The sequence below is a fragment of the Furipterus horrens genome, unplaced genomic scaffold, assembly GCF_987537825.1.
Source record: "Furipterus horrens unplaced genomic scaffold, mFurHor1.1.pri manual_scaffold_3, whole genome shotgun sequence".
Taxonomy (NCBI): Eukaryota; Metazoa; Chordata; class Mammalia; order Chiroptera; family Furipteridae; genus Furipterus; species Furipterus horrens.
Window position 1 is genome coordinate 124,412,827 of NW_028327173.1, and position 144,179 is coordinate 124,557,005.

Below are 144,179 nucleotides of genomic sequence, written 5' to 3' on the forward strand. Positions count from 1 at the left end.
GCAGTAGTTGGTTCATTTTCATTGTAGAGTATTCCACATAAAAATATAAAAAAATATTTATCCATTCTACTTTTATTGAAATACGTGTGATTTTGTCATAAGTTATTACAAATGATACTACTATGAACAGTCTTGTCTGTCTTTTGGTGCCCATATAATGTATTTGTGTTGAGAAATTTATGAGGAGATATACAAGATCAAAAAATACACATTCGCTTTAGTAGATACTGCCAAACAGTGTTTCAAAGTGGTTATACACTGGTCAAGATGGAGGCACAGGTAAACATGACTCACCTCCTCACACAACTACAGCAAAAATTACAACTAGGCTACAAAACAAATATCACCCAGATTTGTCAGAAAATTGAGCTGTATGAAAGTCCAACAACTAAGAATAGGTAGAGGGGCAGACACTGAGAGGTGCACGGAGAAGCATGGAGAGACACAGAGACTTGGAACAGGTAATTCCACATCCACATGTGGTAGATAAAAATAGGGAGGGATACCTCGGGAGTGACGGATATCAGCCCCAGGCCAGACCACACAGAGCCCAGGGTTCCAGTGCCAGGAAGATAAGTCCTCATAACTTCTGGCTGGAAAAAGCAATTGGGGGTGGGGGAGGCAACAGAAGAAACTTCAGGATTCTCAAGAGACTCCTCTTAAAGGATCCACAATGGACTTAGGACTCACACAGCCCCACTCCCTCTGGGATTCAGTACCAGGGCAACAGTTGGAAGAGCACTAGTGGTATACAGGAAGAAATTGAAGTAACTAGCAACAGGACAAGTACCAAGAGAGCTTCCTCCTGGGCAAAACTCTAGAGACCAAGCAATATCATTGTTGCCTCTCCAAATCCTTCCTGACACAGAGCTACAGAGAAGTGAAGTGGGTTGCGCACCCTGGTGATTACCTAAGGCTCCATGCCATACAACATATAGGTGCACTTCTCTACACTAGGCCACACATTTAAGACAGGGAGTCTACCTAATACACAGAACACAAGGAGGTTATCAAAATGAGGAGACAAAGAAATATGGCCCAAATGAAAGAATAGAACAAAACTCCAGAAAAAGAACTAAATGAAATGGAGATAAGCAACCTATCAGATGCACAATTCAAAACACTGGACACTCAAGGAACTAACTGGGTACTTCAACAGCATAAAAAAAGATCAAGGCAGAAATGAAGGTTACACCAGGTGAAATAAAGAAAAATCTACAGGGAACCAACAGTGGAGGGGATGAAGCTGAGAATCAAATCAATAATTTGGAACATAAGGGGAAAAAAAGCATTAAATCAGAACAGCAAGCAGAAAAAATAATTCAAAAAAATGAGGACAGGATAAGGAGCCTCTGGGACATCTCCAACCATACCAACATTTGAATCACAGGGGTGCCAGAAAGAGAAGAGGAAGAGCAAGAAATCAAAAATTATTTAAAAAAACAAATTAAAAGAAGCTTCCCTAATTTTGTGAAGGAAATAGACATACAAGTCCAGGAAGCAGAGAATTCCAAATAAGATGAACCCAAATGGGACCACACCAAGACACATCATAATTAAAATGCCAAAGATTAAAGATAAAGAGAGAATTTTAAAAGCAGCAAGAGAGAAGCAAAGAGTTACCTATAAAGGAATTCCCATAAGACTGTCAGCTGATTTATCAAAAGAAACTTTGCAGGCTAGAAGGAACTGGAAAGAAATATTCAAAGTGATGAAAGGCAAGGATCTACAACCAAGATTACTGTATCCAGCAAAGCGATCATTTAGAATGGAAGGGCAGAAAAAGTGCTTGCCAGACAAGATCAGACTAAAGAAATTCATTATCACTGAGCCATTATTATATGAAATGCTAAACGGAATTATATAAGAAAAAGAAGATCAAAACTACAAACATTAAAATGGCAATGAATTCACAAGTATCAACAACTGAATCTAAAAAACAAACTAAGAAGACAAGCAGAACAGGAACAGAATCATAGATTTGGAGATCATTTGGAGGGTTATCAGTTGGGACAGGGTAGGGGAAGAATTGGGAAAAAATTCAGGGGTTAAGAAGTACAAATTGGTAGGTACAAAATAGACAGGGAGATGTTAAGAACAGTATAGGAAGTGGAGTAGCCAAAGAACTTATATGCACAACTCATGGACATGAACTAAGGAAGGAGGATTTATGGAGGGAATGAGGGTACCAGGTGAACAGAGGGAAAGGGAGAAAAATTGGGACAAATGTAATGGCATAATCAATAAAATATATTTTAAAGTGGTTATGCAAATAAACTTCTACTAGTAGCACGTGAGAATTTCTGTTGCTCAACATCACTACCAACACTACAGGTTTTCACTGTTTTTTTCTAAATTTGCCTTTCTGGTGAGTAAATAGAGTTATCTTATTGTGGCTTTAATTCTGATTCCCCATGACTAATGTTTTCATAGACTCACTAGCTATTTGGATGTCCTCTTTGAGAAGTGTGTGATCATGACTTTAGGCCATTTTTTTAATGGTTGGTTTTTGTTTGTTTGTTTTTGGTAGGAGTTCTTTTCACATTCTTAATTCAAGTCTTTGATATAGGAATTCTCTATACATACTGAATATTAATCCTTATTTGTACTGCAAATAAGTTTTTTTACTCTTCGGTTGTATTTTCACTATTGGATTCTTAAATTTTAATGAAGTACTACTTATCTATTTTGGATTGTTTTTATCCTCACCCAAGGACATGCCCATTGCTTTTTTAAAAGAAAGGGGAATTGAGTGAGAGAGAAAAGAAGAGAAACACTGTTGTGAGAGAGAGACATTGATTGAATGTCCTTCCTACATACCCCATATCTTGTATGTACCTCAAACAGAGACCAAACCTAAAACCCTGGTGTATGCCCTGACCTGATATGGAACCCATGAGCTTTTGTCCATAGGATGACACTCCTACCAGTGAGCTACTCCAGCAAGGGAAATACATCTTGTTCTTTATAATAAATGCTTTTTTGACTTATTTAAGAATATTTATCTACCGCAAGTCATGAATATATATGAAGAGGGACACAAAAAACACTGGAATTTATTTATAAAAAATTGCGCATTTATTCTTAATAAACTTGTCACCTTCAAAAACACTCTCTATTTAATACAATACACCTATTGAGATATTTTTCCACTGCTCAAAACAGTTTTTGAAGTCATTAATTTTGATGGCTTTTAGTGCTTCTTCCATTTTCTGTTTCACTTCTTCCACATCAGCAAAATGTTTCCTTTTAAGTACTTTTTAATCTGGGGAAACAAAAAAGCACCACTCAGAGCAAGATTGGGTGAATAGGGAGTGTGGGGCACAGGGGTCATGCTGTTTTTGGTAAAAAACTGCTGAACACTCAGTGCAGTGTTGGCAGGTGTGCTCATAAATCAACCACCATGAAATGGGCAAACACGTGGAAAGAGTATTAAAAAAAATTCACTGAAGCCAAATGCGGCCTCTCACAACAATACCAGCTGGTACATTGATATAAATGTATCCCTCAAACACTCACCTAGCAGGGGAAGTCTTATAGTACAATTGGCCTGCCCCCTCCAAAGATAATTCCACTTTTTTTAATTATAGAAGTTCTATTTTTTGGTTTTGTTTTATTTTGTTTTTCCTTCATATTTAGGTCTAAATTCCATGTAGGAGACCTATGGTTTCCACTCTGACATGTAAAGAACTTGGATGTTGTCAATCCTGTCCTCACAAGAATAAATTTGAACATACTGAAAATCGATAATTCTCAGGTTCATCAGAAAATTTGGGTCACAGAACCAGCCATTGCCTCAAACAGTGAAGACAGGCAAATGCAGAGAATCACCACTTACCAGGAGCAGAAGCTACTATCTGGAACAAGCACCCATAGGAACATTTGAACTGTAATAAACAAATTGCTGGGAGTTCAGTGTAAACTAGCTTGAAAAACTTCAGGAGCCCTGCCTCAGGGAGGCACCCCCACTTTCATGAGTTTAGCTCCAAGAAACCTATCAGGTTATCATGGTGACGATCTGAGAAAAATCCCATCTTACTTCCAAGAGGGAGTGGATAAAAACTAATCATTTTGAAATATACACAAGGGGGAATTACCCATTTTGAAATATGCCTAAAGCATTTCTCTTATCTGTAACTAAGGCCAGATGTCAAGGAAAACTACAAAAACCTTATCTGCTAGTCTTTCAGTCTCACATAAAGAAGGGGGGGAAAGTCTAAGAAATACCTCTGAAAGTCACAGCCCAGGGACTCTTCCACATCCAAAAAAAAAACCACCTAAAAAGGGTATCTAATCATAAGATGATAGAATATTACACAGACTATCCCAGTATAATAGAATATCCTAATATAATAGTATATACACTATAATATGCATACTATCTTATATAATAGGCTATATATAGACTATTTCAATGTCTTGCCATCACATATGTATATGATAGAATAGAGAGAGAGAATATTCTAATATCTTGCCATTATATTAACAGAACTCCAAGATAATAACAGAGCATTACAAATGAGACAGCTGCAAAATAAAGACAATTTAAGGAGTTTCTAGGAAAAGAAAAGACACCAGAAGAACTTGAAGCCACTGACCTGCAGCTATGGCAAACAGTAAGCACAGACTAATTTCTTACCAGAAAAATAAAATCTCACACTAAAGGCCTATTTACCTCAGTTCCTATTACCCAATACATTATGTCTAGCTTTTAACAGAAAATTACAAGTCATGCTAAAAGGCCTGAAAAAAAAATCTGAAGAGACAAAGTAAGCTTCACAACCAAGTTCATACATGACTTTAGAATGATCAGATCAAGAATTTAAAACAACTATGATTACTAGGCTATGAGCTCTAATGAGAAAGTTGACAGCATGCAAAAACTTATAGGTAATGTAAGCAGACAGATGGAAACTCTGAGAAAGAATTAAAGGAAATTCTAGAAACCTAAAACACTGTGAAATACTTCAACAGCACAATAAAATTCCTCTCAAATTTGTGTGGAACATTCACCACAACAGACCACATTCTGGCCATAAAACATATCTGTACAATTTTAATAGAATAGAAATCACACAACATATGTTCTCAGCCCACAGTTGAATTAAAATAGAAATAAATAATAGAAAGATACCTGGTGATTAAACAATGTATTTCTAAACCACATATTGGTCAAAGAAGTCTCAAGAAACTTTGAAAACATTTTTAACTAAATAAAAATGAAAATATATTTATCAAAATGGGCAGGATTCGGTGAAAGCAGTGCTTAAAGGGAAATTTATAGCACTGAATGCATATATTAGAAAAGAAGAAAGTTCTAAAATCAATCATCTAAGTTTCAACATTAGAAAATTAGAGAAAGAAAAGCCATAGAACCCTAAAGCAAGCAGAAGAAAATAACTCATGAAAATTAGAGCAGAAATCAATAAAGTTTAATGTAGAGAAATAATAGAGAAAATGAACAAAACCCAAAGCAGGTGCCTTGAAAAGATCAATAAGATTGACTTCCAGCCAAGATGGAGGCATAAGCAGACAATCTGCATCTCCCTCACAACTAAGAGGGAATTTATAACCACTTCAAAACTAAAACAAAGACAAAAGCAAAAACAGAAGATCCAGAAAATCAAACTACATAAAGTTCATCAAAGAAATAAAGAAGAAATATTCAACCAGAAAGGTAGGAGGGGCAGAGCTGGAAGGGAGAGATGGAGGTGCAGGGCTGTGCAGCTGCAGGGGGTAGAGACTGGCAGCAGCAGTAAACTTGGCGATAGCAGCAGTAAACTTGGCGATAGCAGCAGTGGCACAGGGACAGTAGCTGTGGCCAAAAGCAAAGTCATACATTTTAAACCTGGGAAGAAACTCCAACCCCAGACCAGACCAATTCCAATCCCATACCAGACCACACAGCAAATGGTTCCAGCACAGGGGAAAACAAAGCCACATTGCTTTTGACTGTGAAAGCCAGTGGGAATTGGGGTGGTGAAAAAAACTGCTGGTCTCTCAGAGGAGGCAGCTGGCTTAGTATGGGAAGGGGGAGAAGTGCCTGGAAATGTGGCAGTAACTGGCACTGTTCCCTCTCAGACCCCTCCCCCATACACACATTACAGCTCCACAGGGTGGTGAATGAATATCTAAGGCTCCCCTCCTTATTAACAGGTACAAGAGCTCTACCTAAATCACAGAAGCAAACATAGAAAGCCATCAAGATGAGGAGATAGAGAACTATGGCCCAAAAAAGGGAACAGATCAAGGTTCAGTGGGAGAACTTAGCGATGAGGAAATAGCGAACCTAACAGATGCACAGTTTAAGGCATTGGTGATAAAGATGCTCACAGATTTTACAGAAAATATTAAGCAGGACCAGGAAAAAATGAAGGCTATACTAAGTGAAATGAAGGAAAATCCACATGAAGCTAGTGGTGAAGGAAAGGAAAACAGAGTTCAAATCAACAAGTTGGAACATAAGGAAGAAATACACAGTCAACCAGTACAGAAGGAGGAAAAGAATTGAAAAAAATGAGGGGAGGCTTACAAACCTCTGGGATAATGTTAAATGTGCCAACATCTGAATCATAGAGGTGCCAGACAAAGAAGAGAAAGAGCAAGAAATTGAAAAATTATGTGAAAAAATAATGAAGAAAAACTTCCCTAATTTAGGGAAGGAAATAGACATAAAGGTTCAGAAAGCACAGAGTCTCAAACAAACTGGACCCAGGGAGGACCACACCAAGACACATCATAATTAGAATGCTAAAGATTAAGGATAAAGAGAAAATCTTAAAAGCAGCAAAGGAGAAGTGAGCTACCTACAAAGGGATACCTATTAGACTAACAGCTGATTTCTCAAAAGAAATTTTGCAGGCAAGAAGGGACTGGAAAGTAATATTCAAAGTGATGAAAAGCAAGGACCTACAACCAGAAATAGTCTATCCAGCAAAGCTATCATTTAAAACAGAACGGCAGATAAAGTGCTTCCCAGACAAGGCAAAGCTAAAGAAGTACATCATCACCAAGCCATTATTACATAAAATGTCAAAGGGACTTACTTAAGAAAAAGAAGGTCAAAACTATGAACATTAAAATGATAGCAAAATCACAACTATCGAATCTAAGAAGCAGCAAAAAACAAGAGTCATAAAAATGGGGAGACAAAGAAACAACCCCCCAACAAAAGGAAAGGAGGAAGCCCCAGAAAGAATGCTAAATGAAATAGAGGAAAGCAAACTATCAGACATGAAATTCAAAACATGGATTATAAGGAAGCTCAACGAGCCCAGCAAGCTCAAAGAAAACTACAAAGAACTCCAGGGAAACTACAAGAAATTTACTGAGAATTACACCAGCATGAAAAAGGACATAGAAGCTATCAATAAGAGCCAGGAGGAAATGAAGAATACAATTTCTGAATTGAAAAAAACAGTAGAATGAATTAAAAGCAAGCTAGAAGAAGCAGAAAATTGGATCAGCGAGCTGGAGGACAACGTAGAAAAAAATTCCCAGACAGTGTAACAAAATGAAAAAATACTGAAAAAGAATGGAGAGGTTTTAAGAGAGCTGCAGGACAACATAAAATGTAATAATATCCATATCATAGGAATACCAGAAGGGGAAGAAGAGGAGTAAGGGATAGAAAACCTGTTTAAAAAAGTAATGACAGAAAACTTCCCTAACTTGATGAGAAAAAAAGTCATGCAAGTCCAGGAAGCACAGAGAGTCCCAATGAAGATGAACCCAAACAGGCCCATTCCAAGACCTATCATAATTAAAATGGCAACATTGAAAGACAAAGAGAGAATCCTAAAAGCAGCAAGAGAGAAACAGCTAATAACATACAAGGGAGCTCCGATAAGGCTATCATCAAATTTCTCAACAGAAACACTACAAGCCCAAAGGAAATGGCAAAAAATATTCCAAGCAATGAAAAACAAAGGCCTACAACCAAAACTACTCTACCAAGCAAGGCTCTTATTCAAAATGGAAGGTGAAATAAGGAGTTTTCCAGACAAAAGAAGACTAAAAGAATACATCTCTGCCAAACTACATTGTAAGAGATGCTAAAGGGTCTGCTTTAAGAAGATGGAGAAATGAATAGAGACAGAGAGGAACACAAGTACAAAAAGGAAAAATGACAATTAATAAGAACCTATCAATAATAACAAAAAAAACTTATGCACCCCCATGTTCATAACAGCACTATTTATAATAGCCAAGTGCTAGAAACAACCTAAGTGCCCATCTGTAGATGGGTGGGTCAGAAAACTGCAGTACATCTATGCAATGGAGTACTATGTAGCAGAAAGAAAGAAGGAACTCCTACCATTTGCAACAACATGGATGGAACTAGAGAGAATTATGCTTAGCAAAATAAGCCAGGCAATGAAAGACAAAGACCATATGATATCACCTAATACAGGAAACTAATGAACAACACGAATGAGCTAAACTGAACCAGAGTCATGTAAACAAGGAGCAGACTAACAGTGACAAGGGGGGAGGGGGAAAGGAGATAAGGTGGGTAAGAAGGGGTCAAAGAACATGTATAAATGACCCATTGACATGGACAATGGGGTGGGGATTGACTGTGGGAGAAGGGGTGGGCGGGGAGGGGGCAATGGGGGAGAAAGTGGGACAACTGAAAAACAAACAAAAATTTTTAGTGGAAAAAAAAAATGAAAGCATAATAAATAAATAAATGAGCCAGCAAATCCCCCTACCCCACACCCCAAAAATACTTCACATGTAGGAAAGTGAACAAAAGAAAATGTAAGGTATGAAAATGCAATTTTAGTGACTATTTAAGGACAAGGGTTTTCCTTCACACCATATATTTTTCTTCCTAAAAAAAAAAGAAAAATCACAACTATCAACAACAGAATCTAAGAAAATAAAAACAAAAACAACTAAACAGACAAGAGTGGAAACAGAATCATAGGTATGGGGAGCAGGTGGAGGGGTGTCAGTTGGGAGTGGGAAGTGGGGAGAAGAACAGAAATGGTGCAGGAATTAAGAAGCATAGTAGGAGGGTGCAGAATAGATGGGGATGTTAAGAATAGTATAGGAAAGGGTAAAGTCAAGGAACTTATATGCACGAATCATAAACATGAACTAAGGGAGATGGGACTGATGTAGGAAGAGGGGAAGCTGGGAAGAGAGGAGCAAAGGGAAAAGAAATTGGCACAACTGTAACAGCAAAATCAATAAAACATACAAAAAATCAATAAGACTGATAAACTTCTAGCCAAGAGCAAAAGAGAGGACACAATTACTAATATCAGAAATGAAATAGGGGACATCACTACTGATCCCCTGGCCATTAAAAAAAATAGTAAGTGACTATTATGAACAACTCTGTGCTCACAAGTTTGATAAATCAGATAAAATAGATTGATTCTTCATATGATATGATCTACCAAAACTCACACAAGAAGAAACAGATAATCTGAAGAGGCTTATATCTTACAGAGATGGAATCAACAACTAATAACCATCCAAAATAGAAAGCATTCAGGAAAGATGTTTTCACTGGTGAATTCTTCCAAATATTTAAGGAAAATGATAACAATTTTATACTATATTTCACAGAAAATGGAAGCAGAGATAACACTTCTTAATTTACTCTACTAGGACAACATTACCCTAATGTCAAAACCAGATAGAAGAGACATTATAAGAAAGGAAAATTACAGGAACAAAAGCAACCCAATAGAAAAAAGATAGTCTTAGTTGTAACAACTGTACATTCAGGTGCAAAAAAAAAAAATTAATCTAGATGCAGACCTTACACTTTTACAAAAATTAACTCAAACTGGATCATAGACCTAACTGTAAAATGCAAAGCTATAGAACTTCTAGACGATAACATAGGAGAAAATCTTGGTGGTCTTGGGTTTGACAATGAGTTTTTAGATACACCAAAAGCATAATTTATAAAAGAAAAAATTGGTATATTGGCTTCATTAAAATTAAAATTTTCTGCTCTGTGACACTGTTAAGAGAAAGTTCTTTTTAAAGCCACAAACTGGGAGAATATCTTTACAAAACACATATCTGATAAAGGATTTGCATCCAAAACATACTAAGAACTTATAAAATTTCACAAGAAAACAAACATTATTAAAGATGGACAAAAGATCTAAATGGACACCTCACCAAAAATAATATACAGATGACAAGTAAGCAAATGAAAAGATGTTCAATGTCACATTTAATTGGTGAATTCCAAATTAAAACAATAATGAGGTATCATTACACACTTCTAAGAAAGGTCAAAGTTCAGACCAAAACAATGGCAATACCAAATGCTGTTAAAGATGTGGAAAAAAAAGGACCTCTCATTTATTACTGTCGGGAATGCAAAATGGTACAGTCACTTTGGAAGACAGGTTCACAGTTTTTTTAGAAAGATAAAGATAGGCTTACCATAAAAATACCAATGTGTTTCTAGGTATTTACCCAAAGAAGCTGAAAACTTATGGCCACATAAATGTTTATAACAGCTTTATTAATAATTGTCTAAAGCTGGAACAACCAAGAGGTCCTTCAATAAGTAAATGGATAAACCAAACTACGGTACATCCATACAATGGAATGTTATTCAGCACAAAAGAGAAATGAGCTATCAAGCCATAACAAGATATGGAGGAACATTAAATATGCATTGCTAAGTGAAAGAAGCGAGTCTTAAAACATGACTTACTCTATCATTTCAACTGGATGAGATTCTAGGAAAGGCAAAACTACAGAGACAATAAAAAGATCAGTTGTTGCCATGGATTTGTACAGAGGGCTAGGAAGATGAATAGATGAAGCACAGGGAACTTTAGAGTGGTGACATTATTCTGTAAGACACTGTAATGGTGGATACATGACATCACACATTTGTCAAAATCCATAAAACTGTACAGCACAAAGAGAACCCTAATGTAAACTATGGGCTTTAATTAATAATAATATAGCTATATTGGTTTATCAATCACAGCAAATATATCATATTAATGCAAGATACTAAAACTAGGAGAAATGGTGAGCTGGGAAGAGGTGGTATATGACAACTCTTTATACCATCTATTTGATTTTTCTGTAAACTTAAAACTGCTCTAAGATATAAAGTCTATTAATGTTTTGAAAGTTCATATGGAATTAATTTGTATGTATGTTCTGAACTAAGGGCTATGATTCCATATGTATTTATTTAAGTGTATATGATTCCACAAGCATATATTATTCCATATATTTATTCCATAGCATATATGATTCTATATATATTTATTCCACAAGCATATGATTTCACATATATGTGTATATGTATAGTGTGTTTGTATATGTATATGTATCGTCGTCGTCGGCAGCCGTCCGTCTTGAGAGACAATGGTGTAGCTTCTTAAGAGTCTATCTGCACCGCCGAGAATGGCTGTGCAGTCCGACTCGGGAGTGACACGGTATCTGTCTCCTCCCGTGTTGAATCGACATCTTGCGATGACGCTGGAGTGTCCTCTCCAGTGAAGCTGAAGCTACAGAGCCTGGGCAGGGTGATATGGAGGGTCTGCTGTTGCCCATGCAGCAGACCCCCCCTCTCTTCGCAGCTGAAGGGTCCAAGGGAAAGACGGAGTCAATACAGCTTGGCTTCAGGTGCGCCGCAGGAGTTGCCGGTGTTGACTACAACGTCAAACCGCCTTAGGGACTCCGGCTCCGGATTTTCTGTCGGGGTTTACTCCCTTAGCCTTTCCCCTGAAGAGGTATGCCGCAAGGCAGCGGAGGTTTTTTGGAGTCAGAGTTTTCCTTCTCTGATGTGCCCTGACTGGAAGATCGAACCAGCGACACTTAGCTCGCAGGCCGACGCTCAATCCACTGAGCCAAACCAGCCAGGGGGATGTATATGTATATATATACATATTCCATATATATTGACATTAAATGTGTTCAGCACTGCAGCAGGAGACATTTATCATGAAACAAGTGACAAGTGTCAGAAAAAAATACATCTTTCTAGTCTATTGAGTGTGTTGCTCAAATTCTTTTCTTTAGCTCTAATTTTTTCATTAATTCCAGGCTCATAATAGCCAATAATCTACTCAACATTTCTACCTGGATGTCTAATAAGTATACATCTAACATATTAAGGCGCAAGTATTAATCTCCATACCTCCTCCACCACATCTGCTTCTTCTGAAGCCTTCATCACCTGCCCTACCTATCATATTAGTTGCTCCATGTTATGCAAGATTACATGTCGACCTTATAGGTGCTCCATGTCAGAAACATTGAAGTCATCTTAGACATTTCTCTTTTTGTCACATCTTACACCCAATTTGTTAACAAGTCCCCTGAGCTCCAATTTTAAAATATATCCAAAATCCAACCATTTCTCATTATGCTTGCTGCTACCACTCAGATCTGAGCCACCATCACCCTCTAACTGGAATATTGTGACAGCCTCCTCACAAGTCTCCCTGCTTTCATCATTATGAACCACCTCTCCAATGCACAGTTAATCTATTCTTTACCCAGCAGCACAATCATCACATAGTTCTAATCAAAGCCATCCAGTGATTTTCCATATTATTTAGAGTAAAATCCAAAATTCTTGTATAAGCTACAAGACTCTTTCTAACGTGGTCCCTTGATAGCTCTGTAATCTCACATTCTACTGCTCTCCCTCTTGTTTGTTTTGCTTCAGCCACACTGGCCTCCTCAGTGAACTTAAACTTGTCGATCACATTCCTATTTCTGGGTCTTTGTTCTTGTAGTCTCCTCTGCCTGTGACATTCACACCCTAGATGTCTGTATGACACCCTCCTCTGACACCCTCCTCCCATCACATTTATGCTGGAATGTCATCTTTATGAAGACATCTCTGTCCATACCCTATACAAAATAGCACCATCCATTATTTTCAATTCTTCATTCTGCTTGACTTTTCTCTGTATCACTTATAAGGAAAAAAAAATACTCTATGCTAATTTTCTGCCTTCCCCCTTTCAGAATGAAGGCTCTTCAAGAGCAAGAACTTTGTTGTTTAATGCTGTATTCCTAGCAGCAAGAAGAAAGCCTGACACATAATAGGTGTTCATGAAATATTTGTTGCCAATGAAAAAACCTCTACCCATCCTTCATGACTCCTTTCCCAGAAACTTCCTTGACCTACTCATGAATAACAAAAAATCCTTTTTTCTCACTCTAGACTCCCAATGAATTTTGTTTAACATCTCTTCTGTAAACTTCTGAAGATCTCTTTTCACTATTTGATGATACCCTATTTGTATTTGATTTCCTGGCACCTAGCATAACATCATTTAACACATATTTGATGAATGAATGTCTTGACAAAAGTTCTATATTACAAACATAATTCATGGGTAAATATTATGAATAAATCCTCTCCCTCTCTCATACTTCTACTCTTATTCTTCTTCCAACCATCCCACTTGAACCCTGGATCTTACTATTAGCATCTCCCTTACCCATTCCTTCTTATAGTCACATCTTCCTACTCTTGCCTCTTATTAACCCTAGATAAGCAATTTCAGAAACTTATTTTTAAAATCAAATAGAAAATTTAAAAACACTGAAGTTAAACATCACTGAAGTTAAATATCCAATAGTCAATCCCCACCCTGTCCTTTCTTTAGGAAAACACTATTCTATAGGGAGTATAGCACCAATAAAAATTGGAGACAGCCCTACTCTTCTTGGTGGGAGTCAAGCATGGGGTCCAAGTCCCTGAAATGTATGGAGGCAGAGGGAAATGGCTTTGGCTCCCTTAGCATCATGTTTTCATGGTTTTCCATCTGCTGGTTCATCCTCAAGTGCCAGGCCAGGGGTAAAAAAAACAAAACAAAACAGTGGAGTCATGGGTAGGTTATGCCCCCAGGAGCAGAACATTTAAAAAAATATTTTATTGTTGTCCTGGCTGGTCTGTTTCAGTAGATTGAGTGTCAGCCTGCAAACCAAAAGATCACTGGTTCAATTCCCAGTCAGGGCACATGCCTAGGTTGCATGCCAGGCCCCCAGTTAGGGGTGTGTGAGAGGCAACCACACATTTATTTTTCTCTCCATCTCTTTTTCCCTCCCTTCTCCTCTGTCTAAAAATAAATAAATGAAATCTTTAAAATACTTTATTGTTTATGATATTACAGTTATCCCAATTTTTCCTCCTTCACCCTCCTCCATCCAGCCTGTCCCTCACATCCACAGTCAATCCCCATGCTGTTGTATTTGTCCATGGGTCCTTCATGTATGTTCTTTGGCTAATCTTTTCACCTTCTTTCAACCAGCCTCTACCTCAACCCTCCCCTCTTATGGCTGACAGTCTGTTTCATGTTTCTATTCTTCTGATTCTATTTTGCTCATTAGTTTATTTTGTTCATTAGATCCCACTTATAAGTGAGATCATATGCTATTTTTCTTTCACTGACTGGTTTATTTCCCTTAGCATAATATTCAACAGTCCCATCCATGCTGTCACAAAAGATAAGAATTCCCTCTTTTTTTGCTGCTGTGTAGTATTCCATTGTGTAAATGTACACAGCATTTTTATCCACTCATCTACTGATGGACACTTAAGCTGTTTCCAAATCTTGGCTATTGTAAATAACATTGCTATGAACATAGGGGTGCATTTATTCTTCTGAATTGATATTTCCGAATTCTTAGGATATAGTCTCAGTAGTGGAATTACTGGTTCAAAAGGTAGTTCCATTTTTAATTTTTTTTAGGTAGCTCCATACAGTTTTCCACTGTACCAGTCTACATTCCCACTAACAATGAACTAAGGTTCCCTTTTCTCTGCATCCTTGTCAGCACTTGTGGATTTATTAATGAGAGTCATTTTAGCATGTGTGAGGTGATATATCATTGTGGTTTTAATTAGCATCTCTCTGATAGCTAATGATGAGCATTTTTTCATGTCTATTGCCCATCTATATGTCCTCCTTGGAGAACTGTTTATTCAGGTCCTTTGCTCATTTTTTTAAAGATTTTATTTATTTTTAGAGAGAGGGGAAAGGAGAGAGAAAGAGGAAAATATCAATGTGTGGTTGCCTCTTGTGCGCTCCCAACTGGGGGCCTGGCCTGCAACCGAGGCATGTCCCCTGCTGGGAATCGAACCAGTGACTCTTTGGTTTACAGGCTGGCACTCAATCCACTGAGCCACACCAGCCACGGCCCTTTGCCCTTTTTTTATTGCTTGTCTTCCTGACGTTGAGTTATATAACTTATTTATATATTTGGGGGATTAAACCCTTGTCCAATATATCATTGACAAATATGTTCTCCCATACAGTGGGTTTCCTTTTCATTTTGGTGATGGTTTCTTCAGTTGTGCAGAAGCTTTTTAATTTGATGCAGTCCCATTTGTTTATTTCTTCCTTTATTTCCTTTGTCCTGGGAGACATATTAGCAAAAATATTGCTATGCAAGACTTCTGAAATTTTACTGCCTGTTTTCCTCTAGTATTTATATGGTATTGCAACTTATATTTAAGTATTTTATTCATTTTGAGTTTATTCTTGTGCATGGTGTAAGTTGGTGGTCTAGTTTCTTTCTTTCTTTCTTTTCTTTTTTTTGCAAGTACTCATCCAGTTCTCCTAACACCATTTAATGAAGAGACTGTCTTTACTCCAATATATGCTCTTGCCTCTTTTGTCAAATATTAATTGACCAAAAAGGGATGGATTTATTTCTGAGCTCTCTAATCTGTTTAATTGATTTATGTGTCCATTCTTATGCCAATATCAGACTGTTTTGATTACAGTGGCCTTATAGGATAGTTTGATATCAGGTATTGTGAGCCCTCCTACTTTGTTCTTCTTTCTCAAGATTGCTCAGGATATTCAGGGACTTTTTTGGTTCAATATACATTTTTGGAGTGCTTGTTCTAGATCTGTGAAACACGTCATTGGTATTTTAATAAGAATTGCATTGAATCTATAGATTGCTTTGGGTAGTATGGACATTTTAATGATGTTACTTCTTCCAATCCATGAACATGTTATATGCTTCCACTTATCTTTCTCAATTTCCTTCTTCGGTGGCCTATAGTTTTCCAAGTACAGGTCTTTTACCTCCTTGGTTAAATTTATCCCTATATATATACCTTATATATTTTTTTGTTATAGTAGTAAATGAGATTCTTTTCTTAGTTTCTCTTTCTGATAGTTCATTATTGGTGTATAAAAATGTCATCAATTTCTGCATATTGATTTTGTATCCCACTATTTTACTGAATTCATTTATTGGGTCTAGTGGGTTTTTTGTAGAGCCTATAGGGTTTTCTATGTACAATATCATGTCATCTGTGAATAATACCAGTTTTACTTCCTTCTTTCCAATTTTAATGCCTTTTATTTCTTCTTCTTGTCTGGTCACTGTGCCTAAGACTTCTAGTACTATGTTGTATAAGAGTGGTGAAAGCAGACATCCCTGTTTTGTTTCTGACCTTAATGGAAATGCTTTTAGTTTTTGCTCATTGAGTATGGTGTTGGCTGTTGGTGTTTCACACATGGCCTTTATTATGTTGAGGTAATATCCCTCTACAATAGTCCCTCTCTATACCGTGGTTCACTTATTGCAGCTTCACTGTATTGTGGGATTTAAAAAAATATTATATTTAATTATTTATCGTGGATATTTTACTATTTTGTGGGATTTTGCGGTACTGTATGTGTATTTATATGCCTAGTGTTTATGATTTTAATGATTTTTGCCTAAAGACTTTCAAAAATATATTAAAAATATAATAAATGATTCTAACATTAAAAGAATATTAAATCGAAATAAAATACTGCACACTGTTTACAGTATGTTTTGTTTTGTTTTTTTTTGCAGACGAGCACATACATTATGCTGAAAACGAGATGTATATTCAACCTTGTTTGCCTATGTGAGATTGTACACAGCACACGATTGGCTGATTGATGGAAGGCAACCAACCAGAGCATTGTCTTGTGTATCCTGGGCGCTGATTGGCTCAGTAACTGCAGCATCAGTCTGTCTGCTATCCGCACTGTGAGCATATGCTCAGCATCTCATCTTATTTTCTTCACTCCTACCTCCGATCCCTGTGCATAGTTTTGCTCTGCAGTATTGTGTTTTGTGAAATTTTCCTTAAAGACTGAATTTATTGCAAGCCCTACAATGCCACCCAAACATTCTGCATCTTCTAAGGATTCTGGCAGTGAACCCAAGCGCCAGAGGAAGATGCTTACCATAAAAGAGAAGGTGGAACTTCTAGACATGTTGAAGGAAGGGAGAAGCTATGTGTCTGTTGACTGCCATTACGGGATCAATGAGTCTACTGTTCACTATATAAAGAAGGATGAGAAGAATATCTGGTCTACAGCATCAGTGACTTTCAACAAAATAGCAGAGTGTAGTTACTTCCCGCAATAAGATCATTGTGAAGATGGAGTCTGCATTAGCTGTGTGGATAAATGATTGCAGAAAAAAAGAATATCTCGCTGGATACAAACACCATCCAGATGAAGGCCAGCAACTGTATGATTGTTTAGCAGCAAAAAGGGATGATCACGATGGTGATGAGAATGAAGAAGAGGATGATGACACTGAAGCAGAACCTTTGAGTACTTCTTCAACCAGACCAACCTCATTCAGTGCGAGCAAGGGATGGTTTGACAAATTTCAGAAATGCTTTGGACTCAAGAGCGTTTCTCTGCACGGAGAGGCTGCCTCTGTGGATAAAGCCAGAGCCGAAAATTACGTGAACAACACATTTAAAGACATCATCGAGGAAGGAAGCTATAAGCCTGAACAAGTTTTGAACATGGATGAAATGTGCTTATTCTGGAAACAAATGTCGTCTCACACTTTCATTATGAAGGAAAAAGCAAAAGCCCCTGGTTTCAAGGCCCAAAAAGATAGGGTAACTTTAATCATGTATGGGAATGCTGTGGGATTTATGATAAAGCCAGGCCTTATTTATAAATCCAAGAACCAAAGAGCCCTAAAAAACAAATATAAGGACTTCTGGCCAAGATGGAGGCGTAGACAGACACACTGCATCTCCCTCCACAACTAAGAAGGAATACAACTACCTCAAAACTAGAAACAACCAGAAGTTCCAGAAAATCAAACTTCAATGAAGTCCAGCAAACAATGATATAAAGAAGAAATACTCATCCAGACAGGTAGGAGGGGCAGAGCCAGGGCAGAGCTGGGGCGGAGAGAACGTGGTGTGGTGGAAGCAGCAGCAGCAGGCCAGCAGAAAGCACAGTCACACACTTTAAAGTCAGGAGGGACACCTGGGGAGCATTCCCAGCTCCTCACCAGAGCAGCTCACTGTCCCAGCTCTGGGGAAAATCAAGCCTCATTGCTTCTGACTGTGTGCATCAGTGAGGGCTGGGGTGGAGGCAGAAACTGCTGGTCTCTCAGCAGAGTCCGCTTGTTTAAAGGGCCCCCACAGTGCTAGAACGTTCGCAGACCCACCCACTCTGGGAGCGACGGCCAGGGCAGCAGCTGGAGGGGTCCCAGTCTGGTGCAGAAGTGGGAGAGGTGCCTGGAAAAGGGGCGAGTGCTGGGCAGGCGGCATTGTTCCCTCTCGGACCCCTCCCCCGCATACAGCGCCACAACGTGGTGAAACAGGTCGCCCTGTACTGATGAATCCCTAAGGCTCTGCCCCTTACAACATAACAGGAGAGACAGCTCTACCTGGGACATGGAGGCAGACAAACACAGGAGCCTGTCAGAATGAGGAGACAGAGAAGTATGATCCAAAAGGGGGAACAGATCAAAGTTCCAGTGGCAGAACGAAGCGACAAGGAGATAGGCAACCTAACAGACACAGAATTTAAAACATTGGTAATAAAGATGCTCACAGGCTTGACAGATATGCTTGAGTATGGCAAATGCATAAGAGAAGAAGTGAAATGAAGGAAAATCCACACAAAACCAATGGCGAAGGGAAGGAAACCAGCGTTCAAATCAAGATTTGGAACATAAGGAAGAAAAAAACAGTCAACCAGTGCAAAATGAGGAAGTAAGAATTGAAATAAATAAGGGAAACTTCCCAAATTTTGTGAAGGAGATGGAGATACAGGTCTGGAAAGCACAGAGGGTCCCCGGCAAGCTGGACCCAGAGCGGACCACACCAGGACACATCATGATTGAGATGCCAAAGGTGAAAGATAAAGACAGAGTCCTGGGGGCAGCAAGAGAGAGGTGGAGAGTTGCCAACAGGGGGTTACCTATAGGACTATCAGCTGATTTCTCAGGGACACTTTGCAGGCAGAAAGGGACTGGCAAGCAGTATTCAATGTGATAAAAGGCAACCTGAAACCAGGACTACTCTATCTAGTAAGGCTATCAATTAGAATAAAAGGGCAGATGAAGTGCTTTCCAGACAAGGTAAAGCTAAAGGAGTTCATCATCACCAAGCCATTATTATATAAAATGTCAAAGGGACTTACTTAAGAAAAAGAAAATCAAAACTATGAACACTAAAATGACAACAAACTCACAACTATCAACAACTGAATCTAAAAAATACAAACAAAATCCAACTAAACAAACCAGAATAGGAACAGAATCATAGGTATGGGGATCATTTGGAGGATTATCAGCTGGGAGGGGGGAGGAGGAGAAATGGGGATTATGGTGCAGGAATTAAGAAGCATAATCAATTGGCACAAAATAGGGGGAAGTTAAGAATAATATAGAAAAGGGTGAAACCAAGGAACTTAGATGCATGACCCATGGACATGAACTAAGGGGGGTGGGATTGCTGGAGGGAAGTGAGGTACTGGGCAGAGGGGAGCAAAGGGGGGAAAATTGAAGCTACTGTAACAACGTAATCAATAAAATATAATTTTAAAAAAATGTGTTGTCTGTGTACTGGATGCACAACCCTCAGGCTTGGATCACAAAACTCCTCACGACTTATTGATTTCATCAATGTTTTAACCCAGAGGTTAAGGTTTATCCGGCACAGAAAGGCCTTGATTTCAAAGTGCTTCTGATAATGGGCAATGCTGGAGGCCATGCTGTTGACCTGACATATAATGGCGTCCAGATAGACTTCTTGTCGCCAAACACCACATCGCTCATTCAGCCAATGGATCAAGGCGTTATTCGTGCTTTTAAGGTGCTCTACACCCAAAACGCCCTGCAAAACCTCATTTAAGCTATGGACTTGGATGAAGACTTCTCACTAAAGGCATACTGGCATGAGTACACAATTGCATCGTGTCTCCAAAATATTCAAAAGACCATAAAGGAGATGAAGAGTGAGACTTTGAATGCCAGCTGGAAAAAATTGTGGCCAGAAGTGGTCCATGATTACAAGGGATTCTCTTCTGATGAAACCCATCACTCTGCGGTGGATAAGACCCTGAAGCTGGCAAAAATAATGGGAGGAGAGTGCTTCAGTGACATGACTACTGAAGACATAAATACCCTGATCATTGTGTACTCTCAACCATTGATGGACAAAGACCTGGAGAAGCTAAGTCAGCAAGCGAAGAAGAGGATGAGGAACAAGACAAACAACAGGTTGAAGAAGAGGAGGAGGTTGGCCTAACACTTGATCATCTTGCAACCATGGTCAGAATGGCCAAAGAACTTCAACGAGTGGCTGAAGAATGGGACCCCCATATGGTTTGTTCGTTGCAGTTTGCAAATTCAATCGACAGTGCCATGTCGGTTTACAAAAACGTTCTCAATCAGAAGAAGCAGTGCGAGCAACTCCCCATAACTATGTTCATCACTCAAATGAAGAGGTCGGTTACGCCTATGCCTTTAGTGGAAGTAGAAGTTACAGATGAGGCTGAAGATGCTACTACACCACCTGAAGAAGAGCCTGATTAAGTGGTTCATTTAGAAGAGCTGTAATGCTCTTCTCTGCTGTGCAGTACATTCATCTCATCTTCATCACCTTCGTCGTCATCAGTACTGCACAGCTAACTCATCATCTTCATCATTCAAGTTGTAGTATACTTCACTGGTGAGTTCCCATATAAAATTTTACAGTACTGTATATGTATGTTGTTAAAGTTACATAGGTTTAAGAGTGTAAAATATGTTTAGAACATAAGTAGTGTTTATAAAAGTGTGGAAAAGGTTAATAAGGGGCTGGGAATGGTTTATGACTGTGTGGGAAGGGTTTATAAAGCCTTAAATATATATATAAATACTAAAATAAATGTAAGATTTCTACTTCGCGGATTTTCACCTATCACGAGGGAAGGGGTCTAGAACGTAATACCTGTGATAAGTGAGGGAACACTGTATTCCCACTTTGAAGAGTTTTTCATCATAAATGTGTGTTAGATTTTATCAAATGCTCTTTCTGAATCTATTGATATGATCATGTGATTTTTATCTTTCATGTTGTTTATGTGATCACATTATTGATTTGCAAATATTGTACCAACTTTGAATCCCTGTAATAAATTCTACTTGATCATGGTGTATGATCTTTTTAAGGTATTGTTGGATTCAGTTGATAATATTTTGTTAATGATTTTAGCATCTATATTCATCAAGAATATTGGCCTCAAGTTTTATTTCTTTGTTGTGTCTTTACCTGGTTTTGGAATTTACTGGCCTCATAGAAAAAGTCTGAAAGTCTTCTCTTCTTGAATATTTTGGAATAGTATGAGAAAGATAGATGTTAGTTCTTTAAAAGATTGGTAAAATTTGCTTATGAAGCCATCTGGTCCAGGACTTTTCTTTGCTGGCAGTTTTTTTATTACTGCTTCAGTTTCATTAGTTGTAACTGGTCTATTCAGGTTTTCTGCTTCTTCCTGATTCAGTTTTGGAAGATTATGTGTTTCTATAAATATATCCCTTTTGCCCAGGTTGTCCAATTTCTTGGTATAGTTGTTCATAGTATTTTCTTACAATCCTTTGTGTGTATTTCTGTGGTATCAGTTGTTACTTCTCCTCTTTCATTTCTAATTTTATTAATTTGGATCCTCTCTTTTTTTCTTAATGAGTCTGGTTAAAGGTTCATCAATTTTGATAATCTTTTCAAAGAGCCAGTTCCTGGATTCATTTATCTTTTGAATTGTTTTTTTCAGTCTCTATGTCATTTGTTTCTGCTCTCATCTTGATTATTTCCTTCCTTCTCCTCACTCTGGGCTTTGTCTCCAGCAGGCTTCATCTCTCCCTGGCAAACAAAAACCCTGTGGCCTTTCACCACTGGAGGCTGTGTTGGCAGCTGACCCCAACACTGGTGCTCTGTGCTTGGGAGCCTGGTCTGGGTCCAGGCTTCACTCCTCTCAGGGGGAGCTGCCAGAGTCACGCTGTAACTTTGGCCTGTCACCTGAGGGAGCAGTGGCAGCTCCTTTAATGTCTGCACCCTTCCTACAAATATTGAAGTGGTTTCTGCCCCTCCTTGGTTAAAAGTCTCTTCTTCAGGTAGTTTTCAGTTGTTTATCTCAAGAGACTGTTCCCCCCTTTGTTTTAATTTCCAGTTTGGTTCTGGGAGGTGGTGCGAGAAAGGCCTCCTACTCCACCATCATCTTGCCCCTTTGCCCCCGGAACAGTATTTCTTAAGACATTCTTAGAAAGCTTCCTAATAAATATATTTAAAATTAAACAAATATTCAAGTTCATGCACTTTTAATTTTACTATCAGCACTTCCTTCATCTCCAAAAATTATTATTAATGCCTATGACACACCATAAACAGCACAGAGAAAATTTTGAAGTCAATGCCTCTGGGGATCACTGTTGCAGAGGCAAACCTCACAGTTTCAAGCAGTTATCCACAAGTGAGGCATTTCTTGCATGGGAACTGACCTCCTCTTTCTTAGAAGAGAGATTGCAGAACTGTGCAATGGTTAGAGCATTAAGCCCAAAAGACAAACTGACTTGCCTAAGGGCACTCAACAAATGGCTAAATCAGAACTTGAACTCAAACTTGACTTCTGGACAAGGACACATACACACACAAATGTAAATTCTGTCATCTTGAGATGTGTTTTCTTTATTCCCTTTATTTAAAGTAAACTTACATTTTTCCTTCTTGATAGGTTTTCAGATTTTCCTCTAAACGTATTTAAAAGTACTGCTCAGACTGTACTTAGTTGTCTAGAATGATTTATGCTGCCATTAGCTTCTATAGCACCATCATTAGAAAAATGGACTGTACTTCTTAACCTTCCACATGCAGCCAAAATTAGGTTACTTTAAAGGGCAAAATGTCAAAAGCAGATAAACCCTTTGTACTATAATGAGCATAATGATGAAAATGGCACTTATGTGCAATAAATGATGCTCTGCCCATAAACAGCCTTTCCACCCACATGCTCTATTTAATTCAATAATATATTCCTGGTAATTTGTGGAACCAGATGAGAAATTATTTTAACCAAGAAGACTAACTGTGGAATTTACTAAAATATGCCATGTTGAAAATAATTAATGGAAGAAGAGTTTGTAGAAGTAAAATTATGGCATTAAAAAAACCCATTACATAAATTCATCTTCCAAGTGGCCTGCCTCACAGCAGCTGTAGAGATGAGGGCATTGTGGCATAGCTGATCCTGATAAAATAATAATAATAATAATAATAATAATAAGCTAATAATATCCATATGCCATGGTATTCAACCCTTTCATATTTGCTTTAGAAACATAGTTGATGATCCATACAGTCTTCATCATCTCCCACCTGGACTATTTTAAAACATAACTGATCTCCCTGTTGACTCGTGTTACACAGAAGAAACAGAGTAATTTTAAAAAATGCAAATCATGTCATTCCCCTAGTCTGACTACTTTATGGTTTTCTACCAAAATTGGAATAATCCAAAATCCTGACCATGCCATATAATACTCTAACAGCAACTCTTCTGGGTCTACCTCTTTGACATCATCTCCTACTCTCTCCCACTGCCCCCACCTTGCTAGTTAATGCTGGTTACACTTGCTGCATTGGTAGTCCTTGAATATTTTAAGTTATTCCTGCTCCAGAGCCTTGGTTCTTTCCCTGGAACTCATTTTGAATAGACTGTTTCCTTACCACATTCAAGTATATGCTTATATTTCACCTCTAACCTTTATTTCCAACAATGTAGCAGACTAGATACCTTGGCGGGGGGGAACCTCCCCAGTATAGCTAAAAATGCTAGATAATATATACTTTTAAATTTTTTGTATATATCTGAGAGAGAGAGAGAAAGAGAGAGAGAGAGAGAGAGAGAGAGAGAGACATCAATTTATTATTCCACATATTTATGCATTCATTGGTTGATTCTCATATGTGCCCTGACTGGAGAGCAAAACCCACAACTTGGCATATAGGGACAATGTTCTAACCAATTGAGCTGTTCAACTAGAGCTAGAAAATATTTTTTTAAATAGTTTAACACATAGTTTAATGGAGAAGTTTTTCTTAGAGAAAACCCTTTTTAGTATTTTATATTTTACAGATATATTTATATACTATAATATTTTATATTTACTATTAAATATATAACATCTTATTTTAAATTTTAAATATATTAAAATAGTGCATTTATATGTTATAATAGTACATTATCTAATTAAAATGCTAGATAATGTATTTTTTAATATTTTAATGAAGAATACTTTTTTTTAATCAAAGAAACAAAAAATTAAAAACATTAATCTCAAAAGATGAGAGAACACTGAAAATAGTCTCTAACTTGTTGGTAACTGCTGATTCCTGATCTGTGCTAATATGGCCAAAACTAGCCACATGTGGTTACTTAAATTTAAAATTTAAAATATGAAGTAAAATTGGAAACTCAGTCCCTTGGTTGTGCAAGCCACATTTCAGAACATTTTACACCACAAAGTAAAACTGGTTTAAGCTCCAGCCTCACTTCAGCCTGATCCTGTGCAGAGTTGCATGGTATGAAGAAAGCACCAGGACTTCCAGCCAAGATGGAGGCCTACACAGACACACTGTATCTCCCTCCACAACTAAGAAAAAATACAACTACCTCAAAACCAGAGACAACCAGAAGTTCCAAAAATAGAGCTGCATGGAAATCCAACAAACAAAGATATAAAGAAGAAATACTCATCCAGACAGGTAGAAGGGGTGGAGCCAGTGTGGAGAAGATGCAGTGTGGTGGCAGTGGCAGTGGTGGCAGCAGCGGGCCGGTGGAAAGTGCAGTCACACATTTTAAAAAGTTGAGAGGGACACCTGGGGAGTGCTTCAAGCACCAGACCAAACTGCGCAGCTCACAATCCCAGCGCCAGGGAAAATAAAGCCTCATTGATTCTGACTGTGCAGACCAGTGGGGGTTGGGGCAGAGGAAGAAACTGCCAGTTTCTCAGCAGAGTCCCCTTGTTTAAAAGGCTCCCACAACCCTGGCTGGTGTGGCTCAGTGGATTGAGCATCGGCCTGCAAACCAAGTGTCTCTGGTTCGATTCCCAGTCAGGGCACATAACTAGGTTGCATGTCAGGTCCCCAGTTGGGGGCCTGAGTGAGAGGCAACCACACAGTGATGTTTCTCTCCCTCTCTTTCTCCTTTCCCCTTCTCTAAAAATAAATAAATAAATAAATTATTTTTTTAACAAAAGGCCCCCATGGTCCTAGAACATCTGCAAACCCACCCATCCTGGGAATGACAGCCAGGGCAACAGTTAGGGAAGTGCCAGTCCCACACGGATGTGGGAGAAGTGCCTGGAAAAGGGGTAAGTGCTGAGCAAGTGGCATTGTTCCCTCTCAGACCCCTCCCCCAACACAGTGCCACAACAGGGTGAAATGGGTCACCCCGTACTGACGAATACCTAAGGCTCTGCCCCTTACAACATAACAGGAGTGACAGCTCTACCTAAGACACAGAGGCAAACAAACACAGAAGCCTATCAAGATGAAGAGACAGAGAAGTATGGCCCAAAAGGGGGAACACATCGAGGTTCCAGTGGCAGAACAAAGCAATGAGGAGATGGCCAACCTAACAGATGTACAGTTCAAAACACTGGTGATAAAGATGCTCACAGGCTTGACGGATATTCTTGAGTATGGCAAATGCATAAGGGAAGAAGTAAAGGCCATGCTAAATGAAACAGAGAAAAATCCACACAAAATCAATGGTGAAGGGAAGGAAACCAGGGTTCAAATCAATGATTTGGAACATAAGGGGGAAAAAAGCAGTCAACCAGTACAGAATAAGGAAACAAGAATTGAAAAAAATGAGAAGAGGCTTAGAACCTCTGGGACAACTTGAAACATGCCAACATATAAAATATACCAGTGCCAGAAGGAGAAGAGGAAGAGCAAGAAATCAAAAGCTGATGTGAAAAAATAATGAAGGAAAACTTGCCAAATTTGGAGAAGTAAATAAACATACAAGTCCAGAAAGCACAGAGAGTCCCAGACAAGCTAGACCCAAGAGGACCACACCAAGACACATCATAATTAAAATGTCAAAGGTTCAAAATAAAGAGAGAATCTTAAAAGCAATAAGAGAAAAGCAGAGAGTTACCAACAAAGGGATGCCTATAAGACTATCAGCTGATTTCTCAAAAGAAATTTGGCAGGCAAGAAGGGACTGGCAAGAAGTATTCAATATGATGAAAAGCAAGGACCTACAACCAAGATTACTCTATCCAGCAAAACTATCATTTAGAATGGAAGGGCAGAGAAAGTGCTTCCTGGACAAGGTAAACCTAAAGGAGCTCATCATCACCAAGCCATTATTATATGAAATGTTAAAGGGACTTATTTAAGAAAAAGAAGGTCAAAACTATGAACACTAAAATGACAACAAACTCACAAGTATCAACAACTGAATCAAAAAACTAAAAAGAAAATACAACTAAGCAAACCAGAATAGGAACAGAATCATAGGTCTAGGGATCATTTGGAGGGCTATCAGCTGGGAAGGGGAAGGATGAGAAATGGGGAAACAGTGCATGGATTAAGAAGCATAATTGGTTGGTACAAAATAGACAAGGGGAAGTTAAGAATAATATAGAAAAGGGTAAAGCCAAATAATTTATATGCATGACCCATGGACATGAACTAAGGGGCGTGGGATTGCTGGAGAAGAGAGTACTGAGAAGAGGTGAACAAAGGGAAAATAATTGGGACTACTGTAACAACATAATCAATTAAATATACTTAAAAATATATATATAATAAAATAAAATAAAAAACCAGAAAAAAAAAGAAGAAAGAAAGAAAGAAAGACACCAGACAGTTGTCCCACTTGGAGGCAAAAGACTTAGACATTTTTTAAAAGACCTAGACTGTATTTATTAATTCTTTACATCAACCCCTTTCCTGAAACAGACGTTATCAAACTCATATAAATTTTGTTCTTCCTTTGGGTCAACTTCCTACGTGTTTTTTACCTACCCGATTATGTTTTTGAGACTTATCCATGTTGATACATTCAAATTTAGTTCATTTATTTTCATTCTTATGCTTCCTAGTCGACCAAACTACAATGTATTTTTCAATTCCCCTATTGTCTAACAAATAGATTTTCTTAATCTTATAACAATAAACAAATAATTCAGAAGTAAACATTTTTGTACATGGCACTTTGAACAAGAGTTTCTCCCCAATAAGCAAGCCCCAAAAGCAGAACTGTTGAGTTATGGAGAGTACACATTGCCAGATTACTTGGTAGTTTCAAATGGCCTTCCAGAGTGACTATACCCATTTTCCCTCCCCCAGCCATGTTTATTTCTCCACATTATCCCTAATTAATATTATCAAAATTAATAAAATTTTAAATATGGAGTGATATATCTTTGTTTTCATTCACATTTCATATTACCGAAGAAGTCTGACATCTTTACATATATTTGACATCTATCTTTTGCCATATGAATTTATTATATCTTTTGAAATATTTCTCTTGATGATATTTTCAATTTCTAAAATCAGTTTATATATTCAGACATTAATATTTCATGAGTAATATTAGTTGCAGCTATCTTTTCTGAGTCTATGAATTGTACTTTCATTTTTGTCACCTTTTATCACAAAGAAGTTTTCTGTTTTAATGAAGCAAAATGTATCAGTATTTTTGCTAGCTTTGTATGTTTTTTGTTTAAGAATTATCTTCTACTAATGCCATAAAGATAGTCTCTCATTTTTAGGTCAAAAGTTTTAGAACTTTTTATATTTTGATCTTTAACCAATTTGGAAAGTATTTTTGTGAATGAGGTAGTATAGAAATCTAATTTTATCTTGTATTATGTAACAGCCAATATCTTCAGAATTATTTGTTACATAGTTCATCCTTTTCCTACTGTTTCTACTGTTACCTCTTTCATATATAAAATTCCCAGATATACATTGGTCTGCTTTTAGTCTCTCTGTTCCTTATTAGTCTGTTTGTCTATCTGAGCTAGCACCTCATGGTTTTAAATAACGCAGCTTCATATTACTGCCTAGTATCTGGTAAAATGGTTCATCACTTTTTGTTATTTTTTTTAGTCACCTTGGCTAAGAGCTTAAGCTCTTGTATTTTGCCCCTTACATCAGTCAGTCATTGGTTACAGGCCTGGTTACAGGCCACACTGAAGAAAGGAAGAGCACCAGGTCCACCAAGAACCTGCTGCTTCCTGACCTGCAAGGGGACAGTCCCCTTTCCACCACATCCCATTCATTTCCAGGTGAAGGGCACTCTCTAGCAGAACCAGGAGAGTAGGGCCTAAGGGTGCCACACAGGTGAGAGCTACAGCTTGCTTTTGGGGACAGCTGGGGACAGCTTTCTGAGGCCAACAGAGATGGGAAGTTTGCACGGGGGCTGGAGTGGGTGGCTGCCGATGTATCATTCTCCCTGGGTGGGATTCTACTTAGAGGCATTTAGCCACAATGCCACAGATGACAGCTTCACCCCTTTGGCTCCTCAGCCAAGCACATATACCAAATGTCTGCCTGGTAAGTTCTGATTTAACCTTGCTAATTTAACTAATTGCTTAACTAGTTTAACCAATTTAACATCGTTTTAACTGAAATTCATTTTATGTTATAAATGAGTTGATTCACTGTTTATTATTCATTGTATAATAGATTAGCCAACATTTAGAGGCTTAAAACCATGACCATTTATTATGTCACAGTTTCCATGGGTCAGGAACCTGGGCACAGATTAGCTTGATACCTCTGGCTCAAGGCCTTTCATGAAGTTGCAGGCAAGCTGTCATCTAGATCTGTGCTCATCTCTGAGGGCTTGACAGAGGGAAGATGTGTTTCCACACTCACGCATGTCATTGGCAGGATTCAGCTCCTCACTGGCTGTTGGACAAAGGTCTCCTGGTCCCATCCATAGGGCAGCTCTAATGTGGCAAGCAGCTGCCCTCAGAGTGAGCCAGAGTCAGTCAGAAGGAAACTATGGTCTTTCTGTAACCTAATCTCCGAAGTGGCTACTCATCTTTTTTGCCATATCCTATTTGTCAGAAGCAAGGCACCAGGTCCAGCTCATGTTCAAGGAAGCGGGGGGAGGGGATTAGACACAGGCAGGAACATCAAGAAGTAGGGGTCAGTGGCGGCTGTTTAGGGCTGCCCACCACAATCGCTAGTATGAAAGCCCTGAAAATTCTTAAGTGACTAAGACTTGCTAAATAACCCCTTCTCTAATGGATGTAGGTCTGTCTGACAGAAGTATAGAGAAGAGAAACTGAATTTGTAAAATAGATGGGTAAATACTTAATATCATAGTTTATTTTTTTCAATTAGTTCGGTGAAGATTCTCACTCACTAGGGGAGGTTTTGGGGTTCCTGGGCTAGGAAAAGGGGAGTGGGTGACAGGACAGGGAAAGGGTGGAGGAAGGGATAGAAATGTCTCAGAAACCAAGGGAAAGGACAACCAGGCTGCCTCACAATTTTGCCAAGAACTAATTTAGCTTTGTCACTGCAGTGTCACTTCAACACTTGAGGACTGAGGGCTCATTTCTGGTGTGAATTATCTAGGCCTCCTGTGTCTCATCTGTTCTCTTCTACTCTTATGTACATTTTTTGCCTTTTCTTATTCCTTTGTACCTCTGGGAAATTCAGAAGGGAAAGAAGAGGTTGTGAAATTTAAATCAACCCAGTATTTTGTTACGCTTTATCTCCAGAGGGAAATAATAACATTCTCCACCCTGGTTCTAATGCTATGTACTTACACAGATAATTGGATACATTAAATAGGAAAGCTAAATAATTACACAATTAAGCATGATGAACTTGAGAAATTTTTAAAATTTTCCTTGACCTTGGAACCCAAAATGTGGACCTCAGTCAATAAATTGGTACCCCTCTTTCTCAACATCAGCAGGAATACTGTTTTTCCTCTTGAATTGACACAAACGATCTCATCCTGCCATCTATAATTTACTCAGCGAGACATGTGAAGTGTGGTCTATTTTTGGCTCCCCTAGCAAAGCTGCCTTAGGGTATAATCTTTTTCTCTGCCCTGCCTGGCCTGAGCTAGATGACATAGGAGGTCTTTCCTATTTCTAATTTTTACAACATCTTTCAGCAAACAGCAGGTAAACAATTTTAATACAAGGCCATTTTCATTATGTCTACTAGAGAATATGTCCCGGCATTAAAATAAACAGTAATAATACCAAAAAAGTTTGCTCATACAAAATAGCAACGTTCCTAAATTACAGTGATTGTGCAGCCCAGCAGTATAATACAAAATGTGGTTTTTATCTCAGAAGACACAGAATTTATTATTTTCTACCTACTTGGCATTTTAGAGCAATTGGAACCAGGGTTCTGAAAGAACAATTCAGTACATTAGCTCTCAAATACAAAAAAATATATATTTTCAGCATTGAAAGGACTCATTTAAAGCAGCACTTCACCAAAATGCTGTCCACCCTACCCTGGTAATTATGTCACGTCTGGTGTGTACTAATTTACACAGTGTATTGTTTTCCTGCACAATTAAGGCTATTAAGCTGAATTCAGAGGCTGTGGTACACCTAGAGCCCTTAATTAATTAAACAAGCACATAAAGTAGTTTCTGGCAGAGTCTGAGCCTTGTCTTCTCACTCCTGGTGGGCAAGATGCTAAAGAAATCGGCAAGAAGTTCTGTCACCCAGAACTCTTCTTCAGTCACAATTTTCTCTTCACAGGCAGAAACCATACAAAGTCATTTCCCAGAAAGTAGACACTTTGATTCAGTGCCCCACAATCTCTCATCATTGAATCATCAAGCATGATATAGTATTTTAAAATAAAAGCATATAATGAGATTGATTACCACTTCTTCATAATTTCATCCAAGTGAAGAATTTTTCAATATGTTGACTTTGGGCTCCCTTTGGTTACTACCTTTTCAAGGGTCATAAACTAGATTAAGTCAGGAGAAAGTGTTTTCTCCAGACTTTTCATTCTCTTCAAAGCCACCAAAAACTCCATATTCATCTAGGAACAGGAGACCTAAGTATTCTGTGTGTCAGCCACTAGCGTTCTCTGCCTAACACATGAGAAAATGATCATTGGCTTGGGTTTCAAGGTCCTTAAAGAATTATAATGGCTCTACTTCTTTTCACACAATATTAATACTGTGCTTCACACAGTGCACCAGCCACCCAAAATACTAAAAGAAAGTGGGATACCCACAAGCATTGACCTTAAATATCTTTTCTTCATAGTTATAATGTAGCCTTTTCAAATGTATCCTCAAAAACAAAAAAGTCTGTAGATGTTCTTTTAAATGTTTTCTTATTTTTAAAAAACTTTATGTAAGTGCAAATTTATATTATAAAATAAAGATGTATAGGTGTTTCACAAGGACTTAATTTTTGGCAGATTTTATTTCTCTCTTTTACTACTCCTAGTGATTATTATATTACTATGCCTGTGCTGATTATTACAGGAGTATTAATTGAATCTGATTGGTGAAATCTATGTTCCAGAACTCAAATGCTCTGGCAGGAGAAGAGGGGAACACACTGTTTGGAAAAATCCTACAAACCAGAAAAATGCCAGTATGTGGTACTAGTCTGTGTATATTCTTGCAACATAATTAGGAGATGAAGTATAAAAAATTCAGGTCTTTTTAATTCACTTAAAATCACTGTCATGAAGCAATAGATGGAAAATTTGCATGTGAAAGAACTGTGAACAGCGTGTAGGAAGAATTGTGAAAATTACTATAGTATTTATTATTATAACTTAGTGTCATGCTAGTCTCATTTTAGAATGAACTATAAGAATAGATTGAATTAGTGCCATTTTCTTCCCTTGTTAACATCTTTGTCATAAGAGCAAGCTGTCAGAATTTTAGTATCTAAAATAGACCATGGAATATTCTTCATGATAGTTAGACATTTCTAAACTCTGGGCTTTGGTTGTTCTCAACCCTGTCTGCAGGTATGTGGGTTGAACACAGGGAAATAATAACTTCTAAGCAACTATTCAGGTTTCAGACACCCTGATAAAGGTAGGGAAGACAGTATAATGTTACAATTTTAAAACATTTGATTATAAAATATTATCTCATAAGAAAATGCTTTTGACCACTGCTGAAAACAACTGTTTAACACATGATTTTAGAACCATGACTACTCAGACATGTATAATCTTAATGCAGCTCTCTGGGTTTTTTCATTGTCACAAGATAATGTACAATGAACATTTCTCTGGAGCACAGGAACACCATGTTCTAGTTGACCTTGAAACATATGATGATCAGAATTCAATGATTTGTCACTTTCTTCCCATATCATTTTCTCACCTACTGGGCCTCAGTTTCTACATGTAACAAGGGTGCTATATTAGTCAGGGTTCTCAAGAGACACAGACCCAATAGGATATAAAAGGAGATTTACTGTGAAGAACAGCTCACCCAGTTATGGAGGTTAAGAAGTACCACTATCTGCCTTCTGCAAACTGGAGACTCAGGGAAGCCAGTGGTGTAACTCACTCCAAATCCAAAGGCCTGAGAAACAGGGGAGCTGCCGATGTGCATCTCAGTAGCAGGATGAACTAAGATGAGGTGAGGTTACCTACACTGGGAAGGATGATCTTCTTTATGGACTCCATTCATTCAAATGCTAATTTCATCCAGAAATACCCTCACAGACAGACCCAGAAATGCTTACTTAGATAGATTGGCATCTCCTGACCCAGTCAAGGTGACACATAAAATTAACTGTCACAGATGCCCCTCTCCACTGTGATCTTCCCCTCCCACAATTCCCCATAATGAGAGTGACTATAAATCTTGGTTTGCTATCCCACTTTATGTCTTAGCTTAATTATCAGCAGCATCTTCTTTAGCTCTCAAAAGTGTCCCAGTTTAAACAATACATTATATGATCATTCTACCCAAACTGTTTTCTCAGATCCTCTCTCAGACTTACCACTCTTTATACTATATTGTACTAACATATGGCTATATCTAAGCTCCCCTATTAGACTACACCTGAGGATAGAATCTAAACTCACTCATCTTTTGGTTATCACAAGGCCTTGAACAGAGTAGGTAGTCAATAATTTTCTTCTTCATCCAGTCAGTTTGAATGAATGACAATACTGCATCACAAACTATAATAGTTCAGGGTAAGAACTTTCTAATTAACCTCTCTGACACAAAATTGCTCCCTTTCATATCATCCAAAGGTCCATCTCAAGCAGAGGGAAGAGAAGGCTGGGTGGGCCATAAATACCTTGGGGGAAATCCAAATTGATGTGTTCTCACTTTGCAAGGAGATGTGGCAAGGACAGCAAGTTTTCACCCACAAAGAAAGGACTAACAAGCAATAAACTTACTGCTCCCTCCTTCCTGTGAGGCCTGCCTGCACTCAAAAAGGAGCCACATGCTTAACCCTCAGGTACTTTCCAATGTGAGCAGTGGCTCACATTATTTCTTACAGCCGACAGCCCTGGGCTCCTCCTGGAGCCTTTACCCTCCTTACCACCAGCAATAGAGGCAGGGCGCGGTTCGCCTCAGCCATGCTGTGCATATCATGGTTCCTCTTGATCACAGGTTCCTAGTTGCAAAAAGTCTCCAGCAGATCAAGCAATATCTTCTCTGCCATTAGCATCTGCTGGTGCTGCTTCTCCCTGCATTACATCCACCTCAGTCAGTAATCGTCCACTGCATGACTAAGAAGCTACGACATAGGTTGGCTAGTGGCACAGAGACCTGATAGGCATGGCCACCCTTGAGGTGGGTACCAGTCCAATCCCAGGCTCACGTATTTTGTGTTTGGTGGAAGATGGTACAGGGTTGCATTCAATGGTTGCCTGTTTGTCTGCAGAAGCAGCATGGTACCTCTCAAACAGCTTCCTTTCCACAGTTTCCTGAGTCTGTGTCATAAAGGATCTGGCCAGTACTTTGTTTCCTCCTTTCATCATCATGTTGGTGAATTTACTGATCAATGGGTTTTCAAACACAGAGTGTGTTTTCATTGCTGGAGCAGCTTTCATAAGCTGAGTCTTCCTGAACTCCTGTTCAAACTTTTCAGTCAACTCTGCCAAAGGCTTGCAATGACATTCTTTGTCAGGTTGGGGATCCCTGTTTCAGGACCAGAGCACTTCATTTCACCTGGGTTAGCCCTGGAAGCTGCAGGCCCGCATCCCACACACCCAGCACTAGGCCTGACCACCCTGCACACAGCCTCCACCCCAGCAGCCCTGGGCATGCCTGAGTGAATGACAGAAGACCAGGAAAAGGATTCACGGGGACCTAAATTTACTCATCACCTCAGTAATCTGGGCATTAAGAGTCTCTCATTCCAAGGTCCAAAGGGAAAAGCCATAAGGAAACACCCTCCTGTTATTTACCCCAGTCTGGCATGACCCTCAGTGGCAGCACTTAGTCAGTACTTCTTAAATTAATGAAAACATAGAGTGCTAAATCACTTCAGTGCCTAAACTACCATCATTAACATTTTCTAAAAACTCATACTAGAACTATACTGTCTAGGAAAAGATAGTCTTACTTCATACTGAAAAGATTGAGCCTCACTTGAAATATCTTGCATAGCAAGTGGTGGGGTTGCTGTGTAGTTTTCAGTACATACCTCGTACAGAGAGCACCCAGTGGAGTGAGTGAGCGCAACTGGAATTCAACCTTGCTCCACTTGTCATTCAATGTGCTATTTGAGCATGTGGAGACCTCCTACCTGGTTTCCAGAGGCCAAGACAGATTTTATGGGGCGTGAAGTTTATATAATTGGGGGCAGGCCCTTTCAAGACTAAAAAATACATTAAAATTATGTATACAAAATTAGGTATGAAAGTGAATATTTATTTGAAATAAGCAGTCAAATCAAATTTAGAATAAGCTACCAAGATATCACAAATCCATAAGAATAACATAGTGTTCATATTACATAACTGCCTAACACACCTCTTTAATACTCTTCCTTCTACTTTTTGGCTGCAGAATACTTAAGTGGTTCTTTGGCATGTGGATATTCAGTTTTCCCAGAACCATTTGTTGAATTGGCTGTGCTTTTCCCATTGAATGGCCTTGGTGCCATTGTTGAAAATCAATTGGCCATATATAAGGGTTTATTTGGGGGCTCTCGAGGCTGTTTCATTGGTCTATATCCTTATCCCAGTACCCCCGTTTAAGTTACTGTAGCTTTGTATTGTTTTGAATCAGAAAAGGAGGCTTCCAACTTTGTTCTTTTTCACAACTCTTTTGGCTATTCAGAGTCTTCTGAAAGTCCATGTTTTTCACTTCAAATTCCAAATCAGGACTATAGTGGTGAAGATAATTTAACTATACACATAAATCCAAATGGATCTTGCTGAATTCAAACAATATGCATTTCAAATCAACTTCACCTTGATTGTATCCAAGAATTGCTCAAGGCCATAATGACACCACCCCAACCGAAGGGAGGTGTGATGGATGAAAAGTTGAATTGGAATGGGAGAGACCTCAGTGGTAATAATATCTTCCTTTAGCAAATTTTACAAAGGTATGTACCCATATGAACACACATCTAGGGCCCCATGGGAGTGATATACCCTGAAATTTAGCTTCACAGTGGCTCTCGTTGTTGTCATGCTTTTACAGAAATAGGAAAGATGATTTAAAGCAGAAAGAACTAGAATAGAGAAGGCTTTATGGGGACATAGAACAACCATCAAATACCATCATCTAGAAGTTGGATTAGGATTTAGCTGAGTGGGACTATGTTGAAGATACTGAATTTATTTGTTTTAATCTCTAAGCACGATTGATTTAATAATCTTATCTTGGAATCCAAACCACACCAAAGCAGCTACGTAGAAGGTAAGAAATAAACCCAGTCAATCATCTGAATATATCAACTACACAATCTTGGATAGCCAGATATACAGACAAAGCTTTTGGCTCCTCAGTTTAGAAGATTATCAGTGAGAAAACTACCGTCTTTATTTGTATCTTTTTATTTGTCTGTCTCTCCTCATTGTTCTCAAGTTTCTTATATCCCCAGAATCCAGCTCAGCACCTAGCCTATACTGGCTGTATATAGGAGGTACAAATATGTGTTTTTTGAATCAGTGAAGGAATCAAGAAAAGTTTAGATTATGAATCCACAATTGTTATTTAGCAATTATTATCCACAAAGCATTATATGGAAAAACTTATCTCTTATCCCTTAGGAATCACATTACATTTTAAGAAAGTAAGGATTATAGTGAGAAAATGATAATTAATTCAAAGGAATTGAATGGCTCTAAGTGAAATAATAGATTATTAGAAGTTGCTTGACCACCAGTTTCTGGCCAATGTCACATTTGCTCATTTGTCTGAAGCCTGCAGAGTGCAGATGTTCCATGACTCTTTTAGTTAAAAAAAGAATCATTCCTTCGACAACTTGTGTACCCTACCACATGGCAGCACTGCGCTGTTCCTTAGTAATACACTAAGACTGACATGTCCCTTTTATGTGGAGTTAATAGTCTGAGAGAACTAGATACACACAATCACAAGGTGGAACTGGGATTCAGCTGCACCATTGAGCAGCTGCTAATATTCTCTTACTGTTAAGGGTATCCTGACCCCAATTTCCAACGGAGCTCTCTACCAACAATATCTACTCAAAATAGCATCAGATCCACAGGTTGAGAACTCAGTCCTGTAAGACTATCCTCACCTCACAATGCCCTTCAGCTTCAAATGCCAGTGGCAAGCCCAGGCTGTCATTTAGGTTCCACACCCAAAGGCTATTGATTGGAGGTTTCAATGACCCTATTCTCGGGTTTGTTTAATTTGCTAAGGTGACACAAAGAACTCAGAGAAGCATTTTACTCACTAGATTACCAGTATATTACAAAAGGATAACTCAGAAACAGCCAAATAGAAGAGATGCATAGAAGAAGGTATGTGGGAAGGGGCATGAGGCTTCCATGCCCTCTGTGGGGTGCTACTATCCCATCATCACCTGCACATGTTCATTAACCCAGAAACTCTCCAAATCCAATTCTTTTGGGTTTTTATGAAGGCTTCATTACATAAGTATGATTAAATAAATCACTGGCCATTGATGATTGAACTCAATCACCAGCCCCTGTGCCCTCCCCAGATGTTGGCGGCAGGATTGCAAGTTCCAACCCTCTGATCACATGGCTGTTTCCACTGGCAACCAGCCCCTGTCCTTAGGTGCAGTCCAAAAGTCACCTCATGAAAAAAACAAAAGACATCTTTATAGCTCTTATTACTTAGGGAATTCCAAGGAATTTAGAAGCTCTTTGCCAGAAACGGGGGAAATACCGAATATATATTTCTCACAAATCACAGTATCACAATTGTTAAGTTGCTTGGGGCTATGTCTCATGCAGTTTGCAGGTGGCAGCAGCTGCCCAGGTGAGGTCATCTGCGATCCCATCTGGAAATGAGCTATAGATAGCAGTTAGCATGGTCAGAGTGTCCTGTGGCCCTTGGATGCTGACCTGGGACTCTAAATCAGGGAGAAATTGAGAACTGTAATGAAAGAATTTTAGGGGAATTGTTGTTAGGAACTGAATGTTTGTGCCTCCCCAAAATTTATATGTGAAAACCCTAATCTCAATGTGATGATATCTGAAAGTGGGACCTTTGGGAAGTATGTAATTAGGGTGGCATCCTCAGGAATGGGATTAGTACCCTGATAAGAAGCTGGAGAACTAGCTAGCTGACTTCCTGTCATGTGAGGACGCAGTGAGAAGGCAGTCATCTGCAACCAGGAAAAGTGCCCTCACTAGAACCTGAGCATGCCAGCGCTCTCCTCTCAGGCTTCCAGCATCCAGAACAGTTAGAAAAAAATTTATGTTGTTATAAGCGACCAGTTTATGGTATTTTTGTTACATCAGTCACAAATGCCTAAGATAACTGCTCTTAAATTTTCTTCAATTTTACCTCTTTTTGTGTCTCAAGTTTTGACTTTCAAATATTAACCATGCTTAGTCAGTAGACATGCTGTTTATTAATGAGAAATAAAATACTAAAAGCCAAAACTCAGCCCTTGCCAGTGAGGATTGGTAGGTTGGACATGCAATTCCCGGTCAGGGAACATGTCTAGGTTTTGGGTTCAGTCCCAGGTCAGGACGCATACAACAGGCAATCAATCAATGATTTTCTCATATCACTGTGTTTCTCTCTCTCTTTCTCCCCCTCTTCCCCTCTCTTAAATAAGTAAATAACAACCGAAGTTCAACTGGCTAAAGCAATGTCAATCTAAATCTCAGATATATTGTACTAAGAGTGGGACTATGAATAGTGAATGATAGTAAAAATAAAGCAACATGAAAATAGATATTGATTATTTGGATTAGGTAGAAAAGAGACAGTGACGTTTTATTTCTTATAATGTGCTATAGTCAGTAAAACGGATGTTTAAGTGTTTTAGTATTATAAACTTTAATATTGTAAAGAGAAAAATTTAACATGTAGCACCAAAAACTATAGATGTTTGTTATGTTTAAAAGAGACGAAAAGAGGAAGTTGTCACTGAAGTTTGTCAGAACAAAAGGTGCCATTAGTGGGAGGTGGTGTGGCTGGGACGGTGCACACAGGCTTGGGCAAAATATGGCCTGGGTTGGAATCCTAGCTCTGCCCCTTTCTAACTCTCAATTTTGAGCATGCAAGTTAACCTCTCTGTGCCTCGGCTTCCTCGTCTGCATAGTGGAGAAGAAGTAAGATAATATTTTACTCTCTATTACATATGTAATCTCCTATTCCTACTTTAATTATATTAATTTGGTGTTGCAAGGAGTAACTTAGTTAATTCATTTGATACACCTGGCTCAGTACCTGGCACTTTGTAAACACTCAGTAAACTCTCAAAAGAATATCTTTCAGATTTTACTGATATTTTCACCTGGTTCTATAAACTCAGAATGTCACTTTTTCTAAGATGAGTTTTTAAAGACCACTATTATTACCGTAAATATTGAGTGCCAATTACTACATCATAAAGTGGGTAAGAGCATCTAAGTACACTATAAGGCAACATTCAGCATTTAATCCAAAAGGGCAATCCTAGACCCTCTTGCAATTTTTTCCACATAGTAATTTGTTATTAGGTTCATCTGGAGGTGCCATTTGTGAGACCCCACACAACCAAACCATTAATCAGAATTAATCACGGAAGTAAGGTAAAAAGCCCATGGCAAGCCCAGGGCCAGAACAGCCTGTTACACAATCAGAATGCATTAAAATCATGGACAGATAATTTCTTGTAAAGGCTGCGGGGGAAGGGAGAGAAAATAAGCAAACATGTTTTAAAGATCGTAGACAATATGCTCTTCAAATGAACCTAATTTAATGCCTCTTGCAAGGTCAGATCAAGGGTGAAGAAATGAGAATTGGCCAAACACTAAAGCAATTTCCAGCTAAATAAAAAGCCAGATATTCTTTTCTTCGCTGACAACAGAAAATATACTGAGAGACATGGAGGGTTGATCATTGATACCAAAAATGTACTTTCCATTCTTTGAGGCATATAAAGTCTCTTCTTTTATCCATTTTCTATTTTTCCTCATATTGCCATTCTCTGTTTTTGTCAATGACCTTTTTTCAATCCAACTCAGCCTCTGTCTAATGGCCTGAAGAGGACTTCTTCACATGATAGAAAGCTTTAGATTTAAGATCCCCCTCCTTCATTAGAGGGAAAAGTGAACAGCCCCTATGTGCTGGGTGTTAATGAATGTGAAGAAAGATTTTTTTTTTTTGTATGTGTTTTACACATTATGTTCTTGACTCCTAGAGGTGCTACAATAAATTGCCACGCTTCATTTACAAGGAGCCATAACAGAAGCAAAATGAGAATCTGGCGACAAATTGCTTCTCAGTCACCCTGGGTCAGGCTGTTGGTGCTAATGAGAAGAGGGGCTCTAATTTTAAACTCCTCCTCAACCAAGCCATTCCTGCATTAATGTTCGCTGTTGTAAATTGTAAAGTCAAATGAAGGAGCACTGTTGAAAATTAACCAGTATTTTTATCCTTTGAGTACCCAATAGAGCATATTTTGGCTTCTGTAGCTGGTGGTTATCGAAGGCGGCTCAGTTTACATGGGGGGTGGGGTGGGCGGTGGCAGCCTCCTGCGTGGATTCGCTCCTCTTCGACACAACACCCCTCTCCTAATTCCTTCTCCGGTTACACTCAAGCCTGCCTTCCACTTTCACAACGAAAAATCCACGGGCAGGAGTAAGTAGTGTAGGTTTTCAACAAGATTATAATGTGACCTGTAGCACCAGTGTTCGAAACCGGTCTCTTTGTGGGTCCTTTTTGCAAGATACTGTATACAGACATTAAAAGTCAGAGACTTACACCACCCACTCAGTGCTGCTGCATGCTTAATGCTCTGTAATTGTGTATATGGAGGGAGAGCCAGTAAATCACGGGCCCTGCGATGGCTGCGGGCGCTTTGCCACTGGAAGCCTGAAGCAGGATTTGAACAAATAATGAAAAAACAGTGCAGCACCTGCCTCACACAAAATACTTCCCTAATCCCACATTTTCCAGTTTATAAACTCAAATAGCAGGCAAAAAAGCTGTGATGATAAAGGAAGATGTTTTATTTAAGTGTGCAGGATTTTGGTCCCACATGGGTGTCCAGGCAACAATTCAAAATTCAGGTTTGTTTTCTGGGGGTCGTTTGGTCATGTGTTTCAAGCCAGTATTAATGAAACGAAGTTCCCCTGTGTGTAAAGTGTCTGTCCGGGTGCTTCTTCCACAAAATCACTACATAAAATACAAATTAACCACACTACCCTAGTCTAATCATTGTAATCAGTTATGTTTTCATGTGTACATTAGTGATATATAAGGCTGTTGTAGTTCTTGTGTGTGGTTTAATTGCTTGTTTTTGCATATCTTGTGTGATTGATGATGTTCTAGAAATCTTTTCCCCTAAAGGAGACTTTGTAAATTACTTTGTTTAGATGCTAATGATTGTATTTCATTAGTGGCCCTCTCATCCAGAATCATCTTTAAATGAATGAATATGCCATAATTAAAAATCTGAATTATGAATTACTTTGAAAGGAGACAACATTGTCCCGATTTCCCACTGCGACACAGTGTTATTTCAATTATGTAAATATGTTTAATCATTCCCCTTTTGTTTTTCTAATTATTTAATATTAATGTTGCTTTACCCCTTTATTGCTACAAGAAGGGATATGGCGTCTTAAATGAGAGTACTTAGACAAGTGATACACAGATGACTAGATTAAAGCAGACATTTATCAGAATGCATAACCCATTTCAAAAACAAACATGCTATTAACATTCATACTAATATAGCAATACTGGCTATAATTGCACTTCATGAATGTTTTGTCTACAAATCTAATCTATTCACAATGAACAATTTCCAATTATTGTTTTGTTTTTTTTCTTATAGAAGTCTAAAACCCCTAGTGAAACTTTCAGATATCTTGAGGTATACATTTGAACCAACCATAAGACGACCATTTTTCTACAGTAGGAAACTTGCAGCTGCTCAAGTACTACTAGACTTGACATATTGAAATTTCACCTAACCACATTGAGCCTTCAAAAACTGAAGTCAAATAAATATTAGGAAATATTAGAAAATTTATTCTTCCACTCAACAGCTTCCCTTATAAGCATGAACCCAGCAGAGGTGAGCTCCAGAGTGGTCACAGTCAACTTTATATATTTAGACTTCAGGCATCTTTGTCAAACCAACATCACAAATCTGATTTGTTCTTCAGAAAACAGTGCACTGACTTCAATTTAATGCAGCTAGACTACATAGGAGTATGTTCCTCTACCATTTAGAAATTTAGATATTTTCAGTATTATTGCTAACTGACTCTTAACACGTAAGAGCCTTAATTATGTTGGCTTAGTATTTTATACTTAAATATTATTATTGTAAACTAACAGTGGGAAGTGCTACAACTTCCCCCATGTTTCTTTCTTGTCAATGTTACAATAAAATATGTTAATGTTGATTGACTTGTGAAGTTTTATTAATTATATTACTAATATTAAGATTATGATTAAAATGCAGGGGCAGGCAAAAGTAGGTTTATAGTTGTTCATATGGAAAAAGACATGCAGGTTATAATTATTACTGTAGCTTAATTAACTCAAAAGAATGTCACAGTGACACAGTAAACTTACTTTTGCCCACCCCTGTATTTGGTCTTTCTTTACATATTAAAAGAGTGAGCAATCTTTAAAGACCTCTTTTCCAAACCACTATTTTTTTCTAATTTGAATCCTTAACTTTAGCGACCATGGAGACAAAGGCAGGGCTTAATATTGTACCCGGGTATAACCTGCACATGAACACAGATTACTAACTGCTTCAGCATGGACCACACATACAAAATACTCATGATGTTTAGTATTATACACAGAAAAAGAAAGTGATATTTATGTACAAGCTATACAGGAAAATGTGTAAATTATTTTCCACCTAATTTAACACATTTTATCTCTCATATTCTTTTATATCTCATTGAGAAAAAACTTATCATACTCAGAGTACAAATGATGTCCCCCTAACTAAGGGAAACCTTTCTATTAAAAATGTCATCATTAACAGGATAAAGCCATAGGTTGTCAAGACCAAGGGGAAAAAATCAAAAGTTTTGTGTAGATGTCAAGAAATTAAGTCTTTTTACTGACAACGAATTGATTTTAATGACTTTTGCATAATTTTTTTGAAATTTTCAGATAGATATAATTTTTTATTTATTTTAATTATATTTTTCCACACATCCAGCTGGAAATCCTAAAATCTCATAACACCAATGTAGAGAAAAATCCCAACAATCCCTTGAAACTAATGTTGGTGCCTACAGATACATTTTGCTTTTGATCAGTTTAATATTCTGTCAATACCTTGGAATCCACAGAGAGAAAATTCATGGGAAGACAGTGGAAGATGAAAATTCACAGAAATCTGCAGTTCTATTTTTAAATCATAATTCTACTGTATTTTTAAAAAGTAGATAATTAGGATGTGGTCTAAATATTCATTATCAGGAAGAAAGATGAGGGAAGTTTTGGGAAATCCATACCTATATCATCACCTATATTATTTGGATATTTAATTTCAAGCAAAATTGAAGAGTAAAGAAGGATCTGGATACATTCTCTTGAAGGCTGGGATTACTGCTACCCAAGACAGAAGACCAAGTTCACAGACCATGGAGTTGTGTGACAGTGACATGTCAGGTAAATCAGCCAAAGCAGGCAATGTCCCACCTAAAAGCATTTCTGTCTCTAACACAGGAGGAAATCACACTGCTTTCACTGAAGAAGCCTTAGATACACAAATGGTCCACTCAAATCCTGCTCAGACCAATTACCCTAGCAGCTTGATTTCAGCAGCTGGATGGAGACGGACAGTTAAAAACAGAAGTACACTTGTACTTATCCAAACCCGGCATTTCAGGAAGATAAGACTTGCCAATAAGCTCTTACTAGACATGCTTGAAATATAAAATAGCCACAAAAAGGGTCTTAACCTCAGATCCTGAGAAAATTCCTCCCTAGGAGTTGATAACTCCATGGGAAATTACTAAGGTAGTTCCAAGTCCAAGCACTAACTCTATTCTTCCCACCTCTACTTGTAAAGGTCAGCACAAGGCAATTATATCCTGATTAATCATTACAGTTATGGGAAAGTAAGATGGAAGGGAATCATTTTTCCCCTAAGTTTTCCTTAATTCATTGAATAAATATTTTGAGTGCCTACAATGAGGAAATCCCTCTTCTAGGGTCTTTGAGGCTACATATATGAAAAAGAACACATCCCAATTCCCCAGCTTACTAGAATATGCCTGATATTTCTTTTTCTTGTCCTATTGTAACTAAGACTGCATAATGTTGAATAGGAATGAGGAAAACAGACATCCTTGCCTTGTTCCCAATCATAGGTATACAGCATTCAGTTTTTCACTTTTAACTATAATATTATTGGTAAATTTGTGTGTGTGTAAATGCCTTTCATCAGGTTGAGGAAGAACACTTCTATTCTTAGTTTGCTAAGAGTTATTATCATAAATGATTGCTGTATTTTTTCAAATGCTTTGACTTCCTTAATTGATAAAATTATGTAGATTTTCTTCTTGAGATTGTCAATATAATGCAATATATGGATTGATTTTCAAATATTGAGTCAAACTTGCATTCCTAAAATTAATACCACTTGGCTGCCATATATTATTATTTTTGAATATTGCTAAATTCAATTTGTTAATTTTTTGTTAAGATTTTTGCAGGTATGTTCATGAGAGGTATTGGTCTATAGTTTTGGGGGTTTTTTGTTTGTTTTTGTAGTACCTTTGTTTGATTTTACTATCAGGTAATGTTGGCATAATAAAATAAGCTGGGAAGTGTTTTAACTTCCTCTATTTTTCTGGAGGAGATTGTATAGAATCGGTGCCAATTCTTTTTTAATTGGTTGCAGAATGTGCCAGCAAAACCAACTGGGTTTAGAGATTTCTTTTACAGAAGTTTTCAACTGTAAATTCAATTTGTTTAATAGTTATATAACTATTGAGGTTATCTAACTGGGGTAAGCTTGAGGAATTTGTTATTTTAAGAATACTCCATTTCATCTAATTTGTTGAATTTATATGAGTGGAGATTTGTTATATTCCTCTATTTTCCTTTTAATGTTTGCAGGGTCTGTAGTGATGTCTCTTTTTATTCCTGGCATTGGTAATTTGTATCTTTTTTCTTTGGCAGTCTTGCTAAAGATTTTTTTCTTTATTATATTTTTTTCCATTACCATTTACCCCCTTTATGCCCCTCCCACCTGCAATCACCACACTGTTGTCCATGCCCATGAGTCCTTTTCCTTTTTTACTCAATGTGCCCACTCCCTAAACTCCCCCCTCCAACAGCTGTTACCCTGCTCTCTATCTGTGAGTCTGTCTCTGTTTTGGTTATTAGTTCAGTTTGTTCATTAGATTCCACAATGAGTGAAATCATATGGTATTTGTTTTTCTCTGACTGGCTTATTTCATTTAGTATAATGTTCTCCAGGTCCATCCATACTGTAACAAAGGGTAAAATTTTCTTCTTTTTTATGGCTGAGTAGTATTCCATTGTGTAAGTTTCCCATAGTTGATTTTTCCACTCATCTATTGATGGGCACTTGGGCTACTTTCCTATCATGGTGATGTAAATAACACTGCAAAGAACATAGGGGTTTATGTTCTTTTGAATTAGTGATTTGGGTTTCTTCAGACATATTCCCAGAAGTGGGATTGCTGGATCAAAAAGCAGATCTGTTTTTAATTTTTTGAGGTATCACCTTAGTGCTTTCCACAGTGGCTGCACCAATCTGCATTCCCACCAACAGTGCAAAAGAGTTCTCTTTTCACCACATCCTTGCCAGAACTTGTTTATTGACTTATTGATGATAGCCATTTTGACTGATGTGAGGTGATATCTAATTGTGGTTTTAATTTGCATTTCTTAATGATTAGTTACATTGAGCATCTTTTCATTTTTCTATTGGCCATCTGTATGTCTTCTTTGGAAAAGTGTCTATTCAGATCATTTGCCCATTTTTTAATTGGATTGTTTGCTAAACATTTTGTGAATTCCATCGATCTTTTCAAAGAATCAGCTTTTGGTTTCCTTGATTCTCTGGTATTTACTGTTTTCAATTTTAATATTATTTCTGCTTATTAAAATTTTCTTTCTTCTGATTGATTTGGATTTAATTTTCTCTTTCTCCAGTAGTCTTAAGGTAGAAGCTTACATTATTGGTTTTAGACCTTTCTTATCTTTAAATATACACACTTAATGCTAAAATTTTCTTCTAAGTGCTACTTTAGGTTCATCCTACAGTTTGTATTTCCATTTTTTTAAGTATATTTTATTGATTATATTGTTACAATAGTTCCAATTTTTTCCCCTTTGCTCCCCTCCGCCCAGCACCCCCCTTCCCCGAGAATCCCCTCCCCAAGTCCATGCCCATGGCTCACCCTTTCATATATTCTTCTTTTTTTTCAAATAATTAATTAGTTAAATATTTTAACAATTAAAAAAACAATCCCTCCCTCTCAGACTTGAGACCCTTTACAATCTTATAAAGGACAATGGACAAAGGTCTCGAGCTCCTCTAGCTGCTTCAAGCTGAACATGGTCGTCGTCCTACCTACCCTTGGGTCAAGAAATCCCTAATAAGAGTGGGGGTATGGAGGGGAGGGTGGCCTTCCCACAAGGGGAAGGATCGTGCAGACTCCAGGTTGGTTGGCTGTCTCTGGACAACGGCATGCTTGGTTTAACAGGCTGGCATCCTTGTTGTATTCTGGGGGCAACAGGGTTAAAGGACATCATTCAATCCGTAACCACTAGATGACAAAAGACAGGTATTAATATTTCAATGTCCCACGTTAGGGAAAAGAAGGGTTTCTTTGGAGGAAGGTATGCCAGGTACATCTCACCTGTCCAAAACCCTTTTGCCCATTATACTTAGTTTGGACTGAGGGAAATATTTTAGGTTTCCCCCCTCTCAGGCCTCTGGGCTCTTTCTGTCCAAGCCATTAGGATAGAAAAGAGAAACCAGTTTTAAAGTGAAGCCCACAGACCACCCCGTTCTTCACCAACCCAGTCACTTAGTTCAGCCAAACCATTGAGTCTCAGGAGGCAGCAATGCAGACAGGATTAAGTGAGGCCTATACGTACAGACAATCACTCAGGTAATGAGATCGGAGGCTTATGCCCTTTGAAAACAGAAAAAACATGTTAATTTATGTAACATAACCCCCACACAAGTTTATAGATCTGTAGGATTGTCTTATCGGAAAGACATCCAGTTGCAAGGCATTTGACATTCTTCTTGCCTGTAAATTAAACATCTTTGATAATGCCACAGACATAGTTTAACTTTCAAATGAAAACAAATTTTAAATGAAAAGAAACTTTAAAGACGGTTAGCTGCACTACTTTATAGTCTACCACTGGGCATTGTGATCTTCCTTGAATCTTGATTTTTCTCCCTAAGATTACCCTCCTTGTCATTAAAGGGACTGCATTAAGTTCATTTTTAATTTATCCTGTTCATTTGCATAAACACAACAAGAGCAGAAAATGATCACTTATGATCTTTAGTTCTGCTTTGCTGGAACTTACGCAAGGAACATTTAGGGTGACCTTCAGTATGCCCTTCAGGGCACAGAAGCTGAGCCACATACTTGACATTCAGCCTTGCCTATAAACACCTGTCTTTTCCAGGTCCTTCTGGTTTTCCATTGTGTCTTAAAGGTCCCTTCTAGCCATCTTTCAGGAAAACAACCTTTGTTCCTTCCCTGGAAAGATTGCTATGGACCGCTCATCCATCCAAGGTACCAGGCCTTTTATCTCATGGACTTTTATTACCTTTGAAGGTCAGTCCCAGTTGCTCAGGGCTTTTTGGTAACAACCAAAGCCCAAGCATGTCTCCTTTAGGCATGACATTCCAGTCAAAGTCTTAGTAAAAAAAATCGTTATTAACAACTGGTCTTATTAGTTTTATGCAAAGAAACTTAGGTCATTACTTACTTCTCTAGAATGCCAAATTCTGGAGGGATCAGATAGGGAGAAAAATATACAGTGTCAAGGAAAATCCTTGTCCTTCTAATATTCACTGAACTTGCATTTCTATTCTTTTTCTTTTTATTTTTCCCCCCACTAAAAATTTTTCTGTTTGTTTGTTTTTCCATTACAGTTGTCACACTTTTTTCCCCCTCTTGCTTCTCTGCACCCTGTCCCTCCCTTCTCCCACATTCAGTCCCCACCCAGTTGTCCATGTCGATGGGCATTTATACATGTTCTTTGACTAGACCCTTCCCCTTCTTACCACGTCTCTCCCTCCCATCTCCCCCTTTGTTACTGTTAGTTTATTCCTCGTTTATATACCTCTGGTTCTATTTTGCTCATTTGTTTGTGTTGTTCATTAGTTTCCTTTAACAGGTGATATCATAAGGTAATTTTCTTTTGTTGCCTGGCTTACTTCGCTAAGCGTAATTCTCTCTAGTTCCAATCATGTTGTTGCAAATGGTAGAAGTTCCTTCTTTCTTTCAGTACTTATTCATTGTCATTTTCCCCCTTTGTACGCATGTTCCTCTCTGTCTCTCTCTGTTTCTTCATCTTCTTAAAGCAGACCCTTTAGCATCTCTTGCAATACTGGTTTGGTGGAGATGTATTCTTTTAACCTTCTTTTGTCTTGGAAACTCCTTATTTCACCTTCCATTTTGAATGAGAGTCTTGCTGGGTAGAGTATTCTTGGTTGTAGGCCTTTGTTTTTCATTACTTGGAATATATTTTGCCATTCCCTTCTGGCTTGTAGTGTTTCTGCTGAGAAATCTGATGATAGCCTTATTGGAGCTCCCTTGTATGTTGTTAGTTGTTTCTCTCTTGCTGCTTTTAGGATTCTCTCTTTGTCTTTGAATGTTGGCATTTCTATTATGATGTGTCTTGAAGTGGGCCTGTTGGGGTTCATCTTCATTGGGACCCTCTGTGCTTCCTGGACTTGCATGATTCTTTCTCTCTTCATGTTAGGGAAGTTTTCTGTCATTAGTTTTTCAAAGAGGTTTTCTATTCCTTGCTCTTCTTCTTCTCCTTCTGGAATTCCTATGATACGGATATTATTATGTTTCATGTTGTCCTGCAGCTGTCTTAGAGCCTCTTCAGTCTTGTTCAGCCTTTTTTCATTTTGTTGCACTGTCTGTGAGTTTTGGTCTACATTGTCCTCCAGCTCGTCGTTCCGATCTTCTGCTTCCTCTAGCCTGCTTTTAATTCCTTCTACTGTGTTCTTCAATTCAGAGATCGTATTCTTCATTTCCTCCTGGCTCTTATTGATAGCTTCCATGTCCTTTTTGATGCTGGTATAATTCTCAGTAAGTTCCTTATAGTTCTTCTGGAGTTCACTGTAGTTTTTCTGGAGTTCTTTGTAGTTTCCGCTGAGCTCATTGAGCTTCTCCATAATACATGCTTTCAATTCCATATCTGATAGTTGGCTCCCCTCTATTTCATGTAGCATTCTTTCTGGGGACTCTACCTTTCCTTTCGATGGGGGGTTGTTTCTCTGTCTCCCCATTTTTGTGACTCCTATTGTTTGTTGGTACTTCTTAGAATGATCTGCACTTCCTGTGTATTTCCATTTTTATGTGTCCCAAAATATTGTCAAATTTTGACATTCATTTTTTGAGCCATTGATTATTTAGGTATTTGATTATAAATTTTCAAGTAGTTAGAGATTTTCCTATTATATCCCTGTTATTGATTCCTAGTTTGATTCTATCACAGTCTTAGAACATAATTTGTATCATTTCAATTTGTTAAAGTTTGTTTTATGATCTAGGATATAGTCTATGTTGTTGAATGGCCCACATGCACTTAAAAAACATTCTGTTTCTGTTGGTTAGAGTGTTCTATAAATGTCAATTAGATCCAGAGGTTTATGGAATTCTTCATTTTTTTTGTATCCTTACTCATTTTACATCTATTCTTCATATCTATGAAAAAGAGGAATATTGAAGTCTTCAACTATAATTGTGAATTTGTTTAATTCTCCTTTCATATGCCAGTATTTGCTTCATGTATCTGTGATCAGTTACATATACAAGGTCTGTCCAGAAGGTATCCAGCCAGGTAATATGAAAAAGAGACATTTACTTGAAGAAAACACAAGGTACAAGAAACATTGTACATAAGACAATGACACCTCAGTTCCCTTCAAAGTAGGCTCCTTGGACCTCACACAGTTCTCCCAATCTCTATCAGCTGCCCCATCATATTTTTCTGACTCTCATTGAAGATCTGAAATTTCTTTCCTTTCAAAGGTGATTATAGTTTTGGGAAAAATCCAGAAGTCCCAGTGCTCCAAATCTGGGTAGTAGGGAACTGAGACACCTGGGTGATTTGGTGTTTCACCAAAAACTCTGCACAAGACATAATGCATGAGTGGGTGCATTGTCATGATGAAGTTGCCAAGCTGTGGCCTTCTTGATTATCCAAATAGTTTCCACAGAGGAATGTTCAAGCTTAATGCAAAATTTAATGCTGACTCATTGCTCTACTCACTCAGTCAGTTTGAATGTGATGGCCACACAGTACACATGCTTACTCAATGGCATCTCTACCACCCCCACTGACTAGTACAATAGAGTCGTCATTGTTCATGCATGCGCAGTTCAGTCCACTCTCCTTGTCTACCAGGTTACATTGATGTCATGCAAAGTGTTCTCATTATATTAACAATGGCTGGACTTTTTCTGGAGGACCTCATACATTTAGTATTAGTATGTATTCATGGTGAATTAATCCTTCTAACAGTATATAATATCTCTCTTTATCCCTGTCAATCTTCTTTACTCTGAAGTCTTCTGTATTAATATATTCACTCTAGCTTTTTATTAGTGTTCTATGGTACATCTTTTTCCATCCTTTTACTTTTAACTTACATATATTATTATTAAATCAGAATTTCCTAGAGTAGGGTTGGGGAAATTAGGAAATAAGAGAATGAATAACAGAAAAAAGATCGTAAAACAGGAATTAGGGCATTTCTACTCTCTCCCTGAGCATTAGGCCTTTCCTTTACCACACCTCAAGCCAGGGATGAAAGACTTCTCCTGGAACTCTGTCTGAATTATAGTGCTCACTTCCAAGTTTCCAGGCACACTGAGTTCAGATTAGGATTTTACCAGAGAGAGAAAAATAATAAATCCACAACTAATTATATTGTACTTCAAATTCCACATTTCTCTCATCTGTCTGTTGCTGTTTAGGTTTCAAAATCTTTCAATAGTTTCCCCATACACTCTGTCCAGGTTTTATAATTCTATTCAGTGGGAGAGAAGAGACAAATATGTTTACCCCATCTCATTCATAATCATAACTCCCGCTTTGATCTTTAAAAAAAAAATGTCAGGCATCCAGTCAAGATGGAGGCATAGATAGTCACACTTTGCCTCCTCCACAAACATAGAAAGAATTACAACCAGATATCAATACAAATAACACCCAGAACTGTCAGAAAACCAAGTTGTTTGGAAGTCTGACAACCAAGGATTTAAAGAAGCTACATTCATCCAGACAGGCAAGAGGGGCAAAGTCACAGAGATGGGCAGAAATACAGTGTGATGTGGAGAGGTGGTGGCAACAGCGGTGGAATGGGAAGTCCATTCATGTATGATAGATAAATATCTGGGGAAATACCTTGGGAGGAAGTGATCCCAGCCCCAGGCCAGACCACACATCCCAGGGTTCCAGCACCAGAAAGATAAATCCCCATTATCTCTGGATGTAAAAACCACTAGGGGTTGGGGCAGCAGAAGAAACTGCCATATTTTCATTGCTTAAATGCTCCTCACAGAATTAGAATGCATGCGAACCCACCCACTCTGGTTTTCACCACCAGGGCAGCATCTGAAAGAGCACCAGTCACATATTGGAAGTAGATGGAATGACTGGAAACAGGGAGAACCCAGGGAAACCTCCAGAAGCCAGGCAGCAGCATTGTCCCCTCTTCAACCCCAACCCCCCCCCCCCCACACACACACACACATACAAAGCCACAAAGCAGTGAAGCAGGTCACCCTGCCCTGGTGAATATGTAAGGCTCTGCCCCATACAACGTAACAGGTGTGCTAAGACAGGGAGTCAAAGCAGCTCTACCTAATACATAGAAACAAACACAGGGAGGCTGCCAAATAAAGGAGACAAAGAAATATGGCCCAAATGAAAGAACAGAACAAAAATCTAGAAAAAAAAAATACAATGAAATGGAGATAACCAACTTATCAGATGCAGAATTCAAAATACTAGTGATAAGGATACTCAAAGAACTCATTGCATATGGCAACAACATAAGGTTATACTAAGTGAAATAAAGAAAAATCCACAGAGAACCAACAGTGAAGGGAAAGAAGCTGGAATTCAAATCAATGATTTGGAACCTAAGGAAGAAATGAACATTCACCAGGAACAGAAAGAAAAAACAAGAATTGAAGAAAAAAAAAAAAAAAGAAAGGATTAATAACTTCTGGGACAGCTTTAAACATACCAACATCTGAGTCATAGGGGTGCCAGAAAGAGAAGAGGAAGAGCAAGAAATTCAAAACTTATTTGAAAAAATGATAGAAGAAAACTTCCCTAATTTTGTGAAGGAAATAGACATACAAATTCAGGAAACACACCAAGTCCCAAACAAGTTGGACCCAAAGAGAAACACACCAAGACACACCATAATTAAAATATCAAAGGTTAAAGATAAAGAGAGAATCTTAAAAGCAGCAAGAGAAAAGTAGATAGTTACCTACAAAGGTATTCCCATAATAATGTCAACTGCTTTCTCAAAAGAAACTTTGCAGGCAAGAAGGGACTGGTAAGAAATATTCAAACTGGTGAAAATCAAGGACCTACAGCCAAGATTACTCTATCCAACAAAGCTATTATTTAGAATGAAAGGGCAGATAAAGCGCTAACAAGACAAGGTAACGCTAAAGGAGTTCATCATCACCAAACCATTATTACACGAAATGTTAAAGGGACACATTTAAGAAAAAGAAGATCAAAACTATTAACATTAAAAAGGCAACAAATTTGCAACTATCAATAACTGAATCTAAAAAAAAAAAAACCTAAGCAAACAAGCAGAACAGGAACAGAATAATAGGTATGGAGATCATTTGGAAGGTTATCAGTGGGGAAGGGGAAGGGAGAGAATGGGGAAAATGGTGCAGGGATTAAGAAGCATAATCGGTGTGAACAAAATAGACAGGGGGATGTTAAGAATAGTATAGAAAATGGAGAAGCCAAAGAACTTACATGCACAACCCACAGACATGACCTAAGGTGGGGGGGGATTGTTGGAGGGAAAGGGGATACCAGGTAGAAGGGGACAAAGGGAGAAAAATTGGGACAACTGTAACAGCATAATCAACAAAATATACTTTAAAAAATGTCAGACATGAAAGTGGTTTATATAACTGCTACCCATATGTCACTGGTCAGAATTCAGTCTATATTCACTATTTTCAGAATCCCTTACTTCTGCTGAGAAAATCAAGACTGAAAAATGTAATTTTTATATCCAGGAGGAAAAAAAACACTATGGTGAAAGCACAGGATTTTTCTCTACCCTTTTGATTATTGAAATATTTTATTCTTCTTTCCACATGAAAACACCCTACTCCAAGGAAGAAAATCCCAAGGTCCATCCAAGTGCAGAATCTAGCTCAAAATCCAGGCTCTCCAGGTGGTATCAGTCTTCCCTTTGGGGCTCCCTTTGGGCTGGTAATCATGATTAAAAAGACAGTTCTCTGCTTCCACCACATCTGCTATACAATAAGACAGCAAGAACATGATACCCATGATAAATACCATCATATATATATCAAATATAAGGAGATATACAGCATTCTCTGGTCCTTAGCAATTCTTCAAACCCTACTGGTAAAAACTGTGAAGACATTTCCCGCCCCCCAGTGCCTTGCATCCTTCAAGAAAGTAAGATTTCTTAATTAGGGCCTGATGCTTCACTCTGGGAAGAAGGAGCTCCTTTGTCCATTTTTCTTCCTTTTGTACCTGGCAAGTACATTCTGCACCTTTAGCAGATAGGTTTGTACTCACCAGCATATCAATGCTAGAAAGCGAATAGTGTGTGTAATCTTAAATGATACTGATTAATCTGAAATAGGACTTCCAAAGTGCAAGAAAACTTTTATTCTGATAAAGCATTTATCTCAGCAACTCAAAGGTTAACTGTGTATTTGTGTGTCTGTATATATCTTCAAAAGAAGAAATGCATTTGGTTTTAAAAACCTTTCCACAATTTTGAGCCTACAGTTTTACATCAGCATTGAAAGAATTTGATTGGTTGAAACAAGCATTTAGGTATTCATCTTAAAATCTAAGACATAAACATTTCTGCTTGAAAATTATTTTATAGAAAGAAAAAAGTTCTATAATGCATTATTGGTTCAGCTTCAGATAGTATTCATTCATATTACTAGTCTTTTACTCTTCTAAATATATGAAAATTTTCTAAAGAGCATAAAATATATGGATTTTCCACTTATTTTCATTTATTGCTCTTTTTTATTTTAATGAATATTTGAAATAAATGCTTTGTATTCTGTAAATCACTTTCTTGCAGTTCACATCTTCTATACTGTTTATTATGTGCCACATCATATTAGGTCTAAATGCTAGTGAGTGACCGACATGGTTTTACATAATCTATCTCTAATGCAAAATCAAATTAATGTGTAGTAGTTATAAAAATGGTGCTTTTTATATTGTCTTCTTTTACTGTCTCTATGCAAAAACTAGAGATTTAAGTTCTTCATTGTCCCAAGTGAGTATAGTTTTGACTTTACAATCAGGCAAAAACACATATACTCAATATAAAAAGAGGAACCAGAAGAAGCAGATTCTCTCTCATGCACTGATGACCTACTTCACTGTATATGATGGAAAGTTGATTTCTCTTATACTCTCTTAGCTCAGGAACGTGGAAAAGTGAGGAAGGGCATTGATAAAGAGAACAGAGAAAAGGCAATGACATTTTTGTAACTGGCTAAAGTGTCCCTGGTTATATTTTTAAAACTCATGAACAAATCACTTATTAATACTAATCGGCTGACTGAGCTTCTAAGAATTTTCTGAATCAATTTATTAATCCATGCAGCCATCAAAATGGTGTTTGTGTTAATGGAAAATAAAGCTAAATCCAACTATCTATACAATTATGTAGGGAAAAAAATAGAAAATATTTTATGGCCTAAGAAAAGTATTCCTATAACCAAGGTTTAATCCCACAGTGAGAATATTATGATTTTATCCTCTATTGTTATTTAAAAGTACATCTTGAGTAGGAGATAATAAAAGTGTCTTATATTTGCACAACATTTGATACCTTTTTTAGTATTTTTATATATCCTAAATAATCTTGTAAGGTCAGGAAGACCTTCCATCTTGCGGCACACATTCTAGAATATGGGAATCTCAGACTCAGAGAAGCTAAGTGGCACAGCTAGTCACGGAGGGCTCAAAGTGGTCCTATGTTCTACTCAGTGCTCTGTCCCCACGCCCCTGCTACCATCAGCATTATTCTGCTACCATAAATGTAAGGTCTTACTGCTAAACAAATCCTAGTATACAAGTATTGAAATAAGTTGACTTGACCTAATAAATCCCTGGTACCGTTTACATTCTTTTTTAAGATAGATTTGAATTTGTTTTTAAAATAAAAAAATTATCATTTATACCTCAAGTTTTTATTTAAAAATTGACATAGTTAAAGTGTTTTTAGAAACTGAAAATCTATCTCATTCTCCAGCCCATTTATACACTTGACTTGTGTAGTGTTGGAGCAGTCTTCTAATTCCTTTAAGCCTTGGTTTTCTCACCTGAAAAATCAAAGTAATACTAATAATGCCTCTCACAGGGCTGCCATGAGGTTTAAATGCAACACTGATTACTAGGCATTTAGCTCAGTGCTTGGTAGCAAGTGATAGAACCAGAATTTAACTGAAGTTTTTCTTGCTCTAAACCAAATGCTTAACTCCACATTATAGCATCTAGTTCATTGGCACATATTAAGACATAGAATAGAAAAGTAGAATATAGCATACGAAACTAAAATACTTTTACAATTTGAGCCATTGTAGATGTTTGAGCAGAAACAAAAATGTTAAAATAAGAAATCTAGGAAAATAATTTTGGAGACATACATACATAGGATAGAGTGAAAAAATAGTGTAAGAAGTTTGGTTTGTTAGAAAAATACTAATTCACTTTTCTTAATTACTGCTAATATAATCAAATAATTATGAACAAATTTTTCATAGCATGACAATATTTCCGAATTTTGTAATAAATCAAATTAATTCAGAGCCTTCCTTAATTGTCAATTCTTGCCTTTAGTATTGGTTCATGAGGCTCTTTCTACAAGAAAACTAAGGAGAAAATGAACAAACCACCAGAGATAGCTCACAAAAAGAAAAATCAGTTTTGTAGATGGCCTTGATTTAAGAAATCAACTTCCATGAGAAAAGTAAAAATGCAATAAAAAACTGGAACATTGATACCTAAAGATCACTTCTGTGTTAATATTTTAAAAGTAGGTTTATAATTAAGTTAAAAGATTTAGCTTTATTTTTAATATTTAATGAACTTTATTTTTATCTTTAATTTTAATGAATCTTTATTTTAAAATACTAACTTAAAACTATAATGCTATATCTACTTGAGTGAAAGTGACTGTAGTAGCAATTAAATAACAATAACTAAACTAAAAAGAGATTATCAAAATTACTTTAGAGAGAGAACAATGCATCTGTTCTGTCTGGTTGTGGGTGTTCAGGACCTAGCTACTGTGGAAACTGAATCAAACCCGCAGGTGACCATGGATTCTTGAACTCTGACTGCGTGACCCTCCTCCTTCCAGAGGACCCTGATGACCCAGGGGACCCCTGACACTTTTAGGGCTCTGTGGGCTGTGGGAGCAGCAGGAGCAAAAGGGCGGCTTGGGAAAGGCTGGAACTTGGACTGCACTGTGGCCAGCATTTTCCTGTTGCGATCATTTTCTTTCCTTAGCTCCTTGAGCTCTCTCAGCCGACACAGCAGCCACACAGGTTTCTAGGGCCCCTTTCGCATGGAAGGTGGTCTCCTTTCGGTTGTGGGTAGTGCTTCTCTCTAACTCCTTGACCATGTCTCCCACCATCTTCCTGTAGAGTGGAGAGTCTGATATGTGGAGCTCATGTTTCTATACACGTTGAGAAGTTTCTTCTCCATTTCTAAGTAGCTCATTTCCTCCTCAAACATTTTTTACTGAAGTTGCGTTAAATGGTCTTCAGGGGATTCAGACAGAATCTGAAGCTTCAGCTTCAGCCACTGAACCTCACATTCTGGGTGTGAATTTTCACGCTGCAATGATGCTTCCTTCACGGCTAACAGCACAAGGGCTGCAATGTGGGAGGACTGGCCTCCACCCCTGCGGCCTGCGGGAGTCCTCGGCTTGTCATTGGTCCAACAATTTTTACATCTTCCACAGACTTCCTGGTGGGCAGAACACCTTTTGCCTAGAGTCTTCACACTTCTTAGAGTGTGCTCTCTTTACGATCAAAGACACCGCCACCACAGCAGAGATCCCTGGATCACCCAGGGGAATGCACGGAGACCTGGGACCTGTCTCAGGTTTTCAGAAATCAGCAGCAGAACATTGCACAGGTGCTCCAGGAACTGCTGGAAGGCGGATGCCATAGCAGACAGCAGGCCCTCCATGGCTGGTCGGGCTCATAGCTCTGCCTCCGAGTGCCAGTGTCCTGTGGGTCACAAGTCACCACTCAGAACCCTGCAGAGTTCCATTTCTAAGGTAAACAGATACCTAGCAACCAGGGCAGATAAGTTGGGCTGGGAGAGGGGCAGCTAGCAGCTTCTACAAAACAGTTTTCCTTAACTTTACTCTGAAAAAGAAAGTGATCTCATGTATACAGGCACTGGGGCAGGTGGAGATTGCAGGCTGGAGCAAGTAGAATTCACATATAGGCCTATGCCTTTGCCTCCCCAAAGTGTCCCTTACTATTAACACCTTGCCTTAGTGGGGCACATTTGTTAAACTTGATGAGCCAATATTGTTACGTTATTATCAATTAAAGTCTGTAGTTTACATTTGGGTTCACTCTTTGTGTTGTATAGTTTTATGAGCTTTGGCAAATGCATCATGTAATGTATGCACATTACAATATCATGCAGAATAATGTCAGAGCCCCTCAAAACCCCCTGTGTCCCACCTATTCATCCCTCCCTCTCTTCTCTTGAACCTCTGGAAACCACTGATAACTTTTCTTATTCTGAGAGCTGCTTTGTCTGATATTAATAGAGCTACCCTTGCATTCTTTTTTTTATTTTATTTAACTTTTCAATTACAGTTGGCATTCAATATTATTTTATATTAGTTTCAGGTTTATAGCATAGTGGTATAAAGACATGTATATAATTTATGAAGTGCTCCCCCTGATAAATCTAGTATCCATCTGACACCATACCTAGTTATTAGAATATTACTGACTATACTCTATATACTGTACTTTACATCCTCATGACTATTCTGTAACTACCAATTTGTACTTTTTTTTTTTAACTTAACAAGGATTTATTCACAGGAATACATGTAAGTAGAGAAAAATAACAGAAAAGCTAAACAAATGAAATGAAGAGGATCCAAATCAACTTTCACTCTGTAGCTTTTTACTTGCACCCTGTGTGCATATATCTAGGGCACAGAGGGCCACCAACATGCGCCAAAACAGTGTAGGAACCCTGCATTACATCCATTAACTTAAACATATCTTTAAGATCATGCTTTGAAAAGAAAAAAACAAAAACAAAAACAAAAATGCTTAGAAGGCAATTATGTTGAGTGGGAATAAACATTGAAATATAGCAATCATGTCTTCAACTTCTACAATTGTCTTTATGTGCCAACTAACATTTACGCAGCCTCTTACATTTCTTTTACCATGTAATTTAAGTTTGAGGAGTTTTGATAAAATCACTAGTAGTATATAACCATGCAGAAAGCACATCACACTGACAGCACAGAGGCAAAGATTTTGCACAGGTATATCAGCTTTCCACATTGTGCAGGTTACACACAATACAATACCAATCTTATTCCTAACAGATCCTAATAAGATATCTCAAGGCCTAGCTGTAAACTACAGTACTTTATATATCTATATTCTTAGTAAAAATAAAATCCACTAATCTTAAAAAGGAATTTTAAATGCAGGGCTATATTGAATTGGTAAACTGCAACACAAACTGGCGCGACAGAGGTAAATGAATACCAATCTCATTCTACATGATGCAAGCATGCTACTTACTTCCCCACTAATTTACTTTCAATCACTATGAGCCAGAATGCATGCCTGAACCTTAAACTGCACTTTAAAAATAATGTCTTGGCCTAGAAATTAAATCTAATGAAGTACAACCATCAAATTATATCCACTACATTAATGTTTTAATGCAAAATCAAGAGTCCAATCTTTAGTTTGATATGTCCAACCCCATTTATTCCACCCCACAAACGTAAAAGGAGTGACTCATTTGGCATTTCACAGGGTGTTTCTTTGTTTAAATTATATTTTTTTTATTTCCAACTTTTTGGGGGGTACCTTCAATTGCTTCCAAGAACCTGCTTCTACTATGGGTTGGCAAGCTGATTTTTAACACTATTAGCTTCATCTGTGTAGTTCTCTATCAGCATGCAAAAACAAGTTCCCATCATGTGGGGAAATTTGTAAAAAACCTTTAAATTAAAAATAAAAAAGCTTCTTTACTGTTTGTGACCCCCTTTCTTAGGTTTCCTTTATTGTGCGCTATAGAAATTTTCCTCTCCTTTTTATCTCTACGCATCATTTATATGGTTCTTGTTTTGGTACAATTCCCCATAATATTCCAGAATGTACTGTTTTGTGAGCAGACTGAATAGTTTTTGCTTCTTCACATCCAGTGCGGAGTTGTAACTGAAGACAGATTTCCACCCACAAAGGCTCCAGATGTTAAAACGTTTCCCAACATCGACTTAATACAGTGACGGCAACACCTCCCTCCCGCCCCTCCCAGTAGGGTTGGGACTGTATTCCCTACTGGTTTACCCTTCCCCCCTGTAAAGGGTAACATTTTCCCTGGGTACAGAGGCTCCCTCATAGTCTCCAAGACTGAAGGACCCCTAATTATGGGACTGCAGCTTAAGTTTATGAGGTTAAACACCATAAAAAGCTGCAAGATGCTCTTTTAAGGGAGGCGGAAACTGGTCAGAGAAACGCCTCCAATTTTCATCCCCAACTTGATTTTTAAATCCATGAAGGATCTTACAGAACATGTCTCTCAGATCATCTTTTGGGTTACTCCATGATGCAACAGCATCACAAAAAAATATAAAATCTTGGATTACTCCACTGGGATTCACACTGATCATGGTACAAATGCCACGGAATGCTGAATCCTTCTTCTCATTGTCCCTTATGTTTCTCAGAGAGGTGCACCAGGGTCTTATAAACTGCTGTAGCATGGGGGCCACCTCTTGAGGACAAATGTAACCAAGACAACCAATTGTTATTGCTGTGTTCTCTAACAGCGTCTTTGGTGTGTTGGGTCTGTTAATGATTTCTACAAGCTGGTGCAGCACCATAGGAATATAAGGCTGCATCTCTATGCCCATTTGAATGGAGATTTCTCCAATTGCCCATGTGGCATTATTGCAGACTGAAATGAACTCTGGATTTAAGTTGGTTCCCAATATTGGCATGAAATCAGCTATACAAGGCTTAACATGCTGAAAGCAAGCTTTTGTGAGATCACCTAACAGGGCGAAGGAACTCTGTCGAACTTCTGGCATTTTATCCTGCATGCACTGATACATTAGGGTTAGAATGTTACTTTGGGCCACTAGCTGTTCAATGTTGCCTCCCAGTCCTTCAGCCAGGCCGCTGAGTAAATCAAGAGCCACTATCATAAAATCTTTATCTGGAGCCTCATATTGATCTGGTTGAGCATTGTTCAGCATGGCTTGTGCAAGAGTCTTCTGTACCAGGTTTACACATCGTTGATACACAGGTTCACAGTAGGGAAGGAAGCCAGACTGCAGGGCTGTGGCAACTGAAGATAGGCACTCAAGTAAAGGGAAGAGATCTTTATCTTCATCCTTTAACATGTTCCATTTCTGGATCAGTGGAGGCATTAGCATCTGAATATATTCTGGTTTGTTTAAATGATGTCCTACTGAATCTGCTAATGTTCCTATGGCATCATAAAGAATGAGCAAGTTCTTATGTTGGTATTTACTAAATGCGAAGACCAAAGTATCAAGTATATAAGCAAGGTAAGGAACAAGTTCTGTACAAGCCTCCTCTTCTAGGGTAGCAAAGGCACTGCAGGCAGCTTCTTGTACTCTCTTGTTGCTATCCAGGATACGCTTTAGCAATTCTGTCATTAATGGCTTCAAGTACGTGTCTGGGGGCTGGCTGACTAACCAGTGTGCATAGAGGCTCAGAGTCCAGCATGTTATGGAACGCACAAGAGCCTTTTTATCAGAGAGGCACTGAATAAGGTGAGGAATGAGTTCAGGCAAGTATGGAATCATGCCTTGCATGCAACCTTCAGCAATTGCTCCTAAAACCAAGATGCCTGATTCTTTAACAACCCATTCATGATGAAAAAGTAATTCTTTCAAAAGGGGCAAAATATGTGGCAAAAGCTCATCACGATACACATTTGCAAGAACATCTAGAGCAGCAGCAGAACATTTTCGCAGATTCCAGTCTGAAATCGTGTCGTCGTCATCATCATCGTCCTCTTCGATGCCGTCTTCCTCGTGCTGCTGGGCCACCGTCCTCGATCGGTGAAAGCGCGGCCTTATGTCCTGTTCACTATCAAGGATTGTTTCATCTTCTTCAACATCACCCTTAAGTAGGATAATATCTATATCTGAGTACTTCATGCCATTCACTAACACAGGAATCAACTTAGGAAGGTGCCTTACAAGTACATCTTTGCAAATTGGTTGCTCGGCCAAAGTGAGCCAAAATTCACAGGCTTCTAGAGCCACATTTTCATCCTGATCTTGGGTCCTCTGCAGCATGTACTCAACTATATTATGCATGTGAGGAAGCAGGCGATCCATTCGAACTTCAAGCAACATCACAATTGCCCGGCACACGTTTTTCCGTACCTCTGGTTCTTCATCCCCAGCCAACGCAGAGATTCTCAATGAAAGAATCAATGTGCAACATCAGAGCTTGAGTCCTACTGATGATAAACTGATTGACACAAGCAACAGCATGAGATCTTATTTTTGGACTACTGTGCTTGAAGAACTGTAAAAATTTTGGAATCATGATGTTGAGAGGACGATCTAAAACATCACTATCTAAAATCTCAGCAGAATCTTCACATATCTTCTGAAGGGCACCAAACGCTCCCTCACAAGTGTTGTAATCTTCAGAATCCAATAAGCTACAGAGTTTTGGTAAGAGGTCAGGCAAATTCTGCAATTCTCCCTTGGAGGCTATGGTTGTAATCAAAATACCTACAGTGGCTCTACTCAAAGGAGAGGAGTCACCAATATTATTTAAACATTCGCTTTTAATAAAGTTGGTTACACCATTTGGGAAGTTCTGAAAATGTGCTTTAACATTATTCTTCAAAATGAGGCCACTCAATGATCTAGTGGGTTCATCTTCAGATTTTAATTTTGTCAGAACAAAGATTAGGTAGTTGTTAAAATCTGGATATTGATTGAGTTGTTCCAGTTTTTGTTGCACGGTTCTCTGGATGGTGGTGTCTGGAGACTGGGACTCCTTCAGCAGCTGCAGGATTTGCTGAAGCCCTTGCTCGTCAGGTTTCCACTCATACTCCATTTTGGTTTGCTTTCTGGACGCCCCAAAGGAAGTCTCGGACCACGAAATCCGGGGAACTGATCCTTGCGGCTCAGCCGCCAATGTCTGCTGCTCCTGCCGCCGCGGCCGCCCCCAATTTTTACTTTTAATAGTTTGACATTTTTCACCTAGCCCTCCACCCCCCTCCACCTGGCAACCCTCAGTCTGTTCTCTGTATCTATGAGTCTGTTTCTGTTTTGTTTGTTCATTTATTTTTTTCTTTAGAGTCCACATATAAGTGAAATCATATTTGTCTTTCTCTGTCTGATTTATTTCACTTAGCAAAATACCCTCTAAGTCCATCTATGTTGCTGCAAATGATAAGATTTTATTCTTTTTTATGGCTTAATAATGTTCCATTGTATATATGTACCACCACTTTTTTACCCACTCATCTATTAATGGACACTTAGGTTATTTCCATATCTTAGCTGTTATAAATAATGCTGCAATGAACACGGAGGTACATATATCTTTTCAAATCAGTGTTCGGAATTTCTTCAGAGAAATACCGAGAAGTGGAATTGTTGGGTCATAAGACAGTTCTATTTTCACTTTTTTGAGGATCCTCCATGCTGTTTTCCATATTGGCTATGCCAATTTACAATCCCACCAACAGTACATGATGGTTCCATTTTCCTCTCCAACACATTGTTTATTGATTTATTGAAAATAGCCATTCTGACAGGTGTGAAGTGGTGTTTTATTGCAGTTTTAATTTGGATCTCTCTGATGATTAGTGACACTGAGAATCTTTTCATATGTCTACTGGCAATCTATTTGTCTTCTTTGAAGAAATTTCTATTCAAGTCCTCTGCCCACTTTTTAGCTGAATTGTTTGGGGGTGGGGTTGTGTTAAGATATGTGAATTCTTTATAAATTTTGGATATTAACCTCTTATTAGATGTACCATTTGCAAATACAGTATTCCCTCACTTATCACTTGTATTACATTCTAGACCCTCCCATGAAGTAGGAATCTTACATTTATTCTACACTTTTAAACCTACGTAACTTTAACAACATACATATACAGTACTGCAAAATCCCATGAAATAGTGAAAAATCTGCAATAAATAATTAAATATAATATTTTTTAAAATCCCTCGATACAGTGACACTGCTATAAGTGAACCACGATATAGAGAGGGACTACTGTACCTTCTCCCAATCAGTAGGTTGTCTTTTCATTTTGTTGATAGTTTCCTTTGCTGTGCAAAATATTTTTAGATTAATGTAGTCCTGCTTGTTTAGTTTTTCTTTTTTTTCCCTTGCCTAAGGAGATAGAGCAGAAAAAAAAATTACTAAGACCAACATCCAAAATTTTACTGCTTATGTTTTCTTCTAGGAGTTTTATGGTTTTGAATCTTACATTTAAGTTTTTAGTCCATTTTGAGTTTATTCTTTTATGTGGTGTAAGAAGGTGGTCTAGTTTCATGTCTTGTATGTATCTCTCCAGTTTTCCCAATACCATTTATTGAACAAATCAAATTCTATATAGTTTTGCCTCTTTTGTCACAGACTAATTGACCACATAGGCATGGATATATTTCTGAGCTCGCTATTCTATTCCATTGATCTATGTGTCTGTTTTTATGCCAGTACCATGCTGTTTTGATTACTATAGCCTTGTAAGATATTTTTATATCAGGTAATGTGATAGCTCCAATTCTGTTCTTCTTTGTCAATATTGCTTTGGTTATTCAGGGTCTTTTGTGGTCCCATACAAATTTTAGAATTATTATCTAGTTCTGTGAAAAATGCCATTGGTATTTTGATAAGAATTGCATTAAATCCATAGGTTGCTTTGGGTCTGTGGACATTTTCACAATATTAATTCTTCCTATCTATGCTCCCATTTATTTGTTATCTTCATTTCCTTTCTTCAGTGTCTTATATTTTTCTGAGATAGGCCTTTCACCTCCTTGGTTAAATTTATTTTCAGCTATTTCTCTCTTTTTTGGTGTAACTGTAAATGGGATTGTTTTCTTAATTTCCTCTCCTGATAGTTCATTATTGGTGTATAAAAATGCAACCAATTCTGAATATTTATTTTGTATCCTGCTCCCTTACTGAATTCCTTTATCAGTTCTGGTAGTTTTGTTTTGTTTTGTTTTGTTTGTGTGTGTGTGTGTGTGTGTTTGGAATCTTTAGGGTTCCCTCTATACAATATCATGTCATCTGCAACTAATGACAGCTTTACTTCTTCCTTTCCAATTTGGATGCATTTTATTTCTTCTTCTTGTCTGATTGCTATGGCTAGACCTTCCAGTACTAAGTTAAACAAAAGTGATGAAAGTGCACGTATTTGTCTAATTCCTCATCTTACGGAAAATGCTTTAACTTTTCTGTGTTAAGTATGATAATAGCTGTGATTTTGTTATATATGGCCTTATTATGTTGAGGTATGTTTTCTCTTTTCTCACTTTGCTAAACATTTTTATCATAAAAGCATGCTCCGTCTGCCTCTATTGGTATGATCATACGATTTTTATTCTTCATTTTGTTTATGTGGTGTATCACGTTAATTGATTTGTGGACATTGTATCAACCTTGCATCCCAGGATTAAATCCCACTTGATCATGAAGTATGACCTTTGTAATGTATTGCTGAATTGAGTTTGCTAATATTTTGCTAAGGATTTTTGCATCTACGTTTTTCAGGGATATTGCCCTATAATTTTTGATTTTTGTAATGTCTTTGTCTGGCTATGGAATCTGTAATACTGGCCTCATAAAATGAGCTTAAATTTTTTGAATAGTTTGGAAGGATAGGTGTTAATTCTTTGAATATTTGGTAAAATTGACCTATGAAGCCATCTGGTCCAGGACTTTCTTTTTATTTTTTACTACTGATTCAATTTTGTTGGTAGTAATTCATCTGTTCAGATTTTTTTTTCTTCTTAATTTAATCTTGGAAGAGTGTATTTTTCTAGGAATTTATCCATTTTTTCCAGATTGTCCTATTTGTTGGCATATAATTGTTTTTTAGTACTATGTTATAATTCTTTGCACTTCTGTGGTGTTAGATGTCATGTCTTTGCTTAATTTCTGATTTTATTTATTTGGGTATTCTTTCTTATTCTTCATGAACCTGGTTAAAGGTATATCATATTTAGCTTTCTTAAGTCTAGAAGTTTTTACCACTTCAGTATGCAGGCCATTTTTTAATATTCTCAATGTTTATAACTATTAGAGTGAAGGTACTAGAAATTAAAGAGATTAAGGGAAATAAATAATTATAAAAAGTTCCTATTAATGTTAATGCTTTTAAATAAATTGCATTATTTGCAATAGCATCTACACATATCTTTTATATAGGAGTGTACATGTGTGAAGATGTATCATCTAATCAATCTATATACAGTGCTCAATACTTTTATAAATTCAAGGGTCTTTTGTAACAAGTTCAGTGTCACCCAAGAGACTGAAAATTTCCAAGTTTTCTTATAGAATAAAATCATCTTAAAAAATGTCAAGAGTACCTCTCATTGCAGAACTGTGAATAGAATTTTTTTAATTTTCTTTTTAACACAATAAAACTATTAAGAATACTAGTACAGGACATGCTTCTCATAGTTCTTTTCAATAGCAGTGTTCTTCACCTACTGTCCTGCTCTCATTCCATCTTTTACCAATATTTTATCAATTTAAAATCTGAGGGTCATTCATTTTATTCATTCTCTTAATAAATATTTACTTAATCCAAGCAGAGATAATGAGCTAACGAGTTCTAGTCTTTGCCTCACAATGATTACATTTGAGAAAAGATAGACAATGTTCCAAGTACAAGACAAATAAGTGTTCCTGATAATGCCATAGGGAAAAGTACAAGATGTTAAGAGTGTGGATGGCAGGGAAACTTGACAGAATTTCAGATTGGGAGTTGGTCAGGAAAGAATTCCCCAAGTAACTGAATTTTGACCTAAAATTTCAGTAAGATAGATGATATAAGAAAAAAGGAGGGAAAGAATACTAGTGTGGAGAAAATCATTATATCACTGAGAAATTAAAAGAAGGTCATTATGTTTGGCTTCAGGAGTAGGGTAGGTTTGTAGACAAGAATGACATCATATAGGATTTTGTAAGGCACATTAAGATATTTGGTCTTTATCTTAAAAGTAATGGAAAACTTCTGGGTCTTTCGTCTACTAGCTGTGGAATCAGGACAATTTATTTAGCCCTGTGTGCCTCAGCTCTTCTTTTGTTAAATAAAAATATTAATAGTAATTATCTCATATGGATGTAGTGATTAAATGAGATGGTATGGGTCAGTGCCAGACAAGTAATAAACACCATTTAATATTAGCAAGTTTTACAACAATGTTATTTTTTGCCACTTTCTTTGCTTTTAAGCTAGTTTTGTGTGGCTTTTCCCAAGTACATACACCAATGAGATCTTTTCTTTCTATTCCACTGTCAACCTGTTGGATATTCGGGGATTTATCTTTATGTTATTTGGTTTACAAAATTCCAGGAAACTTGTGTATATGGGGACAGAGGGAGGAAGAGAGTGAGGAACTCAACTTGTTTAAGCTCAGAGTAACCAACCAAAGTCTTAAAACATAGATAAGTATCAAATTCAATCAATAGAAGACTTACTGACTACTGTGGAAAGAAAGCCTTCACCATATATCAACAGAACCAACAGTAAACATAGCTCTAGAGATGAAATGTGAAGTTCTCCTAGAGGCAGAGGCTGGGCTGAGTTTGTACACAGACTTTCCTGCTCTTCACATGATATCCTCATACCCAGTCCCCTTCCTTCAAGTCCACTAACCTTCTCTCTCATTTTATTCCACCTCTCATTCCTCATCCCTACTCCAAACTTGAAAACATTTTACAAGCATCAGGAGGTATATTAATCAGAACGATTAGTGTTGGCTACTGCATCCAAGTACAAAAATCTCAATGACTGAACACAATCAAGGTCCATTTCTCATGCACAGCATGGTCTAACATGGGTGATATGGCTCTCTTGGGCAACAATCCTCCAAGCTCCAGGACCCAGGCTACCCAGTCTGGAGCATATGGCTTCCAAGTCCACCAGAAAATGGCAAGAGAAAACTAGCACTTGATGCAGGATATTTTTAAGGATCAAGATTGGAAACAGTATACATCATTTTCACTGATATTCTATTTTCCAAAATTTAGCCATATGGTCCCAAATCTATTAAAGGGGAAGCTAGAAAATGTGAGCTCTCTGTGTGGTGAAAAAGGACAGTGTAAAGTACTCAGAGCATCATCTTTGATGATGGGTGAGGGAGTCTGGGTCTTTCTCAGGATGATTTAAATATGCCCTGGGTCCCTTTTCAGCAAAGTAGACTGGTAGGCTCACTGAACATTAAAACCTACAGCTTACTCTTACCATTCTTAGCTAATGAAAAATATTTTATCTCCATTTTAAAAGTGATAAAATGAAGATTTACAGAGCAACATGGGGTCAGTGGCTGGCCCAGACATGTCTGAAGAATCTCAAGTCTTGAGAAGAAAAAAGAACCCTAAGCTTCCCCAAGAATAGTCATTATCATTTTAAAGACCTTATAGTAGAATCTGCACATCAACTTGACAGTTGCATTTAATTCATTCACTATTATGGTGTGCAAACTCTCTCTAAAACTACAAAGATAAAGCTTACATAGACCTTGCCCTTAAAGATTTATAGTATAAAGGATGGGTGGGGGAACAACATTTAAACAACTAAATTTAAGAAATTTGACCATTTTATCATTAGTTAACTTAGATATTTTTTTATATGTTATAATCAGCCAAAAGCATGGAGAGGTGCCGTCAGTTCAAGGCCCTAAATTATTAAAGATTTTATTTTATTTTTATTTTTAGAGAGAGGGGAAGGGAGATAAAAAGAAACATCAAAGTAAAAAAGAAACACTGATCAGAGCCTCTTGTACAAGCCCCAGCCAGGGACTGAACCCACAACCCAGGATGTGACTTGACCAAAATCAAACCCACAACCTTTCACTTTGCAGGGTGACACTCAACCAACTGAGCCACACCAGTCAGGGTGAGGCCTCAAATTATTAACTATTCTTCAGGAACTTTGGTAAAAGCTCAATGGTGAGGAAATATTTTAAAACAGGAATACATTTTCTTCAAAATACCACCCATCTCTATTTGATATCTAGAAAGGAAAGTTTAATTCCACATGAATAAGAGACACAGGAAAAGTCCTATAGCCCCATTAGACAACCACCGATTGGATCTGAGGATCCCAGGGATGAATCACAGCTGAGAATAAGTATGAATCTCAGCTTTTTTTTCCTTTAAGAAAAGGGAGCTTGATTATTGCCAACTCATTGCCAGAATTACAAATTCTTTTATAAATTAAATTTCGCTAAGTGAAGTTAACTTTGAGTCCTACCAGCCAATGGAATCATACAACTGGAACCAAAGAAACTAAACATGTCTATGTATATACAAGGTCTGTGCAGAAATTATCCAGCCATGCACTATGAAAAGTAGAGACATTTATTGAATAAGATACAAGGTACAAGAGATGTTGTACATAGGACAATAATGCCTCAGTCTCCTTCAAAGTAGGTACCTTGGGGCCTCACACAGTATTTCCAGCATCTTTTCCACTGTTCAAAACACTCTGCAGAATCTGTTGTTGGGATGGCCATTAGCTGCCCTCTTGTATTTTTCTGAATCTCATCAATGGTCTGAAATCTCTTTCCTTTCAAAGGTGATTTTAGTTTTTGGAAAAGCCAGAAGTCACAGGGTGCCAAATCTGGGATGTAAAGGGGCTGAGTCACCTGGGTGATTTGATGTTTCACCAAAAAACTCTGCAGGAGACATGATGTATGAGTGGGCACATTGTCGTGATCAAGCTACCCATCATAGGTTGCCCATAGCTGCAGCCATTTTCATCATATTGCATCTCTCAACCAACGAAGAACATTGAGGTAGTACTATTTATTAAATGTTTGACCTGGAGGGTCATACTCATGATGGACAACATCTTCCCAATCAAAAAACACAGTTAACATGGTCTTAATCTTGCTGCAACTTTGCTGTGCCTTCTTCAGGTGTGGAGAACAAAGTGACTTCCTTGGGACAACTGGGCCTTCATTTCCAAATCATACTCATAGCTGTAGACCCATGATTCATCTCCAATTATGACCTCCTTGAGGAAATCTGGTTTATTGGAAGTAATTTAAATCAAGTCATTAGCAACTGCATCACAATGTTCCTTCTGCTCTGGTAGCAGAAGCTGAAGAATGAATTTTGCCATGACACATTTCATGTCAAGATCCTGAGTCAAAGACTCAAACACAGTAGTTTTTGGAATCCCCAGATCAGCTTCTAGTTCTCGCACTGTCAGTTGCTGATCTTTGTTGATTGCAGCCCATACATGTTCAACATTCTCAGGTATCCTGCTTGTTGCAGACCTTTCAGAATGTGGATCGCTTTCAACAGATTCTTCAAAATCTTTGAAGCATTTGTGCCACAATTTTACTTGTGCTGTACTCATTGCATCATTCCTGAAAGCCTTCTAAACCATCCAAATAGTTCCACAGAGGAACGTTCAAGCTTAATGCAAAATTTGATGCAGATTCATTGCTCTACTCACTCAGTCAGTTTGAATGCAATGGCCACACAGTACGCAAGCTCACTCAATGGCATCTATTGCCCCCACTGACTAGTACATTCGAGTCATCATTGTTCACGCATGCTCATTCCAGACCGCTCGCCTTGGCTGCCAGGTTACATCAATGTCATGCAAACCATTCTTGTTGTATTAACAATGGCTGGAATTTTTCTGGACAGACCTCATATGTGCTTGCTCTGCAAAGCCTGGGTATTCCAGAATATCAGAATCACCTACAAGCTTGTCAGAAATGCACAATCTTGGGCCCTGCCCAAGACTTACTGAATCAGAATTGTATATTAACAAGATCCCAAGGTGATTTATATGCACATTAAACTTAGAGAGGCACTGGTATAAAAAGATTCATGTTTCATGTAAATTTGGGATAATACTTCTGAGAACCTACAAAGATTTATAATCACCATATTTTCCTTCAATAAAGCATTTTGCTTTTGGTATTTCCCCTATAACATGAAATAAATGAGAATTTCCTACACAAATAGGCAATATAACTCAATTAGAGTTTTTTTAAATTTTAGCATAGCTAAAAACAAATGGCAAAATATTTTAATTCATGCAAATGGAATCAAACAAACGCAAAAATAAAAACATAAATAAAATAGAAGGTAGTGTTTCTAGGAAGACAGGTTTATGATCTCAACTACCATGTATATTTCAACAAATGTTATTTTTTCCTTTTGATGGTCCTTTTTTATTATTAAAGGCACAGAATTTATTACAAATGCACAAGTTAATAAATCATAAGTGTTCAAAATACCATAAAAATTTGTTCATAATAGCTAACACAAAGTTGATAAAACATATTATCTTGAAGCATCAATTCATATTGCAGCCAAATACTCAGACAAAAAGATGAAAAGAAAAAAAAAAAGAATTTCTTCCAAGGCCTCCATTCGTGGGACAGGAAAGTGAAAGGAGAAGGGAATGGCCAGAAGGACTTCCGGCCAAGATGGAGGCTTAGACGGACGCGCTAGGTCTCCCTCTACAACTAGAGAGGAATACAACTACTTCAAAACAAAGGATAACTAGAAATTCCAGAAAATAAAACTACACGGAAGTCCAACATATGAAGTTATAAACCAGCGGTGCCATTTGGGCAGGTAAGAGTTAAAGAGGGCAGTGCTGTTTGCGGTCACACCTGGGACAGCGGCGGGGAGAACAACCCCGGCTGCAGTCGAACCCCCGGCAGCTCGCGACCCCAACGCTGGGGAAAGCAGCCACCACATCGCCTTGAACAGTGAGGCCCAGGGGGACGGGAGGACGGATCCCGGTCTCCTAGCTGAATAACTGTGTGAATCCATCTTGGACCCCCGCCCCCAAAGAAAGCGCCACAGGGCTGCGAAATAGGTCGCGGACACGCAGGCGCCGGCCGGTCGCTGATTTGTGACGCGTACACAGGCACTGCCCCCGACAGCCGGCCCAAGAAAACAAAACGCATCTGTCAAAATGAGGCAGACAACTATAGAAATCCTGGTGGTGCAGCTCACCAGGCAGCAGATAGAGAACCTGACAGATGAACAGATAAGAAACCTGTCAGAGGCTCAGTTCTGGGCCATTGTTTTCAGGTGGCTTACAGAATTCACAAAAGAGCAGGAAAAAGATATGAAAGAAGCGAAAAACTTTCATAACGAAAGGAACAAAACCGCATACGAGACAGAAGGAAAGGAAATAAAATCCAGAGTTCATTTCAACAAACTGGAATATGGAGAAGGAACAAGCAGTCAACCAATGCAGCGAGAGGAAATGGGAAGCAACAATGAGAGGATCAGAAACCTCTGGGACAGCTATAAAAGGCCCAACATAAGAATCATTGGTTTGCCAGAGAATGAGGAAGATGAACTAGAACTTGAACAATTGAGTGAAAATATAATAAAGGAGAACTTCCCAGACTTGGGGAAGGGAATAGACTTGCAGGTCCAGGAAGCAAGGAGAGTTCCCAAGAGACTGGACCCAGGGAGAACCACTCCAAGACACATTATAATCAAAATGTCAAAAATTAAAGATAAAGAGAGAATCTTAAAAGCAGCAAGAGAGAAGAAAAGAATTATGTACAAAGGGGTCCCAATTAGACTATCAGCTGACTTCTCAAGGGAAACCCTACAGGCAAGAAAAGACTGGCAAGAAATATTCAAAGTAATGAAAATCCAAAACCTACAACCACGAATACTCTACCCAGCGAAATTGTCATTCAAAATAGAAGGACAGAGAAAGTGTTTCCAGGACAAAATAAAACTGAAAGAGTTCATTAGATCCAAACCACTGTTATATGAGATGTTAAAGGGACTGGTTTAAAAAAAACAGAAGCTAGGGAGATGAAACAAAGGCAAACTAAATAGGCAACGAGAGTGGAAAAGGAACTGTGGGTACGGGAAGCATATTGGGGGGAGGTCAACAGGGAGGGGGAGTGGGGAAAGGGAGGGAGATGATATAGGAATTGGGGAGCAAGGTAGGAGGGAATGGAATAGACGGAGAGAGGTTGGGAGGAACTGTATGCACAACTAATGGACATAATCTAAAAGGGGGGGACAACTGGAGGGAGGGGGGCCACTGGGTGGAGGGGAGCAGAGGGAAGGGAAATTGGCACAAATGTAATATTTTAATCAATAAAACACATTAAATCTGGAAAAAAAAAAAAAAGAATAACATAGAAAAGGGTGAAGCCAAAGAACTTATATGCACAACCCATGGACATGAACTAAGGGGGATGGGATTGCTGAGGGGAAGGGGGGTCCTGGGCAGAGGGGAGCAAAGGGGAAAAAATTAGGACTACTGTAACAACATAATCAATAAAATACACTTAAAAAAATTAGGCATTATACCTTTAAATATTAATAGAATAGTGAAATATAACACTTCAGTTTTGAAGAGTCTATAATGCTTTCACATCTGCTTTTTCAGTTGACCATAGAGATGTTTAATTTAACATTTGGTGGCAGGTATCCCCTGAAAGAAGAAAATGGTAAGTAGACAGATCTGCATTTTAAATGGTAGATGTGGTAACTTCATATTCCCCAGGACCTTATGCTTTTTCTATAGCATTTTATTTTGGACTCGTGCCTCTTTATTACTTTCAGGAAAGAGCAATTTATGAAACATGAAGTGACAAGGATTAATCAATTTTCACAAAAGCATTCTTCATGGATTTCTTTAAATAGAATTGTAAATATAAACCTTGTTTAGATTTACAAAATTATTTACTATAAAATAGACAGAGTATAATCTCCCAGGACTAGAAACATCTAAATAAAATAAACGCTAACAAAGTTCTAAAGAGGTTTTTCTTTTTACTTTCATGCATTTGACTAGTAAAGAAGTATTAAGTACCTACTATGTGCCTGTGTTAGATGCAAGAGAAACCAAATCTAGTACAACAGGCTTCCTGACTCTGAAGCACTCACAGGGCCAGAAGGATTTCCAGCATTGCAGGTCACTAGGTAGAGGTTCTGCAAGTGATACTTCTGAGTTTGTAGTGTATTTTGAGAGAGCAGTCAGACACACTATTCCCTCTCCTGCACCCTCTTCAGCCTTCAGGCCTCGACTACAAAACTACAAGTAATCAGTTGGGGCAGTAGGAAAATGGCCAAATGTCCTTTAGGAGAGGAAATTAATCATTGTGGTGCCAGTTTTTGTCACTCATAATTGCAGTATCTACCATCTATTCATTTTATTAGAAGTTAAAAAGGAGAAAAGAGAAAACAAGACACCCAGATTTATTCATTGGCATCTAGTGTAACAAATCTGAAGGTGGGTATTAAAATAAAGCACTTAAGAGAAAATCAGAAAATTTAATTATCAGGTTAGGGGTTTTCTTTTTTTCTTTACTTATTCATGATAGTGCACCCTGTACTGCTAGCATGCACAATTGAGAACCTACTTTGAAACAAACAAGGCACGGAAAGAACTGTTCTTAAAGTGGGGAAATCGAGTGTTCAAAATGGTAAAATTGGATACCCAAAATACCTATCATTTTATAAGAAAAAGCTAACTAACCATTTTAAGCTTTAAAGTGAATAATAGGTCATATTTGTTGAATATTTATTACATGTCAAACATTGTGCTAAGTACTTTATATACAAGAACCCTATGAGGTAGGTATTATTATTATCTCCATTTTACAAATGAGAAAATCCAGGCACAGAATGTTAGCTAACTCACCCAAGGCTACACAGCTAGAGATTGGGGGAGCTAGAAATTTCAGCTCAATCGCTAAGCTATACTTCCATATCATGAAAGAATATTTCTATGAATTTGATATTTGAAATCACCAGCAAAAAATATTGTGAATGCCACCTTTCACAAATAGGAAAAGCAGAAAACCACTCCTATGGCAAGCACATCACATGCATTATTTCATTTAATCTTCACAACTTTATTAGCTAACTACTATTATTATTCTAATACCCATTTAACCAGTGAAAAAAACTGAGGTGTGAAGAAAGAAGATCACATGATGGCCCAAGAGTAAAAAATAAATTTGAACTTAACTCTGAGTCCAGGGCCAGAGATTTCATTACTTTGCTAAATAATACTTTATAATTAATATTTTAAATAAGAGCATGAATAAGCAAGATACATCTTTAAAACAAGAAAGTTAACTTAATTGAAAGCCCTAATTCCAACAAGAGTTCACTACCAATTTGCTATCCTAACTCTGTATCTCTTCAACCTGAATTCAGGGGCACTGGATCATACCAGAGGCAGAGACTCCAGGAACTTAAGGTACAAAGCAAGGCAATGTAAGAAGAATGTTATATTTTTAAGGCAATGTCCTTTCTTTGTATGAATTTAATCAAGACAACACAATCCTTACTTTTAAAATAATATTTTAAAATGCTAAAATTCTCACGGAAGCATCAAAACATTGAGTGGGTAGAACAGGCTCTTATTTCCCTTAAGTGGCTAGAACAGTCTCTTGTGTGAGTATCTAAACACCTTATTTAGATCATTCAAATGCCATACACATCAAAACACTCCAACTTAACACTTCCTTTGAAGTCACGACAATCAGTTTTATATTAGTGTCATTATTTAGCATTTCTATAGCACTTCATTTTTGACAGGTGCTTTATAATTATTTCTACTCTAAGTTAACTCCTACTCATTCATTAGCATGCAGTTACTTTCCCAGTAAAATATATATAGATTCCTTGACAAAACTGAAACTACCCAAAACCAAGAGATTCAAATGTATATCAAAATTTCAGGTCCGAAGACGGCGGTGGAGTAGGTAGCAGTGTTATCTGCTTGCTCCCATCGAGGAAAGGCTTGGAGTACAAACACAGAGACGAGTGAGTGAGTGCAGATTTCAGATAGCGTGAGTGAGGAAGGGAGTGTGGGAGCAGAGTGGAAAAGGGCAGAAAGCTCGCCCATGCTCTCAAGGGGAGTCATTGGGCCCCCCAGCCCAGCGCTGCTGCTGCACCGCACCCCAAAGGAGCAGCTGCAGACCGGCTCATTGGCCGAAATTTGCTTGGAAACTGCCCTTTGCCATAGGCACTGCAACCAGCGGAGTCCCAGAGGGAGACAAAAGGAAGGTTTCCTTGAAACAGCTGGAGGTGTGGGAGGACAGGGAGCAGCCAGGACTGTGGGAAGCTGTATGAACTGAGTCTAGGTGGGGACCCCCTGGGCTGGCAAATCTGAGTTGGCAACCCTGCGCCATGGGTGTGTACATCATGGCACCACTAAACAAAAAGGAGCGGGACTAAGCCAGGGAGAGGGGCCCATATAGGAGAGCTGCGGCATAAATGCAGACTCAGTGGGGACCCCAGGCAGGCAAGCAGTGCACACAGGTGAACAGTGAGACACTGCCAGTCAGAGACGGAGGCAACCTGGTGCTGTGGCTTGGAGCACAGAGACTTCTCGGGAGGAGGAGCGAAGACAGGACCCAAGTCTGAGCAGGGACTAGGGACATGTTCACTAGTCTGCCAGCAGAACAAGGTTGCTAGAGAAGCCTGAGGATTGCTGGAGGGTGCCTCAGGACAAGTGGGGAGAGACCCAACTCAGTGCAGCTCACAGCAGAAAGTTGCAGCAGGCCTATGAGTGAGAAAAAAGCAGCCACAGAAACCAGCCAGGTCTCCTCACAGCCAGCCAGCCACAAAAGATTTGAAACCCATGGAATTTTGACCAGATGTGGGTCCAGAAAAAGAAGATTGCACACAAAGGTTGAACAGCATAAAAACTCTTTCTTTTTTTTTTCTTCCCCCTTTTTTTCTCTTCCCTTTTGTTTTCGTCCCTTTTTTTCTCTTCCTTTTTATTTTATTTTATTTTTTCTCCTTTTTTAAAAAAACTCTCTTGAATCTGCTTCCTACCTTCACTTCCTCTTATCCTTCTTCTTTAATTTTTGTTTGTTTGTCTGTTTTGTTTAGCCTCTCTTTCACACTAAACATATAGCACATAACTACTATTTAAACCTAATACTATATACTTCCACTTTCTCACTTTATTCTGCATTTCTCCCTCTCTTTTTTAAATTACAATGTAAATATTACTTACTGTCTCACATAGCCTTGACCCTACTTGCTACTATTATTATTCTATCATCTTCCCTCTGAAAAATTATCTTTCCTTCATTTAAAACAACTCTTATCTGTTTCTCCTACAGTATAATAGTCTTAACCTCTCTACATTTATATTAATACTGACTCATTTGCTGCTGATAATGAGATTGTGGATGGGGGATATTTTTGAGGGTGTGGGTTTCTTGCCTGAGTTGTGTGTTTGTGTTTTAACAGCATCTCCACAAAAGGACTCAAGACAAGGTGGTCAGAGTGACCCTCAATCAGCTAGCCAGAGGGAACAATCCACCAAAGAGTAACTGAAATACAACCAGACAGCATAAACAAATGGCATAAAGGGCATCCCAAAAGCATCAGGCTCATGAGATCAAAGAGACTGCAGCACTGAATCCCCCAGGTCTCCTATAAAGAATTTCATACCACAAAGGTGGGAAATCAAAGTAGACAAACCTAATGAACAAAAACAAGAAGAATCCAACATGGGAAGACACAGAAACAACCTCCCAGTGAAAGAAAAAGAGGAATACCCAGAAAGAGAGATAGATGGAATAGACATAAGCCAACTATCAGACATGGAATTCAAAAGAATGGCGATAAAGAAGCTCTGTGTACTAGACAATCTCAAAGAAAACTATGACAAACTCCAGGAAAATTACAAGTAACTCCAAGGAAACTATAAAGAATTGCAGGGAAGCTACAAGTAACTCACAGAGAACTACACCAGCATAAAAAAGGACATAGAAACTGTTAATAAGAACCAAGAAGAAACAAAGAATACAATTTCTGAACTGAAGAACATAGTAGAATCTATCAAAAGCAGGCTAAACAAAGCAGAGGATCAGATCAGTGAGTTAGAGGACAATGTAGAAAAAAAAATTCCCAGACAATATAACAAAATGAAAAAAGATTTAAAAAGAATGAAGAGGTTTTAAGAGAACTGCAGGACAACATGAGACTAAACAACATTAGATTCATAGGGATACAAGAAGGAGAAGAGGAGGAGCAAAGGATAGAAAACCTGGTAGGAAAAGTAATGACAGAAAATTTTTCTAACCTGATAAGAGAAAAAATCATGCAAGTCCAGGAAGCACAGAGGGTCCCAATAAAGATGAACCCAAAAAGGCCCACTCCAAGGCACATCATAATTAAAATGGCAACATTCAAAGACAAAGTGAGAACCCTAAAAGCAGCAAGATAAAAACAGGAAATAACATACAAGGAAGCTCCAATAAGGCTATCAACTGATTTCTCAACAGAAACACTACAAGCCAGGAGGGAATGGTCAAAAATATTTCAGTCAATGAAAAACAAAGGCCTACAACCAAGACTACTCTACCCAGCAAGGCTCTCATTCAAAATGGAAGGTGAAATAAGGAGTTTCTCAGACAACGGAAGACTAAAAGAACATATCTCCACCAAACCAGCATTGTAAGAGATGCTAAAAGGAATGCTTTAAGAAAAAGAAGGAAAAAAAAAAAAGGAGAGGAACACAAGTACAAAGGGAAATGATTAAATACATGTCAATAATAACCTTAAATGTAAATGGACTAAATGCTCCAATTAAAAGACATAGGGTAGCAGAATGGATATGAAAACATGACGCACATATATGCTGTCTACAAGAAACACACCTCCAAACAAAAGATTTACACAGGCTGAAAGTGAAGGGATTGGAAAAAAGTATTCCAAGCAAACAGACATGAAAAAAAAGCTGGGGTAGCAATACTTATATCAGAAAAAATGGATTTCACAGCAAGGGCCATAAAAAGAGACAAAGAAGGACGTTTCATAATACTTAAGGGAAGAATCCATCAAGAAGATGTAACCCTGGTAAACATATATGCACCCAACATAGGAGCACCCAAATATATAAGGAAAATACTAGAAGACTACAAGAAGGATATAAACAGCAACACACACATAGTAGGGGACTTTAACACTCCATTATCAACAATAGACGGATCTTCAAAGCAAAGAAACACTAAGGATATTGAGGCATTGAACAACACACTAAACCAAATGGACTTAACTGATATATATAGAACTTTTCACCCCAAAGAAGCAAAATATACAATCTTTTCAAATGCCCATGGGACATTTTCAAAGATAGACCACATGATAGGACACAAAACAAGCCTCAACAAATTCAAGAAAATTGAAATTATATCAAGCATCTTTTCAGACCACAATGCCTTGAAACTAGAAATCAACCTCAAGGAAAAAAGATCAAAGACATCCAAATTCATGGAGAATGAATAACATGATATTAAATAATGAATGGGTTAATAATGACATCAAGGAAGAAATCAAGAAGTTTCTGGAAACTAATGACAATGAACACGGAACAGCCCAAAACCTATGAGACACAGCAAAAGCAGTTCTGAGATGAAAGTTCATTGCAATACAGGCCTACCTGAAAAGAATAGAATAATCTCAAATAAAAAAAATCTAACCCTAAAGCTACAAGAACTAGAACAACAACAAGCAAAGCCCAGATCAAGTAGAAGGAAGTAAATCATCAAGATCAGAGCAGAATTAAGTGACATAGAGACTAAACAAACAATTCAAAAGATCAACAAAAGTAGGAGCTGTTTCTTTAAAAAAAATAAACAAAATCGACAAGCCTTTAGCCAGGCTCATCAAGAAAAAAAGGGAGAGGACCCAAATAAACAAAATCAGAAACAAGAGAGGAGATATCACAACATATCACAGAAACACAAAGGATTGTAAGAAATTACTACAAACAATTGTATGGCAAGAAATTTGACAATCTAGATGAAATGGACAAATTTCTAGAAACATATAATCTTCCAAAACTGAATCAAGAAGAAGTAGAAAGCCTGAACAAACCAATAACAAAGAATGAAATTGAAACAGTAATAAAAAAACTCCCAGTGCCCAAAAGCCCTGGAAAGGATGGCTTCACAGGCAAATTTTATAAAACATTTAGTGAAGAACTAACTCCCGCCCTCCTGAAACTATTTCAAAAAATCCAAGAAGAGGGAAAAATCCCAAGTTCTTTCTATGAAGCCAGTATTACCCTAATTCCAAAACTAGGTCAAGACACAACAAAAAAAGAAAATTACAGGCCAATATCACTGATGAACATATATGCTAAAATCCTTAACAAAATATTGGCAAACAGGATCCAGCAACACATTAAAAAGATCATACACCATGATCAAGTGGGATTCATTCCAGGAATGCAAGGATGGTTTAATATTCGCAAATCAATAAATATAATACACCACCTAAACAAAATGAAAGACAAAAATCACATGATCATATCAATAGATGCAGAAAAAGCATTTGATAAAATACAACACTCATATATGATTAAAACACTCAGCAGAATGGGAATAGAGGGAGCATACCTCAACATAATTAAGGCTATATATGAGAAGCCTGAAGCCAACATCATACTCAGTGGACAAAACCTGAAAGCATTCCCTCTGAGATCAGGAATAAGAAAAGGATGTCCACTATCTCCATTTCCATTGAACATAGTGTTGGAAGTTCTAGCCACAGCAATCAGACAAGAAAAAGGAATAAAAGGCATCCAAATTGGGAAAGAGGAAGTAAAACTGTCATTATTTGCAGATGACATGATAGTATACATAGGAAACCCTATAGACTCTACTAAAAAACTACTTGATATAATAAGCTAATTTGGAAAAACAGGAAGATATAAAGTAAATATACAGAAATCTAAGGCATTTCTGTACACCAGCAATAAAATATCAGAGATAGAAACTAAAAAAAAAAAAAAAAAAAAAAAATTCCATTTACTATAGCAACAAGAAAAATAAAGTACCTGGGAATAAACTTAACCAAGGAGGTAAAAGACCTGCACTCAGAAAACTACATAACACTGAAAAAGGAATTAAGGAAGATATAAATAAATGGAAGCAAATATCATGTTCATGGATGGGAAGAATCAATATCATCAAAATATCCATACTACCCAAAGCAATTTACAGATTCAACGCAATTCCTATTAAAATACCAATGACATATTTCACAGACCTAGAACAAATACTTCAAAAATTTATATGGAACCAAAAAAGACCCCAAATAGCTTTGACAGTCTTGAGACAGAGGAACACAGCAGGAGGAATTAAAATACCAGACATCAAACTATACTACAAAGCCACTGTGATCAAAACAGTCTGGTACTGGCATAAGAACAGACATATAGATCAATGGAACAGGATAGAGAGCCCAGAAATAAACCCAAGACTATATCATCAACTAATATTTGACAAAGGGGGAAGGAACATAAAATGGGGTGAGAAGAGCCTCTTCAACAAATGGTGTTGGGAGAACTGGACAGGGATGTGCAAAAAATGAAACTAGACCACCAACTTACAGCACACACCAGAATAAACTCAAAATGGATCAAAGATTTAAAGGTAAGCCATGACACCATAAAAGTCCTAGAGGAAAACATAGTCAGGAAAATTTCAGATATCCCACATAGCAATATTTTCATTGAAACATCTTCTAAGGCAAGGGAAATAAAGGAAAAAATAAACAAATGGGACTACATCAAACTAAAGCGTTTCTGCTCAGCAAAAGAAAACATTGGCAAGATGAAAAGGAAACCAATCATATGGGAAAACATATTTGCCAATGATACCTCAGACAAGGGATTGATCTCCAAAATATATAAAGAACTTACACATCTCAACACCAAGAAGACAGACAGCCCAATTAAAAAATGAGCAAAAGACCTGAGCAAACACTTCTCCAAAGAGGATACACAGAAGGTCCATAGACACATGAGAGAATGCTCAACATCACTAATCATCAGAGATGCAAATAAAAACCACAATGAGATACCACTTTACACCTGTCAGAATGGCCATCATCAACAAATCAACAAACAACAGTGTTGACGAGGATGTGGAGAAACGGGAACCCTAGTGCACTGCTGATGGGAATGCAGACTGGTGCAGCCACTGTGGAAAACAGTATGGAATTACCTCAAAAAACTAAAACTGGAACTGCCTTTTGAACCAGCAATTCCTCTGCTAGGATTATACCTGAAAAACCCTGAAACCCCAATTCAAAAGAACTTATGCACCCCTATGTTCATAGCAGTGCTGTTTACAATAGCTAAGTGCTGGAAATAGCCTAAGTGCCCATCTGTAGATGAATGGATTAAAAAACTGTGGTACATTTACACAATGGAGTACTATGCAGCAAAAAAAGAACTCCTGCCATTTGCAACAACATGGATGGAGCTAGAGAGAATTATGCTTAGTGAAATAAGCCAAGCAATGAAAGAAAAATACCATATGATATCACCTAATACGGGAGACTAAGGAACAACACAAACAAATGAACTAAATTGAACAAGGAACAGAATAACAGTTATCAGGGGGGAGGGGGGAGGGAGAGAAGGTGGATAAGTAACGGAAGGGTTTAGTCAAAGAACATGTAGTAATGACTCATGGACATGGACAACAGGGAGTGGGGATATGACTGTGGGAGAAGGGGTGGGCTGGGTGGGGGGGAGCAATGCAGGGAAAATGGGACAACTGTAATTGAAAAACAATAATAAAAAAATCAAATGATACACAGGTGTGTTGGTTGAAAAAAAATTTTTTCAGACTAATATGTATCTACAGGAAGAATAAGATAGATAGATGACAGATAGATAAGATTAAGATAAGATAAAATGAGAAAGAAAGAAAGAAGAAAGAAAGAAAGAAAGAAAGAAAGAAAGAAAGAAAGAAAGAAAGAAAGAAAGAAAGAAAGAAAGAAAGAAAAGAAAGGAAAAAGAAACTAATTCCAAGGACCAGTAACATTCTTGTATTCTTGTCTTGCTTCAACTGCAATTTGAAGGAATTATCAGTCATATCCCTATGTTGCCAATAAAAGCATACATAAAAAGGAGACCCATGGTCACATAGGAATTAAAATTTATGGAGGAATAAGTGAATATGGCAGAGACTGCTAGTTATTGGCCAGTGTCTATTTCTCCTTCCTTCCTTTGAATGATAAGATCTCCTGCCACTCATCTAGACGGTACATTTCCCAGCCACCCTCAAAGCTTCAAGTAATGATATAGTAAGTTCAGTACAGAGAGATTCAAGAAGTGACATATGCAGCTTAAATTACCTCTTTAATTATCATGGTTGCTTGCCAAGAACCTCCTCTGTTCCCTTGCCCCTGACTTAAGAATGGCACTAATTTCTCAGCTACCCTCAGTGCTTAACATGGAGGCCACATGTTAAGTGTGGTACAGCTGTCTCATCAACCCAGATCCTCAAATGACCTCATGGGACAGAATTACTGCTTTTTCTGAGTCTCTGTTACAGAAACTCAGCCTGCATCATAATTAATAGAGTAACCAAAAAAGCGAAAAAAGTATGCATATACATTATAAGACAGAGTTGACTAGCTCTTTGTAAGAGTGTAAATAACAACCCAAAATCTGTGGAACACAGCAAAAGCAGTCCTCAGAGGAAAATTTATAGCAATACAGGCCTACCTCAAAGAACAAGAAAAACATCAAATAAACAATCTAATATTACACCTAAAGGAACTAGAAAAAGAACCAAAAAAAGTTCAACATGGGTAGAAGAAAGGAAATAATAAAGATCAGAATGTAAATAAACAAAATAGAGTCTAAAAAGCAACACAAAAGCTCAATGAAACCAAGAGCTATTTCTTTGAAAAATAAACAAGATTGATAAACCTTTAACCAGACTCATCAAGAAAAAAGGACAGATGACCCAAATAAAATCAGAAATGAAAAAGAAGTGACAACTGTCACCACAGAAATACAAGACTGTAAGAAAGTACTACACACAATTATATGCCAAGAAACTGGGCAATCTGGAAAAAACAGATAAGTTTGTAGAAACATGAATCTACCAAGACTGAATCTAGAAGAAACAGAATATTTTAATAGATCCATTACTACCAACAAAAACAAATCAGTAATCAAAAAACTCCCAACACAAGTCCTGAACTAGATGGCTTCATAGATGAATTTTACCAAACATTCAAAGAATTAACTCATATCTTTCTCAAACTATTCCAAAAAATTCAAGAAGATGCAAGACTCCAAGCTCATTTTATGAGGCCAGCATTATCCTGATTCCAAAACCAGACAAAGACATTACAAAGAAAAATAAAATTATAGGCCAATATCTCTGATGAACATAGATGCAAAAATCCTCAACAAAATATTAGGAAATTCAATTCAGCAATACATTACAAAGATAATACTCCATAAGTAAAATTTATCCCTGTGATGCAAGGTTGGTTCAATACTTGTAAGTAAATCAATTAGCATAATACACCACACACAGAGAATAGAGGAAGAAGAGTATAGGAAATTTTAAAAGGGAGGTAGCTAAAAACGTGATAGAAATTACTCTAGATTGAAGTAAAAATAAACTACTAACTTTCAATTCCAAGTAAAAAGTGCTATAAAACTGTTTTTAAACTATGACAAATTTCAAATAAATTAACAATTCTCTACTGAAGTTGAGAAGCTCATAAAGCATTAAACTGATTCATCGATGTCAAATTTTTCTCATTATGTTCATGATGGACCTGAGACTGTAAGTTCTCAAAAGACAGGAATATGCCTTATCTATGTTTGTATCCTCTCATTTCTGCCTACCTCATCCCTAGCATGTAGGTAAGTACCAACATCTTTGAACAATCTAAGGATTAAAAACAAATGCCTACCACAGATTTATTACTGTTATCTTTATCCCAACAATCCTCAACTTTTGCCATTTTCTGGTTCTGAGAAATACAAGCATATTTTCAATTCTTAGAGATAGTGTAGACCCTGTGAAAACTTAGAGCTACAGATATTAATTTTTAGATGTAGAATTAACAAAGATTTATTCAGAATCTACTGTGTGCTTGGCTCTGTGTTAATTACTTCCACACAATATTACCCATTTAAAATAAACATCATTATTTCCATTTAAAAGATAAGGAAACTGAAACATAGACTGAGTGATCTTCCCAAATTTGTAACAACTGCTTAATAACAGAACTGGGACTAAAATCTAGGCTTCCTGACTGTCTAGTACTCTTTCTGAGCACTCAACTCTGTTGCTTTATCACTTTCTGACAGATTTTTACATGTCAAACCTCAGGCCAAAAAAAAATAGGGCAGAGCGGGTGTGACCTACCAGCATAGTAATGACTGCAAGTATTGATGGATAAGAAAATTAAAAAGTAGTTCTAACCAGACAGATCAGGAAGGAACAGGTAAACATATCAGAACAATTGTTCTCTGAATGAAAACTGGAAAACTTTCCAAGATAAAAGTGAGCAATTGGACACCACCATTAACAAAAAAATTTTCATTCACTTTGAAGGATATCACCTAATTCAATACAATTATTCACCATGGGTCTAATTAGAATCTGACAAGAATGGATATATCAAGGTCAGGAATCGTCCAGCTATATGACTCTAAGTGCTTGAATTAACTGTATACACCTTCCCATAAAACTGCATACCTACTGGAAGAGACAGATATTCCATATGCTTAGTTTTAGACCCCTTGATCAGAACAGGTCCAGAAGTAGGAAAAACCAGAACCTTTGAACCTCTAGTCTGATGTTGTTTTGTTTGTTTGGTATTATTTGTTTTCTGAATTGGCTCTAATTAAAGCCAAAGAAAGAAAGTTAGAAAGAATTAAGACTGAAACAATTGATGAAATTAGTTATATGTGCAATTCATGGTCCTGATAATGGGGACATAACAGTGCCTAAGAATCCCAGGTGCCAAGAAAATACCAACCTGGTCTCACAGAAATGTTAAAGTTCAGGATTCCAAGAAATGTCATGACATGATTTATGGTAATGACTCTCACCTTTTCCCAATAGAAAGCATGACTAATCAAGAAGCTCATCCCCTTGGCCAATGAAATACTATGGGAAATTTTGCCCTTCACAAAAAAAAGGGGGGGGCTTTCAGGGTTTTAAATAAACACATAAAGTTCCGAGTAGTAAGTTAAGAAATTCTAAATTAGATGCCTCCCTCCAACTAATTACTAAATAAGGGTGGAGCTAGGAGATAAATGCAAGGGATCAGTGGAACTGCATGGGAAGACCTATGTGTGAGGGACTTTGATGAACCCAGTGAGCACAGATAGTCCCCTCCCATTCGGGGTGTCTAGAGCACACCCTTGATTCTCAGTGCTTCTGATGAAGTTTCTGATTCAATGGGACAACGGCTTTCTATCAGAGAGTGTCATAACATCCAATCAAAGAGTGTCATAATACAGAACCCTTCTAATTGGTGTGGAGAGCTCTGCAAGAGCATATTAGTTGTAAGCCATAGCATCACCTCTCTTTAGGGAAAGGGAACAAAATTTAAATACACAGAGAGACAGAGAGATAATTAATTGCCTTCCTGGCAATCCACCACTCTACTGCCAATGGGATCACTGTGACAAGTTATGAAATTCAAGTCAAAATATTTAACTCTGCCACTTACTCAAGTGGTAGACCCAATTTTAGGCACCCTACAGTTAGGGTGCTGATAGAGAAAAGTCTTCTCTTCATTTTCTGCAGTAGCATACTTAACTATTAGTATCAATGGGTGTTCTGTTTCCTCTATGAAGTATATATCTGTAAATATGAAATGCATGTCTGTAAATTATACATATATATTTCCATCGATGTAAGGAATAAATGATGAATACAGGGAAATGTGAAAATCTGGATAGATCCAGAGGAACATAGGAATAAGAATAAAATAATAACTTGATAGAAGTCTTTCAAAATAACCTGATAGAAAATAGACCTAATAAATAGGGTGTAAGAGGGTAAATTAGATAATATTCTTAAAAGAATTGCCAATTATGTCAACTTGATTCATAACTCTTGGAAATTCAGATCTCTGGGTCACTGTAATGAAGCCTAATGATTTAAGTTTTACAACTGAGGCAGGAAATTCTGAGACCCAAGATTCAAGGGTAAGAGTGAAGGACATCTACACCATAAACATATCCATCACCTCCAAAAGTTTCCTCTTGTCTTATTTTATTATTATTATTATTATTATTATTATTATTATTATTTTGTGATAAAATCACATGTAAGATCTGCCTGACTAGCAATTTTAAAGTACTCAGTACAGTATTATTAACTATAAGCACTTTGCTTTATGGTAGACCTCTAGGAATTATTTATCTTGCATAGCTCAAACTTTGTACCCTTTAACTAATTCCTCCCCATTCCCACCCTCACTTCAGGCCTTGGAAATCACCATTCTACTCTCTGCTTCTATGAGTTTAACTATTCTATGAGATTCCTTATATCAGTGGTAACATGTACTATTTGTCCTTCTGTGTCTGGCTTATTTCACTTACCATAATGTCCTCCAGTTTCATCCATGTTGTCACAAATGGCACGAGCTTCTTCTTTGTTAATGCTAAATAATATTCCATTGTATTTATATGCATCAGTGGATTTCATGTCTTGGCTACTGTGAATACAGTGGGCTCTTCTTATCCATGGGTAATACGTTCCAAGACCTCTAGTGGATGTCTGAAATCGCAGATAGTACTGAACCCTAATCAACTTCTTTAACTCTGCCAAAATTGTGGCAGCAGCTCCTTCATCAGCAAATACATCCTTTCCCATAGTTTTTATATTTTTTAGTCCAAACCTGTTTCTGAATCTGTGTAACTATCCCTTACTTGCAATAAATGGGTTGGTATCACTCATGTCAGGGGATCACTTGCTAAAGTCTTTTTGTATAGGCTCAATGCTTTCTGGCACAACATGTTCCTGTCAATCTGAACACTCTTCTGTTCATGCTTTCTACCCACAAATTTCATGCCTTTTTCATCTTAACTAATGTATCATGCACTGAGGCCATAATTTTTGCAATTTGAGGTGAGACAGGAAAACTAGCACAAATTTCTTTTTCCTTCTTCACAATTTCACAGATAAAAGATTTGTTCTTACCACAAGTCTTAGCTCCCTCAGCATATAATTCCTTTTCTTTTCCTATTCAGTTGAGAACTTTCCACCTTTTACTTTCAGCTTCTCTTTGGCATGTTCAAATTGCCAGCATCGCTACTCTCGAGATTTGGGGCCACTATTAAGTAAAATAAAGGCTATTTGAGCGCAAGCATTGCCATACTGATACTGCTACAGTCAGTTTGATAACCAAGATGGCTACTAATTAACTAACTGGCTAGCATATGAGGCAAGAATATGCTAGACAAAGAATTATTTGTGTTCTGGGTGAGATATCGTGAGATTTCATTACACTATTCAGAAAAGCATGCAGTTTAAAACTTATGAATTGCTTATATCTAGAATTTTCACTTAATATTTTCAGACCACAGTTGACCAAGGATAAGTGAAACATGGAAAGCGAAACCACAAATAATGGGGACTACCAGAAATCTCTCTGGGATCCTGATTTCAATTTCTTTGCATATATGCTCAGAAGCGGGCTTGCTGGATCACACAGCGGTTCTAATTCCTTGAGTCGTGTCACTTCATTTCTAAGTTTTGCTAATTCTGATTTGTAGTGGGTTTTGTTTTCCCAGTCTTGTATCTACTTCATGTCTTTTAGCTCATACTGAAATAGGAATTTACAGTTTTCATCTGTTCTGTTGGCACGTCTTTCTAACATGGTTTAATTGAGAGAATGATTATTTTTCTTATAATTTTGTGTGGGATTTTGCCTCAATTATTGTGGCTTATTTTTGTATGAGATAAATTTTCTTAAACTTTTAAATGGAGGCATAATCCAGGGCATTTTTTTCTAACTTCATAGAGCTCCCTCTTCTGTTGCTTTCTTGTCGTGTTCAAAAACACAGCAGTTTCTTTCTGAGATTTCCTAGGTCTCCCACTTTCCACTACATCTGCTCTTTCTCTGTCCGATACCCACTGTGGGCCACTGTCCAGGAACAGGAAGGTCAGTTTTGAGAATTCGCACGGGCCATACTTCTCCATCCTCTTCAGACTTTACCACTGTCCCCTTGCCCTAACCCATTATTAGAGTGGGCAAAACCCTTCCCAGAGGGGATATATTATTTTCATGGATTATAATGTGGCCTTGGCCCTTCGGGCTTTTCAGTACATACTTAAGCACTTTGGGAACTCTCTTCTCAGATCAGCCCAACACTGCATTGTCTCCCTCTGCTTTCCCTCTCGAAGATGCAGGTCCCATGCAAATATTATGACTGATTTTTCCTATTTGTTTGTATTTTAACAGGAATACCTTACATCTCAAGCTGCAAATGCCAGAGGCATCACTGATATGGAGTTTGGAGGACAAGATATTTGTTAGAAAATTACGCAGATGAAAGAAATGTGAGGAAGCCGTAATGGCAAAAGGAGACAGAGCTGCAATGCATGTCTGTCAATACCTTCACCAACCCAGCAGGGGTTCTGGAGCAATATTGCCTGTCAGAGTTGTCCCAAGTCAACCCAAGTGGCCATGAGTTTTTACCTCATTTCATTCAATCATTGGAGGTGTGTGAGATGCCTTGAGGAAGGCATGATTCCAGGAAAGGCGGCCCTCTGCAGTGAGGCGGAGCGGAAGCCGCTGATATCGCCCTGAAGCTGGGCAAGTGTGTCCTTGAAGAGCAGCACATCTGCGTGTTTACCATAACTTATCACCTTGTTTTGTTCTACATATTGTCTGCTGCAATTCTATGTGGAATTACATTGAATCTATAGATTAATTTAGGAGAATTTACATCCTTAAATATTGAGTTTTCCAATCCATGAAAATAATATATTTCTTCATTTTTAGTTTTATGGCTTTCTGTATGAAAGTCTGTCTTCCCTAAATTCACTCATTAATTCTAACAGTTTCTGCAGATTAATTTGGATTTTATACACATAATCATGTCACTTTCAAAAAAGGAAAATTTTGTTTCTTTTCAATCCTCATACCTTTTATTTCTCTCATCGCCTTTTTCTCTGTCTGTGAGTTCCAGGAAATGTTGAATAAAAGTGCTAATACAGACATCTGTCTCATTCTTGGTATCAAAGGGAAAGTTTTCATTATTTAACTATTAAATATGGTTTTTTGACAATACATATTTTCATATTAAAGAAGTTTTTCTAGTCCTAACTTTTTAAAATAATAAATATGTGTTAAATTTTAGCAAATGTGTGTTCTTTATCTGCTGAGATAATCATATTATTTTTCTCCTTTATTCTATTAATGTGGTAAGTTACATACATTGATATTTTTAATATGAAAGCAAACTTGCATTTGTGGAATAAAAGTGACTTAATTGTGATATGTCATCTTTTTTCATAAAGTGCTAGATTCTATTTGTAAACATTTTGTTTATGAGTTTTGTGCCTATGTTCACAGAAAGATTGGGTTTTTCTTTCTTACAATGTCTTTATCACATTTGGACATCACGGTTATGTTGACCTCAGAAAACATGTTGAGAGGAACTACTTTTTTTTCTATTCTCTGGAATAATTTATGAATGATGTTGTTTCTTTTATGAAGGTTGAAGGACATTGAGCTGTCTAGGCTTGGAGATTTCTACATGGCAAGACATTTCTTTTAATAACTATAACACTACACAGATTTTCCACTTGTATCATTTTTGATAAGTTTTTATTTTCCAGGACTTTGTCCATGTTATCTACATTTTCAAAATTATTCACATAAAGTCTTTTTAAATAATATCCTATTTTCTTATTAATTTTGTAGGATCCATAGTGATGTCCCCTTCTTCATTCTTTTTTTAAAATGATTTTATTTATTTTTAGAGAGGTGATAAAGGATTTTATTAATTTATTTTTATAGAGAGAAACATCAATTGGTTGCCTCTCGCAAGTCCTCAGCTGAGGACCTGGCCCACAACCCAGGCATGTGCCCTGACCGGCAATCAAACCCGCAGCCTTTCAGTTTCCAGGCTAGCGCTCAATCCGCTGAGCCACACCAGCCAGGTGTAAGTAATTTTGTGCCTTTACTCTTTATTTCCTGATCAGTCTTTTCAAAAAACAAAATCTGGCATTTTTATTCTATGTTTCTTTTTATTTCTTTATGTTCTTGTCTTCATTGTTTCCCTTTTATAGTGCCTTTGGGCTCAATTTTCTGTAGCATTTCCTATTTCTTAAAATAGGTAATTTGTTCACTGCTTTTTTTCAACAATATAATGTAAGCATTTAAGGCTATAAAATTTCCTCTTTGTATGGCTTTATGTTCTATAAGTTGTGCTATGTCATATTTTCATTATCGTTCAATTCAAAATATTTTCTAGTTTCCATTGTTCTTGCCTTCTTTAAACCTTGGGTAATTAAGTAGTTCACTTCCAAACTTCTAAGCATTTCTTGTTACCTTTCTTTTTTTATTTAGCTAAACTGCACTGAGCCATGAGAATATAATGTATACAATTTCTGTATTTTAAAATGTATTGAGAAATGTTTTATGCTTCTGGATATGTTAAATTTTGGTATTGTTCCATGTTACCATGAAAATAAAATAGTACTCTGCACTTGTTGGTTGCAGTATTCTATATTTGTTGACGACATTAATTTTATTAGTTTCTGTAATCATATAATGAAAATCTATATACTTACGGATTGGTTTGTCTTTCAGTTCTATCAGTTCCTAATGAATATATTTTGGAGTCTCCCATTTTATTATGATTGTGTATTTCTCCATTTCTCATTTTAGTTCTATCACTTAGCCTTATATGTTTTGAAGCAGGGTTGCACAAAAATTTATAATTGCTTTATTTTCTGAGTCCCTTGCCCCATTTATTATTTAGAAACATCCTTTTTCATTTCAAATATATTTCTCATCTTCAAGTTTATTTTGGTTAAATCAGTATAACTTTGTTTTGCTTAGGGTTTGTACAGTATATCTTTGCCTATTCTTTTTACTTTCAACTGTTTTTGTCTTTATGTTCAAGGTGTGTCTCTTCTAAGCATTACATAGTTGGATATTTTTCTTTTTTAATATGATTTGATAACTTTTGTCTTTTGATCTGGAAATTTAGCCCAATAATAGGGAATATACTTACAGTTGAATTTGGGGTCCTATATACTTATTGTTTTCCTGTTTTGCTTACCATTTCTCCAATCCGTCTTATGTTACTTATTGGCTCCTTCAAGTCTTGAATGAATAAAATATATTTTGTTTCATTTCTTTTCTATTAACTAGTTATGATATATTATTTTACTATTTTTAGTTATTACACTAGCTTACAGCATTCCTGATTTTTTAGACTATAAGATAAGATAAGATAAGGACCAGATAATTAGGTCCTTAGAATACTTGAATTCCATTTACCTCATTACCACTTTTTTAATTTCTATTTTCATGACATTTTTATTGATTATGCTATTACAAGTGTCCCAATTTTCCCTTTTGCCTACCTCCACCCAGCACCCCCAACTCCCTCTGGTGATCGCCTCTCATTTGTTCATGTCTGTGGGTCATGCTTATAAGTTCTTTGGCTACTCTGTTTCCTATCCTTGCTCTTAACATTCCTCTGCCTATTCTGTAAGTACCAATTTGTACTTCTTAATACCTTCACCTTTTCCCCCATTCCCCCAAACCCTCCTCCCATATAGCAACCATCCCAATGTTCTCCATATCTATGATTCTGTCTCTGTCCTGCTTGGTTGCTTAGTTTGGTTTTTAGATTGAATTGTTGATAGTTATGTATTTATTGCCATTTTAATGTTCATAGTTTTGATCTTCTTTCTCTTAAATAAGTCCCTTTAACATTGCATGTAATAATGCCCAATGATGAACTCCTTTAGCTTTATCTTGTCTAAAAGCACTTTATCTGTCCTTCGATTCTAAATGATAGCTTTGCTGGATAGAGAAATCTAGGTTGTAGGTCCCTGCTTTCCATGACTTTGAATATTTCTTGCCAATCCCTTCTAGCCTACAAAGCTTCTTTTGAGAAATTAGCTGATAGTCTTATTAGAACTCCTTTGTATGTATTATTTGCTTTTCTTTACTGCTTTTAAAATTCTCTCTTTATCTCTAACCTTTGGCATTTTAATTATGATGTGTCTTGGAGTGGGCCTCTTTGTGTCCAGCTTGTTTAGGACTCTCTGTACTTTCTGGACTTGCATGTCTATTTCCTTCACCATATTAAGGAAGTTTTATTTCATTTTTTTTTTCAAATAGACTTCCAATTTCTTGCTCTTCCTCTCTTCCTTCTGGCACCCCTATGATGCAAATGTTGAAATGCATGAAGTTGTCCCAGAAGCTCCTTACACTATCATTAATTTTTTGGATTCTTTTTTCTTCTTGCTGTACTGATTTGATCCTTTTTCTTCATTTTGTTCCAGGTCATTGATTTGATTCTCAGCTTCATCCACTCCACTGTTGATTCCCTGTAAATTGTTTTTTATTTCAATTAATGTCTCCTTCATTTCTTATTGGATCCTTTTTATATTGTTGAATTACACGCTGAATTTCTTGAGTATCCTTGTAACCAGTGCTTTGAACTCTACATGATAGATTGCTTATCTCCATTTTGTTTAGCTCTTTTCCTGGAATTTTACTCTGTTCTTTCATTTGGGCCATATTTCTTTGTCTGCTCTTTTTGGCTGCCTCCTTGCATTTGTTTCTATGTATTAGGTAGAATTGTTTTGACTCTGTGTCTTGGTAGTGTGGCCTAATTTAGTAGGTGTCCCTTAGGGTCCAGTGGCACAGCCTCCCCTATCACCCAAGCTGGGTACTTGAAGTGTACCCCCCATGTAGGTTGAGCACTCCCTCCTCTTGTAATTGAGTCTTAATTGCTGTCATCAGGTCAATGGGAGGTATTTACCCAGGTCAGACAGCTGGTAGGACTGGCTGTGACCACCGGCCACCAATTTTGTGGCATGTAGAGGCAGTTGGGTGGTAGTGCTCCAACATGGTCTGCAACTGTCTGCAGGGTCCACAGGTTCTAGGGTGTCCTGGGGGGTACAGCCAGGGTACAGGCCAAGGTCAGCCACCACCCACCACGTGTGTTCTGTCTGGGGCCCCTTGGCCTAAGCTATAAAGTGATCTGCAGATGGTTGCTGCTAGTGCCATGCAAGAGGTACAGGGGCTGGGCTCAGCTGTTGCTTGTTTGAGTGGATTTAGGAAGGTCTGAGTCATGTGCCTAGCTTAGCCATTCATATGGAAAAGCCACTCTTACCAGCTTGGGTAAGTCAATACGTTGGATGGGGCAGAGCCTTAGGTAATCATAAGGGTGGGGCTAACCATGTGAACCAGGTTGATGGAGACTCAGATAGGGTGCCACCGCACTGTGGCTGTTTTGGGGAGGGCTCAGAAAAGGAACAATAACTGCGGTCTGCAGTTCTGTCTGGGAGGAAGCTGTCCCTCAGCTCTCACCCTGATGCCAGACACTTTATTTCCTCCCCGTATGCCACTTGTTCCCTTCAAGGTGCTTCCCAGGTGCTAGAACCCAGGGGGAGTGGGTTTGAGTAAGTCCATGTGCAGGGTCCTCCAACAGGAGATGCCTCAGAATCCCATAGTTTCATCTGCCGACCCAAGCCCCACTAGTTTTTACAGCCAGAACTTATGGGGACTTATTTTTCTGGCAATGGAACCTTGAGTTAGATGGTCTGGTGTGGGGCTGGAATCCCTCGCTCCCAAGATATCCCTCCTTTTAGTATCTACCACATGTGGGTTTGGAACCAGCCTATTTCAGGTCTGTGTCTCTGCCCTTCTGTTCCTCCTAACCATCTGGATGAATGTGATTTCTTTCATTCCTTAATTGTTCAGCTTTCATACAGCTTGATTTCCTGGTGGTTCTGAATGATAGTTATTCAGTAGTTTAGCTGTAATTTTGCTGTGACTGTGTGAGGAGGTGAGCCACATTTATCTACACCTCCATCTTAACTGGAAATCTCTATTTTCATGACTTTTAATTGTATATATATTTAACTCCTTGAGTACTATTATTGTTTTGTATAGCATATATTCCTTTAAATTTGCCCATATATATATTTTCTGTGGCTCTCCTTTATGCCTCTATTTCTGTGTTTTAGTCAAATTCATGTTACTTTTGCCTAAACACATCCCTTTAGTATTTTTTTAAGTGCAAGTCTGATTGTGAAAAATTCTCTCCTTTTTTAATCTAAAAATATCTTCATTTTATCTTCCTTTTCAAGGATATGTTTATGGGCATACAATATTATATTAGCAATTATTTTCTTTCAGTTACAGAAATTCCAAAAGCTCTCTAAAAACATTAGCTAATTTAAGCATGAGGGAGTTTATTAAAGTGGGTTAATAAAGTGTTGTCTGATTCTAGGAACCTTGATGACCACAAGGTAGCATGCCACTAGTCAGGTATCCTTTTGAAAATTATGATAAATTATAATTATACCTTTATCATATACTAATTTCTTATGTATAATTAACACTGCTTCTGGATTATATATTATATTTTACTGATTACTCTCTCTATTCTTGGTACAGAAAAAATCTGCTTAATTATTTATTTTTTATTTCTAATACATTAAATATCTCATATGTTCTGCTCACTTCGCTACTTTTCTTTTTCAAAATGTTACTGATATTCCCATTCATATATTATTCCAGATAGTCCTAAGAATTGTTGTATAAAGTTCCTACATAAATGTCATTAGGATTTTGATTTGAAAGCAACATATTTATAAATTAATTTTTACTATATTTATAATACAGTCTCTACTCCAGCAACATGATGGCTTCTCAGTTATGGAAGTCACATGTCTCTGAGAAGATGTGTGTGTGTGTATTCTGTACATTGTATATCTTACTGTTGTTCATAAGTATAGAAGCTTTTGTTGATATTACAAATGAAATATTTTCCCACAATATTTGCTCACTGGTTGTTCTACAGGAAAGTCACCATGGAGAGCTCTCTTATTAAGTATAATCATTTTCCTTAATCCTTTTGGCTTTCAGGTAGACAATCAAATAATCAGAAAATAAGAATAATTTTGTCTTTTACTTCCCAATATTCATGCCTACTTTTACACTAAATTAGCTATAACATAAAGGAAAATACATTAAATAAGAGTTATGAAATGCAGCACATCCATATAACAATATTATTTGGCTATAAAAAGTAAAAAAATACCAATTCAAACTGTGATGTAGATGAACCTTGAAAAGATGCTAAGTGAAATAAGCTAGTGACTAAAGACCAAATGTTATATGATAAAATTTATATGAAAGTTCAAAGCAGGTAAATCTATAGACACAGAAAACAGATTAATAGTTTAGGACTGAAGATAGGGAAGGATGTGGAGCTAAGAGGGTGATAGCTAAAGGATATAGGATTTCCAGTCAAGGTGATGAAAACTGCTTAAAATTGACTCTGGTGTTGATTGCTGATATCTGTGAATATATAAAAACCACTGAATTGCACAGTTTAAATTAATGAATTGTATAGTATGTGATTTAGACCTCAACTTAATTGAGGTCTAAACACATACACACACACACACACACACACACACACACACGTACACACACACTCTTCCTCTCTCTAAAATCAATGGATGTATCCTGGGGTGAGGATTTAAAAAAGCAAAAAGAGTTGTGATAACTTGCATCTTTGTCTTGTCCCTGACTTTAAAAGAAAAAAATCCAAGTTAGTATTTTAGCTTTGTATGATCATGTTTACAGGTCTTATATGGCCAGTCACTTTGCTCTAAGACCTTATTCACAACATTTTGTGCTTTTATTTATATAGTAATGGGGCTAAAATAACAAAAGCTGCATTTTCCAGACAGTTGCCAGCTAGCTTCTGGTAGGTTCTGCCAATGGAAGGCCATGGTGGAAGACTGGAAGACTGGAAGATGGAAGAAGCAACCCTCTTCCTACTTTTGGCTTCTGATACTTTTGGCTTCTGATGACATATCTGGTGGTAGCAGCAATAGTGAGGACAGTGTCAGCTTGTAACAGTAGAAACAGTAATACCAAAATAGCATTAGCAATGGCCAACAGCAGCCACAATAGTGCGTGTGGAGTGTAGACTTCTGGGTCCTTCATGGCAGTTGACTACAAAAAGTAGAGAAGCCTCTTTGGCAGATGCCATTGACTACTGGGAAATATTGTCCTTTAAGCCCAATTTCTGGTTGTTTACTGCAGTTACTGTTTTTAGTAACCTTACCTTCCACCAGTCCTTTCATTATGTTTATAATCAACTCCCATATTAAACTTCTGTTTTACATATGCATAGTGGTTTCTATTTTCTTGCATAAACTCTGATGGACATAGTAAGGAAGTTTCTTTCTATTCAAATTTTAGCAGTACTTCTTATCCAAATGGATGTTGAATTACATCAAAATTTTTTTGAATTTGTTAATTCCTCTATTGACATGCTGATTAATTATATTAAGGGATTTCCTAATAATGAATCATTTTTATGTCTTAGCTTAGATCCTTCCAAAAGTAGAACCTGACCCAGGGACCATGATACATACAGCTAGTCTACTTGAGAGGTGATTCCAAGAAACTGGAGTGAGTGAGTGGGGAGACTGATACAGAAAAGGAGGGAAAGAAATAAAGGATGCACTGATGAGCTGATGACTGCTGAGAACAACTGGGCTTCAATTTCTTTTGGGAAACCTCAGAGCAATTGTGTGTGATGCACCTGGGAATGTATCCTCATTGAATTTTATGCCAATGGTAGAGGGTGGTCTCTGGGAACATAAACTGTTTCCATACCTCTGGGCTGCACCCGAATTGTAGACTGCAGCTCCCAAGGCTTGAGAAAGCTCTGAGGCAGAAGAGCTGAGTGACAGCAGTGGTGGACGGCAGAGGTGGGCCAGTAGGACATAATGGAGCATCGAGGCATCTATGTGTGACATCTGTGTCACAGAACAAACCTCTCTTAGTCCAGTTTATTTGCTATTGTTTATTCTGATAGTCTTAGTTTTATATGTGCTTTTCTTTGGGCATCAGAGTTATTACAAAATGAACTACAAAGCTTTGAAATATTTAAAATAATGTCTTTTTCATGAAAGTTTGCAAGAATTTCTTGTAAAACTATTTGGATCCAGTGTTTTTCCAGAGGTAAGTCTCTGATGATCTTTTACACTTCATTTACATGTCATTTATAAATGCCTTCCTTTGCTATGGAAAAAAGATCTGATCAGTTTTTATTTATGGGAACCAGCATAATTAGCCAAATGATCAGAGCACTGCTTTTACAATTTATGTAAAAAGAAACACAAAGCAAAATTTTCTACTAGATTTAGATATAGACATAGATGTAGAGCATAGACAGAAATGTGAATTTAAAAATGTATTCATCTCTGTCAAGGAAAAGAATAATTGAAAGAATATCCAGAGATCTTTCCCACCAAAAAGGCCACAGAGCATTGCCAAATATCTCAGTTTATAATATTCACTAAAAACAATTGAATTCTTCACACTTGGCATTGCTGTTACATTGGGCACATGGAATGTTCACTATGTAATAAATAGAGAAATATACCTGAGGTAAGGCAGCAAAGGTGGAGGGGTCCCTGGAGCACCAGCAAAAGATGTTTTACATTTGGACAAAGTTAGTTTTTTCTTGCCATAAAAAACAAATTATTTTAAGATTTTGTATAAGATGTTTTGACTCTCTCTTCAGTGCAAAACCATTTTCCTCAAAGAATTTACCTAATAGACATGAAGAATTGCTATCAAGCCTTTTTCTCCTCCAGATATAGCAGCAAGGAAATTATTTTATGTCAGCTGCTGACAACTAGTATCCCTCTCAGGGCACATAATGAGAGAACTGTCAGGCATGATGAGTGTCCAGTACAGAAATATTTAATTAATGAGCTCTTGTCTTGCCTCTAGGTAATTCTTCACAGTCCAAGGATATATTGAAAACACCCTCTGATCAGTCCAGAGAATTTTAAAAAAGAGTTGCTGAATTTCGGTTTTCATTTTTAAATCTGAGTTACCTATAAAATTCTATGCACCTCCTTTCTAACATGCTTAAGATTGTAAAGAAGTAGGCTGCTGTAGAATCTAAACTTTATATCTTATATTTTAGATCTTATATTTAAGAAAACCTATGACAGAATGCTACTGTAAATTCATTTGCACATAAATTTGTGGAAGTAACTGTAATTTGGTAAATAAAACAGCACTTACATATATTAGAATACAACAATGCAACATGTGTGAGTATTTGCTCAGTGTATTCACAAGACTGAATGTGTATTCAGGATTCACAGACTCCTGGCAATATGTCCATGGTCCCCAGTTTGGGAACCACTGATACTCAGGACTAGAGCAATGCCAGGCTGCTCTGGAATGTTGCTTTATTACACCAAAGACTTTTTACCCTTTTCAGAAGGGTGGGAAGGTAAAGACAGCAGATGTTTATTCATATTCAGTTGTGATTTAATGCAATGTCCTTTTTTAGTCTTTAGTGAAAATGAAGAACTAATCATTACTCTAAATATCACAAACTTTAATACTTGTATAAAAAAATTCATAGGCCTCCCTGTGGTTTCCTATATTTTTGGTCACTCTTCTCTTTTATCAAGGATAAGAGGTCATTTAACTATTTTTACTCTCACTTTTTATTTTAGAAATTATTTGCTCTACCAGCATTTTTGTTAGGTAGTTGGAAATCAACAGGTGTTTGTTTCTCTTGTTGACTCTGGTTAAATTGCTCTCCATCCTACCAACATACCAGCTTCCTATTGCTGGAGGTAGAATAGCCCAGTGGGTATCAGCATGAATCAGAAGCAGAAGCTGGTTTGAATTCTGACTCTGTTACTTACTAGCTGTTCACTTACACTCTCTTAACCTTAGCTTCCCCATCTGTAAATTGGAGTTCATTATAACTGTGATGAAGATTACATGAACTGATGTTTGTGCCTGGCATGCAATAGCACTGTGTTCTTTTGTAACAAATAAATATTTGTTTGTATATTATATATTCCTAATGCTGCTTGATGGCTAGTGAGTAAAGTAAGCACTTGAAAAATATTTATTACTTGTGTGATTAAATTGCCAAAGTTTCTTATTTCATTCACATCTTCTTTCTATTTCTCATGAACCATTTCTTTTAAGCATGAGGTGTGGAAGGAATTCTTTTAAACTAACAGTAGCTCACAAACTGATATAACCAAAAATGACATAATCAAAGTTCCCATAAACTTCCCATAATTTAAAAATTAAAAATCAGTTCATGATCTGTTAGTTGGAAAATATTTGGGGTCAAAAGTGGTTACCACCATCTTTGAAGCAAAGAATCAACAAGGATATTGTGACATTGAACAACACCCTAGATCAAATGGACTTAATTGGTATATACAGAAATTTCACCCCCCAAAAGCAAAATATACATCCTTTTCAAGTGCACATGGAACATTTTCAAAGACAGACCACATGGTAGCACACAAAAGAAACCATCAACAAATTCAAGAAAATTGAAATTATATCAAACATCTTCTTGTATCACAATGGCTTGAAACTAGAAACCAACCTCAAGGAGGAAACTCAAAAACATTCAAATTCATGGAGAATGAATAACATGCTATTAAATAACAAATGAGTTAACAATAAGATCAAGGAAGGAATCAAAAAAGCTTCTGGAAACAAATGAAAATGAACACACAACAGCCCAAAACCTATGGGATACAGCAAAGGCAGCCCTGAGAGGGAAGTTCATAGCAATACAGGCCTACCTAAACAAGATAAAAAATTTTCAGATAAACAACCTAACCCTACATCTACAAAAACTAGAGGAACAACAACAAACAAGGCCTGGAGTGAGTAGAAGGAAGAAAATAATCAAGATCAGAGCATAATTAAATGACACAGAAACTAAAAGAACAATTCAAAGGATCAGTAAATCCAGTAACTGATTCTTTGAAATGTTATGACAGATTCAGCAAGAATAAACCACTCTAAGACAGTGGATAAGGAAAGCAAAGGGTTTATTGCCGGTGGCCGGGCTGAGACTATATCTCTAAAATGCCACTGACCCCAAATGGGATTTAGGGCAGGGTTTATATAGCATATTTTTGAGACGGGACGTGCGGTGGGGCAGAGTTTGTTGTAATCAGGTTGTGCAACTGTGGGTTGCTAACTGTTCCACCAACTGGGGCTTCACCTGGTTGAAGCATGACTATCATGGGATGTTGGGCTGCAGGTGCCAGAAGCCCTGCAAGAGAAAAGTCTCAAAGAGGCAATTACTCAATGCTAGCAGGAGACATTGGCAAATTAAGCAATGGGGCCCTTAGGGGATGACTGGAGTTCCTTACAAGGAATGGCTGAAGCCCCTACATAGTAGGTAAACAAAATCAACAAGCCTTTAACCAGACTCGTCAAGAAAAAAAGAGAGAGGACCCAAATAAATAAATTCAGAAACAAAAGAGGAGAAATCACAGCTGATACCACAGAAATACAAAAGAGTATAAGAAATTACTATGGACAACTATATGCCAAAAAATTTGACAACCTGGGTAAAATGGACAAATTTCTGGAAACATATAATCTTCCAAAACTGAATCAAAACTAAGCAGAAAGCCTGAATAAACCGATAATAACTAGTGCAATTGAAGCAGTAATTTAAAAACAAACAAAAACAAAAAAACTCTTGGCACACAAAAGCCCTGGACTGGATGTCTTCACAGGCAAATTTTACCAAATATTTAGGAAAGAGCTAACTCCTTTTCTTCTCAAAGAAGGAAATATCCCTCTTCATAATGTCATCATTAAAATGTCCATACCCAAACTCTTTCTATGAAGTCAGTATTATCCTATTCAAAGCAGATAAAGATACAACAAAGAAAAAAAACTACAGGCCAATATTGCTGATAAACATAGATGCTAAAATTCTCAATGGAATATTGGCAAACTGGATCCAGCAATACATTAAAAAGATCATATACCATAAGCAAGTGGGATTCATCCCAGGGATGCAAGGATGGTATCATATTTACAAATCAATAAATGTAATACACCACTTTTAAAAAATAAAAGACAAACATCACATGATCATATCAATAGGTGCTGAAAAAGCATTTGATAAGATACAGCACCTATTTATGATAAAAATGCTCAGCAAAGTGGGAATAGAGGGAGCATACCTCAACATAATAAAAGCCATATACAAGAAACCTACAGACAACATCATACTCAATGGGAAAAAACTAAAAGCTTTCACCCTAAGATCAGGGACAAGACAAGGGTGTCTGCTTTCACCACTTTTATTCAACACAGTATTCGAAGTTCTAGCCACAGTGATCAGACAAGAAAAAGAAATAAAAGTCTTCCAAATTGGAAGGAGGAAGTAAAACTGTCATTATCTGCAGATGACATGATAGTGTACACAGAAAACTCTATAGGCTTCACCAAAAAAACCACTCAATCTAATAAGTGAATTTGGCAAAATAGTGGATACAAAGTCAATATTCAGACATCAAAGGGAAAAAATCCCATTTACTATAGCAACAAGAAAACTAAAGTACCTAGGAATAAACTTAACTAAGGAGGTAAAAGACCTGTACTTGTAAAACTACAGAAAACTGAAGAAAGAAATTAAGGGAGATACAAATAAATGGAAGAACATAACATGTTCATGGATGGAAAGAATTAACATCATTAAAATGTCCATACTACCCAAAGCAATCTATATATTCAACACATCCCTATTAAAATACCAATGACATTTCACAGATCTAGAACAAGTATTTCAAAAATTTATATGGAACCAAAAACTACCCCAAATAGCCCCAGCAATCTAGAGAAAGAACAAAGTAGGAGAGATTACAATACCTGATATTAAACTGTATTACAAGGCCACAGTAATCAAAACAGCCTGGTACTGGCATAAGAACAGACACATATATCAATGGAAAAGAATAGAGAGCCCAGAAACAAACCCAGGTCTCTATGGTCAATTAATATTTGACAAAGGGGGACAGGAGCATAAAATGGAGTAAAAATAGCCTTTTCAATAAATGGTGTTGGGAGAACTGAAATGGTACATGCAAAAAAATGAAACTAGACTACCAACTTACACCATACACCAGAATAAACTCAAAAAAGATAAAAGTCTCAACATAAACTGTGACACCATAAAAATCCTAGAGGAAAACATAGGCAGAAACATTTCAGATATCCCATGCAACAATATTTTTGCCAATATATTCTCTAGGGCAAGGGAAATAAAGAAAAAAATAAACAAATGGGACTACATCAAACTAAAAAGTTTTTGCTTGGTTAAAGAAAACATCATCAAAGCAAAAAGGGAACCAACCATATAGGAAAACATATTTTCCAATGATACTTCAGACAAGGGTTTGATTTCCAAAATATATAAAGAATTCATATGACTCAAAACCAGGAAGATAAGAGGACTTCCAGCCAAAATGGAGGCATAGACAGACATGCTGCATCTCCCTTCACAACTAAGAAGGAATACAACTACCTCAAAACTAGAAACAACCAGAAGTTCCAGAAAATCAAAGTGCATGGAAGTCCAGCAAACAAAGATATAAAGAAGAAATACTCATCCAGACAGGTAGGAGGGGCGGAGCCAGGGCAGAGAGGACATGGCGTGGTGTGGCAGCAGCGGCAATAGCAGCAGGCCGGCAGAAAGTGCAATTAAATGTTTTAAAAAATCAGGAGGGACACCTGGGGAGCATTCCCAGCTCCTCACCAGACCGCGCAGCTCACTGTCCCAGCACCAGGGAAAATCAAGCCTCACTGTTTTTGACTGTGCATACCAGTGGGGGTTAGGACAGAGGCAGAAACTGCTGACCTCTCAGCAGAGTCTGCTTGTTTAAAGGGCCCCCATGGTCCTGGAATGTCTGCAGACCCACCCACTCTGGGAAAGATGACCAGGGCAGCAGCTATAGGGGCACCAGTCCGGTTCAGAAGTGGGAGAAGTGCTTGGAAAGGGGGTGAGTGCTGGGCAAGCAGCATTGTTCCTTCTCATACCCCTCCCCCCCCCATACAGCGCCACAACGTGGTGAAACAGGTGGCCCATTACTGATGAAAACCTAAGGCTCCACCCCCTACAATGTAGTAGGAGTGACAGTTCTCCCTGGGACATGGAAGCAAACAAACACAGGAGACTTCCAGCTAAGATGGAGGCCTAGACTGACACGTCCCATCTCCCTCCACAACTAAGAAGGACTACAACTACCATAAAACCAGAAATAACCAGAAGTTCCAGAAAATAAATGGAAGCCCAACCTATGAAGTTATAAAGAAGTGGTGCTCTTCTGGACAGGTAGGAGGGGTGAAACACGGGAGTAGAGTTCAAGCTGTGCTGTCTTTGGCAGCAGCAGTGATGGAGGCAGGACAGTGGTAAGCATAGATACCCATATTTAGGGAGAGGAGAGAAGCACCTGAGGAGCACCCCTGGCTGCAGACCAGACCCATCGGCTTACAATTCCAAAGCCGGAGAAGGCAGACCTCCATTGCCTTGGACTGTGAGGCCCCAAGGTAGTGGGGATGAAGGAGGAGGCTCCTGGTCTCTCAGCAGAGAGTGAATGGCAGGAATCCATCTTGGACCCCCACCCCCCACAGAAAACACCACAATGTGGTGAGATGGGTCGCCCGGGTGTGACAAGTGCACGGGGCTCCACCCTCTATAGCATAGGAGGTGTAACAGCCCTGCCCAGGAAGCAAAGGTAAACACAAAATGGTCAGGATGGCACAGATCATGATAGAAATCCCGCTGACACAGCTGACCAGACAGCAAATATCTAATCTAACAGAGCAGCAGATAAGAAATCTTTCTGAGGCTCAGTTCAGAGCTTTGGTTATAATAATGCTTACAGACCTAACAGCAGATCTTAAACAAGACAGGAAAGGAATGAAGGCTAATCCTGCTGAAATGAACAAAAACACCTATGAAACTACAGGTGAGGGAAAGAAAACCAGGGATCAAACCAACCAATCAGAATATAAGGAAGGAACAAACAGTCAACCAGTGCAGAAAGAGGAAACAAGAAGTGAGAAAAATGAGAAGAGGCTCAGAAACTTATCGAACAGCTGTAAGCGGGCCAACATCTGAATCATAGGGCCACCAGAAGGTGAAGAAGAAGAACTAGAAATTGAAAAATTATGTGAAAAAACAATGAAGCAGAACTTCCCTAACTTGGGGAAGGAAATAGACTTACAGGTCCAGGAAGCACAGAGAGTTCCAAAAACACTGGACCCAGGGAGAACTACACCAAGATACATTATAATCAAAATGTCAAAAATTAAGGCTAAAGAGAGAATCTTAAAAGCAACAAGAGAGAAGAGAATTACATACAAAGGGGTCCCAGTAAGACTATCAGCTGATTTCTCAAAAGAAACTCTGCAGGCAAGAAGGGACTAGCAAGAAATATTCAAAGTAATGAAAAGCAAAAACCTACAACCATGATTACTCTATCCAGCAAAGCTGTCATTCAGAATAGAAGGGCAGAGAAAGTGTTTCCAGGACAGCGCAAAACTGAAGGAGTTCATCAGATCCAAACCACTGTTATATGAGATGTTAAAGGGACTTGTTTAGGAAAAGGAGGATCAAAACTATGAACATTACAAGGAAAACTGTGTCACAACAACCAACAACAGAAGCTAGGGAATTGAAACAAAGGCAAACTAAGTAGGCAACGAGAGTGGGAAAAGAATTATAGGTATGGGGAACATTTTGGGGGGAGGCCAGCGGGGAGGGGAAAGGGGGAAAGGGAGGGAGATGGTACAGGAATTAAGAAGCATAGTAGGAGGGAGTGGCGTAGATGGGAAGATGTTGAGAAGAACTATATGCACAACCAATGGGCATGGACTAAGGGTGGGGACAACTGGAGGGAGGAGGGTCACTAGGTGGAGGGGAGCAAAGGGAAAAGAAATTGGGACAACTGTAATAGCATAAACAATAAAGCATAAAAAAAACAAAAAAAAAACCCAAACCTCCCAGGATCGCGTCCGGAGAATGGCTCATATTCTGCCAGCTTCGGAGACGAGAGGGAAATCACACCTGGCAGAGGTACTCATTCCATTCCCTGCTTGCTCTGTAGCTACTGATTGGAAGACACTCTGCAACAACTTTCAAGTAAAAAAAAAAAAAAGAAAAGAAAAAAACCCAGGAAGATAAACAATCCAATTTAAAAATGGGCAAAGGTCCTGAACAGGCACCTCTCCAAGGGGGACATACAGAGGGCCCATCGACATATGAAAGGATGCCCAACATCACTAGCCATTAAAAGATGCAAATTAAAACCACAATGAGATACACCTCACACCTGTCAGAATGGCCATCATTAACAAATCAACAAACCTCAACAAGTGCTGGTGAGGATGTGGAGAAAAGGGAACCCTGGTGCACTGCTGATGGGAATGCAGACTGATCCAGCCACTGTGGAAAACAGTGTGGAATTTCCTCAAAAAACTAAAAATGGAACTGTCTTTGATTCAGTGATTCCACTGTTAGGATTGATTATACCTGAAGAATTCTTTAACAACAATTCAAAAGAACCTATGTACCTGTATGTTCATAGCAGCATTATTTACATTAGCCAAGTGCTGGAAACAGCCTGTGTACATCAGCAAATGAGTGGATCAAAAAACTATGGTACATTTACACAATGGAATATACAACACGGCGGAAAGAAAGGAATTCCTACCTTTCACAATAACATGAGTGGAACTAGAGAGTATTATGCCAAGTGAAAGTAGGCAGGCAGTGAAAGACAAATACCATATAATCTCACCTGTAAGTGGGACCTATTGAACAAAACAAACAAATGAGCAAAATAGAATCAGTGACATAGAAAAAGGAACAGACTGACAGTGACCAGAGGGAAGAGGGGAGGAGGAGAAGGGGAAGGAACTGGTCAAGGAACTGGTATAAATGACCCATGGACATAGAAAACAGGGTGGAAATTAACTAGGAAAGTCAGGGTGGGTGGGGCAGGGAAGAGCAATTGGAGGGGGGGGGGTTGGGACAACTGTAATAGAACAACAAATTTTTTAAAAAGTGGTTAACACAAAAAAATAATTGGTTGTCCTTATCACTTCATTCAGAAACTAGAACGTTTAAAGATCTGTTACTCTAGGCAAGTTATTCACCCACCCTGCTTCCCTTATGGGGTATGTTAGGAGAATTAAATAATGAATATTGATATATAAGAACTGCTAAGACAATGCATGGCTCAAAGCAAATCATCCATAAATGTCATCTGGGATTATCACAGGGTTTTCACATACAGATGAGGGGGGTCAAGAGTTACAGTGACTATGACAGGAAACAATGCCCTAGAGATGCAAAAGGTGTTAATTTGTCCTCCCACATACCAGACAACAACCCAGCACACACACATGCCCCTTCACAACCAAGAAAAGTAAGCATTAAAGGAAGGAAAGCTAAGAGTGACAATAAAAGATCACCAAGGTGAATGGTCTAAATTAGTTGGACTAGTTGTGCTGTGATCTTAGCCAACTTATTCTCTGTCCTTATTTCTCCCCCTGAAAAAAATAAGCAAATAAATATTAAGGTCTTTCTCATGTCCAGGTGAAAGGTGCTGTTGGCGATGAAAAGTATCTTAGATTAACAACCTTCCTAACCATTGTATAAATATTAGCAAATGTTCCAACTCAAAAAAGTGCCATGGTTTTAGTAGCCCGGAAAATAAGCAATTTGTTTAAACCAGTAGCTGTTAACTTTTGGATGCTAATCAGTACCATTTACCTTGGGAACATGGAAAATGTGTGGGCTGTGCAAGTGCGCCATCTGCTGGCCCTAGAGACTCCGACCGGGCCCTGGGGCAAGGACGCTGTCCGATACAGCTGGTACAGGAGCCCACCAGCAGTGAAGTCACCAAAGCTGTTTCCGCCACCTCACGTCTTGGTCCTACATTAGCACAGTGAACACATTGCTTTTTCAAATGCAAGTGGGGGGGGTGGGGGGGCTTGCATTATCATCTAGGGAGAAAAGATTATTTTTATTGCGCTCTCAGAAATGAAATAACTGTAAGAAATCATCTTTTCCAAACACCTCATTTTACACATGAGAGAAACAAGGTTTCAGGAGCCACACAACATTCCCAAGTTACTCAGCAGCAGCAGGACAGGACTCCAACCTGAACACTTAATTCTGCTACCTAGGGGAAGGTGAAGGAGGACAGAAATATGTGCCAAAACAAAGCAAACTTACCAACCAGTTTCCTGAGCCTCCTGCATACATCTTACTGGTATGAGCACTTTGAGCATCATTTGCAAAAACACATAACTTCTTTTACAGCCATATAAAAACTCACCTCTGGTCATAGACAAAAGCAAATGCCCTTTTATAGCTTTATTGCACTTATCAAAAGCAGGGGAAATAGGCAGAAACACTTTCTCTTGTGATTATTTTTACTTCTCAGAAAGACAAAGATCTAGCAGTTTCACCACAACATCTGCCATGCCATTCAAAAGCAGATACCAGCCTCTTACCAGGCAGACACCAGAATGGAAGCAAGGGCCTTTCCGGCCAGAAACCCTAGGCTCTTACCACTCTGGCCAGAGAGATGCTCCTTTTAGCTTATACGAGCCAACTATTTAAAAATAGCAACAATTGGTTTTAGTCCAATACTGATTTATTTCCTTGGTTCACCTGCCACAAGACCAGGAGCCTCACTCACTCCGGGCCCAGGCCCAGAGAAATGCTGGTACCACCCGATAGAGGGCAGTGGCACATAGGCTCACCCTCACCCTGCTGCGCACTTCTGTCAGGAATAAAGGGGGCTTATGTGCAGGTCCTGCAGCTCTGAGGCTGCTTTTCTGAGAGTGGAGCCCAGTATTTTTCAGATACCAAAATTAATCTTAAAAGTCAATGCTCTGGCAAGAACAAATAAGAATCATTAATTCTTATTTTCTCCAACTCGTGACTCCAGATCCATGTTATAACCCCTCAGCCTCCCAAATCGAAGTTCTTTTACAACACGACAGAGACAAATTTTGGATTCACCTGAAAACAAGGCTGACAATTTTCTCGCCTCCTAGCAAAACAAATAACACTAAACACGATCCAAAAATCCCCAAGGAAAATAGCTTCAAGAATCTTGAAAATCATACCTATTTTTGTTTGTAACATGTGAAATTATTACAAGTATGTTCACCAAGAGGACTATTGATGGATGACTCACAATTTAGCTAAATTCAATGAACCACATACTGTGCCTATCCCAGTAGGTAACTCATGCACTTTTTATTTCAAGTGTCGAGTGTTTGCCAAAAACAGTATTTAAAAAAAGTAATGAAAATTGTTCTGAAAGAGCTCATGAATAGGGTAGGACTACCCACCGGCAGCCTCATTTGTACTCTGACCACTTACACGGGATTTGGTGGGTCTGCTCCAGTCATGCTCCACAGAGAGAGCGCTCACCACAGCAACCCTGACAGGCTGAGGGCAGGTTCTCTGCTCACTGTGCATGGTTCTCTCTCTCCATACCCACGTCTCAGGGAAGGCTTGGGATATCTGTGGGCACCCCAACAATGTATGTGCTTGGGGTACACATGGCCTTGATAAAATAGTTACATTCAACTCCCATTCGTCTTCTATTGACCTTACCTTTTTTCCTACCTTTTTAATTTATTTTTAAAAACTAATGATCAGAAGGAAAAAAACGAGGGATGATAGGTCACCCAGAGAAAATAATGAAAATGACTACTGCTGGTGAAGAAGAGTGAAAGGGCACACACTTTATTCTGACCATGAATGTTTTCATTTGCACCTGCTACTTGGCTATCCCCAAAGCCCCTTTCTCAGCCTGCCTCTCTGCCCAACCAAAGGAAAAGTGGATAGGTCCCACTGACCCATTGATGTTCTCTTCCCCCAAAATGTTGAATGTGCTCCTCACTAAATAACATGCTTATAAAGCTCTGGAAGACATTATTGCATATTAATTTGGTGTCATAATAAAAATATAAAGTTCAGGTTACTTCAAGGGGAAGGATTTTAACCCTTACAGATGTATTTTGCTAAAATCCTCACCCAAGGATATATTTATTGATTTTAATAAGAGGAAAGGAGAGAATGAGAGAGAGAGAGAGAGAGAGAGAGAGAGAGAGAGAGAGAGAGAGAGAGAGAAACATCAATGTGAGAGAGAAACAATTGATAGATTGCTTCCCAAAAGCACCTAACTGGGGATCAAACCCATAACTTAGGCATGTGCTCTGACTGGGGATCGAACCTGCAACCTTTGGTGCATGGGACAACATTTCAACCAGCCAAGCATCCTGGCCAGGGCCAAATGCATTTTTTAAATGATAGAAGGATAAGAAGAAAAAAGGTTCCTAAAGATTATTATTCTTTTAACTCACAAATGATCATTTTTCAGCTCATGGGTTGGCTTCTTAGTTTGCTTGTCATTTTAGGCAAAAAATAATTAAGTGTGCACTGTCCTTTCAAGGTCCTTGAAGACCCTCCTCACCCCACATTGTAGATGTCACTTCTTCCTATAACAGGTTTTTAAAAAGAAGTGCATCAAGAACTTAGTAGGCTGGCCCAATGCTTTCCATTCTATGGTCGCTCATTATAGGTTTTTGATCTCTTATTGCTTAACAACATCTACATAGATATAATTTCCATCTAATGGTGAAATCCAGTATCTTTGGCCTCTGTTTACATCAAGATAAGCAGATCTCTAGATACCCTACACAACAAAGAATACTTGGGTGTTATTTTATGTTTATAAGAAGAAAAAAACAGATGAAAGAGGCTTTTTCCTTCTTACATGCTTCTTCTCTGTTCTGTTTATCAATTGCTGCATAACAAACCACTCCAAAACTTAGTAGCCTAAGACAACTACTTATATTATCTCTTGCAGTTCTGTGGTTTGACTAAGCTCAGCTGGATGGTTGTGGCTTTTGATCTTTTATGCAAAGCAGGGGCTAAAATCTTCTGAAAGCCAGCATGGGCTAGACATCCAAAATGACTTCTTCTTTCACATCCTGGTGCCTGAGCTGAGATGGCTGGAGTGGATGGCTAGAGCAGCTACCTTGGACTCCACAGCACTGGCATATAGGGTGTGTATGTGTCGGGCAGGGGATGGGGAGAGGCAGTGGTCCATTCATAGAAAGGGATATTTTATCATCAATTTATTTAAAATTGCTTGTGCAGGATGATAATAAAAAGCAGCTCAAGTTTTAGTTGGTTTCAATATTGCTTTTAAACTCTCTACAGACAACTCGCTCCTTTCTTCTCTACACTTTAGGTGGACTAGTTCCACTGTCTCAGTACACCGCTGCTTCGTAACACGATCTTCTCTGGATAGTTGGACTTCATGCCTGATCACTGACTTCCTCCCAAGCTAGCATTCCAGAAGGATAAGTGAAAACTGGGAGCCTTTCTATAACCAAGCCTCAGATAATTGAGTGTCACATCCACTACATGCTATGGGTCAAAAGCAAGTCCCATGGCCATCCGAGAGTCATGGGGAAAAGACTGAACAAGTGTGAGTACTGGAAAGCAGACTTCACTGGGGGCCATTTTTAAAGACAAGCAGCTTCTTTCTCTATTACCATCTATCTGTAGTTTTGAACCATGTGTTTATTTAACCAAAGCTATAGTCAACTGGATTTTAACTAGGTACCTACCACAGCTTTAAAGGACTTTGCTGAAAGAGATTTGGAATTTTTCTTTTTTTTTTTTTGAGTTTTGGGATCCTCTAATGAATTTTTTTAAAGTATTTCTCACTGAGATAACAGAACTTTAAGCGCATAGTGCAAACCTGTTGCCATGATTGCTGAGTCAATTCATTTATTTCACCTTAACTTTGCACCAAAATTCTTCCAGATGGTTGTATTTGTAATTTAACTCCATTTATATCACTTCATTATAACTCAAAATTACTCACAGAGGTCCTAGGCCAGATGTGAATAGAATCTTCAGGTTTCCTAAACCCAAAAATTATGACTAACTTGAATATCAAGACCCTAGAGGCTTGAATATTTTTAAAATAACAATAGTAAAACCTTTTCTGTGTGCCAGGCACTATTCTCTGTGCCACGTATATTAACTCATCTAAAGCTCCTAACCCTATAAATAGTAACCATTGTTATTCTCATTTAAAGATGAGGAAACTGAGGCCCACAGAGGTTAAGGAATTTGCCTCAGATCCCAAAGCTAGTAATGAGAAGAACCAATGCAGTCTTATCCTAGAACCCAAACATTTAATAACCATGTTATGATGTTTCACAAATCACACCATAGGTATCACTGAGCAAGAAAAAAATCTGCATATGATTATGCACAAAATCCTTAAGAAAATTTTCTGCAGTCAATAGTTAAATCAGCCATATGTCTTAGACATGCTGTGGGATACTAATGATATGACCTGCTCTTCACATGCAAATAGGTCAATACCTACCAAGGGAGACAACACTGATAACCAAACAGTAGGCTGAATAGTATCAAATGGTGTTAGACATAAATAAGTCCTAAAATGTGTGGCTATTTAGACCATAGGTTGTAGGACTCGAGCTGGGATCAAAGAAAACATTGTGACACTGCACAGAACACTTTCTCATTCAGCCAAATCACAAAACCCACATTTTCTTTTCACATGTGCATTGCTATCTATGACTTTCAGGCCATCTATGACTGTGCAATTAATAAAGTGGCCCACTAAATACAGAGTGGATCCATGATTTATACAGCAGCCTGATCTCAGTAGCCCTCTCCCACAAAGCCATCACTCTGAACTGTTAGGGTGTCATGAAGCAGTAACAAGGATGAATAATTTTTTTTAAATATTTAACAAGGGGTGTTATTCACTGTCTCAGAGAGTGGCTGTCTTAAAGAGAAAACGCTGATCCCTCCACTTATCCCTCTACTACAGAAGAAGCTTGGTTCAGTTCAGAGAATATAGCACCCTCCCGGATGTCAGATTCTAAGCTCCAAATCTGGCTCTGACCTTCAGCTGGTCACTTAACTTGCAGAGAGAACAGAGAATAGAGGTAAAGAACTTACAGGTGAATAATTATATTGAAACTGCAATAAATTTATTATTCTATGACACAAAAATCTCAGACACAGCATTTGGGTGAAAGCAATCCTTCAAGAGTACTGATCTACTCAAAGGCAGGTACTTTAAAGAATGTTCTGGAGAGATCCAAGATGGTGGAGGAGTAACTAACCTCCTCCCAGGACCAATCTGGAATCCCAACCAAATTACAGAGAAATAATTCTGTATAACCAACTGAACACTAGCTGGAGAGAAACCTTATAACCAAGGACAGACAGAAAAAAACACTTCACCACAACAAAACTGGTAGACAATGCATAGGTGGCATGAGAGGGCTGGCTGGGCTCCCATGGGTGGAAGCTAAAGTTCCAGAGGGATATTTTAGCAGCTGGGGGTTCCCCTGAGAAGTGTGGGGTCTAAATTCCAAGTTGAGCTCCCTAGCCTACAGCAACAGAACCAGAAAGGAATCAGATAACACCCAGCTGTGAAAAGCACAGGGATGGCTTGAGATGCAGAGAGCTTCTTCTTCTTCTTCTTCTTCTTCTTCTTCTTCTTCTTCTTCTTCTTCTTCTTCTTCTTCTTCTTCTTCTTCTTCTTCTTCTTCTTCTTCTTCTTCTTCTTCTTCTTCTTCTTCTTCTTCCTTCTTCTTCTTTTTTTCTTCTTCTTCTTCTTCTTCTTCTTCTTCTTCTTCTTCTTCTTCTTCTTCTTCTTCTTCTCCTTCTTCTCCTTCTTCTCCTTCTTCTCCTTCTTCTTCCTCTTCTTCTTCTTCTTCTTCTTCTTCTTCTTCTCCTCCTCCTCCTCCTCCTCCTCCTCCTTCTCCTCCTTCTCCTCCTTCTCCTTCTCCTCCTTCTCCTCCTCCTCCTCCTCCTCCTCCTCCTCCTCCTCCTCCTCCTCCTTCTTCTTCTTCTTCTTCTTCTTCAAGCAAGTCCTTTAACAATTGTTGTAATATTGGTTTGGTGTTAACAAAATTCTTTAGCTTTTTCTTGTATGGGAAGCTTTTTTTTTCAATTTTAAATGATGGCCTGGCTGGGTAAAGTAGCAAAGTAGCCTTGGTTGTAGGTCCTTGCTTTTTATCACCTTGACTATTTCATGCCACCCCCTTCTGTCCTGTAATGTTCCTGTTGAAAATCATATGATAGTCTGATTGGTGCTCCCTTATATGTAACTACCTGTTTTTTTCTTGTGCCTTTTCAGATTCACTCCTTGTATTTAAGCATTGTCATTTTAATTATGTGTCTTGGTGTAGACCTCTTTGGTCCAACTTGTTTGGGACTCTCTGAGCTTCCTAGACTTCTGTGATTTTTTTCTTCAAGAGGTGAGGGAAGTTTGCAGTCATTATTTCTTCAAATAGGTTCTCAATTTCTTGCTCACTCTCTTCTCCTTCTGATATTCTCATGATGTAGTTTTGTTACACTTCATATTCTCCACAATATTTCTTAAGCTCTCCTCATTTTTTCAATTATTTTTTTCTTTTTGCTGCTATGCCATTGTTTTTTTTATTTTACCTTGTCTTCCAAATCGCTGATTCAATCCTCTGCTTCATCTAACCTACTGTTTATTCTTCCAGCGTATTATTTAATTCAGATATTGCATTCTTTATTTCTGACTGGTCCTTTTTTACGGTTTATATGTCTTTTTTTATGCTTTTGAGCATCCTTATAATCATTACTCTAAACTCCCTATCTGATAAATTGCTTGCCTTCATTTTATCTAGTTCTTCTGGGGAATTCTCTTGTTCTTTCATTTGGGATTTGTTTCTTTGTCTTCCCATTTTTGTTACTTCTTTGTATTTGCTTCTATGTATTAGAAGATCTCAGAGAAGGAAAACTCTGACTCCAAAAAACCTCCGCTGCCTTGCGGCATACCTCTTCAGGGGAAAGGCTAAGGGAGTAAACCCCAACAGAAAATCCGGAGCCGGAGTCCCTAAGGCGGTTTGACGTTGTAGTCAACACCGGCAACTCCTGCGGCGCACCTGAAGCCAAGCTGTATTGACTCCGTCTTTCCCTTGGACCCTTCAGCTGCGAAGAGAGGGGGGGTCTGCTGCATGAGCAACAGCAGACCCTCCATATCACCCTGCCCAGGCTCTGTAGCTTCAGCTCCACTGGAGAGGACACTCCAGCGTCATCGCAAGATGTCGATTCAACACGGGAGGAGACAGATACCGTGTCACTCCCGAGTCGGACTGCACAGCCATTCTCGGCGGTGCAGATGGACTCTTAAGAAGCTACACCATCGTCTCTCGAGACGGACGGCTGCCGACGACGACGATTAGAAGATCTGCAAAGACTATTGTAGGCTTTTGTCTGACACTGTTTGTAAATGGTTTTGTTCAACCTGTTTGGAGCTATCAGTGATCCACAGCTGTGGCTTCCTCTGCTAGGACTGTTTGTGTGCAGAAAGAACCACGCTGCACTCCAAGGCTGACAATTACCAGCACTAGGCTTGGGAGAGTGTTAGCTGAAGTCTCAAAGCTCCCAGGGATCCACCTTAGTTGTTAAACTAATCAGTAATATAACCTCAAGCTATACTCAGCAACCCAACTTAAGTTCCACAGGGTTGCACAGAATAATTCATGTGGGCAGAGCTTTTGCTTTCCCTCAGGCTGATGTCACTTAATTTATGGGCCCACCAAAGCTGTTAACAGAGGCTATTCCATATAAATGGTTGGTCTTGGCTTAAGCTTCACAACTTTCTAAGTCCTCTCAAACAAGGATCAGCCAGCTTCAGTGAGCCCCCAGCCTCCATACACTTGCTAAGTGGCCCCAGGCTCAGCACTGGCTGCAGCCAGCCTAGATTCACAGCTTGTCTTTGCCTGGGAACCTCCAAGCCCGGCACAAGTAGCAGCCACCTCAGATTACTTTATAGCCAAGGCAGGGTTGTGTAGGGGAAAACACAGGTGGGGGCTGAATTTGGCCTGCACCACCTGGGAAACTGCAAAGCCTGCACATTCAGTGAATAGCTACAGACCATGTCAGAGCACCACCACCCTGCACTACTGATCCTCCTTGGAGGGCAGGGGTTGGTGGTCAGTGGTCACAGCCAGTCCTTGCAGCTGACTGGTTTGGGTAATTCCCTCTCATTAACCTGCCAATGGCAATCAAGTCTCAACTACTAGAAGAAGGTGGACTCAGCCCACACAAAAGGCACAACTCGAGTACCCAGCTTGGGTGATAGAGGAGGCTGTGCCACTGGACCCTTATAGGACAGCTACTACATTAGGCCACACTACCAAGACAGAGAGTCATAGCAGCTGTACCTGACACATAGAAACAAACAGAGAGAGGAAGCCAAAATGAGCAGACAAAGAAACATAGCTCAAATGAAAGAACAGACCAAAACTCCAGAAAAAGAACTAAACAAAATGGAGAGAAGCAATCTATCAGATGCAGAGTTCAAAACACTGACTATAAGGATGGTCAAGAAATTTAGTGAGGACCTCAATAGCATAAAAAAGATCTCGTCAGAAATAAAGGATTCACTAACTGAAATAAAGAACAATTTACAGAAAACAATAGTAGAGTGGATGAAGCCAAGAATCAAATTAATGATTTGGAATTTAAGGAACAAAAAAATAAGCAATCAGAACAATAAGAAGAAAAAAGAACCCCCCAAAATGAGGCTAGTGTAAGCAGCCTGTAGAACAAGTTCAAGAGGTCCAACATTCACATCACAGGTGTTCCAGAAGGAGAAGAGGAAGAACAAGAAATTGGAAATCTATTTGAAAAAATAATAAAAGGAAACTTCCCTGATTTGGTGAAGGAAATAGACATGCAAGTCCAGGAAGCACAGAGAGTCCCAAACAAGATGAATGCAAAGAGGCCCACTCCAAGACACACTTTAATAAAAATGCCAAAGGTAAAGAAAAAGAGAGAATCTTAAAAGCAACAAGAGAAAAGCAGATAATTACTTACAGAGGAGTTCTCATAAGACTGTCAGCTGATTTGTCAAAAGAAACTTTGCAGGCTAGAAGAGATTGGCAAAAAATGTTCAAAGTTATGAAAAGCAGAGACCTAGAGCAAAGATTGTTCTATCCAACAAAGTTATCATTTAGAATCAAAGGGCAGATAAAGAGCTTCCCAGACAAGAGAAAATTAAAAGAGTTTATATCACCAAATCATAATTATATGAAATGTTAAAGGAACTTATTTAAGAAAAAGATCAAAACTATGAACAATAAAATGGGAAAAAATACATATCTATCAACAATTAAATATAAAAAATGAACTAAGCAAACAAGAAGAACAGAGACAAAATCATGGATACAGATATGGTTGCCAGATTGTAGTGAAGTGGAATGAGAAAAGAGGTGAGGGGATTAAGAAGTGCAAACAGGTAGCTACACAATAGCCATGGGGATGTAAAGTACAGTATAGGAAATGCAGTAGCCAAAGAACTTATATGCCTGACTGATGGACATGAACAATGATGGGGGGATTGCCTGATGGAGTGGGGGTGCTGGGTAGACTGGAGCAGAGGAAGAAAAATTGGGATAACTATATTGACATAATCAGTAATATATAATAAAAAACAGACTGCAGCACAGTAAACAATGGAATATTACTCAACCATAAAAAGAATAAACTACTTACACATAAAACAACATGGACAAATCTTTCTAAAAATTACGCTTATGAAAGAAACTAGGCTCCAAAAAGTACATGCTATATAACTGCATTTACATGGCAGCTAAATACAATACGTACAGGTAAAACTAATGGAGATGGAAATGAGATCGTGGTTGCAGAAGTGGGTAGCAAAATTGACTAGGAAAAAAGCACAAAAGAAATTGAGCGGCACAGGAGAGGGAAAATATTCTCTATCATCTTTGTAATGACAACCACACAGGTATACAAAATCACCCAAATTCATCAGTGTGAACACTTAAAATTTGTGAATTCTATTTTATGTTACTTATATGTCAACAAAATAATCTTAACAAAATAACTCCTATAGGAGTTAAAATTTGCTGAGGACTTTTCCCCAGACCATAAGAGTTGATTTGGAGTTAATAAAAGTATCTACCTCCAGGAAAGAAATGAAGACCAAGATTAGAGTTATTGGTCAAAGGGGACTCTAGCTTTATCTGTAATATTCTTCATCAATTTAACACATTGATCTTTTCACTTAATATCTACGATATCAATTTACATTGGCATATGGAGTTGCCTCATTGCTATTAAAGGTTATATTTAAAGTATCAGCCAGGTTTCAATCAGGGAACCATTTAGAGTTATGATACAAGGGATATATCATAAAAATTAGTTCTTATACAAGTGTGGGAGGAGCTGGGGAAGCCAATATCTGAAAGGGGGAGTTGACATTTGAAAGGTATCACCAACCAATCAATCTAAGAAGCCAGGCAGGTCCTGCTGCCAAAGCAGGACCACTAGGGGACCTAGGGGGAAAGTCTATGGGAAGCTCTTCCCTATGTGGGTCTGCAGCAAAGCATTAGTCAAGAGGAAAAGTTGGACATGGAGCAAAGAGAAATGAGGGCTTGCTGTAAACATAGCATTTGCCTGTCACAATACCTCACCCCCATGACCTTAAGAGACTACTGGTGCTGTTCCCTTCCACCTTCCAAGGCACCCACCTATTCCTCTCCTGGTCAGTTCTACTTAGAATCCTACAGGAAAGGGAATTCCGGGAAAAGTAGTTCTAGCTTTACCCAGTTAACTGGATATAGCTACCATGGTAATATTCCTTTGTATGACTTTACCATAATTTAATCAGTTGCCCTATTGGTGAACATTTGAATGGTAACTGATCTTTGCTATTATAAACAATACTTAATATCCCCAGTCAATCCCTATGTACACACATAGGAGTGCATCTTTAGGGTATACCCCAGGCAGGGAGTGGTCCAGATCCATTACTAATGTCCATTCCTGGTCATGTGGCCATGGAAGTGGGGTTCCAAAACTAGACGCAGCTGGTGAGTTGCTCCCATTTGAGTCAGAGAGTAGGTACCATGGCTTGTGGCTCCACCAGAACTAATTGTCCAAGTGAAGGAAACAATCCCACTTTTTGTACACCCAGGTTTCTCACCCTTGGCACTATTGACATTTAGAGCTACGTAAATCTTGTTGTCACTCAAAAATGTCTTCTGGAGGGTGAAATTGTGCTCCATTGAGAACCACTGGGAAAACAAGTTTTCACCATAAGATATTTCTGTTGTGAAAGATAAAGCTTACTGGCCATGAAATGGAAGACAAATTTAAAAGTAGAGTTAAATTGTTTTGGGTAATAGGGAAGGATAATCTGACAACCTGGGTAAAATGGGGGCAAAGATATAGAAGAGAGAAAAAAGTAATAAAAAAAAAGTGTCTGAAAGGAAGTAGTTGGGTCACAGGACAGAGAAGTACTAGCAGGACTAGGAATGCACCCAAGGAGGAACTACTTTGAAAATGTTTATATTTTTCATTTTCCTCAGGCTTTGAGAACAATCATTTTAAATGTCATGTTAATAACTGTTTTCTCATTTTTAATTCACAACTGTCTTATGTTAGTGTTACTTTTGGAAAAAAGAAAGGGGGTGGCATCCAGAGATGAAGAGAGCACAGCTAATGCAAAGACAAGATGCTGCAAGCGAGGAGGATTCAGAAGAAGAATGTCCTGGACCACGACCACTTACAGGAAATCACAGAAATGATGGGGAGGTAATGGGGGAGGGTATACTGCACTCCCTCCGTCACATGCAATGGGGTCTGGAGCCATTTTAAGTGAGTGGGTATTAAAGGAAAGGTTGACTGCAGGAGGTGGACAAACTTGGAAACACTTACATAGATTTTTATTATATGCATAAACTGAGATCTGGAAGGGGGTATAGAAGCCTTATATATCATTAGCATGGACTTTGGAGTCAGATCATGTTTCAGTCTCAACTCTGCCACTTAGAACTATGTATCTTTGTGAAAGTTATTAAAGCCTCTGAGCTTCCATTTCCTTCTCTGTAAATAGGGAAATAATATCTACCTCATAGGACTGTTATGAAGATTAAATGAGCTACAATTGTAAAGTGCTTAGACAAGTACTTGGCATATAGTAATTGCTGTACAAGGGCTTGTTAAGTAAAATAAACAAATGTACATCAGATTGTTAACAATGATTATTTCTAGGGAATAGGATTACAGGGAATATTAATTGTTTAAATTTAATACTTATTTCTGAATTATTTAGATTTCCTACACTGAGAATGTGTTACTTACAAAATCAGGAAAAAATAATAAAAAGATTTTCATTTAGGGAAAATGCAAATTATCTATAGGAATCTTCATGATAAGCATCAGGAACACATCCTTTTCTACTTAATGGTAGTTTCCTGTTAAAATATAACCTCTATGTTTTAAAGAAGTTTAAATCTGGACATGTGTCCAGCTCAAGGTTCAACTCATCTATCATCAGAAGACAAATAAGACGAATGAATGCATTTGTTCAGATTCTGCTTCTACTTCTAGAGTCTGTTACCCTCATAGGACTCATAAGTGTCTTCTTGTAAGAAACTATATGCTTAAATGATACAAATCTTGCATTCCTTAAATGGGGTCCCAGATTCACCATTATTGGTGAATAATTATAGTTACTATAGATACAGAATATTCTTAACATTATGTGGGTTGACAAATAGAATTACAAATAAGACCCTGCCTGTTATTCTCATTGGGCCACAATAGCAACATGCATATTAAATGCAAAATGTCCATGTTTGAGGATCTTTACAAGTCACCATGTAGCTCTGACTATATCTCTGACTTTATTATATGGGTTAAATTTGGTTCAAACTAACATTATATCTATAAATATTTGTTACATGTTTGCTTTGTGTAAAGACCATATATATATATATATATATATATATATATATATATATCCAGAGATCTCCTCCTGAGGGGCTTGCAGTCCACTTGTGAGGACCACATAGGTGCGTTGGTGGGTAGGGACAGAGTAGAGGGGGAAGCAGGAAGGGAACTTTACTAGGAGATTCTCAGATCTTCTGCACCTACTGCAAATTCTCTGTTAGCCTATCCTTTCCCTTTCCTACTGTCACTCAAGCTAATCAATTACAGAAACAAAATAACCACACTACCTAGGTGAGTGTGGGGCCCAGAAAACCCTTTGGCTGTTTTATTTTCTCATGTATAGAAAATACAAGGCCCCTACAGCTTATTCGATGGGAACTGTAGAACATCTAGTACAGAATTCCCAACCTTGGACTTGTAACCAGTAGGGGGCACAAGATGTATTAAACAAAGCAAGGATAAGATGCTACTCCAAACTAGGTTATTGACCAATACATTAGGAGTCCTAGTCCAATCATTTACCCCCTTTTTCTAACAAATGCATCTCTTCCTTATTTTAGAAATTACTGCTCTCCTTCCAACTCCAACCATGTGGTGACCTCATCTTCCTTATCATAGCTGATTTGTCCAAGGGCAAACAATCACCTGAAACAGTCTATCACAGTTCTTCCACAGTATTTTTTTGAAATGGATCTGGGAAAAAGAGTTAGTCTGTCTTCCTTGTTGAAGAAGTTGTAAAGTGAGAAACTCTCAAGCAAGGTGTCTACAGCCCCTTTCACTGCCAAGTGGAGAAAGCCCATCTGCAGTGGAAGAAAATAATACGGGCACTAGGAGAAGTAGAAACCAAAAATGAGAGATGAATTCACAGCAAGCTGGAGTTTGTTTTTCGAGGATTTCTGGGGCCTGTTGCATTTCTCTGCCCCCCTCCCCCCCACCCCCATGATTTGGTTGCCCTGCTCATCTTTCAATTATGTCACCTACCACAAGATCTTTCCATTAAATACCTCCTTCTCCTAAATTAGTTAAACATGGATTTCAGACATTTGTCTGAAGTCTAGCAACTCTAGTAAGCTTTTCCCAGCCCAAGTAAACTATGAAGCAATCCTTAAATATGTCCTGCATGCAGCCAGCCTTCTTCTTTACGGGACAAATTCAGCATTATAATGATGTATTTATTAGATTGATTGCTGTCATGGATTTCTCTAATTAGAGGTTTCATATGAAATTTGTGTGATAGATTTTTATCACCGGGCTATCGGATTACTTTGATGGAAAGACACTTATATTTATATTTTCCTTTCTTTCTCCTCTTTCATCAGCATTGCCTTATATTAGACAACAAGCAGCACATCTCAGAAATCCTCTGTTCAACCTCATTCTCCCAAGGTAAATTGTCCTGCATGTAAATTACTCTTCCTCAGATTTCACGGGGTCCTAGGACTGGTAGGAATCTTATTACTTTTAGAGATCTTTTGTTGGAAACGATCTTAAGTCTGGTAAAAAATTTCAAGTAATTTAGAACACTTCTAAATTACTACTGTTGATCCAAAAAAAAAGCAGTAATACTCTTTTTCCATATCAATGTTATCACATTCATTTTGGGAACTGTAAAGTGTCCTCTTTCTCAGTTCTTTAGGACAGACACTAATATGCCTTATTATAAAAGAAACAATAACAATATTAAAACAAAACAATAGCATAAAAATAAACCATGCAACCTCGTTTTCTTTGTGAAATAAGTGATTACAGTATCGCTGATTACCTGCAGAGGCAAAATGCTACCAGCAGCAATTGCAGTAAATCAACTGGGGTTCACTGGCATACTTGCAAGAATTTAGGATGACTCATGGAATGATGTTAGTGGAATGAAAACCTCCATGCCATCTACTCAGCCCATGGCAAGCCAAACTAATTGTTTCTCCCTACAGCAACAGAGCCAGTAGGTATTTAAGCGGCCCATTATTTCCCTTCATCCTGGAAGAAGCAGGAGTCTTGAGAGATACCAAAAGCCCTGAGATTAGATTTTCTGAACCTGTTCTACATGTTTGAAATGAGGGATTAAACAATCAAAATGACTGCATTTCTAGGTAAGCACAGTGCCCAAGGGAGAAACTTTATGTCAGTAAACAAATATTTGTTGGAACCCACTATGGACTTAGTAAGGTCTATGCTAGACATTCTTCATAATTTTTTAACCAACACATTAAAAATGATGAAAGAAGTTAAAATATGAAATATCTATGAAAAAAATCAATGAGGACATAATTAAACTAATGTGTACAGTGTTCACCCAACCCCTCACGCACGACTCGAAGTGTGGTTGGCTGAGTGGCAGCATCAGCATCACATGTGAGCTGGTTAGAAATGTGGAGTCTCCAGCACTACCCCAGACCTCTGAAATCATAGCTGCATTGGGCTAATATCTCCATTTTCACATTAAAGTTTGAGAAGCACTGATTGAATCAACTCCCTCGCCTTATAATTGAGGAAAATAAGGCTCAGGGAGGTTAACTGATGTGTCATCATCAAACAGCTAGTTAGGGACCCAGATGGGACTCCCAGATCTTGCAGCTGTAGGCCAGTGGAACTAGGGGTACTGTAGGATTTTAGATAAGAGGAAGTTAAGTGTGTTTCATTCCCTCAAATCACCACGGATTGTTCCCATCATCTCCAAGCAAAGAGCACACAGAGGGCTTCCGTAAGCTCAATCACTCAAGTCTCCTCTGGGAACCCCCCATGGGGGGTTAGAAGCAATGACAATCTTTCACTTCAAGCCTGTATCCTGCAGTTCCTGCCAGATCCCTTCTTAATGAACTCGCACAACCAAGAAATCCATGTGGAACACCTACTGGTGAGAGTCTCTATGAAGGATATGCATTTCTGAGAGCTTATAGGACAAAAGGAAGATGACAAGATCACACACATCCCTGACACAATGCAGAACAGAAACAATTTCACAATGGAAGCCTGGGGCCATTTTATCCTACTTTGCATTTCAACCAGTTCTTCCTAAATGCCAAAGCTAAGCCCCTGTGGTCATTGTTCCTCTCTCATACTCCTATCCTGATTTGATTCTGTGTTTCCTCCTGGGCAAATCATCTTCTCATGGCTGCCCTCCTAGATAATCCTTTCCATATGCCTTTCAGAATTCCAACTCCAAAATAAATAAACTCCCCTAAACCCTCAACTTTCTCCCAGAATGCTCTCTCACCTGCATGCTAGAATTTCCACTGAGGATGCTGTTTCCCCTCCCTATTAAAGTGAAGGCTGCTCATTTTCCTGATGCCAACAAACCAAGCCAGGGAAGAAAGAAGGACTTGTCATCTTGCAGCTTCCCAAAGGCCCTCCAGGATCCTCACATACATTTGTCCCTCATTCATTCAATAAATAATGAGTACCTCCTATGTTTCAGGCAAACAGTAGGGCCCTTCACCCAATATACAAACAGCTCTTTTTAAAGGTTAATACATTATAGTTATAAAATATCTACAGAGTCATATAACAGTCCTTCTCTGCTATAAGGACAATTTGTTCTTTCTGGACAACTGTAACACTAAGGCAAAAACTGTTGAGTTGAGGACATATTTTCAGTTGCATTTCTGAATTTCATTTCCCTTCCTAGTTGAGCAATTGAAACTTTCACTAATATTTCATCACCATATTACAATTTAGGTGCGGAAGTGAAGATTCTTTCACAAATTCAAAAGAATGAAAGATAAACAAAGGAAATTGGTACTATAAAGGCTTGTAGAGTTCTGTCATGATTTAGGACATACCTGAGAGCAAATACTGGACTGAAGACCTGTAAGTTTCTGCTTTCTCCTTAATGATACAAGTCCCAATAAAGCTGGTGTTTGCAATTTTCTCTAATTACTTTGGACTACATGAACCTGAGGATTAAGGGATAATATGAAAATATGGGCAATTATCCTGACGGCTTTTTGTGAATTTTGCAAAACTGCAAGGGCCATCTGGCTGTAGAGGACCCCTCTGTTAACACCCAGGCCACATCAACCATTCTCTCTCTCACCAAGCTTTCACCGCTTCAAGAACTCTTCTAGCCCAACATCACTGACTGACCACTCTGCACTGGAAAGTCATCACTACAGCTATGCCATGTGTTTACTGCATTCTGTTTCATGGTTGTTTGTCTTTTCATCCCCAAGTAAAGCTGTCTGAGAACAGGGACTTTTCTTCCTAATTTTTTCATCTAAAAAAAAAAGGCAATAAAATCAATACACATTGAATTGCGACCTCTGTCGTACTGTTCTCATTAGAATATACAGTGTTTCCAAGATCAGAGTGCAAAATCTATCAGTGGAGGGCTCTATATCAAAGAAGGCCCCTTTTGACTCACCTAAGATAGGGCTACATACAAACAAGCACTTGATAAACTCCTCTCAATGACAATATACTAAAAAATATTATGGCATTTTATAGCTGCTTGTCACATATACAAATATATAGATTTAAAACAAGAAATACAAAATAGAAGTGTTCTGATATTTTTCCTTGGTTGAAAGTTGGCTTTTAAACAGCTGCAGCATGCTGGTTAGCATCATATAGATGCATCTGAACTTCCAGGTAAGAATATTTAATATTTCTGAATATATGAATAAATGAGTTGTTCTAAGGTATTCACCACACACACACACACACACAGACACGTGTATTTTGATCATTGGCAACTTTTCCCTGGATTACTCAGTTTGAGTCAAGTGTGCTCACCCACTCTGCCTTTCACTGGTGCCATCTCTTCATACACCCATAACTATCTGGCACAGGGTGAAATCATGATTTAGTAAAGGGGCAAGTAGGAGGCAAAATGGAGTGCTATCTCCCCTAATTGCTATTTAAATAAGGCAATAAAAAGGATGAAACAAATTAAATTAGCTAAGAAGCAAGAGCATCCCAATGAACTGGCCAAGATAATCAACTTGGAAAATTAGCTGTTAAACCTCAACACGTGTTCATTTTCATAATTTTTGTGTCTGCCTGTGAAACATAACACCCCATTGGAATTGCTGGGATGAAAATGCTCTTCTTTTCTCTGAGACAAGTTCAATGCAATTGGTCTTGACAAAGTTGGAAGTAATAGTTTTTGTAAGTCCTGAGTTTGTCACTTCCCATTTCAGTGCTAGAGTGTCTTGATTGGGGTTGGGGAGGTACACAAAAGAGGAGACCAGTTGACTCAAACTAATTATCTTTCTGAAGTCTTCCATCTGATTTTATTCTCGTTTCCAAATGTGCGTATTAGAGTATGGACTTTCGTTTTTAATATTATTATTTTTATATCTCATCATCATCATCATTTCAAATAGCTGATTTTTACCAATTTTCAGACTACCCCTCCCCATATATTTTTATGAGATTTAATCGTTCCTATTTTTAAAATCTTCTATCTCATCATTTCATGCCTCTCAATGTTAGCACCTCTAAAATAATTCCTCAGACTTATAAACTGCTTTATTACTCATGGTAGTCATTCAAAAGACCATACACATTAATATAATCTGCAGACACTAAATATCCATGCTTAATTTACCCAATAATTCTAATTTTATAGTCCATGGAGCTACTATCAGAACACAAAATAAGTAGCCAATTGAGTTTATTTGAGGTTCTCCTTTTGCACTCCCTTTCTAATCATCGCTTTGCTAAATCATAATTGCTACCCAGGGCAAGACAGGTATTGGAGCACATAATTTAGATGAAAAATTTTTTAATAGAAAGAGAAGTAATGAATTTGAATGATTCACAATCAAGAAATGTGAGAGCCACTGCCCTGAAGATTAGCTATTCAGATAAAGATGTTTTAATTGAAGATTATTATGGTTAATTTTATGTGTCAACTTGACTGGGCTAAAGGATGCTCAGACAGCTGGTAAAAAATTATTTCTGGATGTGTCTTTGAAGGTGTTCCTGGAAGAGATTAGTATTTGAATCTGAGTAAAGAAGATCACCTTCACCTTTGCAGATGGGAGTCATTCAATCCACTGAGGGCCTGTATTGAACAGAAAGGCAAAGGAAGGGTGAATTTGCTATCTGCCTGAGTTGAGACATCCACCTTATCCTGTCCTCTCACACAGGCACTCCTTGTTCTCAAGCCTTCAAACTCAAACCAGGACTTATACCCTCATCCCCCTACTTCTTGGACCTTCAGACTTGGACTGGCTTCCCTGGTTCTCAGCCCTTGGGTCTGAACTGGAATTGCACTACTGGCTTTCCTGTACCTCCAGCTTGCAGATGGCAGATCATGGGACTTCTCAGCCTCCATAACCATGTGGTCCAATTCCTATAATAAATCTTCTCTTGTGTAACTATGTATATCCTCCTATTGGTTCTGTTTCTCTGGAGAACCCAAATACAAAAATTAAGAAATTAAGAATACATCTTTCTTAGAATAATAGTGAGGTCTACCCATCTTTTTTCTCTCTCTCTCTTTTTTATTTTTATTTTTTAGTTATATTCTTGGAGCTATTTTTTCCATCAGATATTTGAATCTGTCCCTCCCAAATCATTTCCATAACTCTTTTTTTCTGTTTGTGAATAACTGTATTCTGAACTTAGAGCAAGACTAAATAATCTCAGAACTCTCAGATCAGAATTCCAGAGATCCCAGGGGTTCTGCGGGCCCTGAATTGCAGAAATAAGCCCAACCTGTTCCTGGTACCAAGACATCCAATGTTCAAATTAATTGGTGCTCTGTATGTTCAGTCTTATTTATTCTTTATCGTTTCTGAGGGGAAAAAATAAAAGGAAGACCAAATGAAGAGGGAAGCTCCAAACAAAAATAAGTAGATGATACTTCAGGCCAAGTGTCTGGTATTAGTATTAATTTTTGTTAAATAGAGAATGTCAGGACTTCCAGCCAAGATGGAGGCATAGGTAGACACACTACATCTCTCTTCACATCTGAGAAGGAATACAACTACCTCAAAACTGGAAGTTCTAGAAAATCAAGCTGCATGGAAGTCCAACAAACAAAGATGTAAAGAAGAAATACTCATCCAGACAGGTAGGACAAGCAGAGCCTGGGGTGGAGAGGAAGCAGTGTGGCTGCAGTGGGAGTGGCAACAACAGCAACTGTGGCCCCAGCCAGCAGAAAGCACAGTCATACATTAACAAAAGTAAGGACGGACACCTGGGGAGCACTCCCAGCACCAGACCAGACCACTGCAGCTCATGGTTCCAGCACTGGAGAAAATAAAGTCTCATTGCTCCTGACTGTGAAAACCAGTGGTAATTGGGGTGCTGGAAAAAACTACTGGTACCTCAGCAGAGTCCATTTGTTTTGAGGGCCCCCATGGTCCTAGAACTTCCACAGACCTACCCATTCTGGGAACCACAGCCAGGACAACAGCTAAAGAGGTGGCAGTCCCATATTGGAAGTGGCAGAAGTGCTCAGAAAAGGGATGAGTGCTGAGTAAGCACCATTGTTTCCTCTCAGACCCCTCCCCCACATACAGTGCCACAACGTGGTGAAACAGATCACCCCACACTGACAAATACCTAAGGCTCCATGGCTTACAGCGTAACAGGTGCAATAGCTCTACCTAAGACACAGTGGCAAACACAGGAGGCTGCCAAGTTGAGGAGACAGAAAGTACGGCCCAAAAAAGGGAACAGATCAAGGTTCCAGTCAGAGAACTAAGCAGTGAGGAGATAGCCAACCTAACAGATGTATAGCTCAAAACACTGGTGATAAAGATGCTCACAGCCTTGACAGACATAATTGAGTATGACAAGTGCAAAAGGGAAGAAGGGAAGGCTAAGAAAAGTGAAACAAAGAAAAATCCACATGATACCAATGGTGAAGGTAATTTGGACCATAAGGAAGAAATAAACAGTCAACCAATAAAGAATGAAGAAATAAGAATTTAAAAAAAAACAAGGAGAGGCATAGGAACCTCTGGGACAACTTTAAACTTGCCAACATCTGAATCATAGGGGTGCCAGAAGGATAAGAGGATAAGTAAGAAATTGATTAACTTACTTGAAAAAATAATGAGGGAAAACTTCCCAAATTGGGCAAAGGAAATAGACATACAATTCCAGGAAGAACAGAGAGTCCCAAACAAGCTAGACCCAAATAGGCCCACTCCAAGACACATCATAATTAAAATGCCAAGAGTTCAAGATAAAGAGAGAATCTTAAAAGCAGCAAGAGAAAAGCAGAGAGTTACCTACAAAGGGGTGCCTGTAAGACTATCGGCTGATTTCTCAAAAGAAACTTTGCAGGCAAGAAGGGACTGGCAAGAAGTATTCAATGTTTACTCTAAGATTACTCTATCTAGCACAGCTATCATTTAGAATGGAAGGGCAGATAAAGTGCTTCCTAGACAAGGTAAAGCTAAAGGAGTTCATCATCACCAAGCCCTTATTATATGAAATGTGAAAAAACTTAATTAAGAAAAAGAAGATCAAAACTATGAACATTAAAATGACAACAAACTCACAACTATCAACAACTGAATCTAAAAGATAAAAATAAAAACAAAAACAAACTAAGCAAACAACCAGAATAGGAATAGAATTGTAGGTATGGGGATCATTTGAACGGTTATCAGCGGGGAGGGAAAAGGGGGAGAAATGGGGAAATGGTGCAGAGATTGAGAAGCATAATTGGTCGGTACAAAATAAGCAGGGGAAAGTTAAGAATAATATAGGAAAGGGTGAAGCCAAAGAGCTTACATACATGACCCATGGACATGAACTAAGGGGGGTGGGATTGCCAAAGAGAACAGGGGTACTGGGTAGAGGGGAGCAAAGGGAAAAAATTGGGACAACTGTAACAGCATAACCAATAAAATATACTTGAAAGAAAGAAAGAAAGAAAGAAAGAAAGAAAGAAAGAAAGAAAGAGAGAAAGAAAGAAAGAAAGAAAGAGAAAGAAAGAAAAGAAGAAAGAAAGAAAGAAAGAAAGAAAGAAAGAAAGAAAGAAAGAAAGAAAGAAGAAAGAAAGAAAGAAAGAAAGAAAGAAAGAAAGAAAGAAAGAAAGAAAGAAAGAGAGAAAGAAAAAGAAAATTCCAGGTTAGAAGCAGCAGGAGGCAAAAGTAAGGACACAGCATTGGGAAATGCCTAATAGCATGTAATTAGATTAAAATACATTTTCCCTAGAAAAGCAAAGAGGTCTTACCTTTTGAGGTAGATATAAATAGGGATCCTTGGTAGATGTACAATTGTGCTTTAATATTAACTTCTTTACATATTTTGATTCTCTTTATCAAAGATAGAATGATGTGTGTTCTTGTTTACAAGTGTGTTAAAAACAATTAAAATGACAAATACATTTACTAAGCTGTGGCACCACCAGATGGATTTCTGCTTCATTAGAAGTCAACACATTAGAATCTCAATAAAGACAGACATCTATTAGTAAATTAGAGTTGTTGTATAGTAGTTTAGATATATTGAAATTGTTTTATTGGTGTTGAATTTTATTCCCCAAATATTTACTGAGTACTTACTATTTGCCAACTATCTTTATTCTAAGGATGCAGTATATGGGCTGAATTAGAATAGCTCCTGCCACAAAAGACAGGCATGGAGTTTGATGACAGACACAGAAATATTACTATGCAACTTGGAAAATGAAGTGATTATGTTATAAAAGTTAAAAGGTAATATTTTTACTATCAAACAACTTAATTCATTTTGTTCCTCTGAATTGTAGTTAATTCTTTATTACTTGTTAAATTTTATAGTTGCCTTAAATTGAAAGGAAAATAAACGATAAATATATATACAATTCCAACTATATTCTAGGTATTTTACATTTAAAAATAATGGATCCTTATTTCAAAGAATCATTGACCTTAAGAATTAAAAGAAAACTTCTATTTTTAAAAAAAGAATTAAAAGTAAGCTGATAGAGGAAGAGAGGTTAAAGATAAGTTTGAGAAACATAAATCTAGGTCGCATATTAACTAAATAGGCTTTTATGGTCTATTCTGGGTGCCTGTGGGGGAGTAAAGTTGGCTTCAAATTCTTTGCCACTTCTTCCATCTAATAGGAGACTCCTCCTTCTATCTGGGTTGTCTCTGTCTCAATTTTTACCAACAGAATATAGCAGAAATAATGCTGTGTTAGTTTTCCAGGCCCAGCCTGTAAGAAACTGGCAGCTTCCACTTTCTATCTCTTACAACACTTACTCTTGCATACAGCTACTATCCTGTGAGGAAACCTAAGCAACCCCAAGTAGTGAGGAACCATGTGGAGAGACCCTTGTGGAGAGGAACCAAGAACCCTGACCAACAGTCCTATTCAAGCTCCCAGCTGACAGCCAGTGCCAAATCGCCAGCCCCAGGATAGCTACCTCAGATATCACCCCATGGAGCAAACATGACCTGCCCAGAGGAGCACTTACTGAACTTCTGACTCACAAAACTGTGAGTAAATTTTTTTAATTAAGGGGGAGAGGGAGCTGATTATTATATAGTAATAGATCATCAGCCTAACCACAATTAATATCATCACCTCAATGTATGAAGTGGTTACAAGTATAGGTTCTGGAGTCAAATTGCCTGAGATCCAGCTGTCTGATCTCGGGCACTTTAATTTCTCGGTGCTTCTGATTCTTTTTCTATAAAATTAGGTTAAGTATAACCTAAGTCATAGGATTTTTGAAAGAATTAAATGAGACAATTCACATAAAGCACTTAGAAAGTGCCTAGTACATGGCCGACATTATAGAGAATTCACTATTATTAGTGAGAAAATAGGCTGAGTTGGAAACTACTGATTTTTAAATGAAGTTTGAAAGCATAGCTGTGCACAGTTTAGGAGCTTGTCTGTCTATATATTAGATTCTTCAGTTTTACTCTGTGCAGATTCCTATATAAAATCATGAGCATTTTAATGACTATCTCCCTTGGGGTAAACTTGGTATTATCCCAAGCTGTTATATTTCATGTGTTGTGAAAATATTGTTTCAAAAAATGATCTTCTCGTCAAAACTGTGTACCTCAATTTTGTTAAGTATATAATGACTTGCCATTGTTAGCAAGATAAATCCAGGGCCAATTTAATGTGAGTATTCAAGATTTATTTTATTTTTTTCTGGCTCTGTGAATTTAAATGTTTCTTCAATTTAATCCTTTTTCTATTTAGTTAGGAGCATTATTCCAGCAAGCAGATCTACAGGCCAAATTTGTAAATACCAGTTTCCAAACTTCTGAGTTGTTAAATTGAGCAAGGGTTTCATCCTCATGAGTATTTTTTCAATTGTTTATATGGCTCTTAAACATTACTGAATTCTATTACTACAGATCCATCAAATAACCTATGGTTTATCTTAGGGTCTAAATTTAACTTTGAGCATTTCTGCTAGCCATATCTTGTGAGAGTACTTGTGTGGATAAAATCAAAGAAAAGCTAAAATACACACACACACACACACACACGTTTGCAAATTGAGGTCTGATTAATAAGGCTGTATCATTAAATTAATGTTGTTAATCCAAAAACAATGAGTATTCCTCTGAGACGTGTATGTGGGAGCATATTCTTAGTAGATTTTTGTTGGGCACTCAGAATAGTATCACATATGAATCCATAATAAACTCCTGATGGATTGTGAATGGCATTACTTGAAATATCTTAATTTGTGTATTAGATTGTTCTAAATGGGAAAATTCCCTTAATATTAGTTCAAACTGAAGGCAAAGAACACTGTAAGTTGAAATGTAATAAACAAGGTTTATTTCCAAGCCACAGCTTGGAATCATCTCTGTTTGACTGTTGCTGGCAAAGAATGCATTCTTGATTAGGCTTTGTTGATAGGCAAAATGTGGAGCACATTTCCAGTTCCCTAAGTCTCCAAGACTCTAAATATCTAATTCAGAACTACATAAAATAGCTCAGCACAATTCCCCCAACCCCTGGCCCCCATAAAGCAATACTCAGACAGCAAAGAAAAGAAGTAACAATTTCTAGAGTGGTCTCTGAGTGTATATGTACAAAAATTAGTTTTTAAAATAAGTGTTCAAAAATCATCAGAATCAGCTAATGTCAAAGGAGAAAGAGGAAGAAGATGGAAGGAATGGGAAAGGACCAAGAGGCCAGTATATTTGCAGAAGGGAGCTGGGAGATATTCGTGGTGGCATTATACCATGTGTTATCAGAATTGCCTCTAGAGCAGCTGTGCCAGAAGTTGCTGTCCCCAACCCTCAGTCTGCCAATACATTACAGAGGTAAGAAGGACAATGACTGGATCAGTTCCCCACTCCACCACTAACCAATTGTATGATGGTAGTAATATCATTAAATGTTCAGTATTTGTTTCCCCAGCTATATAATAACAGAAATAACCACATGCCCTCTAATTGTTCTATTGAAATCCATGAACTGAAATTTCTGGAAAGTCACATACAACTTGTAGCTTAAATGATAGAGCTTTGCAATTTGAATTTTTGTCATCCCTGTTCCAAGAGCCCATCCAAGGTGGAACCTTCATGAGCACTGAGGCCATGCCTTTTTTAAGTGCTGATTCCTCAGAACCTTGTTAGTTCTGCTTCTCACATTGCAGGCAGGCACAAAACCCCCACAGAACTACTAGTTGCCTTATTTTTATTGTGATCATTGACCCTTACCCACAGGCCTCCCCGTTGGCAGAACCCTCCCCTCTGACTTCACATCTCATAAGGCTATAACATTTCTGTTGTCAGATTACCTCCAATGTTTACCAGCCCTGGCAAACATTAAGTCTAATGAAAACATTACCAAAAGGTATTAAGAAGTGAGCCTGCATGTTTTACATTTCCTCTAGAGTCTTACTCTTGGTGATTTACATAACTGCTTCAGAATATTCAAAGTGCGTTTTTAAATGTCATCATTTGCAGGGATTATTTGTACATTGCTCTTAATTAACTTCAGCTTCAAAATATGGTTGGTCAGAATCGGGGGTTTTGTGCATAGTATCTCCTGGTGTCTCTCAACTCTGGTTTAATTAGGTTCCCAGCTTGCTTTCACCTAGATCAAAAGCAGGAAGAGAGGACTTGAGGAGGATTATCATAATAAACAAAATACGCCTGCCTGTTCTTTGGTTCCTCGTTCTGTGTTTTTTCAATTTGTACTGTAGAAATAATGAATGCACAACATGCCTATTCTACATATGATAATGTATCCAGGGCTTGCAGACACTTAAATATTAAAACGACAACTGTGTTATTTAAAAACTGAACCTAGTTTCAAGCTCAACATTTTGTCTGAAGAGAATGCAGAAAAAATAACTCACGATATGCTTTTAATGGTCTACACTTTTCAGAAACAATTATATCAAGAGAGAAATATCATCCAAACCATTTACTCATGAAATTAAAGTCATACTAACTTTAAAATTGACATAAAATTCATGAAATAGAATTATCTATAATCAGAACAAGCAAAGAGAAATGAGAGATCTAGGACCCATGGAAGGACAAAATATAAGTGAAACATGAGCTAGAGGAAATCTCCTACATATTCAACCTTTGGATGCTCATTTAAAAAATGTTCAGACAATACAGAGGTATACAATATAAAAAGTAAAATTTTATCTTATTCTCTCACAACCTTTCAACTAAGTCCCACCCCCATCTCATGGTAGCCACTACTCAGAACTTAGGTAAACATTTTAAAAACATTCTAAGCCATATATACACTGATATGTATATATAATGTTTATAAATATAATCAAAACATAATATCTATAGGGATGTACTCACTCATGACTTTATTTAATCATTTTCCTTTTGATGAACATTTAAGTTGTTGAATATTCAAAATACAGACACCTTTGGGCACATGTTTAAATATTTTGGGAGTACATATTCCTGAAAGTGTAATTGTTAGTTCAAAACTAACAATTACACATACATATATACACATATATATACATATATAGATATATATTGGTATCTACAGCCAAATTTACCTTCCAGAAAATGACTAAGGCAATTAAACTCTCACTACCCATGTACAAAAGTGAACATTTCCCTACATTCATGCACAATGGACATCGTCTCACCTTGCCTATTTTCCAGTAAAGTTATAGATTTATTCTTTGTTCTATAATTTCAGTGGAATCCTGGAACAGAGCTGAGGTAAACTGTATACTCACTCAGTCTTCTGACTTTTACTAGAGGTACTACTAAGTGAAATATCTAAAACCAGGAACAAAATATAGAAACCTTTTTTTTCTGAGCAAAATTTGGTTAAACACATACACATGGTTATTTCTAAAATATCCATATAGGGATGGAGTGACAATATGGAATTCTTAAAAAGCACAAAAGAGTCATTAGGTTGCAAATACCAGAAAGCCTTACATTGGTCCTGGAATATTATATAGTTTAAACCATAAACTCTGGAGACATTGAGACATTTTTAAGATTGGAGATAGGTTGGTATTTAAGAGCACCCAAAAAAATTGCCATGAGTGATTTTAGAAATAAAATATATTAGAAAAATTACATTTATTATGAGATCTGGTTACAAATAACAATCCAGACAGCATTACTATAATTCAACACAATCACGCATTATGGCATGAACCATGAACAATTGTCTAGTCTTTGTCTAAATGGAGACAACATATCAAAAGAGGCATATGGCCAAAATTTATAGGAGCTATTTATGAAGCAAAAAGAATTAATATAAGTATAAATTTGCACATTTTGAATAGCATAAAAGAATGGGGAGATGAAAATATACCAAATATGCAGTTTAAACACAAATATATTATAAAATAACATAATATTAAATATGCATTATTGAACTAATTTAGGGGTGATTAAATCAAAATTTCGTTTAAAATTTAGATCTGTACTTGACACCATTTAAAGAAAATAAACTACAGATAGAATTGAGAGAGATATAGAAAATCAATTTTTGAAAAATTAGCAGATAGAAAAGAGAATGATTGTCAGATTGATGGAGAAATTGGAACTTTCTTATTCTTGAAGTATATGTGAAATCACAGAGATACAACCAACATTCAAATATAAAAAATTGTTTTATATTTTTAATGAAAAAAATTTACATAAGTGATAGTAGCATTGCTATTTCTTAAGAAAAATATCAAGGCCAAATATATAAACAGACAATTCAAAGAAAGAGTAAATACACATGAAGGAGCTAAGCTCATTCTTGCTGGTATTCATAAAAACTCAAGACATTGAGACTGCATAGATAAGCAATATGTTCTAAAATATAGCTAAAACTGTTGTATGACCCTTTTAGAAAGCAATATGGCTTTACAAATAAAGACTCAGTAAATTGTGCATAAATTTTAATAATAAATGCCCTATAAATTTATCCTAGAAAATGAAATAAAATTACTTTTTACTGTGTTTGACACCTTACAGATATTATCTTATTTAACTCAACAAAAGAAAAAACCCATAAACACAAATAAATTCATTGTAGTGCTTTCTACAAAAGTAAAAGCATGTTAAATGTCAGCCACAGGAGGAAACATTTTTAAAATCATGGTACTCTGATATAATATGCATCTGCTTAAAAATAACAGCAACAGAAACATTTTGAAGCCTAAGTAGATAAGATGAGAGCTAGGATAAAAATTATTCATTTGAGGGAATTCCAGCTCTCTCCTTTTTCCCTCTCTCTGCCTCATACCTTGTATACATTCTCATATCTTTGTACCTTGTATAAATATCACCTTGGACAGATTCTCCCTAAAATTATAATCAAGATTGGCAGTGGAGTGTAAGAAGAGAATTAGCCTCCCAGGAGTCCATTCATTTTGCTGTGGGAGAGAGGGGTTGGTGGCGGAGTGTTCCAGCTATAAGGAGAGAGGATATTGAGGGACCATGGAAGTAGTGGCAAGGTAAGAGAAAGCAAGTTCTGCAGAGGATGTAAGAGTAAGAAGCTCCCTGAAGTTTCTAAGTGTTGGAAACAGGAGCGAACATCAGACTTGAGTGAGATTTGCTGTTGTCTGAGGGCGTGACGGTCTCTTTAATGTTTGAGAGAAATGTTAAGTCAAGTTTGAAATTTCTTTCTGGGCCCCCCTTTTATAAAAGAAACCTATCTTAGACTACATGACTTAATCATCATTATTCAGTGTTACAGAAAATGTTTATGATATAACTCCCCATTACTTACTAGAAGAAATAGGAAGTGATCAATAGGAGCTGCATGTGAAGAGAGTTACACAGGTCTGAACTGCTGGAGCACACCAATGGGCATGATCCCAAATTCTGAGTTCATAGATCAGACCTCCATGGCAACTACCAATGCTTAGGAACTAAGAAAAGAGCCGATTGCTTTTCAAGCTGGAGAAACTAGTGACTAGTGGCGAGCACATGGTAGTCAACAATGGGGACACTAAAACAGGCAAGAGGTTTTCAAACAATGGGTGCCCACTGAGGTCTACTATTTGCACGACCCAGTCCACTACTCTGATCTGGGGGCAGACTATTAATGATGGAGCATGAAAATGTTAAATTTTAAGAATAAAAAAGCCTAAAAGGGAGGTGAAATGAGGCACATAGCCAAAAACTAAAAGATGATACCCCCAAATTAAGTTTGATTAAAGTGTGTGATTTGGTACTTCTTAAATTTTTCATAAATATGAAGATTGTCTTAAAATTATTTTTAAATCCTTTACACAATAAAAAATAAAAGTGCTAGGAGTAGCCACATATTTCTATCCTTCAATGAAATAAAGCAGAAAAATGGCATGGGCAACATATTTCCTTCAACAAGGGAAGATAATATCTAAAAGTTAACCTGAATGACAGTTTTCCCACAGAGACGTGGAACCTTGAGATACACATTTCCACCTTCTATGAAACTAGTTTTTCTTATAATTTAATATTGTACAGTTGGCCTTCCATAGTGGCAGGTACTGCATTTGTGGGTTCAACCAGTCGCAGATAGAAAATAATTGAAAAAAAAGTTCCTGACATATAGTATGCAATTAGGCCTTCAATGGTTGTATCTGTACTGGAAATGTACAGACTTTTTTGTCATTATTTCCTAAACAGTTATCTAGTACAACTGTTTACATAGATTTATTTATATTAGGTATTATAAGTAATCTACAGATAATTTAAAGTATACAAGGTCGTGTACATAGGTTATATGCAAACATTACTCCATTTTATATATGACTTGAGCATCCGTGGATTTTGGTATCCTGTAGGGGCCTCAGAACCAATCCATCAAAGATACCAAAAGAAATGAGCTTGTGCTAGTGGAATTGTGATCACAGTTGTAATTTAATACAATTTTTATAATCTTAAAACACCTTACCATCAACTTCTAAAATATAAACAATACCTCTTTCTTATTATCTAACTAGAAAACACCCACTCATTACTTATTTGTGAAATACCTCGCCATTTTAACCCTTTGAGTGCCAACGTCGCTGTGAGCGACGCTGACAAATTTTCCCAAAAGTGCCAGCATCGCTTCCAGCAACTCTTTTTTGATGGCTATAAATGTAAATAACAATGGAATAATTCGTATTTTATGTTTTGTTCTCTTTTTTTTTGTACCTCCAGTAATATGTTGATACAATTTTTTCTCATGTTGATCCAAATTTCAAATTACACATGGCACTCAAAGGGTTAAATGGTGAAATAATCAGAGGAGGTCATTAAATGATGTCCTAACTGTGCTGGAGTCTTTATCATACTGCAGCATGTTAATAACTTATACACCCAGTCTTATCTGAACACTAACCCAGAGTACAGTTACTTGTGAGTGCTCTCAACAACAAGTAGTTTCTGAGATCTGTTTCTTGACTAATCTTATCAAAAACAGACTGCAAGACACCCTAACTCAAGAAAGTTTAAAAGCATTTATCTCAAAGATAATTTTTAAATTGTTTTCCATTCAGCATCTTGGATCAAATAAAATAATGTACCATATTTTTTGCAAAGTACAGGGAAATGATTTTTTTCATTATAGGCTATATTTAAGATAATTAAGATTCTTGAGAACTAACTAAAAATGTATTCCTAAGAGCCAGATATACCTAATATGTATTATTGAGACACAACATTTCCTGGGCCAGAAATAAGAAGAATTAGAACCTGACTTGAAGCTAATCAATGGTACAACATCCTTAAAAAACTTGTTGGTCAGAGGAATATTGGTTAGGATGGAACACAGAAAAATGAATGGTTATCCACACATTTGTACAAGGAAAAGGATGGTCTCACTTGGGACCTGACCAGTCCTAGGAGAGGAGTTTCCTTATACAGGTCATAGTTTCATCAGACTCTTGTAGGCTAACATCCTGATGCCTTAAATGTACAGAGTAGCTAGTTAACTCCCCTTGACCTGCTTCTAAGCTTATCAGGTCACTTTCTGACTCTAAACCTTTTGAGGTCGTTCTCCAGGGAGAACTTATATTTCTTACTGCAGATGAATAAAATACTCTATTACAACTGCCAAGAGTTTGGTAAACATGACTCTATCCCTGAGAAATTTAACCACTCTTGGTTTACTGACTAAATACTAGAAACAAATCAAACCCTTATATACATGTACCCATACACATGTTTAGTTTTTTGTAGAATACTGATTTAAATTTTTTCAAAGGTCTACCATGCTAGATGGTCTTTAGCAACTTTTTAAGAAAGAAGTTTGCCCCCTACAGAGATGAGTCCAGGGAAAATCTTATTTTCTTCACCTATATTTTATACTTACTGTGTTTTTTTGTTGATGTTTCAGGCATCATTTGTCTTCTATGACCCTTAATGGAAATTTTAAAAACAGATAATTATCGTTGCTTCAAAGGTTTGGAAGAACACAGAGCACTTTAGAATAGAGACAGCAAAATGTTAGAAAGAAGCAAGCAGTATGAATAACAATGAAAAAAAGAATTTTCAGAGTCTCCTGAGGCAAATCCCTTTAGAAGGACTTAAAGAGAATATCGTTGGGGAACACAATTTTTGTTCAGTTAGATCTGACACTTGTTTTTTATTAACTTTTGGCATCTGAATGGAAAAATGACCCCAGTTTTTCTCTATCATGTCAACTTTTTAAGGTACAGGATTCCCTCCCTTGGTCCCAAAAATTATACAACATATACATACAAAGAAAAAAAATTTTTTAATTACCTGAATATACTATTTAGAGTTATTTTATTTGTATAAAGGCTATATATTGTTACTGTAAGTCAAATTGTGTGCAAGTAGTAAAGTTCTGCTACCAAACATACATATGAAGGTATTTTATCTTTTCAAATGACAGGCTAGGAAATGCCAAAATGAGATACTTGAAACAGTCTCCTCCAGTTGGCAAAGCTTTAACAACTTGCTTCATGAGACCCAGTTTTATGTGCAGAGGTGGGAATATAATGTTCTTTCTGTCAACAAGTGGCTCATGTAGAATGTTTGGATCACCAGGTTTGAGGTCAGATCTTGGAGGCCAGTTCAACTCTACCCAAAGCTTCTCACAAGCTCTGCTGTCCCACACACACAGAAAACAGGGATACTTGGTGTATCTGCGTTCCTGACCAAGAAAATAGTAGATCACTTTAAGGTCAACACAGATGATCCAATTGTGCTTGTGATATTGCAACAGATTAATGACTCACTTTATGTCTTCATATTCTTCACTAAAACAAACTGAATGGCCAATTGAGACTGCACCAAATAAATTGCCATTATGGAGCAGGACACACTTCAAGCTCTTCTGTGAGCTATCGATGAACAGTTGCCATTCAGCTGCATTACAGATTGGAATTCCCGATTCCTCCATTAAACCACGTATGTTATGGCAATACACAAAGCCACTGTCACTTTGAAAGTACTGCAGAAACGTATTTTCCCTTGATTGAAAGTAGGATACCTTCACTGCTTTTTCAAACAAGTTTTTCTCATGCAGTCTTGACACTGGGCGTTCTGAAGCCTTTTTGGATAGTCTGAAATCTCATGACAAATCATTCAACTCACACTGATCAAATCCCTTATGAACTGAGTCATCTTCAATTTCAAAATCTTCATCATTGCCGTCACTTAGTTCTTCACCATACTCCTGTTTTTTGAAAGAGGTAGTTCAATGAAACTGGCACCGGGATTTCGGCTGAATGAGGCACTGGAAGTATAACTGATGGTAGACTAGGGCACTCTATTTTACATTTCTTTTTCTTGTTATATTCTGATGTTTTCACTGTATAAAAGTAACAGTTACTTGAATGATCTCTGGGTTCTCACCAAACCACAGGTCTACCAGATGACAATTTATCACACGTTCCCTTCATCCACATCCGTAAACTTCGACACACTGCTTGTACACTTGTGAGGGGCCCAAGACTTATCTTGTTCACTGAGTTTTACTTTAAAATATGCAAAATAGGCTTGCCTGATAAATGCACTGATGTTTGTCCTTTGGGAATGGTGAAACTGCCACAGACATAACAAAACAAATCAGAGTTCTTTAGGCACTTACAAAGAGAAATAGCAGAGGCAGACATGATCTGAAGAAAAGGAAATAAGTACATATGTCAATAAAAAAATAAATTTTGCTAACTCCTTGTATACAGACAAGAACTCAGACTACAATTCAGAATACGATTCACAATATAGAGCAGTATACAATCTCTCACCACACTGTCTCATGTGTAACTGAATAGCCAAGACAACTATGAACCTGTCTCTGGTCTCCAAGGTCATCCCCCACCCCTCCCCACTCGAGGGAGGTTTGCTCTCAGCCAATAGGAGAGCACTAGTGCTTCCTTTGATCCAGACTCAATCCAGCCTAGAGTGGTCACAATAGGATAAGCTGTACAGAAAAACTTGACGTGATAGAAGAAAACTCACTGCAGTTTTGATATCAACCTGCCTATTTAAGTCTAAAACAGCTGAAAAATCGAACTCAACCAGAATTATGTTAAAAATTGTTCCCCGTGTATTAGATGCAACCATATAAGCACAAATACTTATTTCAAAATGTAATATTAATAATTTTGAAAACTCACTTCTATATATCTATGATTATAAATAATTAAGAACTGAATATAGTCAGAAAAGCAATAATATTCCAAAACGGGTTTCACAAAAGCCAGTATCAGGCCAGATACTTGAGTCCTAGACACACCAAACTACCACTGGGTACCAACATACACTGACAAAGGTGATGTGGCACAACCTCACAGTTTAGAAAACAAGAGACCAGTTGTTGTATGATATAAGAAATAACAATGTTTAACAAATCAAATGTGTGATCTATACGATGAGATTGGCAGAGTTTTTAGCAAGTACTTTTAACCTAAATAATTTTTTTGAAAATTCCAAATGTTGAGTTGGGGCGGGAGGGTACTGCTGATTCAGACAGGGGTCAAGGGTGTGTTTTGATTCCTAGGAGGGTGGTGAGTGAGCATCCATTCAATTCTGTTAATAATTATTCTTGACATGATACAAATTTGCAACAAAAGTTTTGTCAAGGAGAATGTTAAAAATGACAAAACAGAGATAGAAATCAATAGTGACAATCCTTAAGAAAGACAGATAAAAAGATATCATTGAGGGTAGAAAGAATAAAGTTTTTAAATAATTTAAAATTAGAAATATTTGAAAATACCAGGAATAGAAAGCAAGAAACTATCTCTATTTAAAATTCTCCCTTTATTAAAATCCTCTCATTCTGGTTCTCATGACTTCTGTTCATCATCAAACTCTTCATTTTTATATTCAGGCTCTCCTTCCATCCCATAACTTATTCCGTCCCATCTCTGTGCCTTCATTTCTGGTGCCTGCTAGCCTGGCTCCCCGAAGCCTGGTGTGGGAGAACTTGGGCTCCATCCTCCCTAGCCAGACCTTACAAATGCTTACTGGCCTGTGTTGGACAAGGAGGAGGAAACAGAAAATGTCCCATTGCCCTCTTTGTGTTGCCACTATTCCTTGGTCTTACTCTCACTAGATCATGGCTCTACCTCTGTGGCTGAATTCAAATGCCAACTCTCAGGTAGGGTGTGCTCATGGAGCTTTGGAGGCCTCTGCACAGTGTCTTGATGTGGGAGATCTGTCTCAAGTCTGATTTTGCCATCCACTGCTCAGGCCCTGCCTCAGCACTAGACCCATGGCCTTTGGCCCCCAGGATTCCCTTGCTCAGTTAACATCCCTCTAGAGCGATGGGGAGCCAACAAGACTAGCCCAGCCACCCTCAGTATTGTCCACTTGATCCAAGGGACACTCTCAAGTCCTTGCTGCATGCACGGTGAGAATGCTGGTCACCCAAGCCCAACCACTGGTCCTCCTTCTCTCGGCTGTACTGCCCCTTCTCCTTCTCAGTTATCCCTGGTGGTTTGGCAATAGTCAAACAAAACAGATCGCCACTCCCAACTTAGTGAGGCAGGAAACCGCTCAAGAGCTGCCAGTTCTGCTAAGGTGCAGGACAAGTGGAATGACCCATGACCATCGCCATTGGGGAGAGGAGAGAATAGGGGGAAAGGAGTGTTGTTAATCCTCAAGCCATTCATTCCCTCAAAGGCACATCCTCCTTCCCCCTAGTCTTTCTGACAGGGGCTTGGCAGTGTTACTTCTGTTTGTTTTCTTCTTTATGATTTTACATATGTTTAAAGTTTTTCAAAATGAGCTGTTTCAATTGTATTTTTTAAGTGAAATCTACCCATCCTTCTAGACTAATTGAAACATAACTCCTTTTATAACGCCTCCCTTAATCACTCATGTAATCAAAGGGAAACCTCTCTTTCCTCTGATCTCCTATTGTTCTTTTTCATTATTAAGACATCTACCATAGACTATTTTATACTATGATTATTTTTTACCTGTTTTATATCACTTATTATATAGGAAGCATTTTGACAAATGTATTTATGCATCCTCCACAATGCATCCCCTAAGCATAGTGATATGCACAAATAAATCCTTCAATAAATGTTTATTAATGGTTAAGAGTATTTTCAGTTTATAGAAAGTACTGAATAACTGTCAAGTTTTATTATGATATATCACTAAACCTCTAATATTTACTACCAACAGCATACAATCAGTCTCTAGTTGAATTTGATCAAAATCCAAATTTGGATGTATAAACCCTACTTGATTAGAATAGGATTTTGTTTTATAATTCAAATGAAAATTGAAAAAAAATAGAAAAGCATTTTAAAAAGATAAAGTCTAACCCACACAAGAAGAAGGACTACTTACAATGAGAATAAAATACTTATTTTTTTGTTGTGTATTTTCCCACTAGATTGTAAACTCCATGAGTGCAGAGATTATTTGCAACTGTAAACCAGCAACTGGCCCAGTGGTTGATACATAGACATTGCTCAGTAAAATTTGTGCATAAATGAAAAGAAACAATATTAAAACTATAATTTTTATTGGTCACAAAGATATAGAGAAATATTTTAAAGGAAAAAATTTGTAAATCAAAACTTTATAGAAAAGTAATAGAGGGCCTATCCTCTTTTGCTCAAAACACAAACCTCTTATCATCTAACACCAGACCTCTTGACATTGTTCCAATTTTGAATGTGGAGTTCAAAGGTTGAATCCAAGTCTTTTTTTTTTTCCTTTATTTTTATTGTTGACACTATTACAAATGTCCCCATTCCCACCCCTCTTGGCCCACCTTTGCCTACCCTGTGCCCCCACTTCCCTC

General features: G+C 37.8%; 1 non-coding gene and 3 pseudogenes across 1 annotated transcript; 2 read left to right on the plus strand and 2 right to left on the minus strand.

The window, feature by feature from the left end:
• Nucleotides 1-13,678: 13,678 nt before the first annotated feature.
• Nucleotides 13,679-13,819, plus strand: LOC150015867 (small nucleolar RNA SNORA57; annotated as a pseudogene).
• Nucleotides 13,820-33,765: 19,946 nt separating this feature from the next.
• On the minus strand, nt 33,766-56,879 carry LOC150015868 (small ribosomal subunit protein uS7m pseudogene; annotated as a pseudogene).
• A 2,858-nt stretch (nt 56,880-59,737) lies between these two features.
• LOC150015869 (transportin-1 pseudogene) lies at nt 59,738-62,811 on the minus strand (annotated as a pseudogene).
• Nucleotides 62,812-105,757: 42,946 nt separating this feature from the next.
• LOC150015870 (small nucleolar RNA SNORA7) lies at nt 105,758-105,897 on the plus strand. Its single transcript, XR_016510309.1, has one exon. It is a non-coding gene; the product is annotated as a small nucleolar RNA SNORA7 (small nucleolar RNA).
• Nucleotides 105,898-144,179: the final 38,282 nt, after the last annotated feature.